Source organism: Larus michahellis, chromosome Z (genome assembly GCF_964199755.1).
Source record: "Larus michahellis chromosome Z, bLarMic1.1, whole genome shotgun sequence".
Classification (NCBI taxonomy): Eukaryota; Metazoa; Chordata; class Aves; order Charadriiformes; family Laridae; genus Larus; species Larus michahellis.
In genome coordinates, this window is record NC_133930.1 from 51,297,453 (window position 1) to 51,434,905 (window position 137,453).

General features: G+C 37.1%; 1 protein-coding gene across 1 annotated transcript; it reads right to left on the minus strand.

Moving 5' to 3' along the window:
• Nucleotides 1-8,726: 8,726 nt before the first annotated feature.
• AUH (AU RNA binding methylglutaconyl-CoA hydratase) lies at nt 8,727-120,094 on the minus strand. Its single transcript, XM_074570683.1, has 10 exons — nt 119,811-120,094; nt 113,380-113,447; nt 113,195-113,282; nt 85,624-85,710; nt 70,332-70,424; nt 69,345-69,401; nt 14,111-14,298; nt 12,362-12,412; nt 10,483-10,530; nt 8,727-9,660 (listed from the first exon to the last, which is right to left on the minus strand). The coding sequence occupies exons 1-10, from the start codon at nt 120,022-120,024 to the stop codon at nt 9,583-9,585; spliced, it is 972 nt and encodes a 323-aa protein (XP_074426784.1). The 5' UTR covers nt 120,025-120,094; the 3' UTR covers nt 8,727-9,582.
• Nucleotides 120,095-137,453: the final 17,359 nt, after the last annotated feature.

A 137,453-nucleotide genomic window follows, 5' to 3' on the forward strand; every position in this document is an offset into this window, starting at 1 on the left:
GGTTATTGCTGTTACTAAGGATATTGCTTGGTTTGAAACAAATGCTTCATAATTCCTCTTTTTTTTACAGTCTGGATGCTTTTGTGATTTGTTTGATCTCACTAAACCTGCTTTTGCTAGTGCATGGAATCACCTAAACAGACCCCAAATCTGCAAAACGATCTCACAAACAGGTCCTCCCACCGCTGCTAAGCAATACTTAGGTCAACTGGGCTCGTACTGTACACACACGTCCTAGTACCTGAACTTAACCCCAGGGCAAAAGATGAACCTTTTGTGCTGCAAGGTTCTGAAAACTCTCAGCTTTTCCTGGACTCATAATAAGTTCAAGGCGCTCAGCAACTGAGTTTGCACAGCAGAACCTTTCTAGCAGCGTATCACAGACATGAGATTTTTATTTCTTCTCTCAAGTTATAGGTACATGTAGAGGACTGCAAGTAATGCAAATTCCAAGAGAGGAACAGATCCATTTTGATCTGCTAGTTTTATTGAAAATTAATAAATCCAGGCCATGTATAAACTATCTAGTCATATCCTGTAAAGGTTTAAACAGTGAAACCACAAGGGAAAATAAACTAAAGTCTCTTCCCTTTTTATCTTAAAAGTGTCTGAAATGAATTGGTTGCTAAAGAAACCTGATATAATTGTGACAGAGTGTTTTGAAACCCTTAGTGGAGTTCATCTGAAACCTCAGCATAACAAGTGGCCTCTTATCTGCGTACTATTCCAGGAAGAAATGCATGGCATTTCGTCATCACAGCTGAAAGACTAGCTGGCTCTGCACGTAGGCTAAGTGAGAATAAGAGCCCTCAGCTATAATGAGGGCACGCTGGTAGCTAATGCTTAGTCAGAGGCCGTTTCCTTTAGCCTTTGCTACTGCTTGTAGGAGTTGGAATGCAGGAAAAGGCAAAAATTAAAGAGAACATACTGAAGGTCAATGTGTACCTTCTCTAGTTGTTCTCAATGAAGATTATTTCTGAAGAAATTGCACACACGCATTAACTTGGCGACATCCTAAACCATCCCCTTTTATAATAAGGATTTTAAGTTGTTTTATTTAATGTCACTGTGAGCAGGATTACTTACAGGAGAGAGAATCATAAAAAGCAGATGTCATTTTTTTTTTAGTCTGACATTTAAAGGCAAATTAGTAAGCGGCACTTTAATACAGTTATTTCCTTGTGAAAACTGATCTTGAATTTCCAAACAGGCAAAACAACTTTCTCCATAACAAAGCTGTTGAAACACAGATAACCGGTAGCAATTGACATTACTTCAAAACCAAGGATGAAGCTTCATATGTGGAGGAATATGGTGAGGAACATTTATTTTTATAGGCTCTTCCTCTTATGTACATCCTTAAGATGATAACACCAGTGATGCACTGTCATCATGCTTTTTAACACAAGAATCTGCAAAATCTGAACATGGAATGATCAATCAATAGCATACAAAAATATTAAATGTGAATGTGTAGCAACGTTCGGACTGTAAGTTTGCAAGCTGCTTCATTTGGGACCACATTTTGCTTTCTTACTCTGCCTGCAGAAAAAACTGTCAATTATTGGGACTTTACTCTGCTATAACCACATTGATTTAAGCACACAACTGTATGCACTATAATACTTAACACACTGGACTGAGTCATTTTACACACATGCAGTTGCTGGTCTAAATAAGGGCTAGATTTGACTTGTTCTATTTAACTCACTGGCTGAACACTGAAAATAGTTGGCACAGATTTTTCTCAGGAAATTCAAACTTACACAAGCAGAGGAAAAACATTGCGAATGAGATGCTGCTGTGTGCAAAAATTCATCTTGGGTAAAACTTTAAACCCTAAAAATAAATCTTGTTTTCAGTTCTTACAAATAGGCTTTTCTATTCAACTCTGAAGGTTTAAAGCAGTTGTTAATCACGTACTGTACACAGTACTAAGCAGAAAAGTGTTCAGTTATTTCTGAAACACGTTATTTTGAGGCTATATTTGAATCTTCCATATTTATGTGATGAGAGTTATGTCACAAAGTTAATCATTCCCAGGATGCTAGCATTCAGGGTAATGAAAAACTTCTTGTGCAAGCAGTCATTAATCAGTGAGTATAACATTGCATAATGCTTTCTGAAGCATGTGTTATGTGATCAGAGTACAAGGCTGCATAATACAGCAAAGTGTTTATGCCATATGCTGACCTTTTCTAAAGCAGAAATGGAGCCATGTGATGCACTGCTCCTGCCAGCAGTTGCTTATTGCCAATAATTAAGTTTGATGATATGAAGAAACACAAACTTGTATTGCTTTAGAGTTCTAAAAGGAAGAAGCTTTGAAGTTTTTGGCACTGTAAAGCACAAAGATGGCCAACTTGGCTTGGATATACTACCGTTGTCCATTACAGGCACCACCTATCAAAACTGGAATCAAGTGCCCTGCTCAAGTGGTTACTGGCATTTGTGTAAAGGAAAACATGTGCATCGTTACTGGACTGCTCTATTATCCATAAGAGCATAAAGGTCACAGGAGCAAAGCAGCCAAAAGCATGCTTGGTACCTCAAATCTCAGAACATCATAACATTTGATGTTCTTGTGCAATAGTGCTAGTAAGCAGCTATTACTTAATCTCCTACTAGTATTACACAAAAGTATACTTGCGAAATATTTCAGATAAATATGCTGTAATTATATGAAATATAAAAACACATATAGGACAAAATGTTTTTGTAACTCTAAACACACATACCTGTGGAAATGTGGTTTTAATGAGCTATTTTAACAATGGAAACAATGCTTTAAAAGCTTCCATGAACAATCTTAAAACTATGTGCTGGAAGCAGAGTGGACATATGGACATACATTTTTTATATTATGCATATACACACACACAGCGTGATCAAAAGTTTGCCCTGTACACAGGTACTTTGTACTCCTCTGTTGGCAGAATCAGGCTGCAGAGCTGGAATAACCAGCTTCATACAACTGCTTTAGCACAGCCAACCAGACTGGTAGTGTAGCTATGCCACGGCTGCTCCCACACCACCTCCTCCCTGACTTGCTAGGGTTTCCGTCTACTTCACTGATGACAGCCTGACTGCTCTGGGAAGCTGGTACAGAAAGGGGTAGCCAGGCTCCATAAGTATTACCACCTGTTAAGAGCAACTTAATTCCATCATGGGATCTATGATATGTCACCAGTAGCTACTCTGATTTCTGATATCCCTCGCTTACTTTAAGGAAGTATTTTCAAGCTTAACTAATAATCCTAAAGAGTAATGCAGCCTAGAAGCACAATCACAAATGCACACAACTAAGACTACAAGTATGTGGGGACTTAGGTGTGCAAGTACAAAATTTGGATTCTCAAAATTTCTGCTGAGATTTTTCTTCAGGAAGTCGCAGTCCTGATGATATTAGGCAATGGTAATTAGACAGTGCTGTGTCTAAGGCCCTTCAGGATTTATAAATTAAACCTTCCATACCTAAGGAGTCAGACTCAGTAGGCATCTTCACACCTGGCAGACAGGACTCCATGCAGTACAAAGGAGATACTGGGGACATGAGAAAAGCAAACAGGATTCTCTTTCTTGCTACAGCATCTATTTTAAAAACAGGGTGATACTCGCTACATGAGGGACCGCAAAACAGGCCTTCCCTTTCTAAATGGTCATTCATTATTTCTACATCTTAATAAATTAACTTGTAGGATAAGCAGTTAAAGTAGAAAAGTTTCATCAGAAGAGACTGAGAGCATCCAGTGACCAGACTACTCTTGTAGAAGGGTTTGGTTCAGGTCAATTAAGTGAAAGCAGAGAGCAGAAACTGAGTTGCTCTGGTATTTCATGAGTTCTTCAACTACCGAGCAGCTAGATAGATCGAGGGGCTGCATCATATCCTCTTTTTCAAAAAAGGAATGGCTTCAGATAAGATTTGGAAAAAAAGGGTAAGAACCCAAAATGGAGAAGGGAATTTTGTTCCGCACAAAGTGGAAAAAACACAGGTCTGTGTGTTCATTTATGAACTGGTAACAGGTGTAACCCTTCTCATTATGCCATTGTTGTGGTTCCTACCTCATTTTGTAAGTTATACAGATAGTCTAGGAATCATGTCTGTATGTTATGATCTCTACTAGTCATTAGGGTACAGAACTCATTGCTGCAACCAAACAAAACAGAAAAATACACTTTGTGGAGCTGCTCATGAAGATATTAGAAATGACTGTGCTGAAGTGGACTGTGACTTAAACACGCAGCCTGAAGACACCCTACAAACCACCTCTCCTACCCATCCTTCCTAAACTCACTGCTTCTAAGAAGTGTGCTCTCTCGCTCTCTCCTCCTCTCACCACTACTTGGACAAGGAGGCTGACCAAAAGATGACAAGTAGAGGACAACATGAACCACAGACTGAACCCTGAGTGGTCACTAGCTGGGGATACTTACATGTATTTACAAAAACAGTTCAGGTACAGACCATCTTTGAAGACAACAGCCCCAGCAGTATAGACTTATACACAAAAGATGCAGAGTCAAACTCTTTCCACGCAAGCATACATACATATTATTAACATTTATATGTAATGAAAACACAACCTTCACAACTCTATCCTTACAATTAAAATTTTAAACTTTGTCTTTCTAAGCTGAAAGAAAGAGACACATTTTTTAAGAATTTGTACAACTGGCATCAGATTTTTTAACATGCTAGAAAGAATTGAGCCAAAGATGATATCACAAAGTCCCTTATGCTTAAGGGAAAATGTTAAATCAATTAGCAGTTGCTAGAATAAAGAAGCAACAGTTTTATGTATGTTCCTTAAAAAAATAACAAACTTTTCATGTTCTTCTGAAAGTGGTTATATTATGCAAGAAGAAAACTGCAACATATTCTCATCTCTTTAATGTTACAAAAGCTTTATTAGCATACACTTCAGAAATTATAATCAAAGAGTAGCAGTCACTAGCCAGAACACTGAAGAGTTTATAAACATACATGTACAGACTATGCCTTAGAGGGTTAATGTAGCATTTTAAACTCAAGTATTGCAATACGACTTAGCTTTGACACAGAACGTTCACACCCTCTGCAATAAATTCTTTTAACATGCTTCATATTTCTTCCCATGTGAATGAGTGTCCTTGGAAGAATTATCTACTAGATAAAATTTGAAGATGAAATCTAAGTCTAGACTTATTTAAGGGGGGTGGAGACTGATCTTATAATTTACAACAGTTGTTGATTAATGAACTGCTCATGATTGCTGTAGGCCTGTCCAAACTGCAGAACTAAATGATTCTATAGGACTGGGAGGAATGTGCTACCTGGATGCCACACCTTTGCTGAAATTTATAACTCACTTTGATTTCTGCTACTTTTATTCTAGCCTTGAACTACCAGATGTGCATGACCAGATATACAGTAACATACGCGTGTGCCCTCACTACTTGACTGCTGCTTCTGCGGCACAATTTCTGTTACAGAACTTCCACGTTTTAAGTGTGGCCACTTGTAGCAGTCATGGTACATGCTGTGTGGGGTTCAAGTTTTTTGCTAGTGGTGTTCTTGCACAAACAAATGTGAAACATCCTGGAGTAGACTAGTACTGTAACATCCTGAGCAGGTTTGGTCTCGTCTGACAGTCTGAAGAATTTTATTTATATGTACACATATGAATATGCACATACACATGCATATGCATGCATATGACATGTCAGTGTACACACATATATATTATAATGCATAGTGAATAAATTGCATAAACACAGGACATTCTGCATAACCAAGGAAACTTCTATTCAACTCTGTTCCAAGGTTGAAAGTGAACATGAATTAAATCTATAATAAAAAAGGCATGTTACCTAATCTTTGAGGATAACATGACCATTTCTGATTATGCCTTTCAAAAAACCTTCAGGAAAATTTTAAAAACTTTCCTAACTTTGCTTAAATAATATCAGTGTTCTTGAAGTGAAAACAACCCATACAAATTCTTAAAAGTATTCCCTGCACCCTGGTGTACAAGGTCCAGAGAAAACAAAAGTCAACAGAAAAAAAAGGCACAAACAGAAAAACTAGCCCCTGTAATCCCTCAAAATACACAAGAGGAATTTAATTACCTTTAGCTGAACACATCTCTCCCTTTGGTTTATCTGTTTGCAATTATTCTCCTTTTTCTCATTTTTGGAGATAGTTGTCTTTCTAAAAGTGTGCAAAAAAAAGGACATCTTAAAATAACCACATCATGATGATCATTATTACACCTTGAGAACACTGACTATATCAGCCTCACTAGACAATGAAGACCTATGGCTTTTCAGTAGTGTCATTACATGCATGAACAAGGCCAAAATCCCACAAATGAGACATGAAAGCACATCTTGTTCAATGTACACCACACACAATACCAATGGTTTTCAATTATATCTTTTAAAATTTTAAATAGATCCTTTGTCTAACCTGAGCAGACACCTCTTCAGAGATTTGTTTGCATGGAAAAGCAATGAAACAAAAACTAAGTTGGTGATAAATTCAGATGTTTTGATTACTCTTTTCACTTTTCATTTACAAGTTGGTTTTGCTATGTGAAGTGACACTTGTATCAAACCCCTTTACTCCCTAAGTATCTCAAAACCAGATTCCAAGGAGTGTGATATTCTGCCCTCCTGTATTAGAGAGACCAGTTATTTTTTGTTCTGTTCAACAAATCTGATTATGGTTAAATGAATCAAGCAGCAATGACTGAGGAAAATATGAAACAGCTGCAAATGATACATCCTGATGTTTACTATTCTGAATGCAGCTGGTTAAAAGCAGTTCTAGAAAAGCACTGATATGAACCTTAGAGTAGGACTATGAGTAATTGCACGTAGACTGACAGGATTTCAACAACGATTTGGCACAAATGACTCCGCAAATCTCATAGAAATGTTCCATAGAACAACATCCTCCAAGTGCTCTTAACTGTATCATTACACAACCTTAGAATAAATAAAACACCCTATTTCTTCATAGCAGGTGAGATACTCAAAAGCACTGAACTGACTTAAGCCATTCAGACAATTCTGAAAACTTTTTCCAGAAATTTAGTAAAACTAGTAAGAATGTGAGTTACTTCAATAATGTTGAAGAGAAAACACAAATGCTTTCATAGGTTAAAGGCTAAAACGATATGTGTTATATAGTCACATATTAATTTCTGCATGAATGTGAGAATTTCTAGGTAATTCAGTAAGCTCAACTTGCATTGTTGAGAAGTAATGAGCTAAAGGTAACAGGCCTACCTGTACTACAACTTTTCAATATCCAACTCAGTGGAGAAGTGCAGAACAGCTCACTATCCACTTGAGTTCAGCAGGAGCAGGAGAAAAAGCTGCTTTTGCCTAGGGACCATGAGATAATCTTTCAGGAAACCAGCAGGGACCAGGGCTCACTCACCCATGAGGTATTGTGGAGAAAAGCACGGCTTTACCAGGGACTGAAAGAGCTGAACCTAAGCACTTGAAGGATGATTTGCCAGATGCTAACTTCCGGAAGGAAAAGTCAGCCTTTATAAGAGCACTTCTGTTACAAATCACCCTCTTGTGGAAGCAGAATTCCAATATCGCTATAATCACTAGCACTGAAGCCATCATAACACGTCACTTAATAAGAGAGACAGTAAGTGATTAACACATCTTTTGGTAAAATATTGTTCCTTTAGAACTATTTCAACATCACTAGAAAGTACCTTTAAAAATTGTCCTATTAGTACTCACTTTGCAATAATATTCAAACTGTTGACTTCAAAGACGGGACTCAAATTGCTATGATATGACAGTATCTTCTCCTGAGAAAAGGAATGGAGAGACCACCGTGACAGCAAAATTATTTTCTGAGATCAAAACTCCTAGTTAAAGGCACGAATCTACTCAGTCTTATGTCACAGTATTTAAAGTTATTAGATTTTTTTAAATAGACATTCCCAGAAGCTACTTAATCAGCGCTTGTTAGGAAAACAGAGGCAGCTCAATAACAAGACTGTATATCAAAGTTATGAAACAGAAACCTGTCAGCAAAGACTTAATATTTTTTCTCTTATTAACATAATTATTTCCTACTCAGTAAAAATGAAAATGACATGTTAGCATTTCAAAAACACGAGAAAATGACCCTCTAGGCTTTATATGACTATCAAAACAAGCACTGGTACTTTATTTGCAAATTATCGTGCATGAAATGGTCGACTCAGCAAGTTTACCAGTCAACAAAGTTTGTGCTCTACCAGTTATAATCAATTTACATGTAATGATATGTCTAAATATGAATTCAAATGAGTTCTTGTCATTTCATGTTGATCAGCTGCTTTATCATCATAGATATGGACAGTGACCATAATTAATACTGCCGAAACAGCAGAGCATGCACAAGTTTCGTGAGCCAATGGTAACCAAACACGAAAAAATTTGTTTTCATAGAAAAAGACAGCCTCTGACTGCTAAATCATGTTTATTTTCCAGTCAAGTTAACAAAAATACTTTCTAAGAGATTATTTCCAGGCATTTGCTGTATATGCCGTGTCCTCAGCAAATATACAATATGAATCAGAACAGTTTTCTCACCTCATAAACCTACTGGATTTCTCTTTTAATGTACGAAAAGAACCCTGAGGCTGCCACAGAATAAAGAACATTTCAGTATCACCCCTGTTGTATAGAAATATACATTATGAGGACCTTCAAAAGGAATATTCTGGAGATTAAGAGAATTCTAGTTTCTTTAATAGCACATTAGCCGCATCGCTGCACAACAATCTTTAATACAATCTTCAAAAATTTAAAATAACTGAAGCAAGTGAAATTAAGTTCCTTCACAGCAGAGAGTGCTGATCAGATGATATGTTGAAAGAATGCAAGGCAAAGTCAGGTTTAACATACAAGAGTTCATAATTAAAGGCTGGCCTCGGAAATGTCTTCATTTAATACAATTAAATGAATATAATGGCAGTGACTTCATCAAAAGGATGCCATTATATGCTAAAGTTAATTTCATTTTACTTAGAATAGTGTAAGTCAGATAAATAAAGCTTAACATTTTCCAAACAGTAATCCTTTTCATTTTTCTTAGCTTTATTAATAATGTACATATTCAGGTAGAATACTCAAATATAATTTTTACTGATATACAGAATCATCTTAATGTATATTTGGTACAATTTCTTATTTTTGGTGTTCAGTAGTCACATTTGTTTTGATAAAATGATACAGCAGATTTATACTTAACATCACACATAGGTTTTGTCTATATAAAGAATTTACAGAGCTTTTTCATTTGTGGAATGGTATGTTTCATACATGTGAAATTCTGAAAATGTTGCATGAACTTGTGACCTTGCCAATACACAGATCAACCTTCAGAAACTGTGATGAACATGAATTAACACACATTTCTATCTGGGCCCAGTACAAGTATGGACACATTGAAAATGTTTTAACATCAGTATGATTTGCTTTTACTTTGGTGGTTGTGATATTCCAGGTGCGGATATAAAGTGCACCTTAATGGTCCTCATAGCAGTATTTTATCCCCTTGTATTTTAAAGGCATCAGCTTCTTTTATTCTCCCTTGTAGCGAGGAGGTCTCTTCTCCTTAAATGCAAGAAGACCTTCGATTCTATCTTTTGTTGGAATAGTCTGCAATGAGCAGGATAACAATTCATTATTGACACCAAAAACAATACCAAGAAAAATATTTTCAACCAAATCCTAGTTCTTCAATTCACTGAAAATGCAACATATAATACAACATAAAATGAAAAATAAAATGTCTAGTCAGATACAGGAACGTACCAGACACTTCAATGGCACAATATAGGGCTGAGAAACAATTTGGGAGAAGGAGGAATATCTTTTTTCCAAACAGATGACTCTGAGAAACTCTCTAGGGTTTGTTTTTGAGTTTTTGGTGGTCTTTTTTTTGGTGGTGGGGGGAGTGTAGGTTATTAATCAGATCAACATATGTTTTAAATAAGCATCTAGTGCCATTGCTTCTACTTCCATGATCAAAAACTTGTCTCAAAGTCCAAGAACATGGAAACTCAAATACATCATTCCCATGCTTAGCTGGTAAAGAGGTTTGTTTCGGTTTTCTGTTGGTTAGAGGTACATGTTAGTGAAGTGCCCTTCAAGTTATCTCACGTTAAACCAAAACAAAGCAAAAGCAAGGCAGTTCTTGGACTAGATGCACGGCCAGTATGACTGGCTAGGTATAGGGCTGGTAGTGCTTCACTACCTTCACCCTAACAATCTTGGCAGGGATATTTTTTTTGTTAAACTATACCTGCTTCCTTAAATTCCTTGCAAAAACAGAGAAAGTAGAAGGAAGGCCTAAATATAATGGCAAAATATTTGTAGAAGAAATCATACAGCAATTTCTAGTTGAATTTCTGCATGTTCTACAATAGGCACCAACAAAGCCTGTTTTCTGGGGTTTCTCATATAATCATAGCTACATACCTGAGCGTAACAAGCTTCTTCAATTGCTAAACCTGTTACTAAGTCAACCTGAAGAAAAGAATACAATATTTTTAATAAGCATATTTTTGTGGTTTTATTATATATTATTTCCTGACAGCTAACTTAAATACTGTGTTTCTATATTCCACATACTAAAACACTTCTGCAAAGTTCTTCTACATTACCTTAACATAGAAATGCTAAACTGCCATGTGGTTATAGTGGTTAGTATTTCTGTAACGATTTCCTTATTTGGTGATACAATTAGTATGTAATACACTGTCAAAACAATGTATGTTCTTCACTACAAATCAGCTAAAAACCATTAGCTACTTGCACGTTTGTAATAATTTCATTTACTATAGGGGAAAAGATTTAACATACTGCATGATTATTTAAAAAATTGTTCTGAAACAAGTTATCTTCAAAATGCCATATAAGAACATGATGCCATGTCACAAAACAAACATAAATTCAAGTTTACAGGGATTTAAGATAAAAAAGAAGCCAATGGCCATCCTGCATCATCACCTAGTGTTAATGACATTTTTTTCTTTATGAACTGGTCTGAACAGCTGAAAAGGCTGATTTTTCCCCTCACTAAGGCTGAATTTTCCCCTCACTACTTCTCCACCTGTCTTAAGCATCAGCTGCTTCAGAACCTACCAGCGCTCCACATGGCCACTGAAAGGCCTGTGGCTAGGCACCAGAAAACATTTGTCACGGGGAGATAAGCTATAGGATAGATTACCAAAGGAAGCCATGAAATCTCTGTCATGGAAGGTTTATAACAACAGCTTGAATGAACATTTGGCTTCATTGGTTTTGATACAGTAGATCTTGTCTTGGGGCCTCAAGATTGAACTAGGTGATCATTCATAGTCCTTCTAACCCTACTGTCCCTAATTCTATAAACATCATGATTTTGACATTTCAGTCCACTATACCTGGCAGATAGATAATTTAGATTGCAGCATTTTGAACCACTGAAATAAGTCTTGAATTCTATCATTACTTGCTGTGGAAACCTAACCAACATAATCTTTGCACAATAGCATATGAGTTTGGTTCTCAGGCCAAAGCTTACTGGTGATATGGTCTGTCGAACTCAGTTATATCACTGGTTGCTTTTGAGACTTTAAGAAAAAAAGGACCATTCTTATATTCATCTTCTTGGATTCAGATGTTGCATGTGGTGTGATCCCCTTTCCCTTGTGCCGTGTTAAGCTATGAGGTGTCCTGGTGCAGAGCTTATGCATGGGCTTCACTTTAAATATGAACAGTCCTGCTGAGCTCAGCAAGATGATTCACAAGCCTAAAGTAAAACACATGTCCAAATGTGTTCAGGGTTGGATTTTAACAAGCTTTAGAGTGAGGTCAATATTGTCAAGAAGGAGTGGCCATCAGAATCAAATGTGAAATCAGATTCCAGATATAATTTTAACACTAACCTCTATTAAACTATTAAAAATAAATAACATGCGTTTTGGCCTTTAACTTTATTAGTCACTAAACACTGACAGCATTGACAGACTTGACAGAGTAAAACTTTGAGGTTTTTTACCACTCCAGCATTTGAAATACAACCTGTTCATAGTAGCTTGTGTTTACTTTCTAGTATTAATAAAGAGCAGAATGCATTACTCCTGGAGAGACATGATGTTACTAAGCCTCGTTATGGAAATCAGTATCAACTCTAGTCTCAGGAGTCTGAGATATAAAAAAATGGCATTTCATATTTTAAGAAGTTTTGACCAAATAGATTTTGAAAGACTACACACCGAGAAACTAAAAACAGTTCTAGAAAAAAGAAATCACCACAGCAGACCTGTTGCCAGCCTGACTTCTGCTTACTTTTATGGAAAGTACAAATCCTTACCTCCATACCCTGATTGATGGCCAGTTTTGCAACTCTCATTGCTACTGGTCCCTAAAATGAAAGAAAATGCTTTTTTAGATATTATCAAAATCAATAAGATTATGCAGTGAAGAGTCTGCACATCAATGTTCTTGTATTGGGACCTTCTAGACTTTGGACGTTTATTAAATTTATGGTAAATAGGTCAAATATCCTAAATTACATCACTATAGTAGACGGGCGCTTTCAAACCGATAGTTTCAATATTGAGAAAAAGTGAAAGTATACTGTTTTCAAAAGAACCTGAGTAAAGCTGTGGTTTTCGTTTATGTTTTAAAGGTGCTGACCATGCCCACTTTTGTCAAGCTTCTTCAATTCCCTTCACACAAGGCTCAGAACAGCCACCTTAAGAGACTTCTTTATAGGCCTTTGCAAGGTCAATCCTATGTCCCTGTTTTCACACAATGGAGACACATGAAAAGATGTGATAATGAAATTAAATTAACTGATGCAGCTTCAAACCTAAAATACGCTACAGCAAAGCCTGCACTGGTCAAGTGATGACACTCTTCCATGAGGGGCTGAGGACCCCAGTGAGCAGAGGGGATTTCCACCCTCTTCCTCCAATATGCTGCAGAACAGTGAGATACCTTTGGGAATTGTCTCAGTCCTGTGCCTGTGCATCAGCACCAGCACCTGAATCTTCAGATGTTGCTTTAGAGAAGTGGTCTGGTGCTTTGGGAGAAGCCAAATGCGTTTGAGCTGGTTCCAATTCAAAGTTGTAACTATAAATCAACTTTCAGAATCACTGTATGTTAAAGTACTGTATTTTTCATGTTTGTCTTCCTATGAGGGTGTTCAAGACATAAATAACCAATGTTAAATGCTATATTTAATCTGTAACATTTTCCATTTTCAATGAAAAATTTTAGCTGTTACACTTGTGATCTAATAAAGTGGTTTAGTAATTATTTTCTTCTTCTGCCTTCTATTAATTTGCAACCTGGGACCCTTCACTTGAAAAACAGATTTAGTAAAAGCTCTAAACTCACATTCCTACTCTAAGCAAACAGCTTGCAGTCTATGGCAACAGGGAAACAGGTAGCTGTCAGCTAAAACAAAGACTCCTGTAAGGGTCATACTTAAACATCTTACTAAAATTTTCAAGTTCTGAAGCACAGAACTCAGCAAATCCTATTTAAATTCTTTTGTGAAAGACAGAGATAGGATATCACTTAGAATGAATGATAACAAGAGCATGATTCCTTCATCAAGCTTACACACAAAGCATAGAAAGCAAACTTTCCCCTAGTAAGTGGTTTTTGCTTTAATATTGAAATTACATTTAGCTTTACGTTTTCAAAATAGGACTTACACTGAGATATATCCACTTTCATATGGACTTGTTTACCTCGCTTCTGAAATACTCAACAGCAACAAAATAATCTATTGAGATAATTGCTCTACTAAAAAAAACCAAACAACCCTTACACTATTTTTTTTGTTTAAAACTTGAAAGCCAAAATATGCAATACAAACACAGACCGTATCACCATGATACAAGGATTGACAGAGGTTTTTTGCTTCAGTATGCATTACCAAATAACACCACTCAACGCACGAGAGAGAAAACTTCTGATTGCTCTCCACATAACTAGAATGGCTTTTTAATACATAAATTCATGTCAGTTTTTCTTAATACAGCTGGTTCTTCTTCAGTTTTAATGTTTGGTAAAATCTAAAATCTAAAATAAAAATATTTTTTTTTACCTGAGGTAAAAACTCTCTTGCCAGAGCTAATGCTCTTCTGTAAGCAGCATCCCCTGCTTCATTCTGTTCTACCACATGGCTAATCAATCCTATTGATTTTGCTTCCTCACCATCTACAATACGGGCAGAGAAGATTAGTTCTTTTGCCAAAGAGACTCCAATTGTGCGAGGTAATCTCTGTGTGCCCCCTAAAGTTTGGAAAAACAGAAAATGCAAGTATTAGTCTCCCATCCATTTATACCACAAATGTAGATGCCTTGTTCAGTTCAAGTACTTCTCATTTTTAATTCCATAAACAATTATATGAACATACAGAAATTAAACTATCATATAAAGGCATTCTTAAATGCCTTCTTCAGTTTGGAAACTACATCTAAAATGAAATCAATTGCTCTGTTTCTTAGAAAGACATGTTAGTAACTGAAAAGAGGTAATATTAACGGAGATCGTTTGATTACAGACAAGTTACTTATTCATATCAGCCAAAACCTGAAGCAAAACTACTTGCCAGTAAATACCATATCCAAAAACTCTCATTCTTTTTAACAATCTATTTTTATGGTATTAATCACCACAATATGAACACTTTTGAAGAACTATACTCAAAAAGACTATATACTCTAACAATATTGTAGTCCATACTAAAATTTGCATATGTTAGGGACAATAAAAATTTGTACATAAACTAAACTAAAACCACTAGACAAGGTCTTCAAAAAGCCATGGTTTTGTCTCTTTTGTTGAAATCTTAAAGCTTCATTACAAAAACTAGGGAAGGATAATGGCAGGTGTGGAACAAGAGAGAAAAGGCACATAACTTTAGTTAGCTTTTCTTAATAGGTTAAAAACTTCTTTGGCAGATCAGCATTTCCAGAAGGTCAATAAGCAGTAACTACATTAACCAGACACATGAAGATTGCTTAGCTGGACTAACAGTTAACTTTCCAGAACTGACAAACAACGAGAATGTGGGAATAATCATTATCAAAACTGAAGAAGCAGACTCAAATCACAGAAGCAGATGGTTGTATGAAGTAAAATAGTGGAAATGGCCTTTACCTAGGAGAAAGGATTTTGAAAATATATAAGGTCTACCATTTTGGCATGGATTTCAAACAAATATTCAATTTATATAGACAGTCTGTAAGCAAAAATTTCTTTCCAAATAGCTATTTCTGCAAGAGCATGGTAATATATTAAAATATAAATAGATGTATTTATGCAAGAGGAATATTTATAGGAGGTGTTCAAAGGGAGATGGTACAACACTGGATAAATATGTGTTCAATTAATATAAAACAGATTAATTTCCACCAGGTAATGGTGGACTAAGCCAGTATTTTATTGAAGCCATTCACTTCTCTTACTGATGTTTCATACTTTAAATACATCTCTGAGACAAGTAAACTGACTCGAAACAAAAAGTTTTTGTAATTCAATGATTCAGCTTTCAACTATTGTTTTTTTATGAATCACCAGCTTCAGTACTACTGTATTCCTTTACATAAAACCAGACCTGCCTTTGCACACATCATCAAAATTTCATACAGAATTTCATACAAAAATGCAGAAGGTTTGGGAGATTTCTGCCTCATGCCTTTCTAGAATATTAAAAAATCATGATCTATAACAAAAACTGAGATACGTTTTCTGGACTGAAACTGGAGGAATTAAAAAAATGCTTACAGTCATAGCAGTTAAAACAAAATTTGTCAAACATTAGTAAATGCAAGTAATGTGATATTCTCTGTGGTCCTACCGCTCTGAGAGGATTTCAGCAAGAAAGGTCCTTGCCCTTGTCCTAATGGTCAAGGGCAAAGGCAACAGCAAGAGGAACTCCTGTTCAATAAATTCTGCTAATTCTGCTAGTTGTACAGCTAAGCCAGTGATAGTGCTAGGGGGAAAATTTTTTTAACAGCATAATTTCGAGAAAGCCCCTACTTTAGGGCAATTTTATGAAAGGGGCTAGGGGGAGGGAAGACTAAAACAAAACCCCTTGTAAAATACTATAAAGCCTGATGCCTAAGCCTTCCGGTTACCCTTGGCTGCCTCACTGGTGAGATTCACAGAGAATGAGTAAAGCTGCAGCTATCAACCTTTATATCAAAACTACACGCCATAAAAATGTAAGCTGTGTTTTCAAGAAGCTTGTCACCATCACCACAAACATTTATTGGCTTTTGTGTTTTAAATACTGAATATGTCTCTTAATTTCTCACCCAAAGAAGCTGTCACACCCCAATCAATGTCTATCCTTATACACATTTTAAGTGTACATCAGAACACAGCAATTGTCTACCCTGATTCTCTTTAAGAATAGTTTAGTCATAAATCATCCCTTTCACCATAGTAATGGAATCTAGAAAAGCATCAGGTTTGGCTTTTGATTAAAGAAAACTATTTGTCCAAATCATAAGACCTGAAACCATATGAGGCTGAATTTACTGACTCCTCATCTTCTGCTTCTTCCTTGCTTGCTATGCCTACTGTTTCTTTCTACTTAATTATCTCCCCTTCCTTTACTGTTTTATCTCTTCTATTACTGCTTTTACCAGGAAATGTTGAAAACAAAATTCAATTGAGCAACAATATTTCATAACTTTGACCAAACAATGGATATGTTTAAGCATGAAATAGTGTTTATAGATGAAAAAAGTGTTCTTGCCAATGTCTTACACAATAATGATTAAAGAGCAAAAAAAGCAGACTATAGTCTATGTTGTTTGGCTACCTCCTACACTGCAAATCCAAGTAGAGGAGCACATTCTTTGATTAATATTCACAGAACAGAAGCCAACAGTTCAGTGCATCAATCATATATATTCAGTAGTAGGAATAAGATATATGCACACACAAAAGCAGTAAGACCCAATTAATCAAATGCAAAAATCACACCAAAATATATCCAACACACCAAAGTTACATCCGTTTATGAAGAAAAGAGAGAGAGTACACTGCAGATAGATGTTCTGTTTTGGTAATACACAAAGAACATATAATGCCTGCCAACTACAATCAGAGCTAAAGGAAGTAACACCCAGTCTTCAAAGACATTACTTAACTAAGGCATTTCATCTAAATGTAGAGCAGAATTTGATGGAAGAATAGTTGTTTCATCTTCACAAATTTAATGACATGTTATTTCAAGGACTAGTGATCTGGTATTACTCACTGTGTTGATAAAAGTATTTGACATACAGTTGCAATGTAAATGCGTTCTTATCTGAGATGGTATATATTCAATGTTTTAATAATTGTAAACAGCAGTTTTAGATGACACTGTAAAGACACGGTAAATACAAGACTGCTAGGTTCTGGTACGAAAATTGTTAAACAGTGGGTTTTTTTTCTTTAACAGTTGATTTTGTATGAATATTTATTTACTGTCAGTAATTCATCAATTACAAAATATGTACACAAATGGTTTGGATTAAAAGAATTACGTGATAAATTCCCGAGAGTATATCCAACAAGATGAAGCAACTAGCTTACTGGAAATAGATTCATCATTCTGGCAGAGAATATCTACCGTCAGTACTTTTTCATAGCTCAAGGCTCTGTCAAAACATATTGTAAAAAATCCTGTTCTGACAAAAAATCCAAACTTTAATTCAGTAATAATCCTGTTTATTAAGTCAAGTAAAAATGAGTCTTTCTATCCTATCCTTTCTATCATGAGCTTTATTTGATTCATGTTAGATTGATTTAACTGAGAGGTTTCTAGAGTTCCTTTTCTAAGACTGCTGTGCCTTTCTGATGTTTTATTAATAATCAAAGGTGAAACCGAAGTCTGTGAGCCACAAACTTTCTAATTATTCAAGTCAGTCAAGAAATGGCTCAAATGTATCCTTGTGATTCTTTTGCAGAAAGCTGTAAAGAGTAGATTTTTCTCCTCTCCATTGACACTCAAAAATTTTGGAATGCAGAAACCTCTTGTTCCTAATGCCAAATCCTTAACAATATGAGCCCATAAATCATAGAATCATAGATTTGTAGAATGGTTTGGGTTGGAAGGGACCTTAAAGATCGTCTTGTTCCAAACCCCCTGCCACGGGCAGGGACACCTTGAACTAGACCAGGTAAATAAGCTAACGTGGATAACATTATTTTTTTAATATAATACTTTTCAGTCATGTAAGTTGTATTTCAAAAATCTGTGTAAAAAACCATATTTTCCACTTCTAAAGAATGTGCCATCCATTGCTAAATTAAGCAATTTTCAAAATATTGAACACTAAAAGCCTAAATGCTCTACCAAGACAATATTTAACACCAAGTTTCCAATAGATTATTTTCCAGATTAGGGCTTGATCCTGCAAAGTTGTACATTTTTTAGCTAATTTAAATCCAGGTATAAATCTTTATGGGCTCAGACATCCCAAATCCTTTCACAGAAGAAAACATGAAGAGTCCTTCACTGGCATGAACTGGATAACCAACCAGCAACCGGTAACAGCTTAGACTGGGACAGACGCCAATGAAGTTGCAAGTGATGGGGTGAAAACAGGATGGAGAAGAAAAGAAACAAAACATTATCTCTGCAAGGAGCACTGAGCTGAGGAAGAGCAGGCGGTAGGCGAGGCTGCTCTCATGTCTGGCCATATAAGTCGTTTGGAAGAAGAGCGGAGACCTGAGCAAAGGCCTGAGGCTGACTCAGAGGTTGCCCCAGGGTCTGTAATGGCAGAGAAGGTCTTTGAGAGAGATTTCGTAGTAGGCTGCCAAAAGGGCTTGAGGAAGTCTGGCTTGCCAGTCAAACCGAAGAAAGCCCTGTAGGAACACCAGACACAACCCGACCTGAGGTTGAAGAGGCAGGATGACCAGCTACCTATGCCAGCCTGGCAGTGGCAAACCCCAGCTCCAAAATAGCCAACTTAATTTGCAAATCAGTCCTTAATTTTCACAATCCGTTTTAGTCACCTGCATCTGTGGATTAGTTTATTTAAAAACCTATCTGGAAAACACCTAGAATATACCAAACTGCCATGTGTGGGTGGCTTGAAGGAGGGAGCTCGAACCAGAAGAATATAGTACTTGGCTTGAGGATGTGTGAGCGCTTATGATGCATGAGAGATGGTGTAAATACACTTTAAGAATTCACTAACAGTTAAATAATCACAGCTTTTGTACAGAAAGATGAAATAATCAAATAATTTAGAAAAACTAATTTATTTTCAAAATAAGTAATCCTCTTGTAGATTGAGAAAGACAGAAGATGGTTTCCCAGCATACGTGAAACGAATGGAACCAAAAAATGCACCTGGAACCTGATTTTTATAAAATGGACCCCAATTCAAAAGGGATTCTGCATCTGGTGTAAGGACCTTACTCCACATTTCCCTCACAACAGTGGTACAACAAACTGCACGGACTCCACTGTCAGACTAAACACCCCTTGACAAGCACAGCTCTGCATTACCAGCCATGGGCTCCCAGGACTCACAGTATTAGCAATGCATACACTGACAACCTGCCTTTTTTTTTTTTAAACTGAAATTATTTGAGGAATAAAAGAGAAATGCCTAAGGCCGTTAATCTACTTATTAGCTTTTACTTAAATGTAAACGTTTCACGTAACAAGCATGAGTACACACAGATATTCAGTAAGGCCACGTGCCTTCCTGCTACTCTAGATAGGAACTTGGTCTTACTGTCCTTTGGGAATGCAATGACGGAAAGTTAACTTAAATGAAATTCAAAAGTACATACACATTAAAACATAACTCATCTTGCTGCAGATAGAAATTAATGGCCCAAGGAGAAGGCATTTTCCAGTTTCAAAATTACACCCACACATTTATGAAGTCATTACTCAGCTGCAACAACAGGTAGGAGGTTTATTCTGTCTGATCCTACTTTACAAATCATGTGGGCTTTATGAGTAATATCAGGTAAAAACTTGTATTTAACTTGTGTTTTAAATAAATTTATAGTCCATGTTCTTACAGTTTTGGATTGCCTATGACAGCTAAAATTCAACTTGTGAAAATCAGGACAAAAAAAACAGACATGAGAAAAACTATCATCATTACACAGGGCAAGTAAAATACATAAAAATTACCAGAGTAGTATCCTATTTTTATTTACATTTTGAATAAGATCACAGTCCCAAACCGGAACAATTACTTAAGTTTTTAATGGACAGAACCGAACAACAAGCAAAGTAAAAACCAGACTATTAAAACTGAAGTCTTCACTGCTTATGAGCAAGTGACTTGAATGTTTTCCTCACTTCAGTGCTCTCCTTATGGAAATCTACCATTTTATTCTTCCACACAGCAACAAAATCCATCACTCTGTGAACGCCCCAAACCAATTCCTATTCCTAACCTTATTCTTTCTCCCATACTGACTGCTATCAAATTAATCTGCTTTCAACTGTTCCAAAGGAATGCATTTTTAAGAATTTACCCCTGAAATTATTCATCCCTGAAATTCTCTGACGTGAGCAGCAATATGGAAATGAGAATCCATGACTAACACAATGGAAGCCCAGGCAAAACAGCAAAGCCAATGGGATTGTAGGACACAACCCTGCCTGGTCTAGCTGTCAAATCCCAAGAAGGTAGAGCACTCTCTCTACTGATAAACATATTAAAATGAACTCATACGTATGAAGCGTATTTTTCATCTTGAATAGGGTGTCCTCCCGGATGAGGCTGCCATACACTACAGCTACACTGCACTAGCCTAGTGCTGAGGCTGTAACATAATGTCTATAATATTTTACAGCGCTTTGAAAACACAGACTCTACCAAAAAAATGGGCAAATTGTTCAAAGCTGGCGTGTATTAATCTAACAATCTGCAATGCAAAAAGCAAACTCTTCATTAAATTGGAACTTAATTTTGAGATACCAAGTCTGATACACAGAAATACTAATTTTTTTAGCTTGATCTGTTAGATTTGGTAGCACTACCTAGGAGTGCCAGAATGGCATTCTGTTCTTTTTACTTCCCAGGCTGATCCTTCCATTTGTTATTTTACAGTAATAGTTGATATGAGAAGAAATAATCACTGCTGCTAATAAAAATTCTGTAAGTCACACAAATAATTGAAATGTTATTTTTATTTGTGCACGTTAATTCGTATTCTGAATGTTACATTATTTGCTGTTCCTTGTAACTGTATTATTTGTCTGCAAGAATAAAACTTCTATTAGAAATTAACAATTAAAACAAATTCATAACAAGTGTAAATATAAATATGCATTCAGTCTATGTTATAGGATATTCTCAATGTGCTAATTTTGATCACATGGATATCTGCATGCCTAGTTTGAAACAACGAAAGTCTCATCTGAATTTTTCAGAGACACAAGCAGCTTCAGGTTTTCATGGTCAATACCTCCGGACTAGCTATCCAAATACTAAAATCAGTGAACTGACACCTAAGAAACTGCAGTTTAAATGATTTGAACATACCAGGTTAGCAGCCTATGACATGAGCTGGGCGAGAAGCTACTTTGCCAAAGCCAGGATCATCCTTTACAAGCTCTACAGAAAACTTCTTTATCCACTATACAAACAGGATTCAGCCACTACTCAGCTACACTGAGAGCAGCAGATACCCTCCAAAGTATACAAAAGACCAGGTATTCAAAGACTGAAAGGTTACAAATTCAACACAAACAAAAGCAATTGGAAGAAGACCCAAACTGCTTACTTGTTCATGCCCTTACGAGGAAATCACATCTTCTTACTACTTTTGACTGACCCTTTGTTCCACATATTGCTGTTCAGGATCAACTGAGAGGTGCAGGTAGGACTACCACACTGTTTTGAGTTACACCGTTATTAAAAGATCAGACAACAGATGGTACATTTAAAACAACTCTTCCTCCCTCACTGATAAATACTATTTCGTTTAATTCACATTGTTAACATTTTGCGAATCAGAGTTTTTAAGACATTACAGTCCAAATTCATTAAAAATTGCACATTCATATGCATATAATTTTGTGTAAAGATATATAACAACTTTAAATGTATACAGGCTAGATTAATTTAATTAATTTAAATGTATATGGGATAGATTTTCTACTAGGGCAGTTCCTGTGCAACAGTGGACCTGCCTCAATAAGTGCAAACTGTTTATTTAACATTTTATTGTTTGGGATTACTCAGGTGTTTTTCCTTAATAGAAGACTATAGCTCTTCCATCACCTTCTAGTCAATTTCTAATTCCTCAAAAAAAAGCCAAAAGCGTGACAGGAAATCAACGAAGACAGAGATTAAACACCTGATTATTCCCAGGCTGTAGCTGTCAGACTATTACAACACCAAGGAAAGGAATTATGTTAAGAAAACACTTTTTATATTCCTCTCAGTGTTTGTAGCATGCAATATAAAACATCTCTATGCAATGGCAAGTCTTTCCCTATAGATGAAGAAGCTAGTGCTAATAAGAGTCTCCTGTCACCTAATCATGCACAGGTAAATTGGCTTTCATAGACCTTTACAGTTCTAAGGATCGAAGAAATTGAATATTTATTTTATTTCGCTTATATCTTACATCCAGATTCCAGGACGAGAGACATTTGGGGCTATATACGCAGGAGGTAACGAACAAATGAATCTGTATCAGCAGCAAGAGCTAAGATAGTAGCCAGAAACACTGCACTTATAAAAAAAAATTATAAACATCTTTTAATTAGCATTAGCCATTAAGCATAGTTTACAACAAATGCTAAAGATCACCAGGATAGGAAGCAGCACACACTGCTCACTAGCTGGCCTCAACCTGCTCTCCAGGCAGGACCATTCTGATGTGAGCTGATCTAGCCACTGAACCCTTTGTGCTTCTAGGTGCGGCCATAGACTGGTTGCTGCTCCTAGTTCTGGATCTCTCAAGGCACTCCTACATGCAGATCCCTTGACCCTTCTCTGGCAGCAATCCATCTGCTTGATTAAAGATTCAGTGCTAGAGCAGTTTAGGAACATTTTACTGGAGCCTGGAGACTTCAAAAGCTCTATTTCTGCATAAGTCCTTCAGAGAATATGTGGCGTATGAGTAAGAAACTAAAAAAAGAATTTCTTTAATAAAGGACACTTTACCCTTTAAAAACGAAGAGAATCACAGAATCTTTAGAAAAAGAGTAGACATGCTGAATGAATCCCCTTGTAGACTCCATTTGCCTGCAAGAGGAGGAATCTAATGGGCAAGCATAGACCCACACACCTTCTTGGCCTCAGTCTCTTTTCTCTATCTTTCTCAGAAAAAATGGTATTTTTAAACAGAATTCCCACCTCTCTTTCATTTTAAGCCTCCGATGTGTTTCACCCTAAGAACTGTCAGCCTTCCTCCCCAGCCAGCCTCAGTTGTAACATTTATTCTTCTTGTAAGTGGACCACTGAAACAACTCAGAAATTGAAAGCCTTTATCACACCTCTGTTGTTAACCCTAACCAAACAGGGTGGTATCTTACCATGCACTAAAAACTTAAGGCCACACAGCAAGCTGTAGGTGTTCTGTGGAGATACCCAAAGGAATACCAAAAGCAGGATAAGCTTGCAATGTGTTAGCATGGCCCTTATGCTTTTTATGTTATAAAACCTAAACATGATTTGGGACAGTCTACATTGCTATCTCAGTCTCTCTCACCTGGTTGCTTGTTCATGCATCTCTATTTCCTTGGTGTTTTTTTAAGAGCCTAAAACATCATTTCTGGTGAAACAAAATATTATATTTAATCTGAAACAAAACATTTTGGTTTTACCACTTGATTTTGATTAATAATTTAGCTCAGACACTGAACTGAACCAAACATTCAATTTTTTTAGTAGTCCTACCTACACCTAAAAATGTATTATTAAAGAAAACAATTTATTCTTCTGCTGCTTGTACTACTCACATCATGTACTCACACCATGTACTATTTCATAACAGTGAGAATTTGTGGCAAAGAAACACCTGTTTGTTTGAACTGATAAAAATAGAATACAAACAATAAAAACTAGACCATTTATGTGATGGTCATCTTATATGCTACTGCACCGTACATGTGGAAGACCCCTGAGCAGCAGCAATTTTAATTGTTTTGCACTGATAATTCCCCAGCTCCATTAATATGTACGTCCTCTCCTTACTGGTTCATAATGGGACAGAGGGCTGTAGCACACCTGTGAGCTCAAGCTGGTATGTTCAAATCCCACAGACAAACTTCCTCTGCTCATTGGACCAAACACAGTCATGACTCCCCACAATATTCTATGTTAGATCATTTTGGCTCCCTAAATATGAGAACAATGACGGGTTTGTGCAAACATGCTGGATGGGAAAGAGACAACTACGTCCCCCCAAAAGAATAAAGAAACATTTTCTGCAAGTATAAACTGCATATAGCTGATGATCGAGGCATCAAAGACAGGGTATGGGAAGAAAGAACTCTTTTAAGGAAAAAACGTTGGGAAATTGAGTGTAGGGAGTAAGCCTGCAGTTGCAGGGAGCTGGAACAGATGACTATAAGTAGAAGAGTTTCCAGTGACCCTGTGCAAAGCTTCTGAATTTCTTCTTTTTGTGGCAAGATCATCACTGTATTTCCTAGAAAGGGGCCAGATGAGGACTTCCTTTAGCTTGGTTCTTTTCTAGAAACACCTAGAAAAAATTCTTAGGACCATCCAAATTCTGTCAGGTCAATAAATATGTTTATTGTTCTGCATAACCAAGAAAGCCAAGAAGCTTATTATGAGGACCGCATAGTCCCAAGCTAAAAGGAGAATTTCACTCCATTCATTATGAACTAACAAATACCAATTCCTTCTGGCAGATATTGATGATATTAGCATATTAAGCTAAAAGGTAAAAATTAAACTAAGTTCCTTCATCGTCTTTTGGTTTGGATAATTTAAATTTCACTGTAATCATGCATATTTTCTGATGCCTAGATGAAAAATAATATTAAAAAAATGCATTAGGGTGGGCCTCTGAGAGACTGAAGTCTGTATTCTTTTCCTTAAAACACTTGACATGTCCATGTCAAGAACACTGCACTCCGTGTTCCTATTTTCTTTACAATTTCACAAAACTTTTGCAGTAAGAATTAGCTGCAAAGAGAAAACTCAGATTAACTCAGTCATCTGATTAACACTGGTTTCTCAGATCTCAAATTCATATTAAAATATACAGATCATTAATATAGAGTTATTAGTATCAAGCTATAAAGAATTAATAGATTTTGGAGCAATTTTTCCTATAAGCTTGTTTTCAGTTGTGTCTGAGAATCAGGGGGGAAAAATGTCATGCTTGGTCAGAAACTGATGAACATGATGAAAAATGGAGGTAAAGAAGGAAGGACGGGCACCTATTATTTCTTAAATTCAGAAATTTGTAATAGTTGGCTCAAATAAGTCTCCAGAGCCAGAAAGGTTCTGTGAAATAATTAAGAAACAGTACTTCATAGATCATTTTGTCCAACTTGTTTTGTGGTGAACCAACTTGTGCACCTGTTCTTTTAAGGCAGACTGCACAATTGCCATTTCATTTGTTGAATTTTCTGGAAATTGGAGAAAAATACCAGACATACAGTGAATTTATTATGACTTTGGAAGCTCTTTTCGCTTCTTACATAATACAGTCATAAATGAGTATGAAATGGAAATAATCAGACTCTGTACTATTATTCAGTAATGATGGATCTCAAAATAGATAAAAACTGAGTTATACTATTATCACCCATATGAATGATATATTTTTTTATTTGCTTCAAATTTAATGCTGATCATAAGTAGAATGGATTTACGTTTTTGTTATTACCTTGGCCTTATACATAGATCCCACTTACTTCAAGGTCTTCAACCCTGTGACAGCTGAAAACGGGGCAACAGTAAGTTAGAAAGCTGTGCTTGCTTCAATTTCAGAGAAGTGTCAGATGTTTCATTCACCCTTTACACTATCCTTATTGAGAGCTCAGGAGTTGGGTTAGTTGTGTTTTCCAAGGAAACCATCAGTGTTCTATAATGCCATGATGGCAACCATACGACAGTTTGCCTTGTACACATTACAGTACAAATGATCCATGACTGTATTTTACATGAGCATCCTGATTTCAGTTAATGAACCTCTGGAAAAAATAAGTTATCTTTTTGGCATAATCAATTGGGTTTGCTTATTCTTTTTAGTAGAAACAAAAGACTAATATTTTTGATCTTCTGTGCCTCAAAACCCTTGAGTAATTAAATTTAATTATTTAGTAGAAACAAAAGCTAAGTCTAATATTTTTGATCTTCTATGCCTCAAAACTCTTGAGTAATAACACTTCTTAAGCACAGAAAGTGTCCCCTAGTAATATTCAGAACTGAGTAGTTGCGGGGGGTGGGGGGGGGGGGCAGGGTTTGCTCTCTTAATTTATTTAGTGACATAAAAAAGCCAAAAACTTGTATGCACTAACAAAAGGATTCCTTGTACCTATTTCCTTCCCCTTAATACAGCTAACACTCTGACAGCTTCCCACCTGCAAAGAGAGGGATTTCTTTTGATTGAACATTAACATTTTCAAATTCAAACCAGCTGCTCTAGCAGTATGAAATAGGTTTAATATTTTCAGCTGCCACTAATGCATTACATGCATATCTGAGAACAAGGGAAGTAAGATACATCAGAAACTGTTTTGCAACTTCTGTGGTCATTACTAGTCCAAGTTTGGTAACAAATATGTAACAGGCTAAATTGACTTTTCTAATAGCAGAGGGGTAGAACCTAAGATGACGAGTTACAGCAGATGCGGAAGTTTCTGAATTTACAAACCTGATTACTCCTGTTATAATTTACAAACTACACAGGAAAAGTATTTCAGTGTATCACAACCAGACAATGTGATTTTGTTTAAAAAAAGGAAAAAAGGGAAAGATAGAATCAACATTTTTGTTAACCACTTAACATTTTCTCTAAAAATTAAGGACAAGTAGGAGAGGAAAGAAGCTGTTATTTGCTGGATTTTTACCTTGTTGATAAAACAAAGCTATTTATACTCCTTCACTTTACAGGAGTTTTGGAAAAAAATAAACGTTTTAACAAGCATGGGTATCTCATAGATACTATTGAAATTTATTTCTGTAACGCTCCTGTAAAATGAATTATTATCAATATCATGTACTTTTATATGGAAAAATGCATAATCGTGAACCCAGAAAAAGGCTGAAAAATGTACAGGAAATAGAGAATGATGTTCATTTTACACCATGGGGAAACAAAATAATACACAAAATGTTGAGTACTAGCTAATTAAAGAACCATCTATGTTATGGAGGAGGGTATCCATGAAAAAAGCTGATGATGCAATTTATCATGTTCCATCAGAGGAGAGAATTTCAGCCATGGGGCATTACAGTGACAGTCAAACTTGTTACAGATTTTCTGATAATCATTGGAAAATGTGCATTCATTAGTAAGTGAAGTATTCAGTATAAACACACTTGTTTTCATTGAGTGGAACACGGGTGGGTTTCCTCTGAAAGCAGCTCTGTTTCCTGTCAGTTAACATGCATAACTCCTCTAAGTCCAACAGACTCTTCAGTCTGAGGAAGCTTAGCCATCAGAAGTGTCCAGTCCCACAGACAGCAGGATTGGCAAGCTTATAGCTCTGTGGTAGGCTGACCAAGGGAAATATGTTAGGTCTAAACTTAAGAAGCTCTGGCCAAAGTGGATGTCCGAGGTCGTTAGCCAAAGGAAAAAGCTGGCCAAGGAGCCTGGCAGCTCTTCAAGATTCTCCCAAGAGAAGCCCCAGGATCCCTGTCCACTATATCAGAAGCTCCAAGGCTCCATTTAAGATGATTCTTAGGCTTTAGATGTGAAGTGGGAAACCTATTTAAGAGGTAGACAGGTTGGGTAAACACCTTCCTAGGAGTCTAGGAACCCAATGACTTCATACAATTGATTTATTTTTTCTTCATTTGCTTCTTACCAATTCCTGCCTCAGCTTTACGTGTCAACAAACTTCCTGTTCTCTTTAGCCATGCCAGCTACTGTTAAGTTCTAGGGTTTTTCAGTTGCCTTTATCACACACCACAAAACCAGTTTCACTGTATTATATACAGCTTTGTTTCCCTCCTGAAATCATTGTCCATTTTGTCTGTCCAGTCTGATTTCACTATGATATTAAGCTTGCCTTGTAGGTTCAGCAGTTTAAGTTGAAGGTTAATAACTTTCCCAGGTTCTGGCGATTTATAAGAAACCGGCTGAGGCAGCATTTCACACCATACTGCTCAAACTCTAGAATTCAGTATGAAACCTGATATGGGGATCAGGTAACAGTAAGAGAGTCTGCAAAAAGTGTAGATGTTAATTATTTCATGGCAGGAGGAGAAATAGCTGAATGCTACTTGGTTCAATTTTCTAGTACCCCCTGCAGGTTAATACGAAGGAGTAGCATTTGGCTTCAAAGTGAATGGCATATATATCCTGCCTAATTAAAATTAAAATTAAAATAAGACCAAAGGTCTTTTATGTTGTTATTAATATTTAATAAAATATTTCTAAGCTTCTGTATGAAGTGAATACCAAAGGGAGTTCTGGCTGTATTTCACCCAGCTCCTCAGTTTCAGGAAATGACAGTATCTTGTTCACATTACCATAGTACCTACTATTATCGTTGGGATTATACTTAGTAGTCTTCCTTGTTTTCATCCTTCCTCACATCCGTATCAGGTTATCCTGACCACTCAAATCCTCTGGTCAAGAAGATAAAATGGACTGTTCATCTAATTTAGTTACTTCAAGTACTAAGTAATCTTTTTAATGTAAATTCAAATCCAAATATTCCGTGAATTCTCTGAATTCAGCCAAAACAGTTCAGCTGTACATAAGAATTAAACCTGTGAAAATGCTCATATATATATATATCTATATATATATATATTTTTTTTTTTTTTTGTTAAAAGGCCTTATTTTGAGCCCCTCCAACATCTCTGCTTTGGAATACAGAGTTAAATTTGGCTTGACATTGGTAGCAATGTCTGTGGAACATGTCTTTCGCAATCCACACAAGATATTTGGGCAAGTTTCAGTCTTTAAAAAAATCTCGTTATGAACAGCACCAGTAGACACCCCATGGAATGACAGAACATACAGAATAATGCATAGAGATAAAGAGCTGGCTTAAAACTTTGCAAGCTATACTATGCAGGTTTTTGCAAGACTAATTTTTGAGTGCTTCACTTTTCAGTCATGTTCTTCCAAAACACATTTTATGTATGTCTGTATAATCTCCTAAGTGTTGCCCCTGCTCCTTTTTTTTGAGGATTCATAAAAGGAACCATATAAGGTATACTTTTTGACGAACCATATAAAGTATATAACCTTCAGCTGCGAGGTCCTGGATTTCTTGCTGCAAAAAGACAGTAGTAAAATTTTCCTACAGTAACATCAAATACTATGTAGAGTGCAGCACATGCTGCAGTTGGGATTGCTGACAACAGAAGCATAATACGACTTGCAGAATGCCTGTATGGGAGCATTATGAAATATGAGACTGATTTATATTGAAGTAAGGAATTTCATCTTCCTAACCAAGTCCTGAGTTGTGTCTTCTTTCCTCACGTTCCCTATCAGACATGAATCCCCATAAAGTGCTGAGGTGCTCCGCAGTTGGCCTTACACTGTGATGTGGTGGGCACTGCAGCAGCGTCACTGAGAGCACAATAAAATGTCTAAGATTTCTGCCCTGGACCCTGACTTCAGCCTTTCAATACAAGGAAAGTAACTGTTCAAGCCTGAGCAGAAACAAATGAATGCCCATAAGGAGCTCCAGAAAAATCTATAAATGGCACATGGAAGACTCAACAACATTTTTGCCTCAGTCTTCACGGGCAACCTCTCTTCCCACAAGAAAGGGACTGGGGGAGAAAAGTCCTTCCCACTGTAAGAGAAGATCAAGGTTGTGACCACCTGAGGAACCTGAACGTACAGACGTGTACGGGACCTGACCAGATGCATCCCAGAGTCCTGAGGGAATTGGCTGATACAGTTGCCAGGCCACTCTCCATGATATTTGAAAAGTCATGGCAGTCAGATGAAGTCCCTGGGGGCTGGAAAAAGAGAAACATCGCACCCGTTTTTAAAAAGGGTAGAAAGGAGGACCCTGGGAACTACTGACCTGTCAGCCTCACCTCTGTGCCTGGGAAGATCGTGGAACAGATCCTCCTAGAAGCTATGCTAAGGCACACGGAGGACATGGAGGTGATTCAAGTCAGCCAGCATGGCTTTACCAGGGTCAAGTCCTGCCTGACCAACCTAGTGGCCTTCTATGATGGAGTGACTACAACAATGGACAATGTAAGAGCTACAGATGTCATCTAGCTGGACTTTTGTAAGGCCTTTCACATGGTCCCCACAACATCTTTCACTCTCAATTGGGAGATATATGGCTCTGATGGATGGACTGTGGATGAGGAACTGGTTGGATGGTCACATCCAGAGGGTAGTGGTCACCAGCTCAATGGCCAGTTGGAGATCAGAGACGAGTGGTGTCCCTCAGGGGTCTGTACTGGGACCAGTATTGTTTAATATCTTCATCAGTGACATAGACAGTGGGATCAAGTGCACCCTCTGCAAGTTTGCCAATGACACCAAGCTGAGTGGTGCTGTCGCCAGGCCAGAGGGACGGGATGTCATCCAGAGGGACCTGGACGTCATCCAGAGGGACCTGGACAAGCTCAAGAAGTGGGCCCATATGAACATCATGAGGTTCAACAAGGCCAAGTGCAAGGTCCTGCACATGGGTCTCTGCAACCCCCGGTATCAACACAGGCTGGGGGAAGAATGAATTTAGAGCAGCCCCACAAAGAAAGACCTGGGGGTACTGGTGGATGAAAAGTTGGACATGAGCCAACAATATGTGACTGCAGCCCAGAAGGCCAACCATATCCTGGGCTGCACCAAAAGAATTGTGGCCAGCAGGTCGAGGGAGGTGATTCTACCCCTCTACTCCGCTCTGGTGAGATCCCCCCTGGAGTACTGTGTCCAACTCTGGAGTCCTCAGCACGGGAAAGACATGGACCTGTTGGAACGGGTCCAGATGAGGGCCACAAAAACGATCAGAAGGATGGAACACATCTCCTGTGAGAAAAGGCTGAGGGATTTAGGGTTGTTCAGCCTGGAGAAGTGAAGGCTCTGGGGAGACCTTATTGAGGCATTTCAATACTTAAAGGGGGCTTATACAAAAGATGGGGACACATTTCAGCAGGCCCTGTTGTGACAGGACAAGGCTTAATGGTTTTAAATTAAAAGAGGGTAGATTTAGACTAGATGTAAGGAAGGAATTTTTTATGCTGAGGATGGTGAGACACTGTAAGAGGTTGCCCAGAGTTGTTGGTGCTCCATTATTGCAAGTGTTCAAGGTCAGGTCGGTCAGTGCTCTGAGCCACCTACCTAGTTGAAGATGTTACCACTTATTGCAGGGGAGTTAGACTGGTCCCTTCTAACCCAAACTATTCTATGGTTCTATGATTGTATGATTCTATGATTCTAAGGGTAATGCTTAGTCAAATTTTGGATACCAAAATATATGTCCTTAAATATAGGGTCCTCTGTAAAGTCCTGCAACATTCCCAGACCAAAAAGTTGGTGGGTTGTTGGTTTTTTTTTTTTTAAATAGCCTACTTTTCTACTTAAATTCCCATTCAAATTATCCTGAGAAAGTGAAAAATTGCCCAAATGCCTGGAACTTGTCAGTTGTATAAATCCAACCCAAGACCCTTGACAAAGGAACTCTTACGCAATGTGCACCTTCTTGGGAAGCCTCAGAGAAACAAGGGCTTTCACAAGCAGATACTGGCACTATGCACTGAATGGAGATAGTCATGTGTATATATGTAAGTATATATATACATACATATACATACATGTATGTATATGCACATATATATATGTATGTATGTGTATAAAAAATGTACATATACAGATGTTTAAGTATGTATAGACACTCACAGCACTGGATCTCTGTGTTTACTTAACAGAAATACTAATTATCACAGGTTTTCCTCTAATGTTATTTACATCTTTCTAGGCCTGAACATATAACAGCCTGCATAACATACGCTACTTCGGAATACCATTTGATGTGTTTAAAAGTGTGTCATGGATTTGGATGAGACAGAGTTGACTGTCTTGCTGGCAGCTGTTGTAGCGCTGTGTTTTGGATTTGCGATGAGAATAGCATTGAGAGCACACTGGTGTTTTCAGTTACTGCTAAGCAGTCAAGGCCTTTTCTGCTCCTCACACTGCCCCCCTAGAGAGCAGGCTGGGACTGCAAAAAAACACGAGAGGACACACAGCCGGGACAGCTTACCCCAACTGACTAAAGGAATATTCCATGTCATATAACGTCATGCTCAGTCTCTAATGCTGGGGGAAGAAGAAGAGGTGAGATGTTTGCAGTTACAACGTCTGTCTTCCCAAGGAAATGTTACGCGTGATGGAGCCCTACCTTCCTGGAGATGGCTGAACACCTGCCTGCCGATAGAAAGTAGTGAATGAATTCCTTGTTTTGCTTTGCTTGCACGCACAGCTTTTGCTTTACTTACTAAACTGTCTTTATCTCAACCCACAAGTGTTTCTTATTTTTCCAATTCCTCTCCCCATCCCACTGGGGAGGGGGAGAAGTGAGCGACCGCTTGCGTAGTCCTGTCTGCCAGCTGGGCTTAAACTATGACACAGTGTTAAAATGGTTGAAGACAAGATGACTCTTTCAGTACAGTTTTTTTCTTTAATACTATTCAATCTATGTTATAAACATGGCACACAGGTACAACTTTAAGATGAACAGAAGTGGTAGAAACACACGAAGATCTAAGTGCACATCTTTCATTAAGAATAAAAAGCAGTTACCTAGCAGTTCAGTAGGCAACATAAAATCTGCCTCACTGCAGAGGACCTGCTGCAGGGATTTTTTTCCCATTAAACTGCACTTAAGCCCTTAAACCATTTTTAAGCACCATATTAAATGAAGTCCCAGATACATACAGCCCTGGCAGATTTTAAATGCTGAAATCTGTGACCATCCTGGTCAGATGAATCATACACGTATGGTTTTGCACATGTGCAGCAAAGCCAGTGCCTCAAAATCAGTGCACTTTCACAGTACAGTTAGTTTGGTCATGCCCAGTGAATCCAGCGCAGCTGGTGCTGGACCGAATATTCTTGTACAATTTAGCCACGTGTACTCAATAACCACTTTTCTAGAAGATGAACAACCTGAAATCTATTCAGATGCCAGAAAAGCACAGGAAAAGCCATGTTCCATACACTTTTGTGTAAGGTCAGGTTCTACATCCTGTAATACACAACATGATCTACAGAAAATACCCGTTAACTCTATCTGTACTACAACAAAAGCCACTCCAGAACTTCATGGAATGCCAAAACACTCACACCATAGTTTGTGCTGAAGCAAAGCTCACTCCACCCGAATTTCACTGTACCTCTTAGTCAAAGAGATATTCTGAACAGCTCACTGTCTCACCTGGACTCTATTTTTTTTTTCCTGAAATCAGCTTACACAAAACATAACACAAAAGACATCTGATATAAACAAAATCAAAAGATGATGTTTAAAAGTGAAGATTTTTACACTTACATCATTGATTACTGCATTGTACGAACTGCAATGCAAGTTTACCTTGAAAAACACCTTTTCTGCTGGAGTTTATTTTTACTTAACTAAAACCTATTCAAAATGTTAAAACATAAACACCAAACTGCATAAAAGAAATACAATGTTTACATTAAATGGTGTGTGAAATATGATAATATAGTTTTCCTCCTAACTCAGAATAGCTCCCAAATGTTTTTATTCCTAAACAGATACTAATCACATTGTTTCTTAAAACAATAACCAGTAAAACAATGCCCCCATTTCTTGTATCTTGCATCTCAAGACAGATAGCAAAAAAAAGACTTTAGTTCTATGAAACCACAACAACGAAATCTAGATGAAATGAACTGAGAGCTTATTAACTCAGAGTGCTCTGATGAAACTTAGCAATTCTTCTCAGCATTTCATTCTGGTTTGTTGGTTATTGCTTTTTTTATGTTATTACTTCTTTTTTTTTCTGTGAGTTTTTTTTTAGCCTCCTCTTTGCTGCACGTTATGCTGTGGCAGGATATCATTTTGAACAAGTCCTGCCTTTAGACAGTTTTTTTAGGCTTACTACTCAAATTCTTAAAATGCGATCCATCAGATTGCTGCTTTCTTCTGGAACTTTTTAATTAAACTGCTAAGTTTTATTTGTATTGATCACGGATTTATAATAAGATCATTTCATATTTATTTTTATTTAAAAAAAAAAGTGCTTAGGCAAAAACCCTAACCTACAGATGCTTAGTTCATAATGGAAGCTATATTAAATACAGAATGGCATTGATTCCCACTAGATGGGCTTACGCTGATTAAAAGCCTCTACAGTGATGTTATGAGCCTCATTATCTGGAAGAAATTTTGTCATCATTTCCATTACAATCTGGTGCTTTTAAGAGTATAGGAAATAAGCAGTAAATATTTACTTATACTACATTTTGATGTAAAACCTTAAAACCAATTTCTAAATCTGATGCATATTTTTTTATTAATATATCTGATTTTCTCAATATACATTGGAATTAAAAATATTAACGCTTATTTCTCAAAAATAAAATCTGACAAGTCATTGGTCCATAATACGCTTTATCACTTTTAAGATTTTTTTGGGAAAAAATAATCGAGGCCTCTTCTTCTTTAGGAAAAGAAATGGCAGGATGGGAAAATTCTGGAGGATAGAAAGTGACACAGAAGGCTCTGAATGACGTTCATTTGTAGTTTCAAGAAGTTTCAAGGCAAGCAAGTGCAAAGCTTCCCAAGGAATCTCATGTCCTTCTCTGAGTATCTTAAAGCATCCAGAGAGAGGTAAAGTCCACTCAAACTGCTCTTTGTCTTTTTCCTTCCTTATGTAGTGGTGCTCTATCATACTGTTACCCACAGTATTGCTTCTTGCAATAATCTGCCTTCTTTTTCATAGAGGAGAAACTGAACCACACCATTCTCTGTTCACCACAACAGCGCTGTAACCAGAACCAGCGTCATGGCCTATTCTGTGAAACACCTCAACTCAAAAATAGTTATTTCATTGTATCATTGCAATATTTTCAGCTACAGAAAGTTAAAACAGAGTGAAAAATAACTATTTCTTTTAATTAATTAGAGTGAAACAGAAGATTATTTCACTTGCAGTGCACTTTTCAAAATGTGTTTTGAAACACCAGCACATTAGAAAACCTACTTTGTTTTCTAACTAGATGAGGTTGTACTTCCAAACTTAGAAAACCACAGCTGCAACAAATATGTAGTATATACATACATTATGCATATACACATATTTAAGTGACCTTAACATAGCAATAACAATTAGGTTTGTACAGAGCTCTTTCTGGGTTTCTGAAGTTATTTGTGCCAAGAGGAAATCATCATCTTTGGTGTTATTCATAGACATACAATAGCTTATGTTTAAAGAAAACTAGTGAACATTACACAGAGAAACGTAACATCAAGTTTGTACTTGTTAATGGCTATTATCCCTTGAATCTGCAAAGTACATCAGTGTATGACATGAGATGTAAGAGATGTATCTCTTGCTACACATCAAGCAAATCAGTTGGTACCTTATATTCAAAACAATTACTTGCCTTAGCAATTTGCTGAATTGAAGCTTTACACTAAAAAAATAAAGGATAACTTTTTATCATGTCCTCTCCTTGACAGCACCATGGCTCTTATTCAAACAATACTGACAGTCTGCTTCAAAATGTGAACTTTATAAATCACAAATAACATAAACCCCCTCAAATGGAAAAAAAAAGAAATTTCAACTGGAAAACTGAAAATATGTCAACAAATCCTGACTGTAACAGACAATCCTCCTGGGCAAAGCAGCCCCTCATAGAGTTTCCTCAAAAAACTTAATGTAGAAAGGGTCGCACTTCAATACACATCGACTTGTGTCTATCTAAGTGTTTCACTTTCATTTCTGAAGCTGAGATGTGACAATATGCTCTAAAACTTTGTGCTCTGATTGAAGACAAAAATAACATACGCTAACGTCATACTTAAATATACCAAGCCACTAGTACAATCTTGCCATACATTTATGTTAAAAACACGTATCTACTGGTTATGATGACCTTTCATGCTTAAATTCTGTATGTGTCATAGCATTTGTCAGCACTGGGGGCTTTCCAGTTATTTTATTATTGAAGTGAATGGAAACGGAAACTTAAAAGGGCAAGCTCAAGATAACTCTGGGCACAGTGATACATGTTAACGGGAGATACTAAATGTCTTCCAGAACAAGTTATACAAAGCGCATTTTCCTATTCAGTACAATCTGCAGTAACACAGTTTGATGGTAAAATGTCACCCATCTGCATGCTTCTAAATGCTCCAATACCCCTCTGCATGTCAAACACCTTCGATTCAAACTTTTAGCTTCTGTTGACACTTCATTAGAGAACATTTTGAAAACTCCTCTCTTTTGAAATATATGCATTTTGAAACACAGATTCTCAGAACATTTTTCACAACTCTCTCTTGGTTCTGGATATGACGTTTATCTCGCATCTTCTTAGTACACCAGAGTAACACAAAAGCCCACAGTGACAATTCAGTGAGCCCCTGGAGCCTTCCTAGTCTCCTACCAAGTCATATATTGATGACAGGGCTGAACTAAGGACTTTAAGGCCTCTAAAATCCATTCCTCTGCAAACCCTTGGCACGTGATTTTTAGGCTTGTCGTGGCTGAGGTGCGAAATTCCTCCAAGTTCCCTGCTGCAGAGGTCAGAAATTTAACAGGTTCTACCATGAATTTAAGAAGCATGTAGACTGTACAAGGAAAAGGATCAGTCAGGCAGCTAGGAACACCTAAACAAATAATGGTGGACATCAGTTCTCACCAGAGGGGGAAATAAAATAAAACTTAAAAAAAAGATAAGAAGAAAAAAAGGAAAAAAAGAAAGAAAAAACCAATCTCTGGGCCAGCATCTTTGATGTTACACTACATTTCAATCCAATTCTGCTTAGGAACTTCGAAGTTTTACACATGGCAGCCACGTATGTTATCGCTCATCTCAGAGGTCAGTGCTGGTTGCATGGGAGGGAGCCTGCTAGAGGCACAGCTTGGGCCAGGATGCTCAAGCCGCACAACTGAGAGCCTGTTTGGGTCGATCTGGGTGTGTCAGTAGCCTTGAAGATCCAGAACTCACAGTTGTGCTGAGAAGTCTAAAAGCTTGATGCATGTGATCCAGTACCAGTTTTCAATTCTCTGATAAACTTGCCGCAGCTTTTCCATTCCCATAGATAATTTCTGAAATCCTAATTTTAGTTTTGAAACATCTTGACTCTCCCCACAATCATCCACCTTTGGCATCCTTTCACTAAAGAAATACTCTTTTGACTTGTGCTGCTTAAGAAATCCGTTTTCATACTAACTGGTTATATAGCACTTTCTACTTTTGATAATGCTATCTCACAGTATATTAAATTAGGTAATTTTAATTAAAATATGTCAAATGCATTTAAGAACTTGCAATCATTTATATTATATAACTGCCATGACTTCTTTTAAATACCAACAGTATCAATTTCATCAGAGATACTGCACATAACTGTGAAGTTTATAATAGCCATATTGCATCTATTCATCTACTACATACATAAAAGTAGTTTCTACAGAAAATTTTTTAGATGGCTGTGTATTATTTACATCCTCTACCTGTCCAAGATTTTTCTCCTGGTCATTACAATTGTTGCTGCAGTATATTTTTTACCTCTGAATATTTTCTGACTTCTAAATCTGACTTCTAAAATTATTCCTATAACTCACAGATGAAACCAAATTAGAAATGGGTAGATTTTCAAAAGTGTCAGGACTGCCAATGCTGAAACACCAATTGGAATTTCATAGAGGCAGATGTCAGTATTTTACCATTCCTTTACCTCCTAATTCAGAAGTCACTGACAGGATAACTGAACAGTAAAATTTTGTACACCTGTCTCTTTGTTATTTCATCTCGAAAGTTAACTTGCCAAGAAGAGATTGTTGCAGTACTTCCAAAAAAATCTAGTAAAAGAGGCTTTTGACTGGCATACGAATAATTACATTTTAGGTTCAACCAGAAGCCGCAGAATGACAACAGCATACTGAGGCTGTTCTTTTTTTTCTTGTTACATGTCAAACGTAATTTGCTAAAATAATTACACCGTAAGTATGTTTTGTTCCTTTACCACCTAAAGATCATCGGGAAGTGATTTCAGTAATTTGTCTAACACACATATGCTTTAACTTGATGACAGAAAAAAAGTATATTTTAAAAGCCTCAAAACATAATGCAGTTGTTTTTAATAAAAAATACAATATTTGTGAATTTGGGCTGATTATAAGGGTAAGGATAGTAATTAAAACATGAATTACTTGAACTTCAGCTACCACACAAAAGTTGTTTCACTTACTCCTACAGACTTCTCAACATGTAGCACCATCCGACAAGTTACTAAAGCCATCATACTCTGAACCACAACTGAGTCATCATACACGTCTTAAGTTCCATCTCTGAAGATCAAAGCTAAAATTTCACTTTGTTCAACATTTAGTCATCAGAGTTTAAAACTCATTTTACTTCAACACATGAAGCCTGAAACTGAAACTGTCACTGGACATTCTATATGTCTGTTAACTATTACATAAAATTGTTTGAAAGCCAATATCTGTGCCTTCTAAGCTGCTTTACACCAAGAGAGCAATTTGCCTTTTCAGACAAGTCATCATCTCGTAAGACGATATTAGGAAAAGAGTTCTTCTTAGGAAGGGTATGATTAAATGGCTTTGGATGCAGTTAAACTCCTCATTTAAAAACCACTAGAGCTGCCTAATTTAAGACACTCACAAAAAAAAAGCTCTGTACTTTTTCATACACCATACAAAATGAAAAATACAAAATTATTGTACATAAGTGCTGCCAACACAATAACATTATGAGAGAATTTTGATCAGCCCATTAAACTGGTTACTGAGGCCTGACTGTGTTAAACACATATCCATTACATCTATAGACTGATATAATTAAGCTTTTTACATTTTATTGCTATAAAATAACTCTTCATGAACAGTGCAACATTTTATAAATTTCTTTCAATGAAGTAAAATTAAACACATATTTGCAAATAAAGCCACTATAACAAGGATATTAACTGCAACCTTCATAATTCTGTAAACTGCTGTTAAAAATACATTTACTCATCACAGAATGATTGACTGATTTTTAAAAAGTTAGCTATAAACTAAGTATTCAGAGCTGTCTATTTTTAATGGAACATTTCAAATCCAAAAAAAAAAAGAGAAAAAAGAAAGAAGGAAAATTGCTGATATACACACTTGAAACACTTGAACACCGCTCATACTGTTTGAACAATGAGACTTGTCTTAACAATTGCCTTTGTGCATTTTATGAAGAGACTAAACAGAAATAATCACTCTAAAATCAAAAAAAGGTTAATCTCATTTTACTGTACACTGTTCTATATAAATTGTTGATTATTATAAGGTTTTGGACTGTGCTCTAGTATTTTACAACATAACAGGTAAAGCATATTTCTAGTACCACATTCCCACTTGAGATAGCAGGAGCTGCAATTATGGAACATATTCAATTACTTATGAGCAGAGTCTTCAGGTTCTTGAACTCTTTGCTTCAAGCCAAGTATTTCTCCAACTGAAAGTGGATGAAATTCTGGCAGCAGTCATCGAGGAAAAAAAGTGGGCACACAGAAGCCTCACGATAAACTCCCTCTGCAAACATGAAGGTAGTAAATACAACATCTCAAAGGAAAATGATAAAAAATCCAGAATGTTAGAAAGTATATGTAAGATGTAAGCGGGGACAAGCTACTTAAGAGGAAAACATCACCCACATAAGCACAAATGAAAGTAGGAGCTGGAGTTGGAGAGGAACAAGAAGAGCTTCTGTAAGTGTGTTAGCACCAAAAATAAACCAAGGTAAGTGTGTGGGTCCCTGGTGAATAATGTATGAGACCAAGCAACAAATGACATGGAAAAGGTATGACAAAGGACATAGAAAGGCTGAAATATTATTGAATGTCTTCTTTGCTTTGCTCTTTATTGTCAAGGTCTGCTCTCAGGCCCACCAGGGCTCCTGAGCCTCATGGCAGTGTCTGCAGGACTGAAGTATTGCCCACAGTAGAGGATGACTGGGTCAGGGACCGGATGAGAAAACTGGACATTGGCAAGTCTCAAGGGACAAGATGGGATGCAGCTGAGGGTGCTAAGGAAGCTGGCTAATGTCACTGTGATACAAGCGTCTTCTTTGGAAGGTCACAGCAATCAAGTAAAGTACCTGATACGAAGACTAGAAAAAGGCAAATGTCATACGCCTCTTTAAGAAAGAGAACTACAAGCCATCCAGCCTAAACTAAGTCTATGGGAAGACTACAGTGCAAATCTTCCTGGAAGTCATTTGTATTCACGTGAGAGGCAATGCCTGACAAACCTGATGGTGAGATGGTTGACTCAATAGATGAGGCGAGAGCAAAGACTGTAATTTACAACAAATTTAGAACATTTTTGACAGTCTACCACAGTGTCCTTGTTGTTATCCTCAACTAGTTAAAGGGTAGCTATAGAAAAGACAAGAGACCAATTCATCCTGGAGATGCACAGCAAAAGACTCAAAAGCAAAAGGCACAAGTTGCAATAAGTGAAATTCTAATAAAATAGAAGGAAACGATGTTCACAAGGAGGGTGGTCAAACCACAGAACAGGCTCGTCAGAGAGATGGAAGAATAACTAACCTTGAAGACATACAAAACTTGGCAGGACAAAGCTCTGAGCAACCTGATCTAACTTCAACAGGGGATTGGAGCATAAAACCACAAAAGTGCTTATCCAACCTAAGTTATTCTATCATTCTAGAATACACAAGGCAAGTTCATCATGTATGCTATGAACTTTAGTCAATCAGACAGGTTCAGCTGTTCCAACAAAGGTGGTTATTGCTTCTCTTTAAACACAAGTGAGTTTGCTCCTACAACTGATCCCTGGACTCAGAATCAGACTCCAAGTCTGCTTTAGTCAAAACCAGCCTGGATGACTTAAACTGTAGGCCTTTGCTAGCCCTCTTATTTTGACTAAAATGATGCAGCGTTTGCACAAGCTGTTCTGCAAGCAGATCTAAATGAGTGATGACTTCTGATAGGAGGGCAAGGCAGGCAGCTGAGGGTAGTATAGTAAGCAGTAACCTCTTCTCTCAGCACAGCTGCTTGTAATATGTTAACTTGGAACACCCTTCCAAGTTAACTAAATTGTTTAACAAACCACATCATGAAAAAGTGCATCGTGGCTAGGTGACCAGAACTTACATTCAACAAAGCAACTCTTCTTTGTCTGGTAACACAGAGACTCAAATTAGCTAGTGTGAGTGAAATACGGAACAAGGACTGAGGGAGCAGAAAATCAAGAAAATACAGGAGTTTTGTCAGCATTTCCACTTCTCTTACTGCTCAGAGAATTCACAGTTGCAGACATTGGTAATGATGTAATGGTCATTTTTAAAAAATGGTACTTAGATCACAAAAACTATCAGGTCACTATTACATTAGAATCTACAGATCCCTCTGTGCAAAATCAACTCAGTGTACAAATACTGAACAAAGCTTGTAACAAAGCTGGGGCCTAAGGGGAGGAAAGATCAGACAAATTCATGGAAGGAAAAGCCACTGGGAGTTATTAAAAATACATAAACTACATCCAGCTCAGAAACTCCCTAATAAAAAAAGCAGAGACTGGGAAAGTAATAAGGTGAGGTATCATTCACTTACATTTGCCCCGTGGGAGACAAGACATACGGCTAGATAGACCTTTGAGGTAGGCAACACAAACTCTTTGATTCTAAAGCCTCACTTGCTCAAATAACCCCTACCTGTAAGCTGGAGAATCACAGAATCATAGAACGGTCTGCGTTGGAGGGAACCTTAAAGATCACCTATTTCCAACCCCCCTGCCATGGGCAGGGACACCATCCACCAGGACACTTGCTCAAAGCACCACCCAACCTGGCCTTGAGCACTTCCAGGGATGGAATTTCTCTGGGCAACCTGTTCCAGTGCCTCACCACCCTCATAGTGAAGAATTTCCTCCTTACATCTAATCTAAATCTAACCTCTTTCAGTTTAAAGCCATTACCCCCATGCTATCACTACATGCATATGTGGAAAACTATAGCCTCTATTCACCCTTGCACTTGAAAGTCTAAATTTGAAAGTCTAAATTTGAGCTTATAGACTTCAACCAATTCCAATCAACTTTTGAGGACTTTTAGATTGTGTGAACATCAGGAGATGAAATAATTAACAAACTCACAGAATTTTAGCCTATTTCAGATTCAATAACATTTCTTTTTTATTTTGTTTGGTGAAAAATTTTCTTCTTGTTTCAATAAACAGAAAACAACACCAGCCTATAAAATCGTGAACCAAAGACTGTGCCAGGAATAAAAAAGTTCTAATAACTCTTCCATCTGTGCCTTAAGAGAATCATTAAGGGATCAGACAGAAAAACAAGGAAGCCATGAAATGGTTTGTACAGTCAACTCAACCAGTGGAAACTATACATAAGAGATCCACAATTCAAGTTGCATTTACTCAACCAAGTATACTCTTATTTCCTCTACAAGCTTCCTACAGTTCCTTTGCCAGTTAATGCAGCGTTAATCAAATGTTCTTTAATAATATTTGTCATAAAGATGAGAAGTAAAGTGTGAGAGAATTGAAGAAATGTTATTTTTTCTCCACCTAGGATATGCTGGAAATGTCAGTGGCACTCTTTGTTAGTCCTTGTATCCCGAAGGATACAACTGGTTTCGATTATGGTGTATACAATTAGCCTTCACACCTTTGTTGATCAGAGTATAAGGATGAAACTTCAGCAAAGACTTCATTCTCTAAACATCAAAGACAGTGTCTCTACTCCGTTTCTGATCTTCTGATCCCTCTCTGCATCTTTTGTTGACTTCACTCCGTTTCTATTGCATAAAAATATCAGTGTAATCATTTTACGTTTTTGTTTCATCCCATCCATGCAATCTCTTGCAGTACTGAATCTGGTCTTTGAACTAAAGCAGTAGTGCCAGCCTCCATTATTCAGTTCTCATGTTGCAATTTAAGCTCCTCTGTGCCTTCTTCCCTGATGCACCTTACTAACCTTTTCAAATCCAGCCTTAAATTTTCCTTTACTCCGACATCTAACGAAAATGGAAGAGACTAAATCACAAGTATACTAAAACCATTACCTATCACACCAAATAATGTGGTCTCATGGTTTCCTTATATTTTGAAACCATATATCAGATCTTTTCTACATTTATACTTACAATTATATTGCAAGTATTTTAAATCCGGGACAATCACTTTGCTCCTATTTGCACCTTGCCTTAAACAACAGACTTCTCATCTGTAACCAGAGTACTTAAGTGCTACAACAGTACAAATGAATGACACCAAATATTTTTAAAAGTACGTTTTTGTTATTAAAGGTTCCAGTAAATCCTTTCAGTTACCTAGTTCTATTCTTAGTGTGTTAGCTTTGCAGTTATCAGAAGAAAGATTGTCTTTTTTTAAAATCTAAATGCAATTGGAAATGTCCTTTAAACCACTTCTTTAAATATCGCAGAGATAAAGCAGGACGTACAAATAATTTGGGTTTGGGGTGGGTTTTTTTAATTGAAAATCACATTCAAAACTGGAGTGAGTTAATGAACTTTAAAGTAAATGGCAAATTAACAGACTGCCTTCCATTACATCATTGCAGACCAATTGTCCAGGTACAAATACGTAATTTTTTCCCAACATCTAACATAGCAGCCTAATTCTACTGCAGTACCTTCATAGTATGCATAATATAATGCCCAAACAGTGATTCATATGACTATAAAACAAGAGGATGATGTGGACCACAGTTCAAACAGTTTTTATTCCACTGAGAACATGATTCATATAATAGACATTTTCTAAACATCTGAGAAACTATTCCACATGAACTTCTCCATAAAAGAAGGATTAAACTATGATACAAATCCTTAACTGGCCAGAAGCCTTGACATACAGAGGCATGTTAAGGTCAAAGAAGAAGTGCTCTAACACAAAAGGTATTTAGTAGAAGTCTAAACAGAAGTCCTGAATTGACCAACTTATTTGTACACTTAAGTGCTTAAGTAGTTTCCTAAAAGATGTGCTATTTTGATGAATTATATTGGTATGATACATTGTCATTTCCCAGTTTATTTCTTAATTGAGCTGTTTTCCAGTCACAGTGGCTTTTGCTTCTGTGTTTCTGATCAAATTCTACATTTCATGGTGCAAAACAAAACTAATTTGGCTATTTCTACTCTACTCCAGCTTTCATAAAAAGCTTCTTGTTATCCTACGGAATCTCAGATGTTCAAAATTAATACGTCATCCCATTACAACCTAAAAATTGCTCTTTGCTTTGTGTAAAACCCACAGTGGATGGATGACTGCCGGAACGGCTGCATCCTGCGTGGAGACACCAAACCCAAAAGAAGAAAAGTTCCTTTCACATACGTCTCTTCACATTTGGGTGCACATGGCTTCAGACAACACAGTCTGGCTTTTTCTGCAGACAAAACTCATGCTATGGTTGAGTAATGTTGCGTAAAAGTGAATGCAAAACTAATTGCAACATTTAAAATATTTTAAAATACATATTTTTTCTCTCTGATTTACATTAGCTCTTAATTATTTATATTATAACAACAGTTAATCCTTAGCAATTGCAAACAACCCCACACAATCCACCCCTGCGGTGGTATTTTCTTTATCTTTCCTACGGCTCTTTACTTCTGGGTTACTAAGCCTATATATGCAAAATTAAATGTACCTGGAAGGATATCCCAGCACGGTAATTAATCACATCTTCATACTGCTTTAACACATACAATGCTGAAGACCATCTCACTATCACACGAGAAATTTCTCTCATCAACTACAGCCTGTGTTTTCACTTCTCATTCTACCCAGTCACTAAAAGACCTTTGCCTTTTTGTGAAGATAAAAAGAAACTGGACTTCAAGTAAGAGCTATTCGAGTTACACAATCCCTTTGGCTATGTTCCACTGATGACCACAACACTGACAATGTTTCATTTTTCAGAAGCTTTACAGTAATTTTTCAGCTCCTCCATGTCAATAAACAATGTTTCACCTGTTAGATCTTCTGGAATGTGAGAAAACACTTTCTGTTGTTTCTGAGATGACTATCAATCCCTTTGAGCTTTTTCATTGATGCTCTTCGAGAATTCCTATTTTATCTTTTCAATGTGATAACTGTTGTGAGGTAACTGTGGTGCTATCTGTTGAGACGAGTCAACTGTTTCTCCCTCATATCCTCAAACATTGAATGAAACTCCTCAGTCCTGAAGTTCATGTGAAATAGCAACATCACTGGCTCAGAGTAGTGATGAGCAGTATGAACATTTATTACAGCTCAAATGAAAATTAAGAACCTGCATGTCATTCCAATGGGAAACACCACTACTAACATCCTGCATGCAATAAGAGCAAGTACTTTTACTATAATTGGTAGTCCTAAAAAAGGGAAAAGGAAAAAATATAAAGAAGGATATTTAATGAACCTCAGTAATACTTCTGCATCTATTTGTGTTTTGAAATTTTAACGGGTAAACACTTGAAGAAATACAAATGTCATTCAGCACTACTCAAAACATAGACACTTTGCTAAACTTTTAGAATGTTTAATTGTCAAGAATTGGAAAAAAACCATTATTTCATCTTCTTCCTTGGCAAATAGAAGCTGGTTCTGGTGGCTACAGGTGTTTGGTCACTAATTTCTACTTTCTTTCTTAGCAACCAGATACTTTATGTAACTTACTGTTTTCCCAAACACTTAGTAAGAATTTTAGATCTTTTAGATTTTTCAAAACACAGTTCCACAAACTGTTTTTAAAATAAAAAAAAAAAAAGTTGGAATTATGTTAAATTCATTGAGAAAAATACAAGTTAAAATATAAAACAGAAAAATAAAATTGCTCTCAGAGCACCTAGTGAATTACTATTCACATAAACACGAGTGTATGTGTGCATGCCCATGTATACAACACTCTGCATAAGCTGAAAATGCAAGTTATTGTAAAGTGTCACATTTACAATTAATAAAAATGTTTGGGGTACAGTACCAATCCCTTTAGCCCCATCCTTTTTTCACATTTAGAATATTTCATGAGCTGCTGCAGAATACCAAGTCCAAGGGCCTAATTCTATCCGAGGAATTACAAATTTAAACTTTTGCGTATCAAAGAAAAATACCTAAGGTTTTGCAACATACTCCAGTTATCAGTCCTTCAAAGTGAATGCTACCTCTAACTAAATCACAATATACTATATTTTCTTTTCTGCACAGAACACCTTTATACAGTTCAAGTAATTCTCTCTCTCCTGTGCTTCCATTAAGCATTCACTGAACTACTGTTCATCTTTTCTACTTAAAGCAATTCAAAAGTAAGCAACAGTCTGCAGAATGAGCCACGAATTTAACCTAGGTTACATAGTTCATTAAAACCTCAGTTCTGGGTAAATGTTAGAGTCCTTAGTTGTGTGAAATTCCATTCTAATTATTTGGAAACATTCATATTTGCCTACCATCACAGGTCAAGCTTAAGCAATCAAAATTTCAGTGATACCAAGCAGAGATAAACAATATGGACTTTATATCAGGGATATTTATCCTTGATTATCTTATCTGCAAAGTTCTATTGACAAATTATAATGAACCTTAAGATGTCTTTTTTCTAAGAAGACTGAAAGTAGAAGACTAAAAGTACATTTCTATTTTTTACTACTGTAAACATGAACTTAAGCTAGAATAATTAAATAAACAGAGGGCTTCTAACAAAGCAAAATAAGGCATATTATTTTAAAATTTTTGTGTATAGAAATAAAACTTAGCAGGCCAAAGTTAAAAAGACAGAATCACAAGCAACTTCTGACAAAGAATGTCAACGATTACTAAAAATGAAAGATCAGTCATATGGAGGTGTGTTCTATTTAGATTAAATTATATTCAAACGTAGTTAGTTCTTGGAAAACATTTTCCTCCTACATACATTCTTAAAGCTGACTTTTTCATTATGGAAATGATTACTACTATTACACCACTTCCATATTTCTACATTACCACCCTAGTGATTGATGTAATTTACTTTAATCAGACACTCAAAAATCAATGAGCTACACTGCAGATAGTTTATGTCCCAATATCCCACTTCTGCAGTAGTGCAGATTAGTCTGGAGTTATTTTATATATTTGGAAATACATAAAAATACCCCTACTCATACTATACCTCACACTTATCTAAGATTGAAAATAAATCAGTAACACCTTTTACGCAAAACAAATTTTCAAATTCTTTAACAGTACAACTCACTTTTCTCAATCTATAATTATTTCAAAAAATAACTGTGTCACTATACTTTGCTAAAGCTGACTTCGTATGGCTGAAATCCATCAAAGATACTATGTTTGCCTACTTAAGTCTCTAAATATCAGGAAAGTACTGGGAAGTAAAATCAACATCATCTCAACTTTTCCCCAGAAATTACTTCAATTTTAGTGGGCATCGCTATTTTGCAGATGAAAGGGACAGTAAAGACCACATATACAGCACAGGGAACTGCCAGACCTCTCTTTCAATAGAAGTGAAAAGTCATGTTTGGTCATGAGAGTCAACCAACCAAACTCTACACTTAGTCTGTACTTTATAATTCTATTATCTAATCCACTAAATACATATAATTACTGTCAAACTTTACAATCTATTGAGCTGGGCACTAAAGGTTCCCGGTAAAATATTATCTACATCTACCCTTTCAGTAACCTGTGATCTGATAAAGATGCTATACAAATACTAGAAATGCTTATTATAATAATAAGCATTCATTTCTCTCTGTGAGAAAAAACCCATGCAACCAAAGAGAGAAATGATGGACCTATGAGTTCACAAATGCAATTCTCTTAAGCTAAGTGCTTGTTGATGTGTTTATGTAAATCCCTAACAGTAACACTGTCCCTAACAGAATTACACTAGTTGCATATAAATAAGAGAACACAAATTCTTTAAGCAAAGAAAATTTGACACTTGCATTAGGGTTTTTTTTCCTATCTGTTTACCTAGGCATTCTGGATGGACTTCAGTTATAATTGTTCAGCCAATGCATAGCCTCACCTCTGTCAATGGCTGCTTTGAGAACGGTGAAAACTCTGCAACAGGTAAACCACACGCTCTACAAGAATAAACAAATAAAACAAGAAAAGCCTCCAATTTTTTTCCTAAATCTCCAAAGAAAGCCATTATGTCAATATTATTTTCAAAAGATAACCTTTTAGTCAAGATCATCCCATATATTCTTTGCATCTGGAGAGACAGAGCGATATGCTTCTGTCATCTGACTGATGAAAGCAAGATGCCTACTCTGTGTTTGGTCTTATTTAGGAACAAAACCTAGAACAAATAACCCAATGTGACGCAGCAAAACCTGGAACAAACATCCCAATGCAACCCAGTCGCTGGTGTCAGACATGCTAGAGTATACTAATGCTCAGCTCAGATAAACACTTTCTCAGCCACACACAAAAACTATGACTCTAGAAACACATCACCAATCTCAGAATGTTTCTTAGCATTACCTAAGCCTCTCTACAGTTTGGTGATACACTTTGAAATTAACTACTGGAACAATTTGATCCTTAAACATATATCCTCCCACACCCACAAATCAGCACTGGACATGGTACTAGGCCATCACCCCGTTCCTTTTATATTGTCTGTCCTGCTACCCTCTGACCCTCCGGGACAAGAATCACTGTACCTCGCATATCTCTTGCTCCTTAAATGTGACTGCTGACAATAATCCCATTTTCAATAAGAAACAGACACTTTTAAAATAATCTCAGAGCACATTTTGTTTTTAGAGCATGATAAAAATCTGCAATTGATCAGGCACATTCTTCTCAACCTCAACCATAGCAGTACTATCATTTCACTATTATTTGTAAGGATAACACCACTTTCCTTTCTGTTAGTCAAGTTGGCTTCTTGTTGTGACAGCCTAAAGCAAACTCCCTTTGGCACCAACCCAGTAACTCCACAATTATCTTACCTACCTTACTCTTGGTTAAACACGAGTACAACTAAAGTTCTGAACCAAGCCCACTATCATCAATAAAAGAGTATGAAAGTTTACTTTCCACACCACGCAAAATGAGAAGAAAGAAGTTAGAAATCACAGAACACCCTTGTTCAAAAGACTAAACCATCTTTCTTTAAAAGACTGAACTACAGCTCATACATGCAATGAAACTTGTCAAGTAGAGGTTTTGTCAGAGGTGATAATCTGAAGTCCTATGACATCAGGAAACAAGACAATGATAAAGATAACAAATTAGAAAAATGGCATGAGACTGCCATAATATTTTGTTCTACGAACAGTGTTTTCAGGAAAGTCAATGATTTTTCCATTGACCCATCATACTTCACCAGCCGTCATTTTGCTCGTGTATTTTGAAAGTAATACTTCCTTTTTCTATACAGGGGGGAAGGAAAAAAAACCAAACCAGATTTAGGCTCACGTACATATTTAACATGGGTTTTTTAATGTTGTACTAGTACTTGCACTTACAACATACAAGCAAAGAAAAAAAATATTATAAAAATGGTTTTCACTGTCCTTTGATACTTCATCCTACTGCCAAAACACAGAATCACTGAACGACTGAAGTTGGAAGAGACCTCCAGAGACCATCCTGCCACCTAGAACAAGGGTCACCTAGAAAAGGTTATCCAGGACCATGTCCAGATCAAAGATTTCTGAAGACCAAATTTTTCGTATGCAGTGCCTGGCTCCTGGATGAAAGGATGAGTGAATGGACATCTACACAAACCTCCTAAAATATATGTCACCTAACAAACCTGGGACAGATAGAAGTATAAGAACTATTTTATTCTCCCCACCAGAAAGATAAATGTCTCTTTGACTACAGAACAGCTCTCACTGATTTTTCTTTCCTCTTGTTTTTACATGTCTTCCTGGGGGAAGATATTTTTGGTTGGTTTTTTTTGAGGGGGGCAGGGAGGTATTGGGGTGTTGTTCTTTTTAAAAGGAAGTGATAAATGATTTTTGTGAGTGTCATTGGTTCCATTACCTATAATAATCTCTTCTCTAGCAGTAGAAAAGCATATAAAATGTTGTCTTTGCAGACACTGAAGCATATAAAACTAAATTTAGATTTCTAATAACAAAGGTATTGTAAAGATAAACTTACAGTAAAGGCCAAAGTAAAGAGCAGAGCCATATCACTAGGAACAAAAGAAAACTGACTTGCCTAGAGACATTACATACGTATTGCAGGGAATTGAAAAGAATCAGAAAATCTGTAGTTACAATATGTTACACTCCATACTCTAATTTAGGTCACATCTTTTACAGAACGTGGAAAGAATTTACTTGGGTTTTAACTCATTTTGAAAAGCAGAAGTGTGATCAGCTCACAACAGACAATGTATCAGCCTTTTCCACTATTTGGACCTTTGAGACTTTTAAGACTACAGTAAGTGCTTCCTAATTCACAGGGGCTTCTTTTTTGTTCCGTAAGAACAATTAGCAAGGACAACAATAGTAGCTTCCTACACTGCATGTATTATTATCTTTGTACTCCTAGTGTTACTTTCTTCCCCTCTATTTCTCACTTCAAGGTGGAAGAAAGTACATTTTTTTACAGTCACAGTGCTGTGCCCTGGGTGACCTCCTATTCTGTTGAAGAGATGATACCCAGAAACATACGTGGCATTTCTAAGTGTTCGGCATGAAGACTTTTGATCATCTGCAGTAGTTACAAAGCTGGCTAGGCATAACATCCTTAGGAACAACTAACATATCAAAATTCAGTCACTCTATTTCTGCCTCTAATAGCAAATCTTGGAGAGGCAGTGAGAAACCTTTCATTACTACGGGTCCAGCCCCATAGGAACTGACAGCCCAATATATCTGCGTTAAAACTGTCTATAAATTCCCTCAGTTGAAAGAAATTTAATGCACACGCTATATATTGCCTTGGTCATTGTCAATCTCATGGCAATTAGTGCATGAATCTCGTGTAAAACTTCAGGAATTTCAATAAAAGATCAACAGCTATCAACTACTTTTCAGGAAGAATTATTATAGGGAAGAGCATTTGGTCTTCAAATTATCACACTTCTCTTCCATACTGACAGCAGTCAATTCTATATCAACTTTTTCTTTTGATTTTTTTTTTAAATTTTGTGTAAAATGAAGACTGCACTGGACAGCAAAGTTTATACTCAAAAAATAACAATAAAGATGTGAACATTTATTCTGATGACTTACGACTTATAAAAGAGTTGGTCTAACCTTTTATGTGAGCTTTTATATATCAAAATTCAATGGAAATTACTGGTTAAGTCCACAGAACTTACACTTACTAAATTTGATTTCTGAGGTTTACTTTTTTCTCTCAGATTTTCTCTGTCATTTTTATGATGACTCTGTGCAAAGCTATGTTGTACTTCTGTACATTTTAGTCACATCACAGTGTTTCATACTGTTAGGACAGTCTGTGAAGTTTTGGTATTGCGTACACAAAGAGGCACATAATCATTTGCTATATTTGTTCACAGTTGTTACATCTGCATGAGTTTGTTACCAGCACGAATTACATGCATATAGTTTTAAATTGCTTGTCCCTTCTAAATAAAAAATAAAAAAGTTCTGTTTCAAAACAAACAAACAAACAAACAAACAAAAACACCAAAAAAGCAGACAGCAGAAAGACTGTAAAACCAGCAGATTGTACTACGTTCTTAGACTCTGTACTTTACAAAAAAATTGCCCTTAAAAACTTCTGTCCTTGAAGCCTCACAACACTGACATTATGCAGGGATTCAACTTACTACACCTAAGTATCAAAGGCATTTTGGACAACAGAGTGTATCTACAACTCCTGCACTGAGAGTGAGATCACAGGAGTAACCAGAGCCCCAGCTGCACACGCCAGGGCACACACCACCATGTTTAAGGAATGCAATTCCACATGCTGCTGCCTCCTGCTTACCAAAACAGTGTTCTACGAACTGCCTGAAAGGGAAAGGTTGCCTCCGGCTTCAAGATACGTCAACTCAGAAACACTTGTGTCCTTGTGCTACCGTGTGTCTCTGTTTTGATGATTAAGATAAATACCTAGTGCCTGGAAGTCTGAATTCAGAATTGTCCTACCAGTTCACAGCATACACAGAGAGAAGCCGGAACTTAAGCTTGCCTGTGTTTGAATCCAGGCGTGGTAGCACTCTAAGACTCTTTCAGAAAGAGGGTGGTAGAAAATGTACAGAAAATATCAGCTTTCTACTTAAAGCAGCTACCCTTCACTGATCTTTCCTAAGAGGACAACAACTTTTCCCACGTTTATTGCTATACTGAGGCTTCCACTACAAGAAAAATGGTGGGAAAGTCTGTACTGTAAAATGAATTTAACACAAAAATTTTTCATCTGAGTTAGCTAATATCCACCTAGCACCTCACTCATTCATACCTGCTAGAAGAAGTGACTTGCCAGATGTTCAAAGCTATGAACACTTTCAAGATTTGTAGTTGGTTATCATTCACCTACTTTCTGCAAGACCTACTTTTATTCCAGCTCTGCTGGGAGAAGTATCACCTGCTGACCCTTTACAGAAAACACAGAGCCAAGAGAGGTATTTTCCAAAGAACTGTTCCCAGCAAAAAACAGAAGGAAAAAGTGACCTAATGACAGAAGAGGAAAACTGCACTTAGCTTATGTTCTTGGTAAGTGCAAAATCTTGGCAAAACTGTAATATAGATTCATTTGAAACAGTCAATAAAGCAGATGTTAAGCTTAGCAAAATGAAAAAAACTGCCACAGCAATGCCAAAAAAACAGTAAACCATAGAACACTGAAATTTTCCAAAACAACATTAACATTGCAGGCTCTTCAGGAAGGGTAGACAAGGGGTGTGCCACCCTCTATGTCAATGACCAGCTGGAGTGCATGGAGCTCCGCCTGGGGATGGATGAGGAGCCAACCGAGAGCTTACGGGTCAGGATCAAAGGGAGAGCAGGGACAAGTGACATTACAGGAGGGGTCTGCTACAGGCCACTTGACCAGGAAGACGAAGCAGATGAGGCCCTCTATAGACAGATACGAGCAGCCTCAGTTCACAAGCCCTGGTCCTCCTGGAGGACCTCAATTACCCTGATATCTGTTGGAGGGACAACACAGCAGGGCATAAGCAATCCAGGAGGTTCCCAGAATGTATTGATAACAACTTCCTTCTCCAAGTGATAGAGGAGGCAATGGGGAGAGGTGCTACGCTGGACCTTGCTCTCACCAACAAGGAGGGGCTGGTGAGGAATGTGAAGCTCAAGGGCAGCCTTGGCTGCAGTGACCACAAAATGGTGGAGTTCACGATCCTTAGGGCAGTGAGGAGGGCACACAGCAAGCTCACTACCCTGGGCTTCAGGAGAGCAGGCTTTGGCCTCTTCAGGGATCTCCTTGGCAGAGGGAAGAGGGGCCCAAGAAAGCTAATTAATATTCAAGGATCACCTCCTCCAAGCTCAGGAACGATGCATCCCAACAGAGAGAAAATCAGGCAGAAATGTCAGAAGGCCTGCACGGATGAACAAGTCGTTCCTGGGCAAACTCAAACACAAAAAGGAAGCCTACAGAGGGCTGAATCAAGGACTAGCAGCCTGGGAGGAATACACAGAGAAAAGGAAAACTAGGAAAAATGTGGGCCCTCTCCAGAAGGATACAGGAGACCAGGGTACCCAGGATATGGAGAAAATCCTTGAGCTCTCCTGAGGAGCTCAACGGATTTTTTGCCTCAGTCTTCACTGGCAAGTGCTCTAGCCACATTGCCCAAGTCACAGAAGGCAGAGGCAGGGACTGGGAGAATGAAGTACTGCCCACTATAGGAGAAGATCAGGTTTGAGACCATCTGAGCAACCTAAAATTGCACAAGCCCATGGGACCTGATGAGATACACCCAAGGGTCCTGAGGAACTGGCAGATGATGTTCCTAAGCCACTATCCACCATATTTGAGAAGTCATGGGAGTGTGGTGAAGTTCACGCTGACTGTAAAAGGGGAAACATAACACCCATTTTCAAAAAGAGAAAAAAGGAAGACCCAGGGAACTACAGACTGGTCAGTCTCACCTCTGTGCCTGGCAAGATCATGCAGCAGATCCTCCTGGAAACTATGCTAAAGCACATGGAAAATAAAGAGGCGATCGGTGACAGCCAACACGGCTGCACTAAAGGTAAATTGTGTCTGACAAATTTGGTGGACTTCTACCACTAGGATACAGCGTTCGTGGATAAGGGAGGAGCAACTCACAACATCTACCTGGACCTGTGCAAACCATTTGACATTGTCCTGCACAACATTCTTGTCTCTAAATTGGAGAGACACGAATTTGAGTGATGAACAACTCCATGGATAAGGAATTGGTTGGATGGTTGCACTCAAAGAGTTGTGGTTGCGGCTCAATGTCCAAGTGGTGACCAGTGAAGAGTGGCATTCCTCAAGGGTCGGTACTGGGACCAGTGCTGTTTAACATCTTTGTTGAGATTGACTCCACCCTCAGCAAGTTTGTCAACAACACCAAGCTGTGTGGAGCAGTCAACATGCTGGTGGGAAGGGATGCCATCCAGAGGGACCTGGACAGACTTGGGAGTTGGGCCCATGTAAACCTCAGGAAGCTCAACAAGGCCAAGTGCAAGGTCCTGCATGTGGGTCGGGGCAATCCTAAGCACAAATACAGGCTGGGCAGACAATGGACTGAGAGGAGCCCTGAGGAGAACGACTTGAAGGTGTTGGTGGATGAGAAGCTCAACACGACCCAGCAACTTACACTCACAGCCCAGAAAGCCAACCACATCCTGGGCTGCATCAAAAGAAGTGTGGCGAGCAGGTTGAGGGACATGATTCTGCCCCTTTACTCCGCTCTGGTGAGACTGCCCCTGGAGTACTGCATCCAGCTCTGGAGCCCCCAACATAAGAAGAACATGGACCTGCTGGAGTGAGTCCAGAGGAGGGCAACGAAGATGATCAGAGGGCTGGAGCAACACTCCTATGAAGACAGGCTGAGAGAGTTGGGGTTGTTCAGCCTGGAGATGAGAAGGCTCCAGGGAGACTTTATAGCAGCCTTTCTGTACCTAAAGGGGGCCTACAGGAAAGAAATAAAGCCCCTACACGGAGGGACTCTTCATGAGGGAGTGTAGTGACTAGATAAGGGGCAATGATTTTAAACTGGAAGAGGGTAGATTTAGATGAGGTATTAGCAAGAAATTCTTTACTGTGAGAGTGGTGAGACACCAGAACAGCTTGCCAAGAGAAGCTGTGGATGCCCAAACCCTGGAAGTGTTCAAGGCCAGGCTGGATGGGGTTTTGAGCAGCCTGGTCTAGTGGGAGGTGTCCCTGCCCATGGCAGGGGGGTTGGAACTAGATGATCTTTAAGGTGCCTTCCAACTCTAACCATTCTATGATTCTATGCCATGAATGTTTAGATTAATAAAGTGCTCTATTTTATGCTTCCTACAATAAAGGTGAACTAGCGATTCAGGTTGAGGGATTTTCCAAACGTCATTTTCCATGTCGCAAAACAACTATGAGTTTAGAAAGCCATCAAACACTAACACATTTCTTTTTTCATGATGAAACATAAAAATGGGACCAAAAAAAATAAACCAAAAACCAACTATCTGAATCATGATCACACTATGTACTATTAATAGAAAAGCATAAGAACACTATAAAATATTCATGGGATTTCCTTATAAGTAATTTAGAAATGAATACAACTAAAAAGACTGCAATAGCATGTTTTACGGAAAAGCCATTTGTGTGTCTGAAACACTGAAAGATGTATCAAAATTATTTTGATTTTGTTTGCCTAGCATGAAAAAACAAGTACATATATTCTCCTTCTATGTAATTTAGTAGATCAGTATGTTGTTCTTCATTGTTCATCCTCAGTTTGGGTTTTCTGTTTTATCACATATTAGAAAATGACTCACCAGGAATTTACTTTGTTTTTATTCTCTTTTTTATTACAAAGACTTTGGGGGACAGTCAGCAGATGTAGTGAACAGAGAACAGCTTAATAGTAATTACCGTGTCACTTGAAAGAATTTGAAAACAAAGGAGACATCAAAAGATGTAATGGGCCAAGTCATCAAAATTTGCCAGCGTGCCATACACTGAAAGACTGGATATTATACAAAGCAGCCGGACCTCTTCTTGTTCCATACAGGGGAACCATATAACCAGCAGGCTGATAAGATAAATATCGCTAAACACGGGAGTGTACAGTAGCTACTACCTTTTACACAAGTGTCCATTAGAAAATACTGGTTTTAGCAACAGTCAATGAGACAGCTGCTGGTTTCTGTCCTATTTTGTCTTTTTTTGATTCAAAATATGCATTTTCCTATTATATTTTAAACCAAAAAAACTCAAAAGGCCTTAGAATTGAATTTCACAAATTCTCTTCTAGCACTAAAGAGGTGTAGGGTGATACTTCTATGGACATCACAACTTCACCCCAAAATGTGTTTGGCCCCTCTAAAGAGTTCAGATACAGCTGGAATTTTCAAAAATATTCACTTTCAACATCCAAGTTACCGCTACAAAGATTTCTAGTGTTTTTCCACTCTCAAATACCGGAAAACATTTATGCAAGACCCTCAGAAAATCAGATTAGAAATAAATGTAGCCATTCACTTACACTGACTTTACGAACCATTATGAAGAAAGGACATATTTTCAAGTACCACTGCTCAGCCATGGAAGTCCAGGCCACAAGCTGTCCTCTAAAACTATAGTTTCAAGAAAAACACTACTGATGATGAAACCTGAGACCAAAAAAAGTTGCAATTCTTTCCATGACTACAATGGCAGTTATAGTAGATCAGCAGTGAGCTCTGCTGCAAGTTCCATCAGAAATTTTAATATCTCTAACATCACATGAAGTACCCTAGCTCAGAAGCTCCTGAACTGTATTAATTTAGACCTCCAAAAAACCCAATCCACCAAACCAAAAAAAAGCCTTTCTCATTATTAAGCTTTAATCTGTGCCCAAAGATCAGTTTTGTATAAGTCTAGAAAAGCCTCTGCCCATATATATCCAAGAGTAGGGTTCACTACATGCAGTGATGGTGCCTGATACTTTAATGAGAGCCAGCTTACTGCTACAGGCAAAATTTAATTTTTCTAGACAGTCGATTAAGGGCCAGGATGCTGTGCAGCTTGTACCACAGGGAACGGTAAGTGAGGAAAAGAAGAAATATTCAGATCTAAAGAAAGGTAAAAGGCGCTTAGAGATAGGATGCAGAACAGGGAAGGGATCCCTTTTTGAGCTAGGTTTGCTGCTTCTCTACAGCAGAAACAGAAACATTGGAAACAGCAGCAGCACAGGTAGGAACAGCCAGCTGTGACACTGTGCAAAAAGAACTGTTTTCTGACCCTTGATCCTCTCTCACGCAGCGGCAGAGGCGAGCCTGACTCTCCAGGGCTCTGGCACATGCGAAGTAGAAAAGGGCTAACAGCTATTTCACTATCTAGAGCTATCTACTGCCCTGAGCGACTGTCTGCCATGCCTGTGGCAAGACAATCCTAATTTTAAGAAAAATACTGAGGGTGAGTGTGGGCGTGGTGAGAATAAACCTTGAACACCACTAAATTCGAATTACTAGTTTTCCTTTTATTTAACAAGTACAAGAGTAATACCATGATGTGATTTTTCAAAAAATTATATATCATCTACACATGCTGAATTCCTATCCTTTTTCAAAGGTAACCAGAATTTTTGTCAGATGTATTACAGCATAATGTGGTGTAAAACAACCATCTCAAATCATTTATCTCTCTCCAATGTTTACTGATTACAAGTATTTTCCTTTTGATTAAGTTGCTGGTTTGTTTTCATTAACAGTCAGATGACTGTTATGACATGATCAAAACCAAAAACTGTTACATTGAACAGAAATCCTGTAACTAATCACCTGGTAGGGTGACCATGACTATTTCCAGACACTTCCTCAGCCTCTGTAAGCCAGTGACAGATTGCAGTTATTAACAGGTCAGTGAATAAATTAATTCCAGGGCACTGGAAATTATGCTCATGAAATGAAAAGTGGCCTTGCTGACATTGCATCACTATTTCTAGACAGTGTGCTTGAACACCAAATAAATCTCACAACTTGGATAAATGCCAAAAACTAGTGACCTAGTTTCATTAGGGTGGGAAAAGACTAGCAATTGGTCCTATGAGAGCAGATTACCAAAATAACTTCACACAAAAACATTCCATAGAGAATTTTCTTGAAATCAGACATTTTCCAACCGAACAGGTCACTAAAAATCCTCTCTCCCTGCAAAATGCCACAGTCTCAGATCCATTAAAGTTTAAAGTTAAAATGCACTTACAGTACTCGTGTTACATTCTGATTAAACAGAATAAATATTATCTTCTTTCCATCTCATTATGTTTTTCCATCTAATTCATAATAATTTACCACTTTTTTGTATCAAAACAACTTCTGCATTTTCAGTGAAAAAATTAACACTTCAGGCTTAAACAAAGAGTTTTTATTAATAAAAGTAAGTCTATTTTTAAATATTCACCACACAGTAATCTGCTCAGTAATCTTTGATTAAAAATTCCTTGGCTTCTCTTCAAAAAACACACTGAGTATGGATGAGCTCAACAGCTGTCGACATAATTTTTAGGAACTTACGAAGCATTGTTGCGTCTATACTAGCCCCCATTTATATGCTCCAACTGGTACTCCAGAGCCCCACTCCCAATTTTTCGCCCCCAGTAACATCTATATTGAGATGGAAACATATTGAAGAGGGGAATCATTATAACAATACACAGTAGAAGATATTTCGTTATCTTCTTTTCATCTTTCCAAAGCCTGTTGCTTCTTGTAAATTGCTTTCCATTCACTAACCAAGTGAAGTGCAGAAGGCAAACTGAAATACCACTAGAAAACTATTGCACAGCTAAAAATCCCGCAACATTCTTTTATAAGCCAGACTTGAACATGACATAGTAATGCAATGCATTAATCCCACCCAGCAATCACTGCTTACACAAGTCCTTACTACAACATGCCAATGACTTAACTGCAACTCTTCTCTGTGTGCTATGCACAGTAAGGGTCACTTGTGGAATGACTTACAAAAAAGATCTAGAATTTAAAAGACAGGAACATACTGCTCATTTAATCTCCTCAAAATTCTGCGTTTTTTGTTTCCCTCTAAATTCCCTCTGGATTCATTACTACTGAAGCAAATCCTGAAGGATGATCATAGGTTTTGTAGTTTTTACTGTGGCAAACACTGACTTCAATGGAAATTTTGACCAAATAATGACATCAAGACTTGTAACTAAGTTTTGGAAGAACATACCCATCATTTAAATTTCAAAAATGCTGTCGGAGTATCAGGGCGGGAAAAGAATAAACAGAACAAAAAGACATTTCTTTAACAGAATCAATAGGGAAGTTTTAGCATCTTAATTCTTTCTCCTCCTTTATTAAAAACTTCTTAAATCCTCAGGTTTGTACCTCCAACCTGTCTTGTTTCTCTGTCAGTAACCTCCTGATCAGCATGCGTTTCTCTCTTGCACCTTCTGTCTCTGCTTCTTTGCACAAAGTCTTTGTTCAAATATAACGTTTCTTGAGGGCTCCATCCCAAATATATGTACAGACTGTGGCAGTATCATAGCTAGATACTGTCAAACTGTAGACTTAAAAAAAATAAAGGGCAAGTGAAGGAGGGGAAGGGGGGCCACAGAAGCTGAGTCACTTAAAACTGCTTACAGTGGCTTATGAGCTGTTTGACTCCTAAGTATGAATGCTGCTTTTCTCATGTGCAAGAGTCTTGCAGGTCTTCTACACATACTTTTTATCTCAGCTTCTGCAGCTAAAAAACACATTCGGTCATCACTTTTAAAGAACTACCAAAAACTACCAAGTGATACATAATTGATCAGCTACATATGTTAGTGTCCAATGTCTCATCTTCATCATCTTGTATTAAATTCTGTCTATCACTACGCAGATTAACAAGCTCCTTAACACTACAAGGAGTATTTTCGTCACCCTTTTAACACATCTTATTTAGGGACAAAACAAGAACTAAAATGAGGAGTTTATGTTTTCTGCGCTGTCAATGCAAAGAGACAGGGGTGCTGCACAGCAATTAAGACTTCCAAAATTGCCTACACGATATGAGTAATCTTCTTCACTCCTTTTATTTCGTTGTCTTCCACTGTTCTGGTATGTTTTTCATACACACATACAGATAGTTAGTAATGATACATTTCTACTTGATTCTGCCACTAAAAGATAAAGTTTTATTTTTCCCTCACCACCTCAAGAAATTAGAAAATAAATCACCAACCTAGATCAACTGGCTCATGTATTTTCATTTATCATTGATTTTTTAAAGTTAATAATTTTCTGTACTAGACTCTTACTTTCACCTGCTTATTTTCTCTGTCTTTCGTAACACTCCCTAAGGAGTTCTTTCTCCTTACCACTTGTGTTACCATAGAGATAGGAGGAGTAGAGAAAAAGTTGTGTTAGTTTGCCAAATAGAGCATAAGTGAAGTGACAGAAAGGAAGGACACTATTGAGACAATACTTAATCTTTGTCAATGAGCTGAAGTAGGAGTGAGTCTCCTCAATACAAGAACACAAAAAGGTAATTTGACAAGAAGGTGGAGAACCTTAAAATTCAGAGCTGCTGACTATGGAAGAAGCTGAGCCTAGAACTTTGAAGCTCAGGACTTTTGTTTTAGCTCCTAGTCCACCGCAAGAGGTAAGACAAGTCAGTAGCTACTGAGTTTAATTTGTCTAATACTAAATTCCAAAACACAATTTTTTTTAATTAAAAAAAACCACACAACTTCAGTATGCCAATTTTTAAAATAAATTTTCATGCAACTGTATTTTCCATATCCAGCAATTTTTATTCTTCTCATGCCCCACCTTTCCCCAGAAACATCACTTATTATTAGTCTTCCTTTCGTTTTTGCATAAGCTTAAAAATAAGGAGTTGAAATACAAGAACTTTACACGAAAGCGTGCAATTGAAAGTATTTATAATGATTTTGGGCTGACAAGAGAGCCTGAGATAGACATCATGTGCTGGTTTCAGGACATGTTTGGGGATGAAAAGGGTGGTCTTTTGCAAAGTAAAAAAAGGTGCTCTTGTACAAAGTACATTAATTTTGGAAGTTTTACAAAGACTAATTCCAAACTTTGAGCAAAGGGAAAAATCATTTCATCAAAGGCATTCATGAACTCTGATGGATCTTTATAAGTGAATACAAAACTCATTTACCCAATTAGTTGCAAGTGTGTATACAGATCATTTTAAATTGTAACTGACTTTGGAAATATAAAGGTTACTTTACCCAGCAGCATTTTAGATCATTCTTTTCTCTATTTACTTTATTCTCTCCGTGTCCTTTTCACTTGAGTACCCCAAGTGAATATATCTTACTTTGCACCTATGCTATGAAATCTACTGTGAATTCCACTCATGTTGTTACAGTCTGCCTAAACTGTAGTTTCTATTCAGTGTCATACTAATCTATATATAGTGAGAAAATATAATTGCAAAAGTAAAGTTTGGGTTTCCTGTCTTTTCAAAGCTTCACTCCTTGGCTACCAATGGCACAGAAATGGACTGGAAAAGATGCAAATGTGATAGTAAAACCATGCTCACTGAAATGGTACCTGAACGGGGGACGGAAGAAACCAAACCATTTGTTACATTTTTTCATTTTTCTGTATGTACAGTATTTTACATTTTTTCACTTTTCTTTATGTATGTACTCATTCAAAAATGTGTAATCCATCAATCTCACAAAACCATTTTCAAACCAGTGAAAGCAAATGTACTTATATACCTGTAAGAATGAGGAAAACAACTGACAACATTGCTCAGGTTGTAAGAATGAATTTTAATAAAAAAAGTACTCAAAAATTTAATATCGATATCAAGAACAATGTTTTGACATCCCCAAAACATGACAGAGGTCTAAAGAACATTCAATCATTGTTTGTTGCTAATGATTAATTTCTCCATAGGTGTATTATATAATCTCAGACCTTCTATGCTTTGCTTTCCAAGACCAAGAAAATTCGCTTTCTCTCCTCTTACACTTCCTCTAATATTCAACTTGGCTTCTGGGGCTTTCTTGCATCCTCGTTTTACTTCCTCCTTCCTCTGCAGCACCAGAGGACTAACTTTAACTAGATACAGTATATTGGGGATGCAGCGCTGCTCCTTATGATATTGAAATTTCTCAAACATCTGTTAATTCTGATTTGTGAACAAGACATCTCCAAATTTAGGTTAGGAAGAAATGCTCTGCAATCTCTGCTAGCAGAAACAACTAGACTGCCAGAAGTGGTCAATTTCTTACACTGCATTTGATATTTTGAATAACTTTCTATACAGTTTCTGCAGTCACTTGGGACACTGATGATAGCCTTGGACACCTCCTTTTTCTGTAGTGTAAAACCACTAGTTGTGGTTTTAATACGGTTTTGGAAAGTGTTCTATGGCTGGCATGCAATGGGAAAAGCACAGATTGTTCTGTGGATTACCCTGCAAAGGTAAGTACTGTATGCTTCATGTAGATATAGGGGATAGTTCTGATGACATGGAGTTCTATTATCTTCTCTTCTGCTGTACGTTGCCACTACTTGCAAAGTATTCTAAGTATTCTCTTTATACAGAGAGACTGTAAATAAAATCTGCAAAAGATTAGTTTTATGCATGGAGCTTCTGCAGTGCTAGTTTTGCATGACATTTTGAAGTTTTGCCTCAACACCATCACCATTACAACTGATCATAAAGCTAGGGAGATAATGAGTCATTTGATGAAAAATCAGCTTATTTTTATTTAAGAAAAGGAAAACGTTAAGAACCACAATTCTCCCTAACTTACAGAAGCAGAACCAATTTACCTCCCTCTAGTAACATTCTATATATTGTGTTTAATTACTTTGAGTAAAGAGTGGATGTTTAAACATCTGTTTTCTACATTATTAGCAATTTTTTACTTCAGGCCATTCATTTAACATGACACATAAAATAAACATCACAAAATATTAAAATGCAAATAAAGCTATCTAGACTTCAGATGATTGAAGAAAAAGTAGATAAACACCCTTAGAGTAACTAATTTGAGCATTTTACTGTATCAAATCATAATAGGCTTGTAAATGCTCATGTTAGACCTCAGTAAAAAAAAATTTAATAGTTTTTCCTAATTGTAATGGAAGAAGAAGAAGAAAGTGCATCTTCTTGGTTGTTTCACAGTAAATAAATTTTAAAGAACAATATTGATGAAATGCTGAAGATGTTGATTCAGGAGCTTATTTGAAACTCTCTTCTATTTAACCTGGGAACTCTACAATATTAAAAATCTGACACAAGACTGCGATACAGATACAGGAGAAGTAAGAGAACTCACAAGAGAGTTTATGGATTAATTGAAAAAAAGAGAAACCAACTCAAAGCTAACTGTTTCATTTTGGGCTTTTTTTCCCAATCAGTCAGTCAGCTGTCACAGGGGTAACAGCTGAATTTTAATAAGGTAAGAAGACTCAATGTAATGAGTAAAAACATTGTCCATGTAAGAACTATGGAAACTCTATGGAAAAAGTAAAGGAGAAGACAAGAGTAGGGTAGTGAGAGTAGGAATAAAGATCGGATGGAGAAGTATAGTATTACTCAGGCAAGATGTATAAAGTTACACAAAATAAGCGGATTTTTGTTTCTAAATATCTCTGTAATACTGTACTATCAAATAGCATCTATACGCAGAAAAAAGACACTAAATGTGCAGAAGTCCTGCTTCAGAAACTACCACAAATGGTGACACTTTAATTTTTTCAGTATTTGTCAAATTCAAATATTCCTATTACTGTTGAAACTGAAGTATAGTTTCTAAAGAATATTTCAACAATATATTGTAAGGTACGTCAGATTTCAACTTGAAATGTCTGACATTTTATTTAACCTTTACACTTGGATGAATTGTACAACTACTGCTGTTAGCAAGATCACATTCTGTATGAGTTTTTCACATCTGGAAATTCCCTTGACATCGTTCTCATCCAAAATATAATATTTTTTCAGCTTTAAAATGCAACCTGTAACAGAGACCTTCACGTTGTTTTTAAAAACAAACAATGAATACTTTAAGAAATAAGGAAAATACACAATGACTACCTAAATCCAGTTTTCATTCTTACACTCATTTTCTTCCTATGCAAAGAAAACTGATTTGTCAGTGTGTTCCTCTGTCATCTTTTATAATCTTATAATCTACAAGTACTATAAATTACACACACACGTTATAAAGTTTAGAAAAACAGTCAAAACAATACTATTACCAAAGTGGGAAAAGGAAATCACAGAAATACTGCCATTAAATCTCTCCCTTGCTATGTCTTTTAAAGACAAAAAACAGACCAGCCTACTACGTAACAAAGATTCAGTTTCAGCTTTGGAAAAACAGGATTCAATGTAACTTTAAGATGCAAAAAGAAGACAGGTTATTTACAAAGACTTTTTAGAAGATTTAACAGAGATTTTTTTAAATTTTTTTTTTAAAGTCTTCTTGGTAAAACATGCTTTTAAACTGAATGCTGTCAAGGAAAGCATGATTGTAGGGATCGTGTGCTGGGTTTTTATTTTACCTTTAAACAGTGGAAGACAGCTCTGTAATAAAGTAGTGGGGTTTTGGGGAGGAGCAGGGAAGAAAAAAGACAAAATTTGTTTTGATGAGCTGAATGAAGCCTTGCTAATTAAAATGTCTTTATAAACAAAACCAGAAAAAGGAGTGACAGCTGTAAGCACACAGGCCAGTAGCTACAGTTTTAATCTAGCCAGGTCGAATTATCTGCTGACACAAGTGTATTAATTTCAATGAAGTTCCATTTTTTTTGTCTTTTTTTTTGTGGAAACGTAATTGTTGATATATACCAATACCTCAGCTTTACATATGAAACTTTCACAGAAAAAAAAAGCATACAGAAAACCCAAATTATTTTTTATACATAAACCTATCTTTCCTAGTTCTTATTATCACAGAATATTTTCCCTAGTACAGCCAATGATATCTCATTCTAGTAACAAAGTAAGAAAGTTTATGTATGTTGTTTACAAGCATTTTTATCTTCTCATAACAGATTACTGAGTGGTATACAAATAAGATACTAACAAATAAAAGCAGATCTGCCAGCAAGGTATCATCTATCAGTTGCAGGCCCAGTATAACATCCATTGTGAAAGTCTAGAGATAAACAACAGAAATAAAAAATGGGTGGAGATAGCTTTAAAACATTACACAGCAGAAAAGCAAAGGACTTCAGATACAAATGCTCCAGAACACAATTTTCAGCTAAGGAGAAACTTGTCACTGTGAAACCCTTTTTTTGCAAGTTGAAAGACACCAGAAACCACATTCAATTAATGAAAGAGGTTTGCTTTCATTTTACTTCAGTCTGGGAAATAAAAACAAAGAGAAGGAATATGATTTCTGTGTAAAAAAGACTCTTCCTACGTTATGCTGAGTTCTGTACAGACTACAGCGTTACACAGAAAATAAGTTGTTTAAACAGCTTTTTGACTAAGAGATCCAAAAAATGAACTCCTTTTAGCAACAAGCAACTTTGAGAAAGACTCTGGCTGATAAAAAGCATCTCCTTAAACCGAAGAACTAATAAAGTCTGTTTTCACTGGGAAATCCTGTCTCATACAAATCTTTGCTGTCCAGAGAGAGGAGTATTCTGACTGAAACATTTTCCACAGCTAGGACATCCACAATGCCTCCCTCCTGTGCCCACTCTTTCATGCCCAATAATAGGTTAGTTCGTGCTGAAACTTTTCATCTGAGAACAATAAAATTTTCCCTTCATCTAATGACCTACTTGTAATAAAATTCTAGGGACCATCTTTTTTCACAACCAATATCCTGTAGTCAAATTAAACCACAACTGGCCAACCCCAAGTTCATAGGGAAGAAAAGTGAGGAAAAGAGGGGATGAACAGACAAACAGACAGTCTGACATATATGCCTGTTGTGGTGGCATAAGACTGCTTGTGCAATGAATACTGATTGGCACAGTTTTTTAGAAAACAAAAATCGTCAATATTCATTCTCAGGTGACTTCCCCAGCACCGAGTTACGAAGTCGTCTTCTCTCTGTTACACGCTTCCTCTGGTTCTCTGAATCTTGACTTCCTTACTAGAAGTGGGATGTAGTGAAGAGGAAAAATGGAAAGATTTTTTACCTTCCCTAGATCACAGTCTGGCAACTAAGGCTTTTTTCATAGTGGTAAGAATTGGATTTAAATTTCCAAAGGTAGAAAAATCAATCTTTCTCCCTCCCAACCTAAGCAGACGGTCTGTGCAAAAAGCTGTTGTATAAACGGAGGCACTGCTGTCACCCGACTTGGTCTTGCTCTGCTGTCTGCCATGGATGAATTTTCTGAGGAGACTCACCTGCTACCACAGGTAAGGCATGCTCTACAAATGCCTACCTGGTTAAGACTCTCAGCAGACATAGAAGAAACAATTAATTTTGGTATATTAACCAGGATTCAACTAACTGCTGCTCAATCTTGGACTACAAAACGTTGCAGTACTTCTGTACATATTCAAAAGCAATATTTCTCAGAGCTGGGAAACATATGTTAAAACTGGTTGGTCACCAGACAGCAGGTAGCGCAGGAGCATTGGTCCTTTTGATGACCCCATTTCAAAATAAGATGGAATGAAACAACATAAAACAAGGTCCAAAAGCTCATAGACGATCTGCCCTGAATCTAGATTTTAATAATATTAAATTCTAATAACTGTCTTCTAACATAGCTTTTTGAGTGCAACTTCCTGGGTTTTTAAAAAAAGTGAACAGAAAATAAGGAAGTTCTTCATACAGCCTCAGACACCCACACTGATCATCACCCAAGTTAAGATCTCTACATCTGTCATGTACTCATGGCAGCTGATGGAGCAGAATAAACGCGGTAGTAGCTCCAAGGGACCTACTTCAAAGAAGAAACACATTTTGCCAGTGTGTTTCAGAGGTACTAGATGGCAGTAAAAACCTAATTGAGGTCTTTTAATGGCTACAGCTGTTTTCAGCTCCACCTGAAGTAAACACTGTAAGAAAATATTCCATTAACCCACGAAGCCTATGATTCAAGTGGGCTTCTCTACCTAAATGCAAAATTCCTTCACTCATTCTTCACTTTCTGGTGACACAAAGCATGGTCTGTTACTATTTGGATGACAGGAGCCAAAAAGGGTTGAAACACTGTCATTGCTCAAGAGGACTGCTGCAAGTACAGGCTGATCAGGCAAAAGTTGTGATAAGCTCTAATACCCTTGGCAAAAATAATCCTCAGAAAGGCTGATAGGAATAGGGAAAAAACTGATCACTGAACTTACCCCAAAACATTTCAAGTTTAAAAGGTATTGTAACATGGTGAAATCTGTCACATTTTCAAGAAGTTGAAGACATATGCCCAGATCATTATTTTAGGATGAGAAAACAAACGTTTTTCAAACCTCAGCCTTTCAATAACAATAAAACATTCTGAATTAAACTCATAATGAGTCAGTCATGTAACATTTCAAGGTGAAAGCATTAGAAGTTTGAAACATCTATAATTAACTGAACATAAGGAAACATAAGACAGCCTAAATAAGCTGAATACTGAGAATACATGGAGAACTTGATCTGAATTTATTGAACTGCAGAGCATTTCTCCAACAGTCTCCTGCAGAATTCCTTAGGAGGGGGCAGAATGGGAGGACAAAGGGAAAAAAATTGCCAACAAAGATAAACAACATAATTTTCTGTCTTTTTCTTCGCTAGGACTTATTGTCAACGGACATTATTTCATGAGAACACCACCAGAAGGAAATGCATTCTAAAAATCATCTACACTATTATCTTTATCCACTGCTAAAAAGAGACCAGTCATCATAATTCAGTTTTCCTTATGTAAAATGTATCTCTGACCACAAAGAAAAAGAGACAAGGAGAAAGAATTGGCTGAAGTCACAATTCAACAATAACCATAATAATAGAGCACTTGAAATTGCACAATAATTGCCTAGATTAGCGATAGGATGGGATAGATCTTACACAAAGTTCATACCAGTGCTCCCATTATGATAGTTCTTACTGTCCTCTCTACATGAGCCACAACGGTATCCAACTAAAATTTGATACAGTGTTTTCAAAATAAATTCCACCAATTAGAAAGAAAACAGGGGCAAATAAAGGGTATAAAGTTCCCCTGAACTTCCAGAAATGAAGGCCAAAGGTAGGTGGGGGTCACAGGGATGCACTTGTTTTCGAGTTATTGCCCTTTCCCCAGAAAGGCAGATATCTTAATTCAAGTGACAACTATTTATCCATAAAATAAAAACAAAAGGTTTCATAACACAAAGACCTCTCAAACATTATTCATTATCTAACTTCCATTCACCTTGAATCCAGGAAGAGTGAGTCAACTGGCCTTCCAAATAGAAAAGAGGTTTATGACCCCAAAACTCTCAAGAAATGTTGGTAAAACATATACTTTCAATTTTTAAACTCTTTACAACCAATTTACAAGCAGCATGACAACAGAATTTGAATCCTAAAGTACTAGATGTTATGTAAAAGTGGATCATTATTTAAATTACCATTTTTGTACACTGATAGTTAACCCCCACCTTTTTTCCTAGTCTGATCCTTAGCAAAGTTATTCAGCTTTCAGATCAAGACATCAAATGTCATTTACAGAATCACTCAATACTTAGTTAATGAAGACTTTGATTAAAAACATAATATACAAGTGCCACTCCCTAAAAATGAGAAATACATTTTTTAATTATTTTTTGGTAAGTAATATGAGCCATAATCTTTACAACAAGATCCTTAATAGAACTATAAAAATAAGAAGAAATTAGTAAACAACAATCCAAAATCAAATATCAAGAGCATGTGTTATTTAGTTATCCGTGGTAACAAAAGCAAAACATTCATACCTGCACCTGGAATGATTGCCAACTTTGTTTCAACTAGGCCCATTTTAGCAGAAGAGGCTAAAACACAGAATGTAAATGGGTTCTTACTATAATGTATAGGAAAAAAAACTTTGGAAAATATGTAATAATGACCTACAAGATTGTTACATTTCCTTCATAAAGAACAATCACTTAGAAAAAAAGAAATTGTTTATGAATATCTTTAAATAGATTCAACTGATCTGCTTTTAGTAAAAGATCCAACTACTCCCATCAAGGCAAGTTCTGTACTTTATTAAATTTCACATAGCAAGTAAGCAATTACAGTAAGTAACAGAGACTTATTCGCAAAATTTAAAATACTAACAGAAAAAGACTGTTACTGTTTAACGTCTTAAAATGGGGTAGAATGTTGTATCTGGTTATTATGAATTCTCTAAGGGTCAAACAGTTTTATATACCCTAAGTTACTGGCAACTGTTCAGAACCAAGTTTCCGTTTCCTTTCCACCAAATGGCTTTACAGTTCTGACAGCTGGACAGGTCAAGGCTCCTCTTTTCAAGTGCTGTTGTCATTTTTCTTTTATAACAGCTTAATTGCTTGTGTAATAGTACTGTCACTAACAACTTTTGCTTTTTCCCTGCAACCTGTTTAGATAAAATCAAATCTCCATCTAGAACGCTTCAAATACAGAAGAGGAAAATACTTTAACCACGAAATAAAGTATCAAAACAACTACGTAAGCCTTCCAGCAATACTGATAAAATGAAGGTCATAAGAATAAAACAAAACATGTAACAAAAACAATCCAGCTATCAGTAGTAAGTTGTTTGATATTAAACATTAGCAAGTACTTAGACAGGTTTCTGCTAAAACTCTTTAAAATAATTGGTTATAAACAACACCAAGTACAAAATGAGTTTTATAAGATTGTTGCCAAAACAAGGATTAGTCAAGCCATCTGCAACACTAGTAATCCTATGTTCTATAAACAGAAATCAGACCTACCTGCCACTCTTATATCACAGGCTAACGCAAGTTCTAGGCCACCACCTAATGCAGCTCCATCTATTGCAGCAATAGTAGGTACAGGCAGATTAGCTGAAAAAGAAAGCACCAATTAACACTGGCCTCATAAAAAACATCTCTGAAACACCATTTCATTAAATTTTGTTCAAAGTACAGTCATGCTATAGGAAAAAAGTTTCATAAAACAAAGTGGGTCCAAAAATTGATTGCTCAGTAACACTGTGGCAAAAAACCCGACCATCCCTCTGGACCGCTCTGTGGCTGAACACGTTTGCAAACCTTCTTCTCTAGCTTCTGCTTACTTTTGACAAAAATCTGAATAGTAAATGCTAAAAACATCCGTTGCAGAACTAGGCAAAAAACAAAACAGGAATACTTAAAAAAGGCAAATACACCAACAGTCCCAGTTGAAATACAGATGTCTTATCACGTGATGCTAGCATAGCTGCAAGCTCTCTGTGTCTTAATGTTCCCAGAGGTGGTGTGGCCACCAGTACTGCCCCTATTCTCCTGTACAGCAGAAGCTAACAGCTTAATGGAATGCGGGAAAGTTTTCAGTCTGATAAACAGCTGCACTTGCTGCCAGGACACATAACAGGTAGCAGTGCTCCAGAGGTCTTTGTGACCATGGCATGGCTTGTATTTAACTTATCATCAGTGCTCTGACACAGGGAAGTCATTTAAAAATTCAGCTTAAAGTACTACTCCTCAACTCAAACGAGTCTTCAGCACAAACTCGAAGAAGTTTGATGAAAAATGTATTTTTTACTTGAGATATAAACTTGTGTATTACAGCTTTAATTATATTTAACATAACATTTACCACAAGCTATCAATAATTTTAAGCTATACTCAAACAATATCTAAGTGGTACATTTTTGCTACTAAAGTCCCAAAGATAGTCAAAAGCAATTCATTAGCTGAACACTTTTGTGTACAGCTTGTTGAAAGGTTAAACCAGCTCTTGACAGCGATAGTTTTGTCTGCAGACACTAAAAAAGTATTTTCTTTGCTTTCATGTTTCAGCTACTTGAATTCAATGACCAGTTTGTCCAGTCTTAGTTGGAAATTGAAAAATAAAAAAAAAACTGCTGCCAAAATATAAATGAAAATGAGGTGTGAAAAGGAGGTTCTCTCCCTCTAAAATCTGGATGGGTAATGTGACTAAAAATTATTAATTTAATGTATTAATTACAAGTAATACTTCCTTTCTTTAGTGAACTATTTAGTCCTAAATTGCTGTAAACTGTTCCAGAAGTTGTGCTGCCTAGCTTACCTCTTTCCTTTCTGACAGATACACTTCAGATAACTTCATTATTTTAAAAAGATCAATTAATGTATAGTAGCATGAATAAATCCGTATACAAAGAGGTAGTCACCCACGGGCTAACAAAATATCAAATTAAACAAAAGGCTATTTTTAGCCACAAATCAACATCCTTTTATGGTTAACAAATAATGAAAATACAATTGTCTTTAAGAAAAGAACAAAAATTTACCAATGCTTTTCAAGACTATAACATGCTTTAAATAAAAGTCCCTTGGTTGCTGGTTTAGATCATGATTAAAAGCGATTATCTGAATCAATTCTAACACCAAAAGAGACTACTGATTACTGTCGCAACATCAAGCACTTGGAGTCACTTAGAAGAGACAAGGTATCCATCGTATTTGCCATCTACCAAAGAAGGCACAGCAGACCGAGGAATAGGAGTAAAATCTGTTCTTTCTCCATTTATTTTTTCAGTTACATGGGAAGGCAAGAAAAGGATGCAACTCTCATTTCCAGCATGGCCAGGCTGCTGACCAAAACTCATAACCCTCATAACCATCACCATAACCAATCTGACAAACAGTCTTGCAATCCAAGTTCAAGGCTGATACAGCTAACATTTCTCTAAAAGGAATCTACCTGCCTTTGCCATAGGTAAATCAAAAATAATTTGCCTGAATATGAAAGCATAGTCATTAATACTGTAGTTTTCAGCAGTTACTGCCTGCATGTATGTTCCATTTCTCAGAGTCTAGGAAACAGTATCTGGAGCACTATTTACACAACTTTTGCAGTACTCACAGTACAGCGTGGTGCAGCAGAAATGCTGGTGGGAAGGTATGCCATCCAGAGGGACCTGGACAGACTTGGGAGTTGGGCCCATGTAAACCTCAGGAAGTTCAACAAGGCCAAGTGCAAGGTCCTGCATGTGGGTCGGGGCAATCCCAAGCACAAATACAGGCTGGGCAGACAATGGACTGAGAGGAGCCCTGAGGAGAACGACTTGAAGGTGTTGGTGGATGAGAAGCTCAACACGACCCAGCAACTTACACTCACAGCCCAGAAAGCCAACCACATCCTGGGCTGCATCAAAAGAAGCGTGGCGAGCAGGTTGAGGGACATGATTCTGCCCCTTTACTCCGCTCTGGTGAGACCTCACCTGGAGTACTGCATCCAGCTCTGGGGTCCCCTACATAAGAAGGACATGGATCTGTTGGTGTGAGTCCAGAGGAGGACCACAAAGATGATCAGAGGGCTGGAGCAACACTCCTATGAAGACAGGCTGAGAGAGTTGGAGTTGTTCAGCCTGGAGATGAGAAGGCTCTGGGGAGACCTTATAGCAGCCTTCCAGTACTGAAAGGGGGCCTACAGGAAAGATGGGGAGGGACTCTTCATCAGGGAGTAGAGTGATAGGTCAAAGGGTAATGGTTTTAAACTGAAAGAGGGGAGATTTACATCAGATATTAGGAAAAAAGTCTTTATTCTGAGGGTGGTGAGACACTGGAACAGGTTGCCAAGAGAAGTTGTGGATGCCCCATCCCTGGAAGTGTTCAAGACCAGGCTGCATGGGGCTTTGAGCAGCCTGGTCTAGTGGGAGGTGTCCCTGCCCAGAGCGGGGGGGTTGCAACTAGATGATCTTTAAGGTGCCTTCCAACCCAAACCATTCTATGATTCTATGACTCTACTCCAAGGCAGACTATTTCAATATGGTAAGTAACTTCCAGATATAGCTATGGTACAATTCAAGTAGGCTATCGCACCCAGAAATGAAACTTACAGAAAGAATATTATAAAATAGCTTGGTTTCACGAATTACAGGCACGATTCCTATCAAGAAATAGTAAAATTCATAATTCAAAAAGGAGAAAAAACAATTTGATACCATATGTTAGAATCACCACTTCCCAAGGATACTAATTTTAATGGATAACCTGATGTGGAAGTTGACCATGAATGAAAGGCAAAATACAATTTTTTTTTTTACAATAGTTATGTGCACACATATCAAAAGAAAATTAATCCTTTTAACACATTCTTTTGAAGCATCAGAAAAAGCAATACAGAAATAAATTAACAATTCCTCTGGATTGTAAACTGAGTTTCTAAGTCACTAGAACTTATTACCAAGGGTAAAGCTTCTTGGAATATTCATATTTTGCAGCACAAGAGGCATTTGTTCATGTTTATCTGCACAAATTTAATACACAACTGCCAAAACTGTTAAGCTCCTAACGAAAACAAAGATGATGTTTGACAAATCCTGCCCTGTAGACTTCACTGTGTTGTATGTACTCAAATTTTAAGAACAATACGTAAATAGACAAGTCAACCTTCACAATGATTCTACATACATAAATAGCACATAAAAATTTCAGGCCATTGTTGTACTACTAATCATTAGTGCTAGATTCTGTATTTGATACAGGTTTATCAATGTGCGATCATGAGCTCCACAGTAAAGTACACAACAGGAATTAGAAATATATATCAAAGAAACAAAGTAATTAAACTAAATTAGAGTGTACAACACACAAACAAGAGTAGACCATGTATATACACAGGTTAAAGTTCTTAGAAGTAGTTAAAAAAAGATTAAATAATAAGCAGCATTAAACTGCAATCAGAGAATTGCATGGAAGTACTGTAGTAGAGCAAACTGTGGAATATGAAGGACACTAAAAATAAGCCAGTTCATAGAATGAATTCATAAAGGATTACTTCATACATCTATTGTATTGTAAAATACACTGCATATTCTATATATACACTTCCATTCTGCATATAAAACAGGTGTCCCACGCAAAAGCTGATACTCGTGTCCTAATATAGCAACAATGCTTAATATCACAGAAAATGAAGGTTCTAAGTACAGAAAAGAAAAAGAACAACCCATTTCAGTACATATTAGTCCTAAATCAGCAACAGAGCCAGATACAAGACAAAACCACACTTCTGTATTTGAGATCACAAGAGTAGAAATGAAGTTTGGACTAGCTGAAGAGGAGACAAACATGAACAAACAGATCAAAATAATTTTTATGTATTATTTGAGGAATAATCTGTTAAAACAGAAGGTGATACAACCTGTATAAAAGGATGTTTATTAGCCATTCAAGACACGATAGAGGTGGAGTGACCAACAGGTAAACTGAAGAACTAAGAAATTATTAACATCCAAAAAACTGCAGTAAGAGAAACTAAACATAATAACACGAGACAGCTAGTTAAGTCCAATAAACCATAAAAAGCTCAAACAAAGGTTAGAGAAGATGATATAAAGCAATATAAAGAAGTGAGCCTGTTTCCTACTCTGTAGTAACTGTGGATCTTCAGCTCAATTTCAGAAATGCATTCCTGGTAAATATATATTTTACATGTAGTTTCAGATTAGGCTGACCAGCAGCTTCTTATAGTCTTGCGATGCCTCCTGCATTCCTGTGACACACCATTACTCAAAGACGTAAAGAGTAGGCTAAGTTAAACTCTCCCATGATTTTGTCCATCTGACTAGTACAGAATGTTCAGCAGGAGGACTTTGCATTTAAGCACATAAAAACACATGTAACATGCAGGAAGCAATCCCAAAGAATCACAACTATTTTGAAGCAGGTAATTGTTATTTCACCTATAAGTGACTTTCCACATGATGTCCACTGCTGGTGACTAACAAGGGATTTCCTTTCTGCTTAGAGATGAGCGATGATGATGAACAAAAGATGAGATTATGAATACAGGCAACAGGATTTGACCAAGAAATAGTTTCTCAGATGTGTGTCACAAAGCCCACACAGGTGATTCATACATTGCAGACACTGACATGCCCCAAATAGAAAGTAGAAGTTGCCCGGATTCTATTGACCTGAATTGTATTTGACTATTTAGTCCTCTGACTAATTCATTAAAAAAGTTCTTACAAAATTATAGATACGTAAGATAATATCTGAGAGGAAACTGAATTACACTTCATACCTTCTTAGTAACTATCAACCAGCCGTTTTCTATTCTTGCACAACCCCATTTTCTCACTATTGACAAACAATAAAACGGTCTGATCAACTAGGAAAAATCTACTTTCTGCAGATACTGGGGAAGAAGAAAGGAAGAAGGAAGGAAGAAAGCAAAAGCCCAGATAGAGTTAAATCTGGCCAGGGATGTCAAGGGCAACAAGAAAACTCTCTGCAGGTATGTCAGTGATGAAGACTAGGGAAAATGTGGGCCCTTGCGGGAAGGAAATAGGAGACCTGGATACCCAGGTTATGGAGAAGCCTGAGGTACTGAATGACTTTTCTGCCCCAGTCTTTACCAGCAAGTGTTCTTGCGACATCACCCAAGCCACAGAAGGCAGAGACAGGGACTGGGAGAATGAGGAACCATCCACTGCAGGACAAGAACATCTGAGGAACCTAAAGTTGCACAAATCCATGGGACCTGGGACCTGATGAGGGTCCTGAGGGAACTGGCAGATGATGTTGCTAAGCCACTATCAATCATATTTGAGAAGTCGTAGCAGTTCCCACTACCTAGAAAAGAGGAAACATAATACCCATTTTTAAAAAGGGAAAAAAGGAAGACACAGGGAACTAGACGCTGGTCAGTCTCACCTTTGTGCCCAGCTAGATCATGGAGCAGATCCTCCTGGAAACTCTGCTAAGGCACATGGAAAATGAAGATTCATCATCTTCATGGCCCTTCACTGGACTCTCCAGTAGGTCCATCTCTCTCATACTGGGGAGCCCAGAACTGGGCACAGCACTCCAGCAGTGGCCTCACCAGTGCTGAGGAGAAGGGAAGGATCACCTCCCTCTACCTACTGGCAACACTCCTAAGGCAGTCAGTCAGTCAAGGATACCATTAGCCTTCTTTGCTACAAGGGTACAGTAATGTCTCATGCTCAACTTGGTGTCCACCAGGACCCGGAGGGCCTTTTCTGCAAAGCTGCTTTCCAGATCTTTAGCCCTCAGCATGTACTAATGCATGGGATTGTTTCTCCCCACATACAAGACTTTGCACTTTCCTTTGTTGAACTTAACGAGGTTCCTGTCGGCCTATTTCTCCGGCTTGCTGAGATCCTTCTGAATGATGAGACAACCCTCAGGTGCATCAGCCACTCCTTCTGCTTTTATATCATCAGCAAACTTGCTGAGGGTACGCTCTGTCCCATCATCCAGATCACTAATGATGTTGAGGAGGACTGAACCCAGTATTGGTCTGTGGTGTGCACACCTCTGGCTAGTGGCCTCCAAGCAGACTTCATGCTGCTGACAGCCAGCCTCTGGACCCATCTCTTCAGCCAATTTTTAATCCACTTCACTGGTTGCTCATTCAGTCCATGCTCATCAGTTACTCTGTGAGAATCTTATAAGAGACAGTGTCAAAAGCCTTACTGAAGTCAAGGTAAACAATATCCACTGCTCTTTCCTCATCTACCAAAGCAGTCATTTCTTCATAGGTTATAAGGCTTGTTAAGCATGATTTCCCTTTTGTGAATCCATGGTGACTACAATTGATGACTTTCTTGTCCTTTGTGTGCCTGGAAGTAGTTTGCAGGATTAGTTGTTCCAGCACCTTCCAAATGCCAAATTTTAATTTACAGATAAGAAAGCTCCCTCTCTGTTTCTTTGTACATTTATTTTAAAATAGTAACGATGATGGAGCCTTCGAATTCATAAAAAGAATGGTCACATGCCCCAAAAATGTCTAAACACAAGTAAAAATGTATTTGCAGATTGCATAATTGGTGGGTTAACAGTTAGGAAAGCAAGAAAGAAGAAACATAAGTCACATAACAATGTACTTATTTACATCCTGTTTCTCTTTAGTGAATATTTCAACTAATAATAGCTTAAAAACGCGTAACACTGCAAGCCTACAGGCTGATTCCCACACCAACAACATTGAAAGAAAAGTCTGAGATCTGTTACTTTACAGAGTTTCTTTACTAACTCGAAATCCGCAAGTTTTCTAGTTACAAGGCAGGAAAGAGTTTTCAAAAGGCCACAGATCTAAATTGGAATTTTGAATCAGCATTAGTGATTATTTAAAAATGCATACTAACTTGCTGTAATAACTGGGAAAGGATTTTTAATTTGATTTTAAAACAACTAAGTTTATACCTACATATTCATGTCTTGTAACTGGGAACAGACTTCTCTTCCACCTGTTTGCTATCCAGATTTTTGATCTCTCTTGGTGATGTTGCTCTTGAGCATAAAATTCCAATTTTTCCCTTCAAAAAATAAAAGGGCATAAACTATGCACCTTGAATAGCAAGTTGAGGCAGTCCCTGGACAATTACGATAACTGAAATATTCTTTACATTAAGAACATTTTAATCACAAAATTACAGTTTCACGTAAGTTAATTTATGTCATAGGAAATCAAGAAAAATAACTGCAACACAATATCATATCTTGATTTCATCTCTTGGGATCTTTTCCTGGAGAACAATAATAACATTAAGATGGCACACGAGCTTTGCACTTGCACAGCAATGTCAGTTGCGTTTCAGGCATTCACCTTGCCTTGTAAAATCTGTTATCAACTCAGTGACTGCAACAGTTTGCTTGCATGTTCAATAGCAAGCACTGCCATCAAAAAAGGCCTTTCTGTGGGGAAAACAGCTAACAGAAACTAAATACTTCAACAAGCACCTTCATCCATTCTATAATACTATGAAAACCAACCGATGTATGTAGCAATGTATGAAAGCAGCTAAGAGAGACTGTCAAATCTTCCTATATGAACTTGGAGGCAAAGAAGATTGGTCATACCATTTTTGTGCAAGGCAAGTAATGAAATGCTACAAAGCTTTACCTGTCATAATTGCAAAAAGAATGAAAAAGTGGTTACTCAAAGTAACTTCTGTATTTACATATGTTTTAAAAATATCTCCATCTGCAAAAACATGACCACACTGTTAAGTCTCAAAGGTCTACTTGTGGTTTTGGATACATGCAATTCTTTTCCATCCACCTGCTGGTTACGATTGTGAAACGCTTTTAGCTACCCTCTAATTCCTGTGCTTCAGATAAGAAGCTTAATAGACTGTTAATGTTGATAGATTTATTTGAACATTATTATCTTCGCTTTAATACCTTCAAAGTTCAGGCAGACAATCAATAGCAAGAAAGAGCTGCTTAAAAAAAAATATTTTTAGTAGTTGTAAAGAAATTTTGCTTTTTAATCAAAATGGTTACTACACATTGCTTACAGTTGATCATTAAGCCAAAGATATTAGTAAAGTTTATCTTCCCTTTATTATGATAGTAGCTAAAGGGTTTTCTTAAGACATCTCCCTCAATCCCATTAATTTCCTGATTTCTTCACTCTTATAAATGACCTGGAAAAAATATTTTTGAATTGACACAGAAATACTTAATATAGAAATATTTTGTTCTTAATTTTAAAATTTTCTATTTTGTACTTTATTATTGACAGTTAATAGGGACAGTGTGTTTTATATTCTTGATAATATAAATGAAAAATTAAAATAATTTCTTATATTTCTTATCTTTACTAAGTACATTTAAGAACTTACTACTCATACAAATAGAATAGCACGTATTCAAGCACTGAATTTACAAAACAAGAAGTCAATGCCAAAGGTAAATTATTTCAGTCACACCTTTACATTCTACTTCTGTGCAAGTTTTTTTCTTTCTTAAAGAGCACATAAAATAAAATTTAAACAACAGCACAACTATAATGTCCAATGGGACACGTTTTTCACCTTTTTATTGTCATCTTGTTTGATTTACAGTATGAAGATAACACATACTCTAGTAACAGTAGCATTCTTGTTTGACACAACACAAAATCCCACGGACTGTGACCTTTTAGCTGAACATTTCTAGAATTTTTCTCCTGTATCTATTTTCAGTAGTATTCCATATACTTACATTCTGCAGCCTAGTGCTAAAATATCTTTATTTCTAAATTAGGTTAATGTATCGAGTAATAGTTTCAGTCAATTCATTCACTGAACACTACAGAGGAAACGCCCCAATGTTTCACAGCAAGCATAAATTATTTTTTTAAATAAACTAGCTTGGTAATATCATTAAAGCAACACATACCTAGGCAAAAGCCGTGTTCAGTACAAGACTTGAACATGTTATTCTGAAGTCAAGGCCTATTGCTGGGCCCAAGCAATGAGCTCAGGATTTCTTCGATAGAAGAGCAGCATAATACTTTCAGTACCATGCCAGGAGTTGTTGCCCTTTGAATACCAACTGGTTCTAGGAACAGAGCCAGAGGCTGAGACAGGCAAAGCGAAAGAGCTAACAAACTATTCCTTCTCATTCAGGGATAGAAACATGCAATTTCAAACCTGAACAGTGCGAGGAAAGGGTAGCATTTCCCAACGCATCAAACATACACAATGTGGCTCCCTAGAAAGGGAACAGAAGTCTTGGACAGCAAGTCATACTTGGAAGCCTGTTTTTAACAGTCAATGTGCAAACTGGCTATGCTGCTCACAATAAAGCATTTGAGCAAGTATCACCCGTCTTTTGGTACAGTTATTTTTTGAGGGAGGAAAACTAAAGAGCCATATCCAGAGCACAGACTCTTCCTCACAGAACAGCATTTGGAATTACTAACAGTAGGAAAACTACACGATAGCTGAGGCTGTGTTAATTTTTGTCAAGGCTATACAGCAGTGCCAGGGATCAAGACAATGAATCAACAATGCTAAAGCCATCTTCTTCCCTGATCTTCAGACCTATAACGAAGGAAAATCAGCTCATCCTAATATTCAGGTCCTCCATGCCTGTATCTTTTTTGTAACAGTTTTTAGAAAGTTATTATTATGGGGAAAAAAATGTATTAGCAATTGTGGAAGCAATGCTGTCATAGAAATAGCTAATAAACATCTTGGTAGAGAAGTTTAATGTTGCATTCATTGCCTCTATAATGGTACAGAGATTAGCATTGTGTTTTTTAATTAAAAACAAACCAATGCAATTTGACAAAGCCCATAATTTCAGCTCTGCAAGGACAGTACTGTCTATTTAGGAAACAGACAATACTTAGTCAAAGGGTATCTAAAATTAATTCAATGTGAAGAGAAGCAGTAAATCTAATACTGCAAAACAACCAAGAGCTCAGCAAAATGTTCAGAACGCTAGCAGTCTTGGACTGTATTAGGTATGCTCTACACTTATCTGAACAGGCAACAACAGAAGACAGTAACGGAAATACTGTGCCAAAATCTCCCTCACTGTCAGCAACGAAGGGATACATGATGGCTGCTAAGCACAGCACAGCTAGCTGTAAATTTGTCCTTTTTCAAATTTGATAGCTACCTATGATATTTCATTCAGCTTCCCAGTGAAAGCTTTTTCAAGTTATAGCCTGTATCTGCTCTTCGCTAAAAGAGTAACACACAGTTCCTCTCACTGGATTTCCGAACTAGAGCACTCCATCTTTGCTGCACAGATTTACCCCCAGCAAACAGATGGATTTGGTCAATGTTAAATAAGCAGTCACCTCTCTGAGTAGTAACCAGGTCTGGAGTGTTCATTACTAAACCAGGATTTTTAGTGTTAACCAAAGCTCCACAGAAGACCCAGAAACTCAAATAGTAAAATAAGGCACTGCACTGACCCCTTCAATGATCATTGTTGCCTATTTTTGATACTTCACAATGGGAAGGTAGGGTGTCAGTTAGCAAACTATAAATCAATTGGAACTTTTGTAATTCCAGTCCCACTCTTGGGGCCTCTGAGATGAAGTTCAGAGAGCTTACGTCCAGAACTAAACTGTAGCATATAATGCGGCACAACCTAAGAATTTCCAAGGATGTGTGATCTTCAATAGTCAAAAAATAAACTTTTTGGAGAAGTGAATGTTCTCCTGAAGGATGAACAAGACCACTTTTTTAGGTAAATTAAAAGTTTGGTGATGACTGAGAGAAGCCAGAATAACAGAAAAATTGCTAAGGAGGAAACAAAATGTATCTGTAAATATAAAGTTGTATCTGCTTTGAATAAAATAAAAAGCATTCAATGAAAAAAAGAAATCCAAGCAACTGACCACAAGGTGCTTTCATTCAGGATGATCTAATTTAAATTGGACTACGTCAAAACTAATCACACCTGCAAAAATTATGTCTAAACAAAGTTACTAAATATCACCACTTATTAAAGTTATATCACAACTTATGCATCAAAACTAATCAGATCTCTTAAACAAAGCACTACAAGGTTGTTAGAATGGACGATGTCTAAAGGAAAACAAGTAAAATTAGTATTTTATTAAAAATTTCTACTTTAGCTTAGTTCAGATACAGGTTCCATCAGGCCATGAGTAAGGTGTTTTGCCTCTAAATGTGACATAAAAATCAAGCCTGACTACACTTTAACTTTGTTTTTAAAAAAGTAACCAAGAAAGTCAGTCTCCACTTTTTTATCCCCATTTGTGGGATTTAGGTACTTATGCCTATACTCTTTGGAAGAGCTTTGCTAATCAATGGTGTTTCTCACTTGGCACCAAACATCACTCTGAGTAACTACAAGTATTCACTCAGTTCAAATTCTTTCTGCACCTTCATTTTTTCTTTCTGTTAAACACGGTGTTTTTCTGGAGAAGGGTGGTTATTACACTCAGCTCCATATGTAGCCTCAGTTTGTTTTGCAACTGAAATCCCAACAGATAATGTACATCCAATGGTAATATCACAGCCCAGACCCCCAGCCCGTGTTAAGAACAACAGGGACTTAATGGAAGTCACACCATAAAATATATGAGAAAGATCTGACCCACAATGATGGCTTTTTTTTTTCCCCCCAAAGCATCAAAAAACAGATTTCTGGGAGTCAGTAACATTTCTTTTCATTTATTCAGGCCTGTTTTGTTATGTATGGTTGCAAGAGATCTACTAATGCTTTTCTCTTCTATTTTTTGAGGGTAAAGGCAGCCTTACATCAGTAACAAAAAGCCTGAAGGCAGAATATAGTAATGGACAAGGAGTCTTACAATTCCCACTATTAAAAAAAAAGAAAAAAAACCACCACAACGCAATTCTGGTATAATTTTAGCAAAAGCAACCACTGCTAAAAATAGAGGGTGTTTTGATTTTTTCCGCCCTTCAACTTAAAGGTCTAAGAACTGCAACTAATGGCTCTGTACAATTTTTTCAGCTCTTTTATTTAAGTGCTTATTTTTATACCAAGTGATACTTGCTGCACTCTTAATACTTCACCCAAATTTAGCACGAAGTTATAAATTAACCCATAAAAACAAGTGCAGTATGCTTTTAATTTCCAGAAAATTCTTTTCTGTAGCTGTATTCCAAAATGATACTACAGCTTTTTACAAAACCACTAGCGTACGGATTTTAAATGTAATGAAATTGACAGGCACTAAGGAAAGCCAAAGCATGTCAATTCTAAAAAGCTAGGTTTATCCAGTTGTTCAAGATGTAATTAACCTTTTGTGTATTTTGTCTACAAAGACATCTTAATGTTTCTTTCTGAAAATATTGTTAAAAAGAAGCATCTCCTTACTAGGTCACACATCTGAACACAAACACAATTATCAAAACATGACCTATTTGTGAAAAGGAAAAAGTAGAACACATTTTAAATGAGATTACAGCATTAAACTTGGATAGAAAAAGAACAAAATGGGAGATTGGAAACATTGTTCCCTGGCTATACAGCATTTTGCAGGGGCAAATAATAATTTGAAAATCATTTCCCCTCTTTAACCATCTCATAACATTCTGGTTGTTGCTGGGCAGGAAAAATATTATTATTTTCAATATATAGATTCATTGCAGTAATCAAATGTAAATACAATGTCCCACTAGTTCTGCAAAAATTGTGTTCTGTAATGCCAGATCACTTCTTCAGAAGGAAAAAAGAAGAACTGAGAACCCCTGACTTGCTACAAAATTAGTGTTCACTTCTATTCATAAAGGTCTCGTGCAACATGATGCCTGCTGCACCCATCTAATCTAATCTCGTTTAGAAAATCCACTTTTTTATATTCTCTACCTGTTCCTGATGCAGGGAACCACATTTTAAATTGCTCTGCAAAGACCCTTCAGAAAAATGTTAGATGTATCCTATAAATACATCTATTGTTGTCACAATGTGTTCAAAACCAACAATGTCTCAATTATGTACATACTGGGACTACATCATGCGACTAAAAAATAAAAACTACTTTATGCATGTTCAAACATACATGATACGAAAGTTGACCAATAACATTAAAAGCAATAGCTCAATATTCTTCTCTAATTCTGTAAAAAAGCCTTTACAACATGAACTGCAAAATGGTCAAATATGATGTACCCTTTAAAGAAACTTCTACTGACTGCTTTGTTTAGTGTTTTAAAGCAGAAATGGCAAAATGGCAGGAGGGAGGGAAGGAGGGAGAAAGGGAAAGAGGGAGGGGAAAAAAAAGAGATGCTCAGCCAACATAAGCAGAAGTTTTGTTACAATATCGAGCAAGGGCTATGGTCAAATTCTTTCTCTTTTCCAACCTGCAGTATGTCTAATGGCTGTTACTACATCCCTTCACAAATCTTTCTATCTAGGTACTTCAGTGACCTACATTCTCAAATATTAATTCCACCTACGCACAATGTCATGCTTCTTTCTTGAGAAAGAGACTAGAGATCGGTCAATGAAAACACTCATACTGGTTTCCACAACTTCAAGTAATTCACTGTTAGCATAATGATCCACTGTAAACCTTTCAGATAACACTGAAAATTTGCTTACATATTCAGTAGTTAAACAATCTCACAGGAACCTTAGTGAAGCTGAAGACAATCAAACATCTGTCTTAGAGTCTTTTCAATTCTGAAGCAAAACAAAGCATCAAATCACTGCAGAATGCCAAATCTAAATACTTTAGATTTTAGGAAATTTCTCACTTAAAAAAATAAAAATAATTAAAAATATATATTTCCTGCTTATAGGAAAATCTTAAAACCAGTTGCCTCTATTTAAATGTTAACAGCAGCTCAGAAAGTATTTCCAGTAACTTCAGTCTAAGAAAAGCTGAAGAACTATTACTGAGAGCTAAGGAAGCCTCCCAAAAATCTTACAAAGTAACTAAATAGAACACCTTGTTGCCTTTTGCTCCCAATTCCAATTAAAAGACAAACACCAGCACGAAATACAGTACCAGCTGCAGGAAATTAATGGTCTATTCACTTCTAGATATTTTACTGATTTTATTTATTTAAAGAGCCTTGAGGATCTGCTTTACTTCAAAGACAAGATGTTAATTCAAGGACATAAGTATCTCCATGAAGTACCTAATCAAAGACTCATTGTTCAGTAGTCTGGCCATTTACCTGCAAAAACATACTGGTTTCCATTCATAACATTCTGCCAAACCAAGATCTGACCCAATATTATCAAGGAAACACATCTAAAAGCATTCTCTGAGAAACATATCAATAATGCCCTGTTGAAAAAAAATATATTAAAACCAATCAGCAGAGATGTAAATATTTGATGAAAATTCATGATGTAAAATTTAGAGAGAAATTACCATCCTTAAACTGGTAAAAGTCAATTAAAATCCCAAGCTATTATCAGGTTTTACTACAACAGAACAAGCACATATTAAAATTTTAAAGGCCTTAGTAGCTAACTTTCTACCAACAGTTGATGTTTAACTTGTTCCTAAAATGTACTAAAGACTGTATTAACTATACCAACCACAAGAATGCAATAATAAAAATTAAATTGGATGTCACAGTGTAATCTATTCTTTATGAAAAGAGCAGGGCAAATCACCTTTATTTCAGTTAGAATTTAGCTTCTTCTAGTATTCTAAAAAAAAAAAAAAGTCCAACTCGATTAGGAACATTTTTGAAGAAGCAATGCACCATGATTCATATATATGAATATAAATAGTAGTGGATATCCTACTACCTGTCAACATTTAACCATGCACATTTATGCCATTCCTCTGACCTAATCCTTCTCAGGTTAAGTTAAAATAACACTGTTCAAGGGAGAGGTTACATACCCATTTCATTAATAGTCGCTCTTGCTTTTGAGACAAACGAACTAACTTCACTTGAGTGCATTTTTGCTCTTTCTTTAAGGTCTGCACCTGTAAGTGACATTTCACAAACATGTTAACAAGGAATATAAAGTACTGTAAATACATTTTCAAAAGTAAAATATTCCTGTATCCCCCAAAAAATTTAAGTCTACGGATTTCTACAGATTTAAGTTCCACAGATTTCAAGGAAAACATGGACTGTTTTTCAAGGAAAAAACCCAAAACACCAACAAAAACCCATCAAATCACCCAACACAAGATTTTCGCTAAGTGTATTCTTCCCAGTGACATTTCTTCTTCTATATTAAAATATTTCATGAACAATAGCATTTATGCTAATAATCATCTGACATTTACTTTTGTTTCCCAACTGTGTCACAAAGTCTGGTAAGTATGTGCTTTTCATATTGTTCTCTATTTATTCTTTTATTGGTAGATCATAAAATACCTAGGGCGCACGTTCACTGAAAGGGTTGTCGAGCATTGGAACAGGCTGCCCAGGGAAGTGGTGGAGTTGCTGTCCCTGGAGGTATTTAAAAGATGCGTAGACACACATAAGTGTTGGACTTGATGATCTTAGAGGTCTCTTCCAACCAAAACAATTCTATGATTCTATGATTAACAGACTATATTTGTCTCAAAAAAATAATTGGACCTAAAAAATTAGTGGACCTAATACCATTTTTTAACTCACTTCACTGAAATGTATTTTTGAATAAGTTACATACCATATTTTTCTTTCTTCGAAACAATGCTAAAACTTGAAATTTTTAATCTATTTTTTCGATAATATATGAAAATAATTCAGTTTTAGAAGCATACTATATGAGAGATGGTTACAAAAATGTGTTTTTAAAAATTCACTGATATGCAAACCTAACATTTTCTCTCATGAATGTGTAAAGAGAGAAACAGAGAGTAATAACAATAGCTAAATACAGAGTAAGACAGGAAGTCCATCTTACTTATAGAGGAAGAATACATGAAAAAGACAAAATCTGCACATACATATTTATTCTCCAAAGAAGCGCAACATTCCTACTGCAACTTTGTGTGTATTTTTTCCATTTGGTAAAAATTAACCTATTAAGTTAGTCTCTTGGCATATGTCTGAAAAGGCTAAACAAGGCAAATAACCAATGCAAAAAACAGTTTTATGTTTCTTGGTCCTGAGAGTCAAAACGCTATTCACTCAGGAAAATGCACTGGACTCAGATTAAGTCAAAATTGTAACTCTGAATTTAAAATTAAGCGGTCATAGGCTCCCCATTTTGCCTTTCTGGACTTAAGTCATGCTAGACTGCAAGACCATCTTGACCCTCTTCATCAAACATAATTTTAGATATACTTTTGTTGACAGCATTAGTTGAAATACACAACTTTAGCCCAGCTCTGTGAAAAATCAGTATCTCAATACAACATTTTCTGATAGATATCCAGCTGCTGTTTTAAGGTAACGTGCCCAATAAAGCAGTTCTACATCTCTCCTACTTCCACCTGAGCAAAGCTCCTCATTTCACTAAGACTTTTCTTCTCCTTCTATGCATGTCAATATAAAAACAATGAAGCATCAGTCCTGACTGCATTTGCATGTTTCCTGCTAAATAATGTCAAGTTTAATTTACCCTATCAGATGCCTTACCAAAAGCTTCCAAACAACCTTCTAGGATATGCCCCAACTGAAGACAGTATGACAGGCCTGTTGAGCAGGCAGTATAAAACAGGAATTACTGTGCTCAAGTCTGCACTACAGCAAAATTACAATTGCTGCCTTTGTAATTCACAATCAATACATACAGAAATCTTGCCAGGAACCTGAAAAGCAAAAAAAATTTGCATCCACAAATCTGAATAGAACTCTAAATCATATAAAACTGCAAGCAACTATCACAAAACCATTTGTGTATAGGATTCTGTAGCTAAAATGAGCTTTATAAAACTTTATGAGAAAACCTGCTTTAAAAGTTATATCAGCAAACTTGCAAATGCAAATATATCACTTCTCTGATATCAATTAAAATGACTCATTGAAAAATGGACTCAACCCAAAAAAAACCCAACCCTTCTAAAACAAAAAATAGACAAATTGCAGACTTCTTCCTTCATTTAGAATATGCATTTCCTTGAAGATTTTTACAGAAATCTATTAAATTTTCAACAAAAACTTTTGTAAGAATGGATTAAAAGGTAGCTGCCAATTTAAAACTAATGATTTCGAGTACTGTAAAAAATTTCTAGCCGATCTTAGCGCCCTAACCAATTTCTGTAATCTTACATTTTCCTTTTTAAATATTTCTCCCTCATAACCGCCAAGGAAAGGGAAAAAGTTCTTTTCCCAACCCTTTCCTATTTTATCCCTCCAAAGCATAATAATAGTAACTGAAGCTTTTTCAGAAAGAAGACTTTTAGGCAGAAACCATTTGCTGCACTCCAACACAACACGCACCTTGACATCCTCTGCTTCACAGGAGATGGAAGTGCCACCAACTTAATATTTTTGTTCCTGTTATAAGATTCAATCACTGATCAAAGAATTCTTGAAGAATTCCTTGACCTATATAGCAGAGAACTATTCACATATTTCTTCAAAATCTGTTCTCAAGTCAGAAGTAGGAAAGGTTATCTTTCTGAAGGCAGCCATGAAGGAGAGCTCAGGTTCAACCAGAGACTTCTGCTCTCTCAGCTACTGAAATCAAAGATCCCTCTCTCACCCCAAGTTTACTGCTTTAAAGTATCTGAAAATAGTATTTGCTCAACTGCTGAGAGCAACAAAGTAGCTAAGCTTTTCAAACCACAAAAACTCTCACAGAACTAACCTCTGTAACTTTCCCATGAGCCACAGCTGAATTCTGCATACAGGTTTGGCCTATCTGCTTCCCCACACCCACTCCCAACAGACTCTGGGAGCTGTGCTGTGGGTCTGTGACTCCACACGACACCGAACACGGGGGTCTCTAAGCCCTTCTACCCAAAGATGGAAGAAAGAGGGAAGAAAGGAGGAACCTGAGCAACCAGTGAGCTGAGGCAAACTGTTGCAGATTTGATTGTACACTGTAATTATGTCCCCACATCCATCCCGTTTGTACTAAAGCATGAATCATTGTTTTCTCCGCATTTGGCTTTCTGGCATCTCCATGCTTTGTCCCCGTAATTGATTCACATCCACTCAGAAATGTAGCAAAAGCTAGTCAAAACTAACCGTGATTCTAGGGATCATGCTCCCCGGTTCTTAGCCCTCTGCTCCCAGCACTTTACAAACTCCCTTTTAAAGATTATGCAGTGCCATTTTCAGATTACTAGCTGTTATTATAGGACAAAAGAGAAGTGCAACAGTGAACGACTACATTGACAGTGCCATCAGCCACTTCCTCCTACAGCTACGTTAGGATTAAGACAGGTACTCTCCACTTGTTAAGAAATTCCTCTTCAATCAACTTAATTCACAGAAGTGTCACTTCCAAATTCATGAAGTAAACTGGTAGGAGAGAACTTTCCTGCAGACTTCCAATGAACAGTCCTGTTTGCAAAATACGAGTACAAACAGCAGTCTTTTGGAGTTCTGCTGAGCAGCAAGTATGTAAACTGGTATTCGCAGATCAACCCTTGAAACTACTGTGAGGAAGATGCATGCTGTTTTATATACTACCTACATTTTCACTGAGATCTGTCAATCCAAAAGAAAACCTATTTGATTTTCATCCATCACTTTCTTATTTCCCCCCTCCCATACCGGAAGAACATAGAAAGGTCAGTCATTTTTCACCTTCCTTCCCAAAAGTATAAAAAACCTGATGTAATCAATTAAATCTTTCTGCATGTTTTTAAACATTTGGCTGCTCAATAGTTGGCTGTCGTACACTGTCAGTCTAGAAAGTTTTTGCAGCGTGCACCTGACTTGCATTTCACAATGGTGCCAGAGAAAATGTTTATTTGAGAAAGCCAACGGCAGTCCAGCAAGATAGGCATGTTGCTGTAATTCACTGGAATTTTTCCACCTACACTTCTACACAACAAGGATGGCTATTTAACCTAGAGAACACACCAAACAAAACCAACTTTTACAGTCATTACTCTGACCCCATGCCTCTTGCCTTATTTGGATATTTTCACACACTTTCTAAACAGAATTTATATACTGTTGAAAACCTAAGTGGTGTGTTTGAAAAATCTGTTCCAACATCTTTGTATAAGCCTCACTTTCCAAATACCATAAATACCTAGAAATTTTCTTGTACAGTACTGTTCTATACTATGCTGTAACACATATTTCCAAAACACACCACAAAAGCTATAAACTAAAAAGGCATAAAATCTAACAGTTTATACATCATACTTACAATTTTAACTTTACTCAATAAATATTTGTTTAAAAATAAGTCTTTTAGAAATCTGGCACACAAAAATTAAACAGTGAAGTTATTCTACTAAGTCTCAAAAGGTGCCCAAAGCGCCTTTTCTCAGAGAAAAGGAAGCGACACATGCACAGGCATTTGAGGTACAATAATGTATTAAATTCTTACCATAGCAATGTTATTTTGAGTCTGCCCTTTGATCTTACTAAACATAGATTGACCAATTCTGTCAACACACCAAAATTTCAATAAGGAAGTGATGTCCCAGAGGATCAGAAGATTTTCTTTTGCATACTCTGTTCAATTCCTCTGTACCTTGTTGGCAAGAACTGGGAACACTGAAAACTGCAAAGCACAGAGGTACCACCTATGATGTTTAATAACCCAATGAAAAACATTAAAGAATTTATGACGGAAATTTACAATGCTTTCAACCAGAAGCACAAAACACGCACTACCTCACCAACTAAAAGGTTAAGAACTGCTGTGTACCCACAGCCTATTCCCACACAAAGTAATCAGGCATATTGTGAATTAATATGCTTCTTTCTCCACACAGAAAAACAGACACTTCAGATGCTGAACTAAAATGCTGAGGCAAATGGCCAACTTTGACATACCCTATGGATTAATTTACAACTACTACAAAACCCCCACCTATTATGGTACATGTAAGTATCTTTCCTCAAAGGCAGATGCGTGCACCTCCTAGAGAAACCACTGCAAGAAATCCAAGTTCAGCTGAAATCATTAGCAAAGCCCCGATGAGCTTTTATGAGGTAGGGAGCTGCACATACATGTTTGAGGACATTGTAGTCAACTTAAGCTCAAACTCAGATTTGCGAACAATTTTTTCTACAAAAAAATTTCCAATGATTTCAGAAATAAAGCCTTCACATCCTGAAATCTATTCAGGACAATTCCCAATTTTGAACAGAAACTGCAATACCTCATGAAACAAATATATTTATTTAGTGTCAAGTCTAAGGCAAGCAAAACTTTGTTTAAATAGAATTAGTATTTGTTAAATATATAAAGCACCGTAATAAATAAGTTATGAATATTATTCTGCCAACAGATATATACTTCAAGTTAATATTCTTAAAAATCCTTTAAAAAACCCACAACAGCATAATTTAAATTTGATGATAATGTCACCATGTAATGATTTTTCTGTATGTGATGCTATACACTTGACAAATCACAGTACAAAACAAAGTCGACCACTACTGAAATCTCTTGCCTGTGTGAAAGAAAAACCGTCTTATGCTTTGCAAACAAAATATGCCTGCATTCCAGTAAGAATTCCATTGCACTTCCCAGCCCAGCCAGACCCGCAATACTCAGATCATCAATCTCTACCCATTAGAGCTACTACTGATTGTATTCTTGAATAAAAATGAGTCCAGTCTGATCAATTAAGAACAGACAGAATGCTTCATAAATATTAACTAACTATTTTCGACCATCTTTCATAAAGTAACAAAAAAGATTATCATCTAATTTGGTAGAATAACAGCAAAGTCTAGACTGGAAAAAATCTCTGGAGATGACCTGGTCCAACCTTCTGTGAAATGCACAGCCCTTGATTAAGTTATCCAGTGTCCTTTCAAGTCTTCAATACTGCTGGGAAGGGAAATTTCACCACTTCTCTGGGAAAACCATTCCATGTTTAATTCTTAATTAATCTCACAAGGAAGTATTTATCTTATCTGGATGGAGTTCTCCTAAAGCAACTTGTGCCCACTGCCTCTTCTGTCACTGTATATACATCCTTGCAAATCCAGTACTTTTCTCTGTATCTACTGGGCACAGAAAGATCAATTATCTTTCCCCCCTCAGGAATCTCCAACCATCATTAGATGCCTACCAAGTGCTGAGCAGAATAAACACATGCCTTGATCTGCTGATGGCTCTCTTCCTGATGCAGTTCAGGACACTGGTTGCCTTCTTTACTGCTACGGTACACTGCTAGCTCACGTTAAGTTTGCTGTCCCCCAGAACTCCTGGGTCCTTTGCAGCAGAGCTATATCCCAGCCAGTCAGTCAGTCCCCAGCCTGTTCCACCACTTAAGATTATTCCATTCCAGGTGCAGGACTTCATGTTTATTTTAGCTAAACCTCATGCAATTCTTGTTGGCCTGATTTTCCAGCCTGTCAAGGTCTCTATGAATGGTGACTCCTTCTTCCCACATACCTACCTCTCAGTCCACTTTGAAATCATCTGCAAACTCCGTGAGGGTTCAATCTTATCATCAGAACATTTACAAAGATATCGAGTAGTACTACCAGACTCAGCACTGACCCTCAAGGAACTCCACTTGTGATCAGCTTACCGTTTTACTATAAGCCATTATCATCCCTTGACCTTGGCAGGTGAGCCACTGTTCACAGTCTGTATGTCCAAACTGTATATTACCAAATTGTCTACAAGGATGATAGGGGAGAATATGTGTCAAATGCGTTGTTAAAGTCAAGGTAGATATCATCCATAATTCTTCTCTCATCCACTGAGCAAGCAGTAATCATAACGTTGGTCAAGCGCAATTTACCCTTGGTAAATCTGAATTAGGTTTCTTGTCTTTCATGTGCCTGCAAACAACTCCCACAAACACTTGTTCCATAACTTCCCTGGAGACTGAGGTGAGACTTGACTGGTCTGCAGTTTCCCAAATTTTCCTTTTTGCAGATGGGTGTAACGTTTGCCCTTTTCCAGTCACTTAGGTCTTCTATGACCTTTCAAATATAATAGTTGGTGGCTCTGAAGTGCACCAACTCAGACGCATCCCATCAGATCCTGTTCATCTGTATGTGTCCAGACAGTACAGATGGAGCTTGACTCAGTTCTCCTTTACGGTCAGTGGCTTGCTGTTTACTTTGCTGTCGCTTCTTGGCACAGAGACTTGGGAGCTGACCTTTCCCATGCAGACTAAGTGCTTCTGCCTTTTCAGTGTCATTCATAACTAAGCTGACAGTGCCATAAAGCAATGGACTTACATTTTCCTTGAACTTCTGCTTGGTAGTAACATACCTACAGGAGGTTATCCTGTTATTCTTGACACCTTTTGCTAGTTCAAGCTCCAGCTGAGCTTCTTCCATCCTAAACATATCTCTGCATACCTAAGCAATATTTCTATATTACTCTTTGGGAGTCTTCCCCATTTTCCAAGGGTGAGGTGAATAAATAACTCCTCCAAAAAATATATAATGAGTATCTGAGATTAGAAGACAGGAATAAAGCTTTTTTTCATTATTTTTTTAAGAATAAGAAGGAGTATTCATATCTAAATGTTTAAAAGCTACAGAACACACAAAATAATCTTACAACATATTGAATATGCTCCACCATATTCCTAAATATTTTCAAGATTTTATATTCAAACTGACTTTATCAATTCTTGTAACTCAGTTACTAATTCAGAATATTAAGAAATGAAATATCATTTCATCAAGAATCCTGGGGTTTAGTTGCAAGGTATGAGAGATCTGAAAGTTAAGGATAAAGAGAAAGAAATAAAATATTACTGAAATACCTACTAAACAAAGAACTGCAAACAATTTGCATCTGAGGATCATCTTCTGAGTACTGCTGAAAAGAAGGATCTTACTCATAAAGCAGTACAGCTTACTGTGTGCCTTTTCTGCTCTCTGATGTTTCATATTTTAAACTTTAAATCAATCACGTGCATGTAACAGGTAAAATTTAAATTAAAAGATCATTACATCAAAGATTAATCTCTAAGAGAACAAGTATTGTTGGAAAAACAAGGCTTTGCATAACCTTTTTTTTTCTTGTTCCTTAAAGATAGATAAACCCCCAAGATTCACATTAACTTTGCCTGTGCTGTAGAGTACCTCAAAACTTTTCAATGAGGAAGGAATCCCACGACATTTAGTCTCAGTCACCAGACAGTTTTATCCAAACTCTCATATTTAAATTTTTTCTTGATATTTATTTTTGAATTTTAAATTTAACAGACATCATCACCACTTTTACCTGGCAAGTATCACTTAGATCTCTACATTTTAGTTCATTTCATACTGGGATTTAAAAGAAAAAATAAAAATCACACTGTAGCAATTTAAACGCATTAGGTAGGAAACAAAAAACTCAATGGTAAAGAAGTCAGTAACATATCGCAAAATAATATGCAAGTGCCAAAAATCTTCTCATATTAAAAGGGAAAGGAGAAGTCGAAAAGTCGAGAAGTATTCAGAGCTCAATTTTTCTGATGCACAAAATTCAGTCAGCACACTATAAAGATACAGAATGATTTGAAATGAATATAAGTAAGGGTACATATGCTTATGATCATTAGGAAGAAATTTTAGTATGCTACTTATAAGGAACCAAACAAGTAAAACCAGTACATTACCATGGGACCCAGCCTTAAGAGTGAATTAATACACTTAAAAGCTGGCTCTGAAGCCCCAAAGAGCTATAAACAAACAGTCAGCAGCTAAAAACACAGGCCTTGGCCCTACGCCTATCTATGTGGGTTGTCTCTCAGTCTTCCGTACTGTTACACAAACATATTAAGGAGGTTATGATACATTTTTCATAATTGCCTCTTAAATAACTTTTCATCTAAGAAACTGGTTCATAACATATGGTTATCACAAGGTTTTTAAAGCAGCAGGCTTCTTAATTTACCTTTCATAACTTGAACAACCAACTACTTTCTCTAGCAACCATTTGCTTTATTGACAGCAACAATGAATCCTATTGCACACTGGTATAAACAAAAATTTTTGCACACACCACCTGAACTGAGTACAAAGAAAAACGCATTTACATGTAACTTTGACAAAAAGCAAGGTGTATTCTAAATTTCAAAACAATATGAGAAGGATGCTGTCTGCAGTCATTTTAATCAAGAGAAAACCAGTATGGCATGAAGGATGCTATGTATTTTTCCTTCACAAGGAAGTAATTTAAATGAATAAAATTACTTAATTTTTATGCAGAACTTTATATTCCTGAAGCTTATTAAACATCGACATATGATTTTTAAGTCAAAACTGACATTGATATTCTTCCATATAAGATTTGCTGTCATAACTTATTAGTATGACTTGGACAGCTGCCCTTTTTGCATATATCCCCTCTGTGTCACAGGAAAGTTCCTGAGAATGATCAAACTGTGAAGAACAAACAAAATGTCTGCAATTCCTGTACATTTGAGTCTTTGGCAGGATGCCAGTCCTGAGCATTCCCTCTGGTAAGATGGCAGTCTTGTAGCTCTACTGCTATAGGTTGTCTCATATCTTGCAATAATTTACACCCAGATCAGCATATTTAAGGCATTAGCTGCTAAATCAGTTCCCATATATGGGATATTTCAGAACACACAACTTTTGGCATTTTTTACCTTTTTTTTTTCCTTTTAAGCTTTTGAATCCTAAGCCTTTCTTAAAGGCCAAGGTGCTAATTCAGACAAGTTTCCTCCTCAAATCCAGGAATCCTGAACATAAACAACCTTAACTTTACATACAAAAGTTCTACAATCCCTTTTCAATGATTATGCAAATTCAGACCAGATACAGATTAAAATCAGCTGGCTCTTTTTCCAACCTGTCTGTCCAACTCTAAATTTAAAAGCACACAATATTCCTCCCGTTAACCTTTTCTGACACAAAAAAAGGCAGCTTATACCTCTCATACCTTTCCTGAATTCATCTTCACTTGCAGAAGGGGAAAAAAAGAATCATTATAATGACCCTAATCTCGCCTCTTAAAAGCAAAGCCATTTTTTTCCCCAAACACCACCAGTTTCTTTGTGACACTTCCATCATCCAACAACTGCCTCAGTCACTCTCTAGTCCCTAGTATCCACTTACGGATATTGTGCAACTATGACAACAGGGCTTTCTGCAGTTTCCTCCATGGCACGTGAAAGATACCAGTGCTGGTGGAAAGATACAAGAACAGGACAGTCACCTGTTTCCAAACAGTGAATTAAGATAATATTAACTTTGATTCTGTGCTATGCCCCACTTTTAGTGACCTCTGTTGGGCTAAAAAATCAGGACTAGCAGAAGACAGGCATGGAGGCTGCACCATCCTCGACTCTCAGACAGATAAACACACAGTGGAGAAGATCACAGAATTGCATAGGTTGGAAGGGACATTTCAGATCATCTAGTCCAACCATCAACCTAACTCTGACAAAAACCACCACGAAAACATACCTCTAAGTACTACATCTACCCATCTTTTAAATACTTCCAGGGATGGTGCCCCAACTACTTCCCAGATCCAAGAGGAGAAGATGGTGGTGGCAGCAGTGAAGGTCACCTAGTAAGTCCTAGGAGCCCCAAATACAGACCTCTAGAGCAATCAATTCATGACAAACCTGTTTGTCCCAATTTTCAAATAATCCCTCATACAACAGCCTAGTTACTTAAACATGGCAAGACCATGAGTTTACACCTCACATCATGGTAATGACAAATATCAGCATTTAATAAAAAGCAATGTATGTTGCAATTATTTTTCAATACAGAGATTTTTACATTTTTTTAACAACAACAAAAATAAGTAAAGTTACTTCCTACACCACTTGTATTTCTATGTTATTTCCACAATAAGCATTACAGAAGTACTTCTTTAATCCAGTCATTCTGGTAGTATGAATACCCAACTTCCTCAAACCACTTTTCATTTTCAAATTCTACCTTCACTAAGGGAACTCAAAGAAATATGAACACACACAAAATTCTGAGCAACCTGCTGTTTGTTCCACACTGATTTCTAGTAAATTAAGTAATCAGAAAAAACAGACATCTTTCATTGCACTATTACAGATGACTGATTCAAATCTTTTGCATATACCATATATGTGACCACTGCACATGGTTTTTTTTAATGTTAAAAAGGAATTGATACTGCTGAGTTTATCTATTTTGATTAGTAATAATTACAAAAATAGTTAACTAACAGCACACACAGTTTTATGAGCTGTAAATAGAAAAGGAGGAAGTGTGTTATGTGGTAAAAAAGAGAAAGTCAGAATCTCTTCTAAAGAAGTCCTGAAGTCAGTATCCAGGCACAAATCCTGTTAAAGAAAGGAGGAGTTCTTCCTGAGAAAAACCACAATTTGAACTGTTATATAACCTGAATTTAAATGAAGGCATGGGTGAAAGCCTTTTTCTTCTTTTTCACTACCCTCTGTCCCATCCCTTGATTGAAAGGCATCACGCAGTATCTCTTTATCTGCTTCCCCCTGCTCAACGATCAGCATTACTCCTATCAGTATATTAGCTGGAAACTTCCAGCAAGTCAAGATTCAATGACACTGCATTCTGTGCAGCTATGCAGCAAGTGACAGTTCCAGTGGAACATTTAAAGAAGCAGGTAAATAATACATGTAGTGTATGAAAATAAACACACCTCGTGAAGAGTATCTGTAACAATAATCATGACTCATTGCCTCCCGATTATAAGATGATCGTTCTCTGCATACAACAGACCACAAACAAACCTGAAGAAAGATCGGAAGTAATGGCATTAGAAAGATTAGATGAGGCGACTACTAAGTTTGACTGGGAACTTTCTCAAGCTACAGCAGTTGAGACAAGGACTTCTGTGGGAAAACTCAAATCAGAGAAGGAAAGCCTTCAACGCTAAAGATATGGAGCTCAGCTTTTGCCACTTTAAGTCTATTCAGAAAACTTAAATCCTGAACTCAAAAAAAAAAAAAAAAGCATTAAAATGGCTGGCATTCCTGCACAAACATCTCTGGCTGATATTAATACTGGACCAGCACTCAAGGCCAAAGTCTTGCCATTCCACAAAGTACTGTGTGAAAGTAAGGACTAGTAAGCCATGAGCAGGAACATATCTTAATTATGCTTTGTCCACACAAAAGTCAGACAGGAAAACAGCAGCTGCAATTCTATTTCTCCTAAGCACCAAGTTAAGCAGCTCAAAGCAGTACTTCCCCTTATTCCCAGTGACCCCAAAGGCTTCAAACCAACTCAGAAAATAAATGAAAATGCTTACAAATGGCAGAATTTCTCATCCACTGAATATATTTTCAACACCAATGTTGCAAACTCAGTTCTATTTTCTAAGGACTTACTTTAAAATACTTCAGAGATATTTGATGTCTTCTATTTTTAAAAGGCTATCCAATAGACTTGTCAGCAAATTACTTCAGAGAAAGAAAGTAAAGGAAAGGAGATCCAACACTGGAATATTACCTGCCATCTGGATGGGCTTAACAAATTATACAGACTGGTGGTATTTGCGTACAGAGCTCAATCACTTAAAAACCATGTCCATCCACATGCAGTGTGTAAATTCCAGATGGTGACAGGAACTCCACAAAGAAATGTTAAAGTATCAATAATAGATGACTTTAGATCTAAATTTCTTGCAGCCTACAAAACCCTGATGCTTCACTATTAGTATAAACTAGTGACATTAAGTTGGAAAATACTGAGGGACACTGTAGACAACTCCATATCTACATATCTGACTAAGAGTCACAGCATTTCTTTTGCTTATTTTTTAACTTTCTTTTGGTGTAAGACAATAAAAGAGTTGCCTGGTCTGCATAAGCAGAAGCACACATATATTTCTATTTATTAAAATATACACGTGGTACCACAAAATGATCTAACAAGAAATTTCAGAGTTTCTTAATTTTCATATTCCCTGTATTACTTTTACAAAGAAAAACATTTTGAAAGGTACAAAACAAATGCCCACTAACTGCATATAAAAAACCTAACCTAAATACAAGATTCATACCATTTTCACTATGGCCAGGCCTCCACCTTTTCCTCTGTCACTGCATGAACATATTATAACTTGAATATATAAGCAACTGTATGCGACATTTACGGGGATTCAGTTATTTTGTTCTCCTCTAGCTTTCAAGAACTGCACATTCAATTTAGATGCTTGCAAAAAAATATCTTTTACTGCAGTAAACCTACAACAAAGATGTCCTCAAAAGAAATCAGTGTAAGCAGCAGGTAAAGACAAGAGAAAGTAAAAAATTTGAATTATTTGAAGTTTTTCTTCATATTTGTGGCAATTAGCACATATATACATAGTTGGATTGTGTGCTATTCTACTCCATTTATCGAAGGAAGTAGATATGAAACTAACTTGAAAACTGTCTTAAAGATGAAAATGCCATAGATTCAGATCTGTCTAAATACCTCTGCTACATCATCATTTCATTCTTTTCAAAAGCAAGTGGAAAATAATTCTTTACCATGCAATAACTATTTTTGACATGTGTTGCGCACATGTATTCTATTTCCAGCACACATTACCACCAAGCACATGAGATCAGCTTATTTTTGCCAGCAGGTTTTCTCAGCTAAGGTTATAAACGGCAAAGCAGGCTCAGTTCCCTCACCAATAAAGAAACCAGGTCGCATAGGCACTTAATACACCACAGTAAAGGGTTAGTTAGCTCATAGTGCACTGTGACAACCTACCTCAGAGAACTGTGAAGAAAACCAGCAGCCTTTGTTCACAAATCAATATGTCAAATACCCACAGACAAGATATGAGTATTCCAAATGGAGGTGACTACTCAATTTGATTTAAAACTTATGGAAGAGATCTGAACCTTAGACACCGCAGCGGAAAGTCAAATGTTCAGAGGTACACAATAGAAGTTAAAAAGAATTAAGTTCCTCATCTAAGCATAAACGCATTTACCAGTGGTGTCCTGGGTAGCAGAGGCCTAGCCAAAAAGTTATCTTTAACAATTTAATATTAACAGGGCTAATCAATAATCGTATCTTCCTGTTAAAGTGATCTTCACCTGGTTTTCGCCACTTTAAAACCACAGTTTTTAATTTAATTTTATATGGAGCACGGACAGGTGAGTGTAACTTTTGAGAAAAAATTGATCCATATGCATGCCTTGAAAGTGTAGCAAAAGCTCTAACCAACATTTGAAATTAAGCTTGCAGCTTTTTAGAAGATGTAGGACAGTCTATGACAGACATGGATTTTACACATTTACATAATAAAGACTTGATTGCTTTCTTTTAACCCAGATTTGAAGATGAGGAAAAGAGTGAGAATTACATGAACTAAAATAGCCACACTCCATCATAATCAGGTTAAAGTGGATCTGGTATCATTTTGGGAGTCAACCAAATTGCTCAGCACTCCTACTGACCTGTTATCATCACCAAACCATGAACAACTTGGTATTACTAAAAGACAGAATTACGTCTAATAAAGTCCTCTGCGTTTTCTGTGCAATAAATAAAATTCCATTTCAAAATACGCAAAGCTGTCTTGGGAATCTAAAATGTATTTTTTAGAGAGATGTACCATCAGTTTGGAAAATCAGATAAAGTTCATGAATTATCTTAATGCCGGTTAGGATACTAACCCACCTTTCAAGAGATCTGAAAAAAATAAACATCTTCACTCTTATGTACAGAGAACTTTTTTTCCATCCCAAGATTTGAAACAAAAGGCTAAAGCAAAAGAATATTGCTGATGCAAGCCTATAAAGACAGACAGCCAAACAACATTTTGTAATTTAGCAATATATCTCAAACTGGTAATCTAATACCTAATACCATAAGGCAGTGCAATTCCAGATTCCAGTAAAAAACTGCAACTGTCCACAGGTAAAGCAGTGAGAATAACAATCCCTATAAGGCATCTCTCAAAGTTTGCACAAACTGCCAACCATGAACAGCTAGAAGTACAGAAAGAATCTTTTTCCAAAACCTTTGTTTCTACCTGAATAGTGCTAAAGCTACTTTTGGACTAAAAATAGCTAAAGAACACCTCCCTAAATACTGAGTACTTAGTTAAGAGTCCACCACTGCACTCTGAAAATAGAATAGGAAAAAAGAATAACTTTTTAGGACTGCAACACCTGTTGGAGCTTAAAGTGACTTCAAGCATTCCACTAGCAAAGTTAAAAAGAAGTATGGTAACATTATAGTAACATTATAGTAATGTTGATATTCATTAACATACAGGACGTTTTTGGAGCTACCACAGCTAATGACTCAAGATTTCACTGGTGCTGTCATATAAAACTACAGTTTTGCACAGGGTTTGACTCTGGCTGGTAGGTAAACCCCCACTCAGTCGCTTGCTCACTCCCCACCAGCAGAAGAGAGACGAGAAATGGAACAGCAAAAGCAAGGGGGGAACTAGATGATCTCCAGAGTCCCTTCCAACCCTATGATTCTATGAAAAAAAAAAAAAAAAACCAAACCCACCACCACCTTGTGGGTTGAGATAAAGGTAGTTTAATAACTACAGTAAAAAAAAGAAGAAAACAAATGATACAAAAGCAATCATCCACCACCAGCAGACCAATGCCTTGTCAGTCCTGAGGAAGGTCTACTTTGGACAAACAACTCCATGGTTTTACTGCTAAGCATGACTTCATATGTTATGGAATATTCCCTTGCTCAATTCAAGTCAGCTGTGCCAGCTGTGTCCCCTTCCAGCCTCTTACCCACCTTCAGATGACCCACTGGCACAGTGAGAAGCAGAGGGGCCTTGATGCTGTGCAAGCACTGTTTAGTGACAGCTAAAACACTGGTGACTTATCTGTTTTGGTCATGAATCTAAAACACAGCACCATAAGGGTTGCTATAAAGAAAATTAACTCCATCCCAGCCATGCCCAGTACAAGTTTTGAAGATAAAACCACTAGTCCACTATGTTAGCACCACAGATCAGCCACAAGTGAAACAAACCAAATACTTCAAAATACCTACAGAGACCTACAGAAAGCTGATACATACAATTGCATCAGAGGACTCACCTGAACTGCCCTGTGAATTCAAAGAGCCTAAAGGTACCAGTCAAGACTGCATATACATTCCTGTAGCTTTAGATTTTAAATCAACAGTTATCTAGTTCTAATATACCTGCAAGAAACTACACAGCCTACACCTTGCTTAAAGACGATCAATTACCCCATATTAAGGATTTTCCTGAACAGAAGAATCTCAAGCTTACCAAGAAGACTTTACTCAGTTCCATGAAAACAAAGACTATTCAGATAGAGCATCCTCTCCACCGGTCTACCCTACCAAATCAAAGACTTCGGCAGCACTGAATCTTGCAGTCCTTAGACATTGACACACTCAGAGAGAGACACCAGAACTGGTCTGGTGATGGTTTTGCAAGTTTCCAGTTAAATCTTTTTTATTATAGTGAAGTTCATCTGCACATCTCTGTATTACACATGTAGGTAATTACAAAAACTTCTTACATGGTGTCGTGTACACTGACAGTCATCGAATTACAACCTTCAATGATACAGGATAGAAAAGGAAAAAAAAAAAAAAGTGTGATGCATTTAAATGAGTAGCTGTACACAAAATTCAACACAACTCCTAAGCTGTCCTAAGCAGTGCCACAAGGACTATACTCCAAAACTCAAATCCAACTGAAACATGCATATGAAATGCAGGTAGTCATCTACACAGCTAATCTAGGAAAAGTGGATTTGCACAAAACTGATAGAAAAACTACAGAACACATTTTAAAAACCAAGATTAATTGCATTGCAGCAGATACATAATACAGCTATTGAAGATGCATTTATCTCCTGGTTCGGGCGGGAACAGGGTTAATTCTCCCCAGGCTCCGGCAGGGACACAGGTATTCCATCCCATGGAGCCAGGCCCAGGCAGGAGCCGGGAGCTGCCAGGGGAGGGGGTGGGAAGTCGCCGCTGGAAGCGGGCTGGGGTGTCCTGGGTCTGGTGGGTCAGCGGTGGTTCTGTAATCGTGTTTGCACATTCCTCTATCTGTGTTACTGTTCTCCTGTTCCCTTTGCTGTTCTGTTAAACTGCCTTTGTCTCAACCCATGAGTTTTGCCTTTTTCTTCCTATTCTCCCCGCGGCTGGTGGCGTAGTAGGGCACAAGAGCGTCTGTGTGGCTCTTTGTTGCCGTCTGAGGCTGAACTATGACAATTTCCAATTCATACAAGCTCAAATAAGCCAGTCACATCACCAAAGACATCACCCTTAGAGTAAAAAAAAGATGTCAAATACAGAGCAAACCTATTTCTGATTATTCTCTAAATACTAAAACAAAAAGTTGGATATATATTGTATTCCAGAAAGCTGAGTGTCTTTTATAAGAGGAACTGAGAAAACGAATTGCCTGACTACCCAAGGATACCCTCTGCAGAACATAGTTCTCCCAATGTAAAATGTTCTGCATCCATCGGGTATCTTTTTCCATTTTGATTTTGTTTATTCTGGTAAAATCCACTTCAGAAACAACTTCACTATTTGAAAATTCATTATAGCACTTTAAGTAAGGTCTACATGCACGTTTCACCATTCTAGGTACTCGAGTGAGGTTCTTTTCTCTGCTTCATAATCACCTTGACAAGATGTCACTTCCATTTAAATTCTGGGACACACTTGAAGATGCTTCTCTACAGCCCCTGCTTGTGTGAAGCCTGCACACTAAGTCACTACAAATTTCTACTCAGTAGATTTCTGTACCATTTCTGTAACCACCCAAAGACCTTGAGCACTGTGTCAGTTTCAAACACCTCACAAAACTGAGGAAGTTCTCCAGCTGTTCAGGACCCTACTTAATTTGCTCATTTCACAAGCTATATGGTTATATACTTACTCTCATTAATGACATTCAGTCATTTGGTTATAAAACTGTTACCTCTAAAGATAGGCTCAGACCTTCTATTTTCCATTAAAATCCAAAATTTTCACTCAACTTAGCATAAACTGGATGTAGGAAAGGAACTCAAAACAGCCAAGTGTATCCTTCAGACATTTGTCTCCCTCGGTCTTCTGTACAGCTGCCCAAAAGAGAGGTCACCCTGCAGAACAACTCTGGCTGCCATACACAGAATCCAAACAAATAAATTTCACCAGTATATTTATGCTTTGTGACTACTTCTCCAGAACATAAAAATAAATTATTTTGTACCTAATATTTCAATTTAATAATTTCAGGCATCCATTTTTCCCATGCTTTTATGATCAATTTTTTAAAGACTTCAGGAAAGTTATTCTTATTTCCTATTACCCTCCTCTGGTTAAACTGAAGAACTAACCAAATTCCACTCTCTCAGAAATACATCTTTTACCTAGAATTTAATATTTTTAATATTTTTAGGTAGTTCTTACTGAAAAAAATTATTTCCGTATCACATTCATTGTGTGCGTTTGTTCTAACGGTTAAAAGCCTAAGACGATTCATTAAACTTTTTAAACTGAATAGTTTAAAAAATTATATTCTTTTTTATTATCAATTAAAACTTACCATAACCTATGTTCTCCAATAGCCAGAGACACTTTAATTCTGCTTTTATACTTTCCAGCACACACAAGGCAGCTGAATGACACAAAGTACAGTATAGCCCTCTGTTGCTCAAAATTATTTCTAAAGACAGATATCCATCACATGAAATAAACCCATACCTCAAATAACTGAAGTAGGTGTTGATTTGTAGTTCCAAGTGATTGCATTACAGAGTGCAGCCTTAGGTCTTACACTAGTAAAGCACTAGCTTGATCATTATTAAATCACTGTCCAAAAAACGTTGATTCTGTTTGGCAAGAACCACCACATAACTGGAGGACCAGTTCAGACAGATTTGGTCCTTTAGGTAAATCTTAAGTAATAGCATGGATCTGAAGTCCAAGATGGCTGCAATTCTAATGGGGAAGGAGAAGGAAGAATGCTTATACTACTGGGATAAATTAACATTTACATTTCCATTTTTCAATCAGATGTCACAAGCCACACAAGAGAAGGAATGGTTAGACGTTCTGTTTCACCAATTTAAAAGGCAAATCTCAAAATTACATCAATCAAAGAAATATACTGCTAAAAAGATGGCTCTCTAACTGCCTTTCATAATTTATCTTTCACTAATGGCCTGATCTTAAATTTGTTATTCACCAGCTTTGTGCTCACAAATCACAGTAAGCTACAGCCTACAGCTCATTCAAGACCAAAAAAGGAAGAAAAATTGAACAGAAACATCCACAACTAGCATCCCAGCTGAATACAATCAATTACCAGAAACTTACTTTTTTTTTTTTTAAGTTTTATGCTGTGGCAATATTAGCTATGAATAAAATTGTCTCTACTTCCACTAGAGCCTATGAAAAACTCTGACATAAGAGAAAAGTACACTGTGGTTGAAAGTACTTTCAATTCAAGTAGTCTTCAATCAGTGGAAGAAGAGAGTTTCTCTTAGAAATGTAAATGCAACGTTTTTAATAAATTTCTCCTGGCACTAAAGAAGTACTAAACTAAAGTTGTCATTAGATAACTTAAAAACTATCAGAGAGGGACACACAACATTTCATAGACAAGTGTTCAGAGCACACAATGTAGGAACAGAGATACCTAAAGTGATGTCCTGCACAACCCTGAAGAAAAGGATCTTGCATCTCAAGTAAGGGATGGAAGAAAGAACCAAGTAGCTACAGATTTAATCTCTTCTGTTGAAGGTAATCCACTTTAGCTTCTGTACAGTACTAATTATGCATAGTGGTCACTATCCAGTAAACTGGAGAGAAAGCTTCCTGACTATCTTTATGTAGCCCATTTTTTACACAAGTTCCTCTGAGACTTTATATGACTAGTCCACCCTCAATTTCATAGTTCCTCAAGAATAAAGGTCTTGCCTCAGTCTTATTTTGGAAAATCCATATTAACATACTAACTCTCTCTCTTCCCCTCCTCAGTAAGATGGGGAAGTAAATAAAATTAAAAGCTCATCAGTCGAGATAAGGACAGGGAGATAGATCACTCACTAGTTACCATCATGGGCAAAACAGACTTGACTTTCAAGATTATTTTTAACTGTCAATAAATTAAATTTAAGTTGGTTAGTCAGAAACAAAAACTTAACTACAAACACCTTCCCCCACCCTCCCTTCTTTCCTGGCTCAACTTCACTACTAACTCTTCTACCTCTTTCCCCACCGCTGAGCAGCACCGGGAAGATGGGGAGCAATAAGACTGTAACACTTCATCTCTGCCACTCCTACCTCCTCACACTTTTCCCCTGCTCCAGCATAGCATCCCTCCCATGGGACAGTCCTTCACAAACTGCTCTAACATGAGTCTTTTCCATGGGCCGCAGTTCTTCAAGAACTGCTTCAGCATGGGTCCTTTCCATGGGGTACAGTCCTTCAGACAAAGACTGCTCCAGTGTGGGTCCCCCATAGGCTGCACCTGCCAGAAAATCTGCTCCTGCATAGGCTGCTCTTCACAGGCCACAGCTCTTGCCAGGAACCTGCTTCTGCGAGGGGTCTTCATGGGCTGCAGCTTCCTTCAGGGCATGTCCACCTGCTCCAACATGGGGTTCTCCACAAGCTCCAATGTGGATATCTTTTCCAGAGTGGTCATCCATGAACTGCAGGGAGACAACATGCTTTGCCACGGTCTTCTCCATGAGCTGCAGGGGCGTGGCACTTGAAGCCCCTCCTCCCCTTCCTTCTTACTTACCTTGGTGTCTGCAGGGCTGTTTCACATTCTTGCTCACTCCTCTCTCTCACAGCTGCTGCACATGTTTTTTTACCATTTCTTAAATATGTTATCAGAGAGATGCCACCAGCACTGCTGACAGGCTCAGCTTTGGGCAGCAATGGGTCCATTTTAAAGCTGGCTAAAGCCCACTGTGTCCAATGAAGCGACAGCTCCTGGTCTCTTCTCATAGAGGCTGCCCCGCTGCTACCAAAACCTTGCCATGTAAACCCAATACACTGGTTTAAAAACTCTATTCCCAACTACAGAATAACTTTAAGAGAGCTGAATATACAAAAAAAAAAAACCAAAACAAACCTTTCCTACAATTTTCTCAAGTCGGGTATTGCAATCACCTATGACAAGGCAGACAAGCGACCCTTAGCTGATTAGAGCTGATTTAAAAACTGCACTGTTGTTGACAGTCCCACCCAACTTCCCACCCCATTCCTTGTGTCTGCCTCCTCAACAGGAATGGATCACTCATTTTCAGACAAAGAAAACAAAAAACTTCCTGGAACCTCCCATTTGTATTTTTTCTGCAGTTAAAGGGGATATTTATCTATTTATCTAGATTTATCTCTATTGTTCTATTTTTGCAGCATAAACTAACCACGCAACTATTTACTGTGCTACCATGTGCTGCATTAACTACAAGCAATTTTTATTTGCTAAATTTCCAGTACCTTGTTCTACAATTAGCCACAAAGTTAAGGTAAACATGGACAGAAAAACATGCATCAAACAATACGTTGAATTCATCTGAACTACATTCCAATAATAGAATCAGAGAAGTGATCAATTAGGAACACAGCAGCCGTACTTAAGGCCAAGAACAAACTTTTGTTTAAGATGAACTTTCCTAGCTCTCAAAAATCCACAGTCATTCCAATTTCTTCTGAAATTCAGTATGCCTCCTCAGGGTAGAATGTAGAGGAGCATCTGTAGTTATCTGACTGAAGCACTTCCAAAAGAAAGACATTTAAACCAGCTTTTCTTAGTGGGAGTTTTTTCTGTATAGACTAGGGGATCAAACCACTATCCTAACTGTACTCTTTATTGGGTCGGTTTTTCAATGTGTGCTCTAGAAAAATGACAGCTATTAGTTCTTTCTAAAAAACAACACCAGAAACAAAATTAAGAAGTAAAATAACCGATGTCAGACAAATGCAAGCTGTTGACTCCAAACTCAACAGATTACTATGCACACACTCACAAGACATAGCTGTCACACCGCTGACCAACCTGCCAGATTTCACATTAACTCATGTTACTCTAGGGGAAATGCAACTGCCATTGAGCCTAGTAGTCTACGAGCACCTAGCATCAGTTTGCATCTGAACCTTGGTGAATGTCTGGAGTGAAAAAAAGATGAAAGAACCTAGTTACCATTTACCTCTGAAGGAATTTATTTTGGGGGATGAAATGTATGTACAGCAACAAAAATATTCAGAAGACACTAACATATTTTCACGTGTGTTCTGAATCCTCAGAAGTGAACACTGGAGTAATACATGAACTCTCTTCTCAGTTCCTGTGCAGGAGCTGGAATCTGGAGGACGAAAATACACTCTGAGAAAAAACACTCTCACTCCTTGCTTTTTCCCTCCAGCAGAGACTGGAGGGAAAAAGACGACTACACCCACAGTAATATTTCCCTACTACTCTTGCTAGTTATACATAAATAAGAGTCGGTCAAGTATCTGAGAGCTATTATGGAACTCCTTTTCCATGTCAAAACCTCATAAATGAAGAAGTCCTCAAGGATCTGCTCTACCAGGCTTGCATACTTCATAAACTTCTGCCAGACAAACTACACCAGCTGGAGATGGCAGCCAGGAACCACACACCATACAGCCAATTCAGCTGTGCTGGAAACAAAATTGTGATGTAGACAAGTTATGCCAACAGGAAAAGCATTAGTGTTGGCTTTACTCACACCACAGACCCAAACGATGAATTTTTGCTGGCAGAAAGATTACTTCTGCTTTCTCAAGAGGGGGCTTTATTGGCCAAGCTGCATTGACTTGTAAGTCAAAGTGGTTTGAATAGCTCCAGTACCCAAATTTTTCAAATTTTCTTGAAAGCCAGTTACAACAAAAATTAAGTTAACTATCCACATTCCGATATGTCTCAAAGATTTCTGAAATAAGGTCCCCAACAACATCTTTTCAAATCTGTCAACTAAAAATTGTCCCAAAGCTCTCTTTCTTTGTGTGCATGCATATACAAAGCAAATAACTCAGCAATCTCACAAACTCTATTTTAATCAGTGCAGTTCACTTTGGAGAAACAATAATGAAGAGTCTGTTTTTAACAATTAATACTCTAAACACAGTCACCAAAAAAAAAAAAAATCAAGAAATCAGGGGTTCTTGCCCCTGAAAGTTCTCCTTCTAAATCTTCCATGCAAAAAGAAATACAGAAGTGGTCTGTTCCTCTAGGGAATCACAGCATTTCATTCTCCTCCAATATGAGATGTCAGAATTTTTCTGTTTATCAACAGAGAGCGGATGGATGGATGCAGGCAAACTGAGACAACTCACATGCGGACTTTTAGGAGAGAAACAATCTGTGATTGGACCGGGACAGCCAGAGTTAAGCAACTGTCCTGACTGGACAGGCACCAGAGGAAGGAAAATAGAACAGTAATTACTCCGAACTGCAAAACAGTAGCACAGGGGTTTATTTATTAGTATGAGCTATAAACTGAACCAATGAACTACGGGCCAATAAGTTACTGTCTGAGAGAAATACATGAGGAGTAATTTATTTTAACACACATACAAGTGCCTTCTTGACAGGACATGAAAAAAGGACTGAAGGAACGTGACACTCCTAAGGGAAACAATAGTACAAGGCACAGGAACTGAAAAGGGGCGGGGGGGAAATAACACTAAAGCAGTCTGTTTCTTCAATTACTGTAACCATCAATAAATAAAACTGTTTAAAAAGAGAAGAATATTACCTGATCTCAAATATTCACAGTCTGTAATTACCAAATGTAACTTAATCCCCATTTCACACCACTAAACACATAAACAAGAGTGGGAGAAACGGGAGGGGGAAAAAAAAGGAGAAGACTGCTTCAGCTTGCGGAAACAACATTTCCAAATGCAAAATTCTATAATAACTGAAAGTTCTATAAATATTATTTTGACTTTTATTTGAAGCCCTAGGAAACTGAACAAAAAGGCTGTAAGGTGCAATATTAGGTTGTTCAACTCTTTGGACTACAAACATTATCAAACACTATCTGAAGACAAAAAAAGTGTCTCTTGGGGTATGTATTTTATTTTTACCTTCTTTCAGGCACACTATCACTCCAAAATAAGGTTTTGCAACAACTTGCGGACAGTCCTTCCTCTCTTCCTCACAGTACTGTATGTCCCAACAGTACTATGCAGCACACACACTTCCAGATTTTTTTTAAGATGAAAAATCCTGAAAATCTGCTCACAAAACTACCTCAGCAATAACACTAATATGCATATGCCAAAATTACATTTATAATGAAAAATGAAGCTATTCAAACTGCCTATGTAAACGTAATTCATCCCCTTGTGTGAACACAACATAGCTCTTAATTACTTGATCACAAACTTTTTACCCATGGGACACCTGCCTTATCCCATGCACGGCCTGCGCCTTCCTCAAGGATGGAACACTGCCAGGAAATAAACACTACTGAAAAGCCACATCTGCCTTGACTGCAGAACTGGGCTTACACAACACAGCACAGGCTTGCACAGGCCAGGACCAGTCATACACATTCACTCCAGAAAGTCCAAAATTTTATTTATTTGGTTTTAGACAGAGAAAGAAAGTGAGAAGAAGGGACTCAGAGACAGAGCACTTCTGATAGAAACATAAGGGGACCTCACAGACATAATGCAACCTTTACCCCAGCCAAGCTCTTCTTTGACTTCTAGGTGTCCCTTTTGATCAGCGCTAGAGCACAATGAAGAACTTTCTGCACTCACAGATGTATACAGCATAAGAAGGAAGATACAGAGAAAACAGTGGCAAAAGATTCAAAGCAAATTTTTATGCAGAAATGAAAGGATAAGATTACTGGCATATCTCTATATTCTTTTATACAATTCCTTTTTTTTTTTCCCCCTCCCATTTCACCATGTGAAAATTCCGTAATTTGGAATCATACGCAAATCCACATCAGTCATCAACAGCGTTTAAATCTTTTAATCACCCACACTGTCATTTTGTGAAGAACAGTTGGATGTCATGTTCTGTGGACTAGCCCTTAGAAGGAAACAAGACACTTGGCTTGTGGCTTTCAGAGATTTCTGTTGATAGCTGAGGAATGACAAGATTTAAGGATCTTGGATTTCATTCCACGCGTAAAAGGGAATTACATTCTAGGACAAAGTTTCTCAATCTGTGGTCTGTAAAACATCAGATGGTGGTCCAAAAAATCATAATAAAAAATGTATTTTTAAAAACATACATTCCAACACATGCAAGCTGGTAAACAAAATTGAGGAAATACAAAAAATAAAACAAACATTCAAAGTTTAGCCTGACTGAATTGCACTATAATGCATAAGAAAATGTGACAACATTTCACAAGATGATCCTTGCATTTTTTAAGGAAATCAAGTGTTCTTGAAACAACACGTCCTTTAAGTTTGAAAACACTTTCTTCTGTTCTACTGAATTTACTGAGTAAGTCCGCTCCAGAAAATACCATGTTACATCCAATATGTTTCTCCCTTCATCCTACTTCCCTAAGCTATTACCTGTTTTCTCCATGTCCCACTATGCTTTTTGTAGTTTCATTCTGTTTACAGACACCCCTTAAAGTCATCTACAGAAGCAACCCATCCAGCCACTGAGTTCTTTCTGCCTATTTTAATTGACAAACTCTGCTTCAAGTCTTCTGGTTCACCCTGAATTTCAGTGACCACTGTTGGAACATCCTTTATTTCACTGGTTTAGCTGCAGGAGTCTCCTTTATTAGGACCCTCCTTTTACCTGTCACTTTTTTTTTTTAAAATTACAGACAATTGGCCCATACCCTATCCCTGCTCCCTGCTTTAAGATCCAGATATAGCTATCCAGTCCTAGTCTTTCACACTCCTCCTTCCAGGGCTAATTTCCCTCCCCAATGTCTACACATAAACATCCTTGCATTGTGTCTACAGTCAGCTGTGTATACATAGTCTATGGTGCCTTTTTTTTTTAGCCAGACAAACAGGCAACAATGCCTACATTAAAACTTAATACCAAAACAGCTCTACAGGTCTGCAAATTCAGCCAACAAAGAATACTGGAGAAATACTTGGAATTCATAAATACCATATTAATAGTATACCTGGGATCCTCTCTCTCAAAATCAGTATTTCTGTTCTTGTATTTCCTATATAACACTACTATAAATTTAATGAATGATAAATTAAAAAAACAGTTAAAAAAAAAACCAACCAGGTGGTAACAAATCTCAACTAGTGATCACCTATTTATATGAAGTACATAACACCTAACTTGAAACCCTCTTTGCATCTGATTCTGCATTCTTCATCAGTTTAAAAACCACAGCTTTTAAACTATTTTTTCCTGAAGTAATTAATAGTAACTGAGTTTATAAACTTGTTGTTTAAAAATAAAATACAACCTTTAAATTAAATATTCTGATTAATACATGCATATTTAGCCTATTTATATGTATTACTAAATGCTGAATTGATTACTCCCTTTTTTCCAGACAATTCTTTTCATAAGTCTTATAAGTGACAAAACGCATCTGGATGAAAACAGACCTATTAAAAACAACAAAAAAAAGAATTTTAAACTCAACAAAAAGTACTTAGGTATGTTACATACATAAAAACTGGAAAAACCATATTGCATTTAAAACTGAATTAATTACATCATGTGTGGCTAGCAAGCTCAATGACCACATAAATGATCATAAAAGAAAGATTTTAGAACTGATCTCCTCTTCATTCCTGACAGTTCCATTCATGTATTAGAAAGAAGAAACTGATTTCTGTTTTTGGTTTCAAATGGAATTTAAATTAAATTTGAACAAAGTAAGAACGGGAAGGGACATCTAAAAATAAGGAGAGCATCTACTTGATATCCACAAAAGACACAGTTGCTTCAATTGATTTTGACATGTCAACAAATTCTGCTTTCCAGTGTTTGGTAGTTGAGAGCATTTGTTTTCCTGAGCACTTTTGCAGGACACGTGTACTGCTTGATATTTGGATTGGGGTGTGTGCTTTTTGTTTTGCTTTTTTTTTTTTTAATTTGAAAATAACAATCAGTCTGCAGTAAGAGCCACATTCACAATGAATTTTAAGTATGTTTCTTTAATTAAAAGTTTGTTTTAATGTGTTTAAAATATGGTTTTGATATAGCATTCTACACAGCCTCTTTATATGGCCTCTGACATATGTTGGTCCTCATTCTGAAGTACATCCAAGACTTTCTAGGTACTCAATTAAATAATTTTCTATCGCCATGAATAATCTATTACGTATTTTTCAATACTTTATGACACAGAAAGAATAAAAAAATATTCAATTCTTTCAGCAATGGAGGAAAATCATACAAAAATGTTTTGTTTGCTACTGAGATTAATGTATAAAAAAGACACGTTTCCTTGGAATCTGGGCTTTTTTTGTGCAACATGAGACACAGATTTCCAGCTTCTCAGGAAAATTAAGTTTGCATACCAGCACAGAATATCCCTGGGACTTCACTCCGGAATATAACAGTTCGTACTTTCTTATCAGATTTCAAAGCATCCACAGCTTTTGACATCTACAAAGAAATGGAGGAAGGGGAATAACCAAACACTTTTTAAAGTAATTAATTCCAACACTTCACCTTTATACTAAAAACTATTCTTTTCACTTACCATTTTTAAAATATTTTTGTTAAGTGCATTCTTGGCATGAGATCTGTTTAATCCAAGCACCACAATTCCTGGAGGGGAAGAAAAATTGTATCATTGTTACAATGTACTAAAATATATATTATCTATGTAAATTATTATTTTGAAATTATAGAAAAAGTATCATTGAGGACTGCAAAAAGATGCTAATGTAATCACTTAACTACTGAGTTTTTGAAAGAAAATAAATTGACTTACATTTTCCAATGTTAAACATTTCAATGTTCAACAAAAATGACATTTAAGAACGAAAATACGGTCCTAACACCTTTACATGGAAACAGTGATGAATGCATAATTACACAATTGCATGCACTAATTTCTTGTTTGTGTGTGAAGTGCTGACATGCAATCAGGAAAGATACTTAATTGTAAAGCGTATGTTTCCATATTTAGCCTGCCTTCAAAGACTTCTTACAGCAAGAAGTGCTACGACAGTTAAGACTAGCAACTCTGATACAGGTAAAAGTCAGAAACACAGAAAGAATGCCATCAACAGGAAATCTGAACTTTCATTTTAAAAAAATCATATAAAAATTCTCTCCCAAGATACAAAAATCATGCTAAACGCTTGGTACACAGCTCCAATCAGACATTCACAGTTCCCTTAGTCCAGTTAGAGACCAGTTGTCTCACTGACTAATGACCCCAGCACTGGTTTGAATGTTACAGCAGAAACACCATTTGTCCTTATTTCACCCCTGTCACTTAACAGGCATGATTATCACACAGGAAAACTCTGAAAAGTTTATCTTGGTAATGTCTAAGTTTAACAAGTCTATAGCAATCTTTCAGACAATTACTTCCTGAACACACTACAATTGCCCAAATTCTAAACACCAGCTCACAGTCCTATTAAATTGATCCAGCCCTAGTAAGGTCTTATCAATCAGGACTTTTTTTTCACTTGGAGAATGCAGAGGTAGGGGAGAAAGGCAAAGGAGTAGGACAGGGACCAGGAATGAAAGACAAAATGGGAGCTCTCTATCTCAAACAAAAACGCCCACAGTATTGCTATCAATCTACAAGATGAAAAAAAGAAACTCCAGAAACTCAGCATTTCCCCAGGTATTTACTACTTCACCACTCAGCTTTGCACATATAATCTATATGTCATCTGCCTCTCATAGCCTCCACAGGGTGCCTGTCTCGTCATTTCAGTGCTTACTACTTCTTTTATTTCAGGAAAACCTGTCCTCTCAAAGGACTGACTTATCAGTGCTTGAGCCCACTCGCTTTCCTCTTCCTCCTCCTGCATGTACGTGCACATGCACCCACACCAGACAATATTAGAGAGAGCTCCTGCTCCTTCTGTAGCTACCGATTTGAAACCAAAGTCCTCTATTCACCAGCTATCACTCTCAAGATTCAAATAAAAATGATTAAACCCGAATAACTACGCACACATGCCTCTTGCTTGCCCCCATGGTACAGTCAATTGCTACGTACAGGTACCTCCTAAAAGGGGAGAGGAGCCTGGCTAACACAAATGACTTTCACTCTCATGTTCTGTAAGGCTAAATTCCCACCTGTTCATCCCCATGGTTGGAGGTATCCATGTAGGACCTCCTGCAAGGGTCCTTATTCAGCACTTACATAGGAATCTGTTTGTTTTGTTAAGCAAACAGGACAACATTCAAGTAATGCTTCTGACTATAGCATTTTTCTTCTACTGTCACAATTTATTCTTCAGGAGGCTACTCCAAATTCAAATACTCCACGTGTTCAACACAAGCAGATTAGGCAAAAACAGCACCCCAAGTTAAAGCAACAAAAAGACACTTGACTTGGACTATAAACTCTAAGGCACACTGCAAATCCAATGTTTGAATAAACTAGAGATGCTATCATCCCAAACTCTTCTTCAGTTGGGAAATAAAGTCCTTTTCAGAAGCATGTTTTTTCTTCTCCCCATCAGAGCCCAAACACTGTTGCTCCACCAACAATATTAATGTATTCAGAAGGAAGTTCCAATTAACATTAAAACACACTTAATATCTTTTCTTACAAAGGGACGATCCTTGAACGAAATCATACAAGTTCATTTTCTTAGCAGTGTCATATCAAGCCGTAAATCTACCACTTCTGCCTCACTCTCCAGAAATATAAGAGGTAAATACAGATGACACCCACTCAGCTGTTCTATTTCTTAAATAGGAAAAAAAACACGAAGCAAGAACTGCAACAAGAAAAGCATAAAAGGTTTGCAAGAGAAAACTAGATATTGCAGTGATGTATACAAAAAAAAAAAAAATTCCTTGAATTCTCATTTGAGTCAGTTTTGTTCTAATATGCCGTTACTATAGTACATGGGCATTCTTAAAACAAATTCTTAGATTTCTTAAAACTGCAGTAAGATTTGGGAAGTTTTCCCAATGTATTAATCAGTGATCAAACTACGGACAGATTAAGTACCTGCTCAAAGTCACAAAACAGAAATTGAAAAATATCTGACTTCCAGCTGAGAATTTAATCCTTCTCCCTTCCTCAACCCACCCCAAGAATCTCCTGGCAAAAACTGCTCACAGCAAATCTTCCCTGTTTCACTCATTCAGCAAGATTTAAACCCCTGGTCGCATAATTCTGGTGGGATAGACTTCCCTAACCAAGGCAAAAAGGAATAATCAGGCTCCATATAACTCTGCAGAACTCCACCAACACAATTATAAACAAAAGAAAAAGAAAAAAAAGAGGTAAAATGTTCAGACAATACTGCCACACAGGTAACCATTCTGACAAATATCGTTAGTCATACAGAAAACCTGATTATTTTTATGTATTTTAAAATACCTGCTACATCTTTATCTGAAGCATTTAATCATGGTTCATTCTTCCTAAAGCACCTACATAGAGGTGGGCTTTCCAAAATCTTTTTTTAAAAAAAAAGTTTGAAAAATCTATTTGTCAAAGAATAAAAATTCATCGTCATATTCATCAGCAATTAATAATAATAAAATTCCAGTACCTGTATGGTGTCAAAGAAGTGGCAGATACACTAAGAAGCAATAAGCATTCACATAACGCTGAACTCAGTAATACTTTCATAGTTTTTCCTGGGAGTCATCTCCACATTATTTCAGAACACTCTTTCAGCAAATAATGGGCATCTACGAAAAATTACATCCACATATCAAAAAATAACTTTCACCTATTAGCTAGGCTCTCCAAGGGACTAGGATGACTCCCAATGCTGTCCCATATAAGTAGTCATATCCCTGTGTACTACTTGCCTGGACAACCATCAGAGGAAAAGTGTATGCAAACATACAGTATGTTCTCTGCTTATAAGTTACCTTTCTCAAAAGAGAAAGTTGACTGTGATATCATTATTAATGCTTAAGAGAAAACTTTATGAGTTGTACATAATAAAAAGAAAAAATGTCTTTTAGTAAGACAGACACATACATATACGAAAGATAGCTTCAAAATACCTGTAAATTCCCAGAAACATCCTTATTTCATAGCGTACACTGAATTTTGAGATTTTGATTTAAGTAGCTCATATTGAAAGGTTCTCGTATTTTAAGAGTGATAGCAAAAAATATATGATGCTATCATTATTTAAAATTGCTGAGAGAGAAGATCACATTTCTTTCTATACTGTACAAAACAGGGTGCACCAATTTAAGTGATGTGATTAGATCATGGTTTAACTACAGTTTATATCAGCACACAGGAAATCTTACTTTAAGTAATGATTTTTATCTGTTTTATCTTGTACTTTTTAGTTTTCAAAAAATATTTATACTCAATGTTTGGTAGAAACACATTTAAACAGTTACTTACAAGTAAATCCTGTCTTTACACTCATATTAGTAATTTTGTCTGAGTTAGAAAGAGTCACTACGTCTGTATAAAAAACACTTATGGAACTACATTTATTTGTATTAAGTGTACACGCTCAGACAAACGATCTATCCAAATGTACCTTTTCATAACTAATAAAAAAAAAAATCCGAATTCTGCACTGAAAAATGGAGGGAGGACCAAAGAGAGCTAAGTCATTTTTAAGGTTGTCTCACTTAACTACTCAGATAAACCAAGGCAGGCAAGTTGACTTAGATGTCCATTATTTTAGAATAGTTTCTTAAGCAAAACAAGAATCTATGGTGAGTGTACCATGCACAATTCTAGTGATTTCCATTGATCGCCTTATCAAGAAGTATTTAAGTGCAAAATCACACAGACGCGTACTCAGCAGTATTTTTAAAAAAACACCAAAATACTCTTCAAAATCCTGTATTTGTATCTTTTTTATCTCTAAACACCACTTAAAAAAAAAAATCTTTCTTGCACTTCTTAAATTAGTGGATCTCATCTTCTCAGTCCTGCTTTACTCAAAGAGAGTAAAAGAAGAGAAAGCTCTTCCAATATATCAGCTAGCTATCAGGTTCTAATGTCTGAACAACTTGAGACCATTATTTGTTCTGACCATTCTATTTATGTTAAAATTCTAACCGATGGGGACAAAAAGCGGTCTTACACACTCTAGCTGAACTAAAACCAACTAGGAAGTGTAAGTACAAGGAGTCACTCTAGTACAAAATCTAAATTTTGCAAATATTTATATCACATTCCAGCAAGTAACACAGCAACACTTGATTCAAGACAACAGAGATACCACTCCTAATTCCATCTGTAATTTCAAGAGCAAAAGCCCTAAGTTTATTAAAATTTGTAACAGGATCACCAATGCAACTTGGCTAAAAGTTCGCAGATGTCAATAGTTGTAATATATTTCAGCCCTATTCAGCGATAATCAAACAGCATCTCAAATAAAGTAAAACATATGTATTTAATTAAAAAATACTACTGCACTGACATTCACCTATACTCATAGAAAACTGATATTAAAAGCTTCACGAGTTGCAACAGGTTGTTCAGAATACACAAGCATTTTACAATCACGTTCTTCAAAAACCTCACATCTTTTATATTTTAGTACAGATCAAATTTGGAAGCTGGGAAGTCTTGAATTAAAATACCAATAACCAGCCCTTCCAAATACTGTCTCATTTCAGTTTATGTTTAACAACTTCCCCAAAACTGATACACGAATCACATGAAAGTGTTATGAAGCAGGACAGTTTGCTACTTTGCCTGCAGGCAAAAGATCTGCCTAGAGCTACAAGGTATGTGCCTCTATGTGAGGCAGTTACTATCAGTCTTCCTGCCTCCCCAGCATCCTCAGCTGTGAAAGCCTCTGGACTTTCATCCTTCTCCAAGCAGCACAAAAAGACTAGGCATGGACAAAAGCATAACCACAGCACAAACAAGCATGTGTGTGATGTAAAAGGTAGTCAGAGGGCAGTGTCTGTCCCTGTATGTAGTCAAGAAGTATGTAACAGAAGCCTACAGGAATGCCACCAGGGTCCCACTTGGGAGGGCCTATAAGATGAGCTGGTACAAAAAGGAACTGCATGTTAGACAAGAGCAAGAAAGGCCACAGGGGCTTATATGGAGTTAGTGTCATAATGCAGCAGGGGTATTACATGCTGTAAGCAGATAAAGACAAATGAACTTGACTCACAAGGCGAGGAGGAGGGTGTGCAGTAGCAGCGCGGTGAGGAAGCAGAGACATGTTTCTTTCACAGAAACATCGTATATCCTTTGTGCTGACAAAGGAGGCGTATGAAGCTTATGTCTCCTTCTGGCTTACTTCTAGACCCTTGCTCTTCTCCTTTATTAACAAACAGTATTTGTTTCTATGTCCATGTTGTCATGTACTGACTCCAGATCACTGTGGAGCATGGATTTCTTAACCAGGTGGGTTAAAATGAGACTTTTGGTATAACTGAGCAGAACGAGGTCTGCAGCAGTTGACAGCACTATAAGCAAGGAGTGTGAGATGGTTACTAGGAAAGCGGCATAAGTTGAGCAGGAGCGCTGAAGCGACACTTTCCAGAACAGAAAACGCGGATACCACTTCTGCGACCTTGTCTGCCCCTGTACTCAAGCACATAACAGGTGCAGAAGCAGCACGACTGTAGCAGTTTGCTGCTAAACTTCATTTTCTCCCATTAAAGTCGCCAACTGACGCCAACTCAGAAAGGTGTACCTCACACATATGGTACATGCAGTGTAGTACTCTGAAAAAGAAAAGCCAAGAGAGACCCAGCTGACCTAGTTCTGCAACCGCCATGCCAGCGGCTCCCAGCACCCCGCCACGAAGCCACCGGCCGTGGCCGAGGTGCCGAGGAGGAGGAGCCGCCGCCGTCTTCCCGCCCCTCGCCGGCGGGCAGCTCCCCCCGGCACCTCCCCCTCCCTGCCCCGCCGTGGCGGACGACCTACAGGGCCGCGGCGGCGTACAGGGGTCACACCGTCCCGGCGGCTCGGGCGCTGCCAGGGACCGGGGCAGCAGGGCCACCCCACCGCTGCCGCCTTCCCCTCGTTACCTTTGTGCTCGTCGTCCAGGTACCGGACCCGCAGCTCCTCCTCTTCCTTCGCCTCGGAACCGTAGCTCCTCCCGGCCGAGGGGAGAGCGGCGGCGGCGTCTCCCCGCACCGGCGCCCGGCGGCCAGGCCGGCCGAGGAAGGCGGTCGCGGCGGCTGTGGCTGCTAGCCTGACTCGGCCGTGCAGGAGGCCCAGGCCGCCCAGCGCCGCCGCCATGCTGCTGCCTGCGCCGCCGCAGCCTCTCGCGACCGCCGGCCCCGCTCCCGCCGCCCACGTGACCGGCTGCGGCACGCACGGGGCGCCGCCGGCCCTGGCCCCCTCCCCCACCCGCCGCCGCCACCACCACCGCCGCCGCCACCGAGGCGCGAGGACCCTCCGCGCTGGCCGCGCGCTCGGAGGCCGCCCGGCAGCCGTTAGGGCGAGCGGCGGCAGGCGGCGGGCAGGAAAGGGGGCGCCTGGCCTCCCCTGTCAGGGATCAAATTAATACCACCTGGGATTCGGAGCTGGGTGTGCTTGTGTAAAGCAACACCACCGGGGTGTCTGCTCACCCTCCACGCGCATTGGCGAGCCCACCGGCATGAAGCGAATCCAAGTGGTAAGGGTGGAGGAGGGAGATAGTTGCCCTCTTTAGTAGCAAATTCACGTGTTACAAGACCACTAAGACCTGATTCAAAGCAACGGTAGAATTTCACTGATGCACGTGTCAAGAGGTTGCTATGGCTGCATTTAATCCAGGACAGTAATGAGGCTGCTAAAGCTGTGAAATTTGTCTTCTTCAACTTTGTTTACTGGGAAGAATTAGGCCTTGAGAATTGACAACATACCTTTGAGCTAGCCCCTGTCATTTTCAAAACCGAGTGTTACTGAATCAGAGGGATAAAGCTGTACAGCTTCCAAGCAAAGGCTCAGATGGAGCCATTTTGTTTGCCGTTTGGAAAAACTAGCTACTGCATTCCTCTCCTTCATGTGGTTGCTCAGCAGCTCCTCCACTGCCTTCCTTCTGGAGAAATTAAAGTCTAAAATTAATATCCTATTTGTTCTTGTAGAAGCACCATGAAGGGCAAATGTGGCGGGGAGGAACAGGCAGGTTATCGCCTTGCGTTTATTATGTTTTACTATTTAAACAGGACTATAGCTTGTGATTAACAGCCTGTTCCAGTAGTGCCCGCAGCGTGCTAAAGACTTTTGCAGCAGAAGGAAAGAAAGAATGCCTGGTCTGGAAATTTTGCTCACAGTTGATGAACATTTTATTCCATGAGAATGAGTTTTGAAAGATCATACCCAGTTATGTCAATAGAAACAGATACAGCACTATTCTAAGAGACACAGGATAAGGCAAAAAGACATTGAAAGCAGAACTAGATTCACTACAGTACCATAATGTTGCCTTGAAGCTGAAGACAGATGTGTTGTCCCTGTACAGCTGTCATTTGCAATGGTTGCTAGTCTCAAGGACTAGCAAACACTTCCCTGAGGAGAGATCAGCATATGGAATCCAGCCCAATAGCCCCATATCTGTTGTACAAACACCCACAATCGTGGTTAAAGCTGAAAGAATTTTAGAAGTACTGTTTTTGTTTACACCGTCACTGTTTGATTTTACTTTCTTAGCATAAGAAGTGAAAACAAAATTTAGTTTCTATTCATTTTTTCTGCAGTTTCCCACATCTATACTGCTAAGGCATGTTTACACCTAGATAAAAAGTTTTCTTTCCGATGACTTTTTTAAGAGTGGTAATATAGCTACCATTGTAACATAACAAAGTTAAAGCACTTGAAGATTTTTTGCACTCTACAGAGTAAATGTTTTTTTTTAATGAAATTTTGGATTTTTGGCAACCAGAGACATAAGGATGCCTGCTATAGTAGGTTATTCAGTTCTTTGAACTGCATCTGTCTGTATTAATGCTTAAAACTGCATAATACTCTCATAAATGGGTTTTATTTTGGTAATTTAATACTCCAGTGCATTTTGTAGCACTGTGTATTCAGTTCCTCCCATTGCAATGGCATTCAAGCATGAATCAGGACTCTTGGATGAAAGCAAAGTTTTCCATATTCTCTTGTTCCCTTTTTTTTTCACTGTGGTTTAGTTCTAACAACACAGCTTTAAAGACAAAGTAGTACATGGAAAGCACATCTAGTTACAGAGGGAAAATATATTGACATGCAGGTTATTATTTAAACATATATCCTAATAAGCAAATAAAATGGAACATCTGGAACAAAACTGTTAAGTAACTACCTAAATGACATACAACATTGGTTGGTAGCCTTATTGCTGCTGCAGACAGAAATCCAAATATTGATACTTGGTGATGGGTAAATGAAATTGATTTAGTACAACTGTATAAATCTTGACTCAGCCTCCCTTATGCCCAGAGAAGCAAAGTTAGCATGAATGAGAATAGAACCAGCGTAGATGGAGAATAGCTCAGCAGTTCTCTGCAGTCCGCTGTTACTTCTAATATGATCACTCAATCATAATATAATCCAAGAGAAAAAAACTTGGAGGTCCTTCACCCTAATTATACATTTGGAATTACCCTGGAAAGCCCATTCACATCAGATTGCAGATTCTCACAGTATACAGGACTGAGACTGAGAAGGGAAATGTGCATCACCTTTTTTACCTTTGCTCACAGCTTTTATTTGAAAATATAGTCTGAAGGGATGGGGATTTGGGGCTTGGGGTGGGGGGATCTTTGTGCTTTTTCTGTGTTTGTGATTCAATACTGTTGCAACTTTGGCAGCACAGTGTGTAGTTGCAGAAATTGTGAGACTGCCGGTATGGTTAGTGGAGAGAAGTTTCTTCAGAACATTATTCAGCATGCTTTAGTGCAGGGCACCTGCCATGATTCACCTTCTAGAGGAACAGTCTCACTCTTAAGTATAATGGAGGAGTGTGGCCTCTAAACTTAAGATCTTAGTTAGATACCTAAAATCAAGGACTTGTGGATGCTCAGTTAAGCATCTAGTATTATTAGAAATACTAATAGACATTTGAAATGAAACAGAAAAATAATAGCATGTGTATTTATACTAACATGTGATTTTACAGATAACAATGAAATGGTGCAGACAGTATGTACAATGAAGCGAGAACAAGGACAAGAAGGAATCTCACCTGCTTCTAAGTTGCTTTGATTTTCTTATGTTGTGCATGTACATGAGTTGTAAGGAATAGTTTCATTTTCCCTGGATGAGGAAAATGAAACACAGTGGCAGTGTATAACGAAAGTAGAAAGGGAACATGTGTTAGGGGAAAAACGGAGCAACTAATTTTGGCTTTTCAAGCTAAATCACTTGTATTTCTTGCAAGTTGGAAATTAGTTGTCTCTGTAAAGTGGCTGTTCATATTTGAGAGTAAGATCCATTAGCTACCTATAAAGGTTTATAAAGGTTGTTTCAATTTCACACCACCCACCAGGAGCTTTTGCCTCTTCTATTTTTCACGTATTTGCTTTTTATTAATGGAAGAATTTTACTGATTATTATGTTATCCAGTTAGCACACTTGCATTTCTGATCTTGATTTTTAACTTTTTTTAAAGCCTTTTTGACCTTCTTTTAACACTGACATTGCCAAAGAAAACTCCCTCGTTGTTATATATTATTAATAAGCATGTAGCACACACAGCATGTTCCCTTTCTGTCACTATGCCTATTCAATATGTTGTGCAGGCACCCATTTCCTTAGATTGTCTATTTTCTTTCTGCTTAGTGCAGCTCTAAGATTATAATGCTAAGATATATGATGTTTTTACAGCTTACTTTTTCTCTTCAAAAATTATTCTTACTAAACGCACTCTACTTGGGTATGTTTACAAGTTTGTTTACATGGCACTTGTTACATGGTTCAAACAAGTAATGTTGAAAAATGTACTTATGCGTCACTCATGCCTCAGAGCACAGGACAGATTTTGTCCTTGCATTCATGTCAACCCCATTTATTTGTGCATATGCTCACCATTTCAAGATGAAAATGGAGACAACTGCATTGGATTGATTTAGCAGACAAGTATCTGGCATATGTGATCCAATTACACAAGGGACTTCTTAAAATCCTACTTCCCTAACATGGAAGGTAGAAACAACCAAATTGTCCGCCCATTCTCTGCAGATCACAAACAAGGCAAATGCTAAAACAATTGGAGGAAGATAAATGTGCTGAGCAAGGCGTCTTGCAAGGGTAAATTGGCAGTAGTTGCCACAGAGCTACAACCATGTAATATGAGAAGATTGGAGCCCAAGGAGGGCCTTGGGTACTTATAACAGCAATTGGGCAGATATTTAGTACAGAAAACATATTGAATATTTTCTTCTGGGGCAGAGCACACAGTTTATCCCCAAAGGGCATGAAATAAAGGTATTTGTGGGGCTAGATGTAAGCAAAGATAGTGGAAATAGAGAATTGATCAGTAGTGGAGATTCCTAAAAAATGAGATTTTTGTATCTAATTACAACTGCAAGTCTTCGAATGTTGCTATGTCTCCTTTTGCCAAAGCCTTTAAAAAGCTTTCTTGTGTTTTTAAAGTAGCTCAGCAGAACAGACATTCACCTACTCAGTTGAATAACTATGCAGTCAGGCAAACTGCAGGCAAACTGCAACATCATTGTATACTTTTCTTACAGTGAATGTACCCTGTTCAGCTATTTATAAATATTGTTGAAATTCTTCCATTTCTTCATGATTAGGCTTCTAGACAAGCCTTTGTATGAAGCAGTACTTCCCCTCCATCTTTGTATCCCTTTGAAGAGCTCCAGAGCCAACATTATTGTTAACTGCATCTCTAGAGGATCTTTGCTTTGGCAACTGAGAAGGCAAGCTCTAATATAGTACGGGGGGTGAGGGGTGGGGGAGGAAGGTCAGTGAAAGCTACACAAGAAGCACAGAAAACAGGTAGAACACTACTTAGGTAGTGGTATTTGATTTAAGATAGTTGATACAGAATTCTAGAAGAAAATGGATTTCCCAATTTTATCAGGATGCCTTTATGTGTGGTAAGAAGCTGTCTGGGCTGCTGCTAAGGAGTCTATAAAACAATCCTGTCAAATCTATGCTGTCTGGAAGAATGAAATAGAACTAGGTATTAGCCTAGAGAAGGAAGCATTTTGGAACAAAGAATTACTAACTTAATAAAAACAATATCTAAATGCAGAGAGTGGTGTTTCCGTCCAAATATGCATTTCATGAAATAAAGGGGCAATTCATCTGGATAACATTTTGTTTAAAAGGTTTTTAAAATTAAATTAATAATGAGCATTTCAGTAGAACTCTCAATGAAACAAAACAACTGTCATCATTACAATCAGGACATAAAAAGTATTTTAAAGCTTCTGTCCTGATATAATGTGATTGCTAGTGGAAAGAACATAACAAGAAGCTCTGCACTGTTTAAAGGCAATGCATTTGTCATGAAATCGAGGTGCCTACTAAGAGCTAAGTGAAACCTGGTCTTTTACACTCAAGTTAGGAAATGTTACAGAAAAATCAACAGTACTTCATAGACTGTTTTTGTCAGATGTAATTATCGCTCTTCATAAGCAAGTCAGGAGTTACGATGTATATCACATTTTTGAATGGCATAGTTACATTTACCTTGTGTTGAGCAATTTTTTTTTTCTTGAAGTGGTTTATGTCTAAACACAATAACTGAGCTTACAGTGGATGTAGCGTAGATATGTGAATTTTAAGATATTGTCTGCCTTTTGGCTAAAAGCTGCAGCATTTTTGAAGAAAACCATTTGCATAGTTACTACTTGAAAAACATGACACATTATGCACAAATCACTCTGAAGATAAATTTTAAGGTGTTGTGGTGTAAAATGTATTTATGTTCATTGCCTTTTTTTTTAGTCTTTTATGATTAACAGTATGTAGTGCAGAGATGTACTGAATATATTTCATTCTTTCTAAGAAACATCTCAATCATTTTCACACTATATGGGGAAAACACTGGGGGCTTTTTTTATCTTTACTCAGTTTCATTAGACTAAGTTATCTTTTATATTCTAACCTTAACTGTATTTTCCTGCATTCTTTACTGTCTACATACTGATGCAATTTAGACAGTCTGATAAGCTGAATAAGCATTTTCAGGTAAAGCTTATTCTGTCATATATAAGAACTCTTCTAATGTAAAGAGTCTGAATGACCTTATGACCTGAATTTCCTGGACAGAGCAAAAGGTTAAATAATCACAGTCTGTATATTTCACATGGATACAAGAATAGATGAATTGAGATCTATGTAAGTTAAGGACTCTATGTTTTGTCAAAATGGTTTCATCATAACCTTGTTTCTACTTACACACCCCAGAGTAAGTCATTTGTCTATGTAATGTGATATGTAATTGTCTATGTAACAAAGCAAGATCCTTAAGATAAGAACAACAAATCTAGCAATTAGTATGTGAAAATAAAAGAAAAATATATACTAAGTGACTAGCATTTTATGTGCCTAGGCACAGACTGCCTACAGGGTTATTCACCAATGCCAGTAAACAGCTGTTTCCAATACAGCAATTTTCAGATTTCTTATTTCTTAACAGTATTTAAAGACACGTACATCCTAAAAATTAGGATCTCACCTAGTAATCAGTTTTTGCAATGTGTGAAAATGAAGCATCAATTAAATTATCTAGAAAAATTAACCTGTCCTTAGAGTCACAGTTAACATTTTATTTCTAGATAGTATCTTTTTGTGTATGTCACTTTTGTGTATGTCAGGCAAAACTATATAACTATATTCCAGTTGCCATATGCCCTGTGAAATATGTTTTATCTGCTAAGTAGAACACAATATACTGTGTCTTCTCAGCCCTGGCAGCAGCTGGCAAAAAAAAAAAAAAAAAAAAAAAGTTTTATGTATCTAAGCACCTCAATAAAGTGGAAGACTTAAAACACCCTAAACTGGGGTTCCAAGACTAAGCCAGAATGTTAGGCTAATATTGCCCACAGTCTTCTACTTCAGAAATGGCCCATAACTTTCAGAAATTTTGTAGCATTTGTGCTGTTTCAACAGTATATCTAAAAATAAAAGTTAAGAATATGGTTTCCTTCTTCATTTAAGTCTTTTAAACATGCCATTTTCCTGTGGTATATGCAGTCTAACAACAGGTGGAAGAAGTAAAAATATGAAAAAGAGTGAGATGTTTCCATGTTCTGAAACTGCTTAGTGACAGAAATTCAGAAGATATTCAGAAGAGCTAGTAACGTGTGAACCCTGGAATTCATATTTAATACAATTAGGTATATTGGGACGGTTCTTGGTGTTAATCTATGTATTTATTAGACTCTTATTTTTACTTCAAGTTTGATATTTCTTGCAACAGACATACGAAGTATCCTTGGCATCTTTCTTCCCCCTCATCCTGCACTTTCTGACAGTGAAGCTTAAAGGGGGCATGACATTTCTTTGGATTCATGCATCTTGCAAAGAGTCATGAAAACCCACGTGTCTTCAGTTAGGTACGTAAGAACAAGACTAGTGAATGTGTCTGAAACTTTTGGCAATGTCTGAGTGACACAGGTGTTACATCAGATATTGTGAACATCTGAAATAAATACGACAATGTATGGATCATAACGCAGAACTGTAATGTTAAAAAGTGGAAGCATATTCAGCATTATATTCCTTTCTCTACCATTTTAACGGAACACTGTAGTGCTCTAATAAAATCTTGCTTGCTCATACTCTTGTTTTCCTTTTACTCAATCCTATGTTGAATTCATCATAATCCTATGTTTAAAGCGTCAGTGTGTTGCCATGGAAATGACTGATGTCACAAATTCAGTTACAACTTCATGACAGGATCAAATATAAAAGAAAATGGGGCTAGAGAAGAAGAAAACCATTGTTCAAATAGCAAAGCTTAGGTAACAAGCTAAAAGGAAAAAGTGCGCAGGGATATACAGAAAGTAAGATGATTTATTATTTCAGTCTGTTGGAGGAAAATCCTCCTTTAAAATTTTCTCTTTCAGATACAGAGTGATGTTTTTTAGACTTATATGTGAAAAACATATACAGGTGTATCATAAAACCAAGCTTTCTAAACTTTTACACCTTGAACTATCACCTATACTGAAACAGAAGTACATGAAATAGCCACAATAGTGAACAAGAAGTGGGAAGTAGGAAAATAAATAAGTTTTAATAAAGAGATGGTACATATACTCTTTATTCATTGCTGGAAAAATTAATTGAAGTACCATTTAAAGATTCATTAAAATTAATTTTTGGCATGTTCACAAAGTGACATTTCTCTAAGATCAGATTTTGCATCTTTTTGTCATTTTTACTGTATCTAAGGCTTCAATTTCATGGACTCACTGAAAACTTCTTGCTGTATTATGTGGTCTGTCAGACTGGTCAGATACGGTATGTCTTGGGGAAAAAAATGCACTTCCAAGATGCTCAGTGTCACTAGGTGAGCTACTTTTCCGTTCCGACTATAAAATGTAACCAGTTGTTACACTATTAACAGAAAACTAGCAGGAGCAAAGGTAAGAAATAGATTAATGGTAACAATTTGAAGACAGACCAATTTTTGGAAAAAGAAGATGTAAAGAGATGCTGCAACCTTCCGAATATATTTGTAAAAATCCCAATAAGTGGAAAAGCGATTTCTTTCATAATTATAGGACTAAGGAGCCTTTTGAATAGGAAAAAATATATATTGTTTTCCTCAGTATTTCCCTATTGGCTAGTTTAGATTGTTTGCTGCTTATATCTCACTTTTAAATGTCCCCCATTTTTCATGGACATTTATGTTCCAAAGGCCTACCAAACTCAGCAGAGGAACTAGATGTCCTAGAAGCTGGGTGTTGAAATGCTGTGTATCATGATACCCAGGTCCCTTTTTGAAGAATTTAGCAGTAAAGTTCACTTTTTATGCCTGAGAAAACTGATGAATATATTGTTTCTATAGAGTAACAAGGGCCACAATGCTTATGTTAAAGATGAATCATACAGGTGGACCTCATAAAAGATGCAGATGAAGCATACTGTAGACCCTTTCTGTTCTGTCCTCTTTCTAATAGAGGGACAAATATGCCCAGATCTTGCCTAGACTTGGAGCCAGGAGATAGATGGAATGTGCAACTAGATCTCAATAGGTGGAGAACCAGTGTTTACATATGACCTGGGAGATCTAAGATAAAGGAATGGATTGTCCTCTTGTCCTCTGTTCTGTCTTCTGGGTTAGGTTACTGTACAAGATAAATTTATAAACCTCTTCCGTGTTTTCCATTTGGTGCAGTATTTGAATACTTCCCTGTATTAGCAACAGCTGCACATCTAAGACCCCAATCCAAAACCCATTAAAATCAATGAGGAGGTCACACTGACTTCAAAAAAGAAGTGAATTGAGCCAAGACGTTAAAAGGAAAAGCTTGTTCTATTAAAAAAAAAAAAAAAGGCAAAAGAAAAAAAAAGCCTTGGCAATGTTATAAAGTTGGGCACTCTGAGGTTGCTTATAGCTAACATATTCCATCTTCATAATAAGAAAGAGTTTATGCTACCTAAGGTTAGCTTATTAGTATCTAATTGGAAGCCAGGCATGAACTTCTTCCAGTCAGCACTTCATTAAATTTACAAGCATTCACACACACACTTGTGTGTGGGATGCAGAATAGACTAGAGACATTTAACTACTTGGAGGCTAGCTTTGGCACAGAGCTATTCATTCAGACCCACTGTTTCTTTCCATATGTGAAGGGCAAAGCAGAAAATTATTTCATATTACAGTCAGATTCCGCCTACATTTGTCCACCTGCCCACATCATAAAACAGTTTACAATTGTAATAAATGTAGCCATTCAGACTAAGATTTGCCACGCTGAATGCCTGCCTCAGGCTTTGGCTAAGTTTAAAACTAGAATGGCCTGGTCATTTCTAAGATTGGCCTTGGAGGAAAGTAATTGTCTTGAAAGATACGCCAGCTAGCCTTATGTGTCATCTCATGTCTTGTTACAGAGAACTACACTTTGTCAGTGACATTGCTGGAATGCCAAGGATGTGCTTTTTTCCTAACTTTTCACCTTCCTGTCAAAAGTCATGCAAACTGGCTAAGTTGTAGTATTTCCATCTTGGAGGACCTACAGTTTAGAAATGAGCCATATGAAAAGACAGGTATGTCCTGGATAAAAGTGGTGCCATGCAGTAATATTGAAGCAATGTTATAGCAGGAGTTAAATCCATGCAAATATCTGTTAATTTTTTCCTACTCTGTTTAAAACTACTTTTAAAGATACATTTTGTGTATAGTGACTAGAACAACCAAAACAAACTACTGTCTTTATACATTGCTGCTTTTTTTTCCCCCTCAGCAGAGCAATGAACAGCTTTAAGGTAACATTATTCATATAGCTGTGCAAGATTCTCAAAAATAACATGAATAACATTGTATGACCTATTACCGTCAGTTCAGGCCATGTCTTCACATGGAAAGTTTGACAGAGCTTAAAGATAAGTGTGAGAAAATCTTTTGCTTTGGGGTATCATAGCTATCCATATGAAAGACATCAAGGAGGGAGGAAAGAGAATTAGGAAACCCTACTCAGACTCTCTGTGTTGCCCAAACCCACCTCATAAATTTTCCAAGCAATAAGGTGCAAGATCAATTAATTCTTTGCAATGCTGGCCTTGTCAGTCATAAATGACTTGTAAAATTTCTCAGGGAATTTGTAGGTGACCTTGTTGTCTCCCTTTGTCTGCCTTTCTAAGAAACCTTGTGTACAGGAATCATAGGTAACGGGATTTCCACAAGGTCAAATGGAAAGAAGTAAATGCCATCTGATCTCAACAATTCCAATACCCCTGCAAGACTGTTATTACAAATGAGTGGATGCTTTTATACCTTCTCTCAGGAAAATTCCAAAAGAGATTGTAAGAACCTGCCATTTTCCCTTCTAATAAGTGCTAAAAATGCAGGAAAGGACTTTTTATAAAATTAACTTTCACCTCTGACCTACATATTTATTTTTCTCTTCTTAATGACAAATTACATAAGCAAAATGACATGTATTTGCTAATGCTTTTTTCCCTTAAATGGTTTCCTAGCATGCACAGATTCAATTCCCCAGTTAATTGCTGGGTATTTTTTGTTATGCTATAATGCTACTGAATTATTTTATTTTAGACACTTAGGAGTTTCCAAAGAAAGTAAATCTTTTTACAAGACTTGGCAGATGAACAACAAAACAAAAAAGCTATCTTTTAACTGACTAAACAGAAAATACATATTCAGGTTTTACATACATTAGAATTTTTTACTACAAAACAGTGTAAATTTACTAATTTGGGGCTTGAAATTGAAGCAGACAACTGAAATTGTATTATTGTTGGACAATTCATACAAGATAGTATTTTTATTCATTCAGCTCTATGACAAAGTAGTAGAAGACATCCACTGTGTCTTCAGATGAAATTAACTTTAAAAGTATTGAATATGTTTCAAGAGTAAAATCCTGGTACCACAGAACTCAATGGCTATATTCGTTTTAGCTACACTAGGGACAGGATTTTACTTTATTTTATCCTGGAAAAAATTGTTTCTGTAGTTTTTTGTGTATCATTTTAATCCAAATTCTGAATATTTCTTCTGCCTCTTCTGCCTTTCTGCTCAATTAGATGTATTTTCTCATAAACGATGTTACTAGAAAAATACCATGCCATTCCAATCCCCTGCATTTGAGAGTGACTATGGATTCTAGCTGCTATAATCTGAGTACACAAAAAGGTCTTATTTTTAGAAAATTTCAGTTCCTCACGCTGAGAAAGCCATGGTCCTTAAAAGGTAAGGTAAGAGAAAAGGGGTGACAGATATAAAAGTGGCAAGGAAAGTAAAGATACTGAATCTAGGCAGACCTATATTTATGGTGATACATGGTACAGTTAGAAAAGTTGTATTTAAACTGCATTAGGAAAAACAATTGATTCATATTATAAGAACAAGTAAGGGAATTACTTGCTCATACTACAGTATGATCTGAAAATCCAATGATTTGACAATTTTTAGATTAGCCTGGAAAAATAGTGAGGAATATATTCTTTGGCATAGATGATATATGTGACTTAACTGGATTTTTCCAACTGTAGTGTCTGTGATTCATTGCCTGAAGTCAAAGTAAGGAAAAGGCTCAGAAAAAAAATTAATATCCAGTCAAAGGAATTAAAATTCCTTTTCTTAAGAATTACGTTTTCCAAAAGTAATTCATACATTTTTTAATACTAGAGCCTAGCTAAAAAGTTTCAAATCACCTTTGTTGGACTGTACGACTTTTTCACATTATAAATGTGAAATACCGGTTTTCTGTTTATCTGCATTTTTGAACTAAATGAAGTTCCTAGTTAGATCTTTATGCAAATTTTGATCCAATGAGCTAAAGTTTTTTCAAGAGAGAATTGGGTCATCTTACCAATATAATTCTTATTGTTATGCAATAAAATAACAGTAGTAATAATTTGACATTTCAAAAAGGAATTGATGAGGTGATAAAGTTTTTAATTAGGTAGGAAGTGGATACAGGTTAAGATGTGATACCAACTCTAAAAGATAATGAAAATAATTTGTAAGTGAAATAATCCCTTCAAAAAGTGTGATAATAATAGACACGTATTTCTTAAATAGAACCATAAATTCAAAAAACACTCAGGAAGCAGAGATAGCTAAACCACTACCTGACATTCTGACATATTATTGGGGAATAGTAAGTTTTCAATTGTGCATGAAGTCAGATCCAGAGCAAATCATGATGGCTACATATGCATTTTTACATGTTATGAAAAGGAAACATGTCATCCAATTATATTAAACTTCACTCTGTAAGCTTTTGTTTTTGAAGATAGTGATAAGCTGCAATAAATAAAAAAAATGATGAAATGGAGATGAGGAGAAGAGTAAAACAGTAACATCTAATGAAAGCCAAACTGGAAATAATACAACCATCTTGCCCCCTCTTAGTAAGGACTGGGAGTATGATTCCTTATTCTATGCAGTGACTCCTGCAGCGTGTCCACTGCTGTATATGATTTGCTTTCAGATAGTCCTGCGAGGAGCAGGGAGTTGGATTCAGTGGTCCTTACGGGTCCCTTCCAACTTAAGATATTCTATGATTTGATGATATTGCTGGCAATGGTAAATCCATATACAGCTGAGCCTATGTTCCTAAGTAGGGATACACGTGGTTTCTATAGCTATAGATAAGTGCATGAATTTCTTGATGATTATCTAAACATTGATTCTTTGATTATACTCATAAGACAACAATCTGATCAGCATTATTCCCAAGTACATTGCAAATATTGATTAATTTTCATACATAATGATTTCTGAGTCAGAGAGGGTTTGTTAAGGAGATAAGCAATTAGGTCCAAGACGGATTACAGAACTACACAAAGGTAGGTCTAAAGAGGCTTCAAGGAACAGACCTATTTCTCCCCTTTCCCAAAAACTTGACATCCTGACAGATCCATATCTAAGGTGCTCTTAAAAATTTCCAGCAATGGAGACCTCACAGCCTTCACAAGTGATCTGGTCCAGTGCTTCTCAACCCTTTCTGTGAGTTTTCCTCAACGTCAGTTCTAATTTTTCTTGCTGTTGTTGAAGCCTATTACTTCTCATCTTATTCCTCTTGAATAGCCAATAAATAATTACCTTATTCTTTGCAGCAACATTTTATATACATGAAGATTCTTATCTGTATTATTCCTTAGTCTTTTCTTTTTTTCTAGGTTAATTAACCTCTTTTTTCCCAGTCTTTCTTGTAGGTCCTGCATTTGATGACCTCCTCTGGATTCTCTGACATTGGTCGGTTTTTGCTTCATGTTTTTCTTGAAGGTAGCCTGCAGAACTGAGAACACAGAAAACCTTAATAATGCAGAATTTCTGTCTAAATCTTGTATGCCGTTCTCCTGTTTATATGTCCCATTATTCTTTTTCCAATAGCATGAGCTTGTTAACTCATGATCAATTGGTAATCAACAAGTCCCAGCTCACTGCCACGGAGGCCTGTAGTGAGCCATATGCTGGTCATCATGCAGTTGTGCAATTGAACGTTCTTGTCTGAATATAGTGTCTTGCATTTACGGTTGAATATCGTCCATTCATTTGCCTATCCTTTCTCCATCCATTCACTTGCATATACTTTTTCCAATTTTGCTTGTACCTTCCCCAAAGTCACACTAAATTTCTGCAGAATTTAGTTGAAGTTACTTCTGTTAACCACAGAACATCTTTCTCCTGTGAAAACCCACACAAAGATAATGATGCATTCCTTGATTTAACAGGTACCACCACCCCCCATGCAGTTTGTTTGGAGGGATAGAAGTAGAAATAGTCTTCCCGTGTTTGAAACTATTTTTGCTGGTTCCATACTATCAGCCCTTCAAGCCAGATGGTAAGGAACATAAGAGAGCTTTTGCTGCACGTAGAAGGTGTAGAGGTTGTTTGGGCTTACTTCCTTCCTGCAACATTTTGAATACAAAAGGGAGAGTCCAGCACAAAGTTTACCAAACAAAACCCTTAGATCTCAATGCATATCATAGCCTTGGTAACAGCAGCATGAGACAGAATATTTGGTACATTTTACATTTGTAAGTCTGATACATGTGCTTTAATAATGGTGTAGGAAACTAGACCAGTTGGTTTTCCTAACAGCTGGAATATGCCTTACTTGTAATTTACACAATGAAAATAATGAGATGATAGACCCTATGATTATTTTCTTAACTATACATCATATTTTATTCAGTAAGGCATGACTTTAACCTGGGGTCTGAAAGATTAATCAGTGAGCAAAACCTTCTAATTAAAATGTACTCATATTTATAATGTACTCTTAATGTTCCCTAAATCTTTAGCTGATGATTGAAATGTTTTTTTTGATAATAATACGTGCTATTTTATCTGGTTTTCTTTTTCTCTAGAAACATCTGTGAAACAGAAGGGATGAGACTTTCTGTTAAAAATTGTGGGAACACATAAAATATACAGTACACTTCCTGTTATAGAAGGCTATTTATTAGTTTAAATACTTGTGCAATATTTGGCAAATGATCAAAACTAGTTTCTCTTGATGTGTTTACAGTGTTCTAAATTAAAAGCAAAGACCATTTTTAAGTGACATTTGTCATACAAACTGAAATGTTGCTCTCATGCTGCATGTGGTTGTACTTTCTGCTTGACAGGATAAGCTCCAAATGTTGAGTACAAAGTTTGTAACAAAGTTCTTGTGAGAATTCTACTTGCCATCTAGCAATTCTTCTTATAAGAAGAACCAAAGGAGTCTTTCCCCCAGTGTCGAATTTTTTTTCTATGACTGTATGTTTACTTAACTTTCTGCCTGATGCTGTACTTAATCAGCTACACTGAGAGAAATTCTTTTTATTTCATTGCATATTCTGTTGCTCTTTACCCCATTTTAATGTTCTTTCCCATAACCTTTGAGTGGTAAAATGGTCACAGACAAAAACAGAAGAGCTCCCATTTCTCAAGTGAATGCTTCAGAAATGAACTAAGGCATAAATTTAGCAGAAGTTTTGAACAGGCACTGTTTTCTGCATCAAACTGTGAAAAAATAGCTTGGAGTGCTACAGAAATGCACTTTCAGTGTTACAAAAATTACTCAGCACCATATGCAAAACATTTTCTTTTCAACTCAGATTCAAAGCCCATAAAAATACAAACCCATTTATTAATTATCATTACTGTTTCCTAAGGGTTTTTGACAAGTCTTGAGAGAAAACTGGGTCAGTTCATAATAGCAGCTTTTGAGTGTATTTCACCATTACATATGTATTCAAACCCCATGCAACACTTAACATGTTGCACAGGAAAAATGTGCTTGGGTCATGTTTCATGTTATAAATAGACAGATAGACAAACACATACAATGTATCATTTCCAAGAAAAACACTTCATATTCCAGTAACCTGTCCCTCTTTTCATATCTCAGATTTAGTAATCTCTTTACTGAGTTGCAGACTGCCCTTGGACTTTTAGTCATCCTTGAATTTAAATAAAAATTATTGGCATCTGTAGTTTTATTTCTTTTTTTCCTTTACCTAAGTGCTTTAATAACCATGAATGGTCCTGATTGAAATTCAAATGAGAGAATCTGCTGCAGTTCAGGAAAGCCACCATATGCAGGCAACTGCCCTGTGGATATTTTAGGACTGTAGCTTCAGCTGAATCAGGGATACTTGGAAAGAGAGTGAGTAAAAAATTGCAGTCTTCAAAAAAAAATTTTAAAAAATTGTCTTGTGTCCCAACCCTTGAGTAACTCTCTAAGGAGTACCTCTCTAAGGAGCACCTCTCTAAGGAGCACATTTTACCTCCTGGTCAAAAGGCCTCAAGTGGCAACAAAAAGGGTTTTTTTCCTCTGAAGTGATTACAACATAATTAACAAAAAACAGTTTTTGGAGCCAAGCATTTTCAGATATGGTGCAGAAACTGTTTAACAAAGCTGAGGCAGACAATCCAATATAATATTGAAAGCTAGTTATTACACCACATTCTGTAAAGAAAGACTGGTATAATAAATAACAAATATGCTATCAAACAAATGAGCTATCAAACCACAGTTGCATGACAAAGAATACACTGTTGTTCCTTTGCCTTTTTACATTCTCCCCATTGCCAGCACCCCTATTAAGTTGCACAAAAAAGATTCTACCATAACAAAATGAAATCCTTGTTGAAGACTGAATCCTGTTTCTCTCTTCTGATGTAAATATCGAGTAATTACAGTGTTGCCAGAAAATGTATGCCAAGTTAAAGGCACAATAAGGTAGTAGAATTGAGATTATCTCCCTGCACAGGAGTCAGGAAAAAATTTGGATGGAAAGTATTCTGTGTATATAAGAACACACCATAATATTGAAATTGATATTGAGAGATATAGTCTGGAGGGCAGGAGTAAACAAGAAGGCCAAGTTCCTTTAGGCTCAACACTACATATTTTCGATTTGTAAATATAATTCAGATTACTCATTTATGCTTAGACACCCATAAATGCTTTATGAGGAGATACAGATAAAGGCAGTAAAGATGCAGGTAACTGAAGAAATAAATATTTCAAACTCACCAAGGATGCTGAAATCAAAGAACTGGCCATGGCTAATCTGAGATTTTAGTCAACAGATGCTCATGGGACTGAACTAATGACCCTGTGATTTCCTTATTTTAGGAGATGGCTTCAGCAACTTATGGAAAATTTGAGCATCTGGAATGTGAACTAACTGCAATGGATGGGAAAACGAAACGGTTTCAACTAGATCACTACTGGTACTGAGGGAGCTTTCTGAGATCCACCCATGGGAATATAAAGGACGAAAAAAACATCTTTATCAATGACTGTGAGACATGCAGTAATCACTCTTGAGCAGCACCAGTGTATTTTAGGCCATTGTTATCCTGATACACTCCAATGCTCTTTTAGGAAAACAGTTCACTTCCAGCCACATTATAAAGACATCGTGTAGAGAGAGGAGACTCTGGCATGAAGTCTGGAGTCTCTCTGCAATCTCGAGGCCACACATGGACAGAAAGAGAATATCTTCCTTAAGGAGTGTTATCACCTGAGTTTTACCTGAGCAGGCTTATCAGAAGAAAAATAAACACTAACAAACACTGCAGACTC

Bases quoted from the DNA above. Each gene is read 5' to 3' on its own strand.
- AUH (XM_074570683.1), bottom strand. From the start codon at position 120,024: ATGGCGGCGGCGCTGGGCGGCCTGGGCCTCCTGCACGGCCGAGTCAGG. The intron at 85,711-113,194 runs GTATGCAAACTT...TGTCACTTACAG, and splicing joins CCCAGGGATATTCTGTGCTG to GTGCAGACCTTAAAGAAAGA. The intron at 9,661-10,482 runs GTATGTAGCTAT...TGCTCATTGCAG, and splicing joins AAGAAGCTTGTTACGCTCAG to ACTATTCCAACAAAAGATAG.